Genomic DNA, 144,179 nt, shown 5'->3' with positions numbered 1-144,179 from the left:
GCCAATCCTAATGTGTCTTTTTCATTATCTACATGGATATTAAAATCACCAACAACAAGGACTTTATCTGCAGCTAGTACTAACTCCGATAGAAAATCAGCAAATTCTTTGATAAAGTCTGTATGGTGTCCTGGTGGCCTGTATACAGTAGCCAACACAAATGTCAACTTACATAATGTAGCGTCTGTTCAAAATCGGATCTGCCAGTCAACTTTAGAATCTTCAGAATGCTTTTAGCCTCCTGAACTGTGCGTGTAAATCACGAATCGGCTCCGGCAAGCCTGGGACCAATTGCCCCATTGGCACCTTTGTTACCCCATTGAAGAAAAACAGAAGATATTCTCACCAGCTCCAGGGACTTCAAAGAGTCACACTGGTGGGGCTAAGGGCCATGTGGTCACAGACACCGGCCACAACCCCAATACACACACACATACAGACACTCACAAATACGCATGGAGGTTGTGAATGTACATTTATCCTCCAAATATGACTGTGCCAAAGTGTACCCGTCGTTGAGTTCAAGGTACATGTATTTATCCCTAGTATATAAGCTTAGCTATGACTGTAGTTGTATTAGTTTTATTCTAAACGATAAAATTCAAGTATAAACTGTATCTCTTCTTTTATGTCTTTGCCATCTGACAAGTTTGGTCTCATTGTAAAGCTTTCGTTATGCCCTAATTGAAAATGTATGTCACATTACTGTAAAATGCATTTTTCTATTTTTAATGGTACTTTGAAGAAAATGTACTCAGATCTGACACTTCATAAACCATGCAAATTAGGTCATAAATGGAGACAAAGAAAAAGTTTGCCCGCCAAAATCGCACCCTCATCATTGGCTGATGTACCCAAGGATTGATTTGTTGATTCTGCAACATTGCTTTACGCTTTAATGCTGTAATAGGAAGTTATTCTCGTGGCCAGAGAATAACATTTCTTTTATAATAGTCTATGAAAAACCCATAGTTTGCTGGACAAACTAGGATAGTTTTTCTAGACAACTATTAAACTAGAACTAATCATATATGTAATTGATTATAATCCGTTGTAATTAATTCACAATATATGTGTATAATTCCCTCTTTGGGTCCATCTATATTATGGTTAATCATAACGCGTTATGATTTATTATATATATTTCACCCATGATTTGAGCTAATTGATTAAATACCTGTAATTCACTACGTTACATGATGTACATGATGTTACATAAAGTACCATCACTTCAAAGGAATTATATTTGAAAGACTTTTGATTAATACTGTAAATATTACTATAAATTACAGCAACACCTCCCCCTTTGCCTTTCTGACGAGGATTGTGTCGATAATCGTAACCTTGAGGGCTAGACTCATTTAAAGTAATGTAATCGTCTGATTTTAGCCAAGTTTCTGTCAAACAAAGCAAATCTAGATTATTGTCTGTGATAATATCATTTACAATAAGTGCTTTTGAAGAAAGGGATCTAATATTTAACAACCCAAGCTTTATCATTTGTTTATCAGTATTATCTCTATTTTTTTATTTGTTGAACATCAATTAAATTTTTACCATTAAATGGGTTTGGAAGTTTTTTGTTTTTACTAATTCGGGGTACAGACACAGTCTCTATGTGATAATATCTAGGTGTAAGAGTTTCTATGTGTTGGGAATTATCTGACTTCTGTAACGTAAGGCAGCTAGCAGACGGTCGGTAGGGCACTTTCAACAGGATTCTCAGTGGGTGTATCACTGAGTGGGGAGAACCTGTTTGATGTTCTTATTGGAACGGAAGAGTGGTGTTTTCCGCAGCTAGGCCGTCTCACTGTTACCCAAGTGCCCTGCTGCGCGGGCTCTACAGCTGGAACCGAACAATGTACAGAGTTCACTAAGCTAGTCGCATCCAAAACAGTATCTGAAGCCCTTACATTCTTACTATCCTCAATTAAAGTCTCTAATTCTGAGATTTTCTCTGTCAGCCTGACTATTTTCCCACATTTATGACATGTAAATCCCTCGTCGCTGACAGAGAAAGCTATACTGAACATGTGGCAAACAGAACATGATATAACACTAGGAGAGGATGACATGACTCACCGTGTTTGTAGACTGATCCGACTTACCACAGCTGTTTGATGAATGCGTTGAAAAGAAAATGAGCGCGCGAGAGACTGATGACAAGTTAACAAGCTAGCGAGATGCAAACGCATTGTAATAGCGATTTAGATTCAAAAATTAAAAGCTATTTTAATCTTTGAATCTTTTTTTATTAATGAATAAAAAGTCATTTACGGTTTCAGTTTTCAGCCAAGCATTTTCGGTTTCGGCACAAAATTTTAATTTCTGTGCATCCCTACTTTCTATGGGGGGAAAAAACTCTCATCAAAAATATCTTAATTTGTTTTTCGAAGATGAACGAAGGTCTTACGGGTTTGGAACAACATGAGGGTGAGTAATTAATGACAGAAATTTTATTTTTGGTGAACTAACCATTTTAATTGGTGTTTCTGTCAGTTATCGGGTCAGGTGTTCTGTTAATTACTGTGGGTGCGGAGCAGGTTTGGGTTTATCAAACTGGACCCCTGCAGAGTCTGGTTTCGAAGCTTGTATCAAAAAAATGAAACATCTAACAAGGTGTGTTCGACATTGCCTGTGGCTGGATGCAACCGATCGGCGAGACTTGCCACTTGCAGTTGGGGAGGATCTGAAAATTGAGACGTGAAATCAGACACTTTCTGCTTCCCGTAGTGATGATCACGCTGCGTTTGCATACTTTATCACAGATGAAGTGAAATAAATGCAATTTTGTCAAATACACAGATGTTTCAGAGGCATTTTCATTCAATACTTTATGTACTGTTTACAGCATCTGTTTGTACAAGAATAAAGTTCAACATAAGCATATACTATTTACATGCCAAAGAAGTGGGGCCTACATTTTTTATCAGTTTTTTTTTGATAAACATGACACAATATAACATCACGACTACATGAAAAGAGCTTTTACTGTTATACAAATACAGATTTGTGAGCATTAGTGGAACTGAAGGTTTTTAGAAGAAACACACATGATTGTTGTCATGCGATGAATCCGGTCAGTCGTGGAACAGATGTGTCGTCATCAGAACCTGTGCAGTGTTAGCATAAACTCTATAAAACATGGACGTAGTGTCCGTGACGTCACCCGTAGGTTTCTGAAGAGGATATGTTTGTTCAAGATGCATCGGCGCTGCGCAGATCGATTGGCGAATGACATCAAAGTACCGCGAGAGCAATTAGCATCGTCTGCTCTCCGGTCGTTCCCACGGTACTTTGATGTCATACGCCGATCGGTCTGCACAGCACCAGTGTATCTCAAACAAGCCTCATTTTTGAAGCCCAAAGTGGGCACAGCCGGCAGTCGCCATCTTGGTAGCGCGTCACCGTGCGTCACTCCCGGATAACCGAAAATGGGTATTAATTATTGGATAACAAACATACTTATGGTACTCTGCATTTATTGAATTTTGAACACACTGTATGAACAAAACACAGTTTTGATTACCAGTACCTAGTTGTCTGTATTGATTATAACCATCGCTCTTCTTCTTGACCAGTCTGTCTGCCTGCTTGTTCACTGCTTAATTTATTTTATTAATATTCTTCATGTGTTCATTTTTCTCACTTTTGTCTGTCTCTTCCTCTTGTTGATCATCTACTTTGTGACTGTTCTCTTGCTTTGCCTTCCTACTGTATATGTCTGTATATGTAGCTTTATATGTTCTTTGTCCTTCTTGTCTGGCATTTCATTTTTAGTTCTCATTGTCTGTTTTATTTGTCTATCATTTTCTTATCTTTTCATTTAGTTTGTATGTCTTGTTAATCTCTCGCCATCTCTTTGTCGTCTTTACTCAATTGTTGTTTGTATGTCTTTCAGCCAACAATATTTTTATTTTCTGTCTCTTATTTTTTAGGTGGAAGAATCAGTGTGTGTCTCCTTGACTTGAGTCTGGCAAATCTGTCAATTACTCTTCCTGGCTCAAATGAGTTAAAGGGGGGGTGTCACACACAGTTTCTGCCAATCTCATGTTAATCTTGAGTACCTATAGAGTAGTAGTGCATCCTTCATATCTCCAAAAAGTCTTTAGTTTTATCATAATTATAAAAGTTACATATGCTGTACCGAGGTTTTCCAAAAACAGCCGAGCGCCTGGAGGCGTGCCGTGTGAGCAGAGCTAAAGAGTTACGAGCATGCGCAGCTTTTGCATAGCGATCGTCTGCAAGCTATCAATGGTCAGCTAAACAATTGTATTTAAACACATAATACACCATCTCATTATCCATGGATAACTTTTGAATCACTATAATAAATATAGCGTATAGTGAATGATGAATAATGAATTTATGAATTCACTACATTCGTGTTGCATTATATGCATTTAGGCGCCTATTGCCAACAAAACAGACATTTGAAGCAGTTTTACTCACCACCTGCGGTCCGACTCATGACCAGGATCATTACCGCCGTGACCGCTCCATCTGTCAGTTTCAAATGATCTGTAAATCCAGCATAGAACTGGGCCTTGTTTATGAAACCATAAGCGCCGATCCTAAAGGCTCGAGCAGCCACGGAAAAACACAAGATATTCTTTGACTGAGAATACACGAAACACAAGATAAACCTTTGACTGAGATCACTAATCATCCGATCTACACAAGGGAAGTACAAATGCCTCTTCAGATTTTCAGAGCTTCCGAGATCAGCACCAACAGCACCATAAGTTGATTCAACAATAAATTCTTTCATTCGCTTTTATTTGCGTCAAGGAGATGAGGATTGATCATCAATGTCATTTGCCACATTGCCAAATAGTCTTTGCCCTGTTGTACAGGCTTTGTGTCATTTCGTCAGTTTGTTTTGACTTCAGAGTGTCAAAGATAGCTTCTTTATACATTACTGCTTCAGCCAAATCCAGATTTATTCTTTGCAGATATTTGTGCAACCCATCTGTGATGGACAACAGACACTCAAACATTACCATCATGTAGACCACAGAAAACTTGCACAACTTCATCCTGAGGCCTACTGCAACAGGATGACAGGACCTGCGAGTTCTTGAAAGCTGAGCAAGTTCATGGCCACGTAGTCCAAGTTGTTTCTGTACAGCACTCAGCTTCTCATGTTTTACAAGAGAAGTGTTGAAAAATGTGTAAACATTCTAGGCAGTAAAAAAATCTGCTGCTTCTTGAACCACCCTGCACATGTTACACAGGATGAGGTTTAGTTCATGTGCCTAGCAGTGCATGTAAATGGCTTCTGGGTGACTGGCTCAGAAAAGAGCCTGCACACCACCAGATGCGCCGCTCATCACAGATGCACAGACATATGTCTGAGCTACACATGTCAGATTTCACATCTCGTTGGCATCAAGCAGTGCCTCAATTGTGTTTGTAACTGTCGTTGCATCAAAAATGTAAGGTCTTGAAGGCCCAGGAAATGTTCCATCACTTTACCATCGTACGCAAGTTCATGTATTGTACGCAAACAGCTAATTGTTCTGTCTTTCCATCTCTGGCCTCATCTGCCATTACAGCATACATGCCAGATAACTTAATTTCCTTCCTGATCTTCTCAGTAACCTCTTCAGCAGAGCTATAAATGAATTCATTTTGAGAGACTGGAGAGAGATTTGTGGAATTAGAGGCAGCTATGTAATTCTGAAGGAATGGATCAAACTGAGACAGTAGTTTGAAGTACTCTTAGAAATTTCCTTGATTCTCACTTAACCCCCTTTTCACTATGCCCCAAAATGGTATACCTTGTCTTGCTAGAAATCCTGTTATTGCAAAAATGTGACAAAGGTATTCACGCCTTTTTTCTGGATTTCATTTATAGTGGAGTTGCATGCATATATCTCCATGCTCTTTTGTACTCTTAAAGCCTTGCCATGAGGCCATGCTGGCACTGTGAACAGCTGTTTTTTCATGTTCTCTGAATGAACTTTCTTCCAATTTTTGTAGCCCTGACTCTGCAGTTTGTCACTGTTGATTCAAGTATGTTGTTTTCCAAATAGGCGACAGCAATAGCAAAATGCTGCATCTTTATCTATTGAGTACTCAAGCCAGTCAAAACTGTCATACCATTTTGAATTCAATGCTTTCATTTGAAACTTGAAATAGCTCATTGGATATTGGTCAAGTTTCACTTGATTAGGGCCTGTCTCAAGGTTTCCTTTCTAGCTCTCCCTATGGCATCTCCTGTTCTTTCAGCTGTCTCATGCTCTTCCCTTATCCTCACAATCTGTTCTATAAAGTATAAACAAATGGTGTACAAATTTAGGATGCTTAGCACATCACATGAATATCTTTTTTAACATTATATACAATTTTCTTAGTGTTTTTTTTTTTTTTTTTTTTGGTTATAGTACATATAGTCATCAATATGTCTGAACTAATTGTTTTAAGAAGAATACTTGCAAGTTAATAACTTGGGTCTAAGCCTTAGTTAAAATGTCATTATTTAGCATTTTGATTCACTATTGGATACCAAGCAGTGAGTACCTTCTGGATGCTGACCCTCACTGACCACATCTTTGATGCTTGATCTGTCTAAAATAGAGGTTAAAAAAGTGGGTGGGGTGGGTTGGGGGGCTGGGGGAGAAATTACAGATTTTATTTGTTTACGTGATGTGGTCAGCTAGAGCTGCACAAATTCTGGATAAACTGAGAATCACAATTTTTTCTTTAGAATAGAAATTCTGTGGCGAAAAATTGACAACTAAACAAATTAACATGTAATTTATTGGTTCTGACAAAATAGTAATTGCTGGAGTCTATTTAAAAAATATTTTATATTCAACAAATTATTTTAATGAAATCAGTTTGAATTAATGATTCAGTGACTCATATTGAACAAATCTCTTTTTTAATAGTCACTTCTACACTTTAATGGATACAATCTTTATTTGAAGCATCAAGTCACTTTCAAAAGGTGATTTACTCTAATTTGATCACTATGTAGACATCAGTGTATCCAAACTACAAACTTTTATCCCAGGACTGCTGTGATTGTTTGAATGTTTATATCACAGAAATAATGATAGGGTGTGGTTGAAAAGACCAAAGACTAAAGCTTTTTCATAACTGTACATGACAACTGCTTTTTCTGGGTCAAACACAGATTTGAATGTTCCGCTGTGATTGTACTTGACAAATGCACTGCGTAATATCATTGTGCCTGCTGCACCCATGGTATGGCAGCAAAGTTCCTTGATTATTATGCCGGAATGAGAGTATAGTTCCTAGCCATATCGGCCTAGAAAATCGCAACTTTTAATTTTCCATCGGTCTTAGTACACAGTGTAACTACAGAAGAGTCAAGTTTTAAATAGGAAAAATATCGAAACTCTTTGGTCATTTGTGAGCGAGATGCTAACGGTCTAATCAGATTCAATGAACTATGCTAAGCTATGCTAAAAGTGGTACCGCCAGACCCGGTTGAATGGATTCGAAAATGGTAAAACTCAACTGTTTAACTCTAGGGGAGTTGGAAAATGAGCCTATTTTCAAAAAAAGTGGAGTGTTCCTTTAAGAGCATGCTGGTAATTACCATCAGATGATGTCTTGCAAGATGAGACGGGAGACAGCAAAGGATTCCAAGAACAAAAGAGGCAAAAGGCTTTATATAGACGAGTCCTGAGAAAATTCCTGGAGCTCATGACACCTCAAGACTTAAGTTACGAGGGGAATTTTTGACACTGATGACCTCAAGGATTAGGATTTGATAAACTGTCTGTACAGAAACTAATAAATAATATGGGGAATTCATAAGAAGATGACCTCAAGAGGTCAGATTGTCTATAATAGGCTGAAATTACAGCAGAGGCTGCTTCGTGACCACCTGAAGAGCTTCTCCGGCACCAGAGCCATCGCTGATATTGCCTTGATTGAAGAACTTTTTGATATTTATACTTTATTCAATATTTGTATGGAGTGTTTGTAGAATACATGTACTGCTAGAAATACTAATTATAATAAATAAATGAACTTATAACTAAACTCTGCCTCACGTCATTAAAGTCGTTGAGCCTGAAACAGTATTTTAAAGTGCTTATAATTTAGTGCTTATAATAACAGATTTGATTTACTTATCTAACCTGAGAATAATAAAGAATAAGGGGTTTAATTACACACCATAAAACAATTTACATAATTATGACACATTTTATTGATTAAAGTAATTTTACTTCACCAAAACTACACACATTGTATACTGTGAACACTTATTAAACTTAGTTAGTAATTAGAACTTCTCAGTTTCGCAAAATAGTTCAATTGAACAACTGATCTTCAAATTATGATGAGGGCTCAGTGTGTTTTTTTTTTTAAAGGGTTAGTTCACCCAAAAATGAAATTTCTGTTATTAAGTACTCACCCTCATGTCGATCCACACCCGTAAGACCTTTGTTCACCTTTGGAACACAAATTATGATATTTTGATGAAATTCGAGAGGTTTTTTTTATCCTCCAATGAAAGAAACATAATTCAGAAAAGTAGTAAAAACAGTCAACGTGATTACAATGGTTCAACATTAATATTATGAAGCGACGAGAATACTTTTTGTGTGCAAAAATAAAACAAAAATAATGACTTTATTCAACAAATTCATCTCTCCCCTGTCATTCTGCTACACTATTTACATTGCAGAGCTTCTGTGTTTATAAGGCCGAATGCAGGCTCAATATTGGCCAGCTCTGGTCACGTGAGCAGCACGATGCATGCGTGTGATGCTGACGCAGGAGCCGGTGTTCTGACGTAGAACTTGGAAGCGCTGCAACATAAATGACCTAGCAGAATGACAGGGGAGAGACGAATTTGTTGAACGCATGTACGCATACACAGGCATTCGACGCATGCGTAGTTTTGGGCAATCTCTCACCATGAGTTACAATCCATGCAAACATCTTTGTATTCTTTCATGTCAGAGTTGTACAAATGAGGGTACTTTCTAACCTCTTTGCACAATCTCTAGGCCTCCATCGTCACAGTAGCTTGCATGCTTTCCAGTCTGTACTGTTTATGCAGTTTTTTATGACTACCTTGTCGATGCCCCCAGGACCACGGTTGCCACCTTGTGGATAAATTAATTACTGCAAAAAAAAAAAAAAAAAATTAATGCGCATGTGTGACCTGTGCATATAAGCATGCGCTGTTACAAAAATGCAGTGGTGCACATATGCGTGACACGAATTTCGTCATCAGAAGAGTATGTGCGTACTGTACGCACACCACCGGATTTTTGTAACCGCGTGTACTTGTATGTGCAGGTCGCACATGCGCATTCAATTTTTTTTTTACGCGTAAAAAGTGAACTATACTTTTCAGACAGCAGACAAAAGGCTAGTAGTGACAGCAGCGGCAATCCACCTATCACTCAAGTGGCCACAACCTTAATTATGCAGAACTTTAAGGCTTAATATAATTTATACAGATGAGTTATAAAAAAAAAAATCACCCTCCCTCACAGTTGTCATGAAGGGCAAAATTAGTTATATAGACCAAAACCACTTATTGTACCTGTCACAGAATCACCAGGCTCCACCCTCACCCAGTATCAATGATCACAATCCCCTTATTACTAATCACTGTCAACCCGTCACTCATCTCACCTGCACAGTATTTAAGCACTCAAACTCACACTCATTTTCTAGTCTCATCTTGGACTCCCTCTGTGTTCCATTTCATTATACCTACCTGTTGTTACCTACCTGTGTGATCCCCTCGACATTTTACAAGAAAGAAAAGGAAAGTTATTCATTACTTATTGACTGTTTTAAATAAACTTACTGTATTTAACTTACCATCATCTAGTCTGTGTTTCCTGACAGAAGACTAGACCTAGACAGAATGGCAGAATGAGTACTTCACCACCAGACCCGTTTCAAGCTCATGTGGATCATCTTCGTCACACACTCATACACATCCTGTCACCACCACAACAGTCACTGCACCAGTCACTTCTTTGCCGCTTACCGTAGTCTCTAGTCCCATGGCTAACCCAGCACCCTACTCTGGTTTGGCGGAGGAGTGCAACCGATTTCTACTACAATGCTCGCTGGCCCTTGAAATGCAGCCGCAACAATTTCCTATGGAGAGAGCGAAGATAGGCTATCTTGAAGTCAAACCTGGTGAAACCTATCGCCCTGGTACCAAGAATGGTAGAGCTGACGCCCTATCACGTCTTCACTCTCTTTACGAAACTCCTGAACAGCCAGAATCCATCCTCGACTCTCGTCTCTTTGTCAGTCCCATCCAGTGGTGTGTTGAGAATGTCCAAGCCAGTGCCACTGAGAGTCCTCCGCCGGGTTGCCCACCTGGACGACAGTATGTCCCAAGGGCTCAAAGAATCCGCCTCATTCAAAATGCTCACTCCTCTGTTGGTACTGGTCACCCAGTTGCCAATCAAACCCTCTCACTGCTACAAGACCACTTCTGGTGGCCCAATATGGCACAAGACATCAGAAGGTTTGTGAGTGGATGTACGGATTGCGCCATCTCCAAAACACCACGACATCTGCCTTCCGGTAAACTCCTTCTTCTGCTTGTCCCAAATCGTCCCTGGTCACATCTAGGAGTGGATTTTATCACAGATCTCCCGGCTTCACAAGGTAGCACTTGCATCCTGGTGATTGTGGACCGGTTCTCTAAATCCTGTCGTCTTCTTCCCCTCAAGGGTTTACCCACAGCCATGGAAACCGCTGAACTTCTGTTCAACCATGTATTCAGATACTTCAGAATATCTGAGGACATTGTATCTGATAGAGGCCCCCAGTTCATCTCCAGAGTATGGAAAGCCTTTATGAAGCTCCTAGATGTGACTGTAAGTCTGTCTTCAGGTTACCACCCTCAGACAAATGGGCAGACGGAACGGAAGGTACAGGAGATTCCTCCAAACCTTCTGCCATAACCACCAGTACTCCTGGAGCCAGTTCCTAGCATGGGCCAAGTACGCACAAAATTCACTCCGCCAGCAAGCTACAGCCCTCACTCCATTCCAGTGCATGCCCGGGTACTAGCCACCCATGTCATCTGCTCCCAGTTTTTGCCCTGGTCAGAAGGTATGGCTGTTAACCAAGAACATCAGGTTATGTCTACCATGTAAAAAGCTCCCAGTCCCAGGTACATTGGCCCCTTTGAGATCATCAAGGAGATCAATCCGGTATCCTTCCAACTTAAACTCCCAGATCGGTATTGTATACACCCAGTTTTCCACGTATCTCAGCTAAAACTCTACCACTCACCTTTTTCTCCTTCTCCTACAGAGCCTGGTGACAGTGGAGTACCTCCCTTACCTGACGTCGAGGACGAAAATGGAGTCTTCACTGTGCAAGAAATCCTTGAGGATTTGGTCCTAAAGAACGTTCTTGGGTCCCTAGAAATGACATCCTGGACCCTGAACTACTCACCACCTTTCATAGTACTCACCCTGACAAACCAGCACCGCGCAGCAGGGGTCGCCCAATGTCATCGGCATTGGATTCGTTGGCCCTCAGGAGCGGTCCGTGGACAGGGGAGTACTGTCACAGAATCACCAGGCTCCACCCTCACCCAGTATCAATGATCACAATCCCCTGATTACTAATCACCGTCCACGTGTCACTCATCTCACCTGCACAGTATTTAAGCACTCACTACACTCATCCTCTAGTCTTGTCTTGGACTCCCTCTGTGTTCTTCACCATTATACCTACCTGTTGTTACCTACCTGTGTGATCCTCATCTCCAGTTTCCCATCTCCAGTCTCCGTCTCCAGTTTAATTCTCTGGATCCCCTCAACATTTGACAAGAAAAAAAGGAAAGTTATTCATCTTCATCATTCTCAGTGACTGTTTGTGTGTGTGTTCTCCTCACCTGCTGTTGGATCCCCGTTTGTATCATCACTCATCCGCCAGTTATTTTTTGCATACCATTACTTATTGACTGTTTTAAATAAACTTACTATCTTTAACTTACCATCATCTAGTCTGTTTCCTGACAGTACCAGGCTGTAAACATATTTTTTCTTCTTCTGTAAAGTTGGGCATTTTAACTTGGCGGTTCTATGGGATTGACTCCCTTTTGAAGCCTGTCTCTAGCGGCGAGTTGATGAATTGCAGTTTAAGTCACTTCCACGTTGGTTTCAAGAGCGAGAATGGAAGGTTGCCGCTTGAGTATTAGATGTCTATGCTCTGGAGGGGGGCTAAAATGGCGTCGTGGAGGACGGACGTGTAATTTTTAGTTTGACAACACACTTGACGTGATGCACCGAGTTGGGAGATGGAACCAGGATGGCACTCATTGGAACATCGTCATAAGATTTTTCACTGATTAATCAGTGGGTTATTTCACTGATTATTTCACCGATTAATCAGTAGGCTTTGATCCATTATTCCACTTTTGCAATTAGTTAAAATATTGAGTTATACCTATTTTAAGTAATAAATAAAACAATGAAATCACTTCAGCTTTTAAAAATGTATTTTTAATTTTTTAATTTCAAGCCAACTAAATAGACCAATCTCCTTCAGGTTTTCTTTCCTCCTCAGAAGTCATCAATAGTCCAACTATTACAATGAGTAGCACTGTTATTATTAAGTCTGGGAATTGTGTAAAAGAGTAAAAACTATAGTCTCAATGTGACTTCCCCTGGTTAAATAAAGGAATAATAATAATAATAATAATAATAATAATATGAATATGAATATATAATATTGTGCATATTTTTTGAAAAATGTTCCTCTTTTAAGTTCTTTTTTTAACTATCGAGTTTATGGTCATTGAATGTCTTTCCTTAGGTAAATGCAAAGTTTTGTGACATACTGTTTGCAAGCTGTTTTATTGACATATTTCTGTGGTTGAAACTCTGATTACATTAGAGATGGATTAATTTCAGTAAGTTGTACTGTATCTTTCAACACACTTTTTGATGTTCATTCATGTTTATTTTGTGCTATAAAAGTAGAAAAAAGTAAGAGATAATAGGTTCACGTGCTGCTTGACCCAAGGTGTTACACGATCTGTCACGCCACATTAAAGACAGCCAAAACCACATGTATTGTTTGAATTCCATAGTAAAATTAACAGAATTTAAAAGCTGAAACTTAGTTTTATATCAAAAGTAACCTGCTCTGTCTTATCTTGTCGGTGCGCTGTCTGTGTCCTCTTTGATCTGTATCTTTCACTGTGTGAGAAAATGTACGTGTGGCGTGAGAACAGTTTCAATTGCGTGAGTTTGAATGAGTGAGAGTTGGTGGTCCTTCAAGGCAGCATTATTATTATTATTTTTTTTTGTAGTTATGTTAAACTTTCCTACATTTTACGGTTTTGTTTGCACTCCGAAGTGCCATGTAGTAATGTGACATTTGACATCGAAGCTTTGAAGCTTGTATAAAAAAAAAAAGAAACGTCTCACAGTGAAGCACTGTACCGGAGCTTGATTTGTTTTGCCATAACCACGTGATCTGTGACGTCTGAAGCTTCGTTTTCACACACAACCACATGGCTGCTTAAATATTTACATGTGTAGTTTTGTGCATGTTCAGTTTGTATTTATTTCCAGTTCATAAGTACTTCAACTGACCATTTTATGATAATCTTTGTTTATTTTGTTAATATATGCCTAAGCTTGCCTATTTTTTCCCAGAAATTTATTCACAGAACCATTTATTCAAATTGTGTAAAATGACACGTGAAAGACTATTTTTTTATATAGACAGATTATTTTCACTTTTTTATACACTTTTCTTAGCAGAAACTGATTTATTACATGAAACAGTCCAAAAATGGCTAGGTTGTCTGGGGCGCAAAGGCAACTTTTTCCACCTTTTGACCACGAGATGTCGTTAGTGAGCACCATTTTGAAAAGCTTCGAGTAATGAACCTTTTTACGATACAATTGAGGGGAAAGCCTCGGTGCTTCACAAAGCTTCATTTCACCATCACTAGCACCGTGTCTTCTTCCATTAGATTGGAACCGAGAGGACTGCATTGATGTATTGTGCTACAGCGCCCCACTGGTCAAGCTGCGTTATTGCAGTCTCCTCAAGTAGGTCACATGAGATCAAAAGACTGTTTGCTGTCGATAATGGCAACTATTCATTTGAGCCCTAGTTAAGACAGTATTTTTAAAAGACTCATTACACACATTATTAATAACGCATACAATGTACAGACATGCAGAGGAGCTTGTAATATGAAAGCAAAACGTTTAATTACGTATTAAGCGTTTTCCTCCCATAATTGTTAAAGGAAAATGTTTAACGTGGCTTCATGCATTGAGACAGTGATATTAAAAGACCAAATTCTGTTTAGGCTACAGCTTGCTAACAAAGCATAGCCTACTATATAAAAGCAGATGAGAACATGAATGAGTTTAATTACGCATTAAGCCGTGTTAAGCGTTTTCTTTATAACGGTTTTCTATAGGAGGAAAACGCTTAACGTGTAAATAAACGCGTTACGTTCATATTATTGGCTCATCTGCATTTCTGTACATAGGCTAGTATGATTTACTAATAGTGTTTATACTGAGTTTGGTCTTTTAATATCACTGTTTTAAACCATTAAGCCACGTTAAGCATTTTCCTTATAATAGTTTTCTGTGGGAGGAAAACGTACTCGGTTACTAACGTAACCTCGGTTCCCTGAGATACGGAACGAGTACTGCGTATGGGGAAAGGTCTCCTTTTTCCCCGTTACTGAAGCCTTTTTCAATAACGCAGTGTAACTGCATCGTCATTGGTTCACTCATGGAAAGTTGTTGAACCAATGACGGCGCGGCATAGCTGCGCGGCCTATGGCGACAAAGCGCGCGAAGAAGCCCGCCAAAAAAGGCGGGGCTTACGGCTATATAAGCAGGCATTTCGCCATAGGATTTCAGGTCATACGACTGAAGCGACGACACTGAGGCCGCAGCCTCGTGGCACGGCATGTAACGCAGTACTCGTTCCGTATCTCAGGGAACCGAGGTTACGTTAGTAACCGAGTACGTTCCCTTTCGATACTTCACTCGTACTGCGTATGGGGAACGAATTCAACCGCGCCGTGCCACGGCAGGGAACGACTGAACTTGTCTTGGACACCGTGAGGGAACCAGTGGACAAGTGAGAGGGCCGGAGCCGTCGAACCCATGTGTTACACTTGCAAGAGGGGAGCTAACTCCCGGGGTGGCATGAGGCGGAGCTCGATAGAGGCCGCCGTATCATACCGAGAGGACCCGAGCTTGTAAGGTCGGGATATCCAAGTTATAAAATCTGACAAAAGTGGACGGTGAGGACCAGCCGGCCGCCTCACAGATGTCTTTAATAGGAACTCCACTGGACCATGCCCAAGAGGAAGCCATTCCTCTAGTGGAGTGGGCTCTAACTCCTATGGGGCAGTTGAGGCCCATAGAGGAGTAGCAAAGAGCAATAGCGTCGACTATCCAACGCGAAAGACGTTGCTTTGAGACCGAAGACCCTTTGGTGCGCCCGCCAAAGCAGATAAAGAGCTGATCGGATTGCCGGAAAGGCTGTGATCGCTCAACATAGGTCCTCAATGCCCTGACAGGGCAGAGTAATTCCAGCTCTCGCTCGTCCGACGACGGAGGAAGCGCTGAGAGGGAAATGACCTGTGCTCTGAATGGAGTCGAGAGCACCTTCGGAACGTAGCCATGCCTAGGTTTCAGAACGACTTTGGAGTCGTTGGGCCCGAACTCAAGGCATGCAGGGCTCACAGAGAGGGCCTGCAAGTCGCCGACTCGTTTGACCGATGCTAGTGCAAGCAGCAGAGCGGTTTTGAGTGTCAGGGGCCTGAGGTCAGCTGAACACAGTGGCTCAAAAGGGGGCCCTTTGAGAGCTCTGAGAACCAAAGAGAGGTCCCAGGTGGGAACAGTGAGAGGACGAGGTGGATTCAATCGCCTAGAACCTCTCAAGAAACTCGCCACAAGGCTGTTTCGTCCCACTGACTGGCCAGCGATAGGAGCGTGAAATGCTGCGATGGCTGCTACGTAAACCTTGAGCGTTGAAGGGGTGCGACCCATATCTAAACGCTCCTGGAGGAATGACAGTATCGGTGATATGCCACACTCCACAGGGTCTATGCTGCGTGCAGAGCACCAGTCAACAAATACCGACCATTTCTGGGCGTAGAGGCGTCTCGTGGACGGGGCTCTCGCCTGAGAGATGGTATCTAGCACGTCCCCTGGGAGGTTTGGAGGCTCCCATCGAGGGACCAGAGGTGCAGAGCCCAGAGTTCTGGCTGGGGATGCCAGATCGTCCTGTTCGCCTGAGAGGTCCTGTCTCAGGGGGATCGGCCACGGGGCTTCCGTGGAAAGCCTGAACAGTTCTGAGGACCAGATTTGGCTCCTCCAGAGCGGGGCCACTAGGAGGACTCTGTGCTTGTCTTCCCTGACTCGTCTGATAACCTGAGGGATCAGAGCGATCGGGGGAAAAGCGTAAAGGAGGGTGCAGGGCCAGTCGTGGGCCAGAGCATCTTCCTCCTTCGAGAAATAAATTGGGCAGTGAGAGTTGTCTTCTGAGGCGAAGAGGTCTATCTCTGCCCTCCCGAAGAACTCCCAGATCGTGAGAACCGTCTGCGGGTGGAGCATCCACTCGTCTGAGGGGACGTTGCTCCGAGATAGCATATCTGCTCCCAAGTTTGTTCTCCCGGGTACGTGAGTCGCTTTGAGCGACTGTAACCTCGGAAATGCCCACTCCAGAAGACGTTTCGCCAGTGCGCATAAGCGGCTGGACGAAAGGCCGCCCTGGTGATTTATATATGACACCACTGTCATGCTGTCCGACTGGACTAGGACGTGGCGTCCCGTCAGGTATGCCTGAAATGCCTGAAGGGCTCGGAACACTGCCAACATCTCGAGGCAGTTGATATGCAGATGGCTTTCTTCGCGAGACCACGAGCCGAAGGCCGGTCTGCCCTCGCAAAGAGCGCCCCAACCCATGTTGGACGCATCTGTCGAAAGCACTGTCCTTCTGGACACCGCCTGTAGGGGTACTCCAAGACTGAACCATACAGGGTTCGTCCAGGGTTTCAGAGCTGTCAAACAGGCCTGATTGACCCTGAGACGCAGGCGGCCGTGCCGCCAGGCGTGAGGAGGGACCCGAAACTTCAACCAGTATTGCAGAGGCCGCATCCGGAGAAGGCCGAGCTGCAGAACCGGGAAGGCGGAAGCCATCAGCCCTAGCATCCTCTGGAAGAACTTCAGAGGGAGGTAGGCTCTGTTTCTGACTGAAGCCGCGAGCTGCTGAATGGCCAGGGCGCGCTCTGGCGAGACTACCGCCGTCATACGGACTGAGTCGAAAACTGCACCCAGGAACGTGATGTGTTGGCTGGGAAGCAGCGAGCTCTTGGCAAAATTGACCCTGAGTCCTAGACACTCCAAGTGGCTGAGGAGCACGGATCTGTGGTGTTCTAGCTCGGCTCTCGACTGGGCCAGAATGAGCCAGTCGTCGAGATAATTCAGAACACGGATTCCCATCTGTCTCAGTCGGGAAAGCGCCGCGTTCATGCACTTGGTAAAAGTGCGAGGAGCTAGGGACAGCCCGAAGGGAAGGACTGTATATTGGTAAGCCACTCCCTCGAATGCGAATCTCAAGAATCGTCTGTGACGAGGGGCTATCTGGATGTGAAAGTAAGCATCTTTCAGGTCCAGCGAGCAGAACCAGTCCCCGGGGCAAATCTGCGCGAGGATCTGTTTCAGCGTTAACATCTTGAACTTCCGTCTCATGAGGGAGCGGTTCAAGACTCTGAGATCTAAGATGGGTCTGAGACCGCCATCTTTCTTGGGAACCAGGAAATAACGACTGTAGAACCCCGATACGCTCTCTGAGGGGGAGACTATTTCTATAGCTCCTTTCTTCAGTAGAGTCATGACTTCGGCTCGGAGGACATGAGCGTCGTCCGTGTTTGCTGAAGTCTGAAGCACCCCGTTGAAGCGCGGGGGCCTTCGGGCGAACTGAAGCGAGTAGCCCCGACTTATGGTTCCCAGGACCCAACTTGACACCCCGGGAATGGCTTGCCAGGCCTCGGCCCGTGTGACAAGGGGTTGTATGGCATCGGATGACGGACCGCTGGTCGGGGGCCCGTACACCGGAAAGAGTGGAAGAGGAAGTTTGCTCATTTTTTGAGGAGGTAAAAAATTTATAGTGTTCGCCATGAGAACGGCGTTTTGCATGGGCGCAACATTTTTGGGCCCAGTTAGCGCAACACTGAACATATCTCCCACGCCCGGAACTAAACGGGGCGGAGGGGAGACTGAACGAAGGAGCTTTTGGGGTGGTCCGGCCTCGGCGAGACTTAGCCCCATCCTCTTCCTTCCTGGCAGATCAGGAAGACTTAGGAGGCATCGGGTCCAGCGAAATCTTAGGCCGGGGTCCCTGACGTCTCGGGAAGGAGGAGCGCTTTGCGGGGCGTGAGCGCTGGCGCTGTTCCTTGGGAGGTGCTGCCTGAGAGGTGGAGGGGGCAGTCTTGCTCTGCTGAGCCGGCGCAGGCCTGGGGCGGCTGGAAGCAGAAGCAGAGCTGGAGCGCTTGGGCAGGAAGTGTCGCATTGCTTGGGACGACTTCTGTGCTGCGGTGAAGCGTTCCGTGAAGCCCTCTACCGCTGGCCCGAAGAGACCGGAGGGAGAGACCGGGGCGTCCAAGAAGGCCGTCTTGTCCAGGTCCTTTATCTCGGTCAGGTTGAGCCACAAATGGCGCTCGAGCACGACCAGGCTGGCCATGGATCGTCCAATGGCCTGGGCTGTGGCCTTTGTGGCACGCAGGGCTAAGTCAGTGGCGCTGCGGAGATCACGAAAGGCAGGTGCATCAATGCCGGACTCGTCCAGAGAGCGGAGGAGCTTCGCTTGGAACACCTGGAAGATCGCCATGGTGTGCAGCGCTGAGGCAGCCTGGCCTGCGGACGCATAGGCTCTGCCAGCCAGGGCAGAGGTGGTCCTGCAGGGCTTGGATGGAAGGGCCCTCTTCGTCTTCCAACCCACAGCCGCGGGGGGACAGAGGTGAGCTGCCACTGCTTCATCCAGGGGCGGTAGGTGCTCATAGCCCTTCTCTTCAGAGCCGTCCACAGTGGTGAGAGCTGAATGGTGCGTAGTGCGTAGGCGGGCAGAATAGGGAGCGCGCCACGACTTCGTCAGCTCGTCGTGCACCTCTGGGAAAAACGGGGCGGAGCGTTGGCGAGAGGCCTGGCGACGGCCCGGCAGGAACCACTCGTCAAGCCTGCTCCGCGATGGCTCTTCTGGCGGGGCCCATTCGAGGTCCAGTTCCTCCACTGCCTTTGAGAGGACGCGGAAAAGCTCGGCGTCCATGCCCGGCTTGCAGTCAATGGGCTCCAGCGAGGGTAGGTGGGCGGGGTCCTCCGAGTCACTGGCCCATCCCTCTGTTTCAGAGGCCGCGAGAGACATGGAGTCGTTGAGCGGCTCTTCATCCGATCCGCCAAATGAGACGAGGTCGCTCGCATCTGCAGAGGGACGCAGCTCAGGGCGTGAGAACAAGACGGGGGATTGCTCTCTAGTGGGAGAGGGCGAGGCACGCGGGGGCTGAGCCGGCGTGAGCTCGCACAACTCCGGGCGCTGATCCACTCTACCCCGCTGTCTCTTCCTAGCCGGCTCGCGGGAGGAAGAAAACGGGAGGGCGCGAGCGGCGGGACCACTTTCAGAGAAGAAAGCAATCCGTGAGCGCAGAGAGGCTAGACTCATGCTCTCGCAGTGAGAGCATGAGGTCCCAGTGAGCGCAGCCTCTGCGTGGGACTTGCCCAGGCAGCCGACGCACTCACCGTGCCCGTCATCGTCATGCAGAGGGAATCTGCATGTGCCACAAGAGTGGCGCGGCATTTGCAGCAACGCCGCCGCCGTGAAAACGGCGTTTGAGGGGCTCTTTTAGAGCGGCGAGAGCCGCGAGAAAAAGCTCTTTTAGAGTGGCGAAAAACCGCGGGAAAAAAGCTCTAATAGTCGCGCCGGATGGCGGCAGGAGACGCGCTGAGAGGCGGCCGGAAGCGGGAAGCTCGAGAGCGGCGCTCGAGGCGGCAGTCTGCGAGGGCGCCGGCGCTGTCTTCGTCCGGCGAGCTCAGCTCAGTCCGCTGCGAGAGCCTGTTCGACGGCGGCGAGAGCTTCTCTAGAGCGGCGAAGGCTTCAGCTCGGAGATCAGCAAAGAATGCGTCGTCGTCGCTGAAGGAGAGAGAACTGAAATCCTATGGCGAAATGCCTGCTTATATAGCCGTAAGCCCCGCCTTTTTTGGCGGGCTTCTTCGCGCGCTTTGTCGCCATAGGCCGCGCAGCTATGCCGCGCCGTCATTGGTTCAACAACTTTCCATGAGTGAACCAATGACGATGCAGTTACACTGCGTTATTGAAAAAGGCTTCAGTAACGGGGAAAAAGGAGACCTTTCCCCATACGCAGTACGAGTGAAGTATCGAAAGGGAACGCTTAACACATAATTAAATATGTTGCGGTCATATTACATTCTCATCTGATCCCACCAAAGTTATTTGAAATGACTCGATTTCAATAATGGGCAATTCCATGCAAAGGTCATGGTATGGGTATGGGCTGTAGTCTAGTTTTTTGTAGTGAGTACTGTGATTTTTTCCCTCCCAGCCTATACTCACCTGTCCCAGAGTGACACCCCATAAGCACCACCACATTCACTAATGCATATAGTATGCAACTGATCTAGGCTACAAGTAATTGAGAGCATTCTGAAAGACTGCTTATGTGTGTTATCAACATGTCAATTTATTATAAGCAGCACAAAACTTTAACAGCCAATGACATTTACAGCTGAAGAGACTGGACTGATTTTCTACTGTTTAGTGTCAATCACCATCTAACTCAGCCAGTTAAGATCTACATTTAGCCTTAAATGTTATATAAATATAGTCCCTGGAGCATAGGTTTTATCAGCTGGCAATTTTCAATGCACATTTAAGAGTGCAAGTTGCAACTATTATTAACAATAATGGAAAGATGAGGCTTATCAGTATGTCACAATATCACCCTGTTTGGACTTTGTTTTCTGCTTTGCACCATTTCCTGCCAGTCTGTCATAGATATGCATTTCGATTCACAAGCTTGCAATTTTATTTAATATCAGTTCTCAAGAAAAAAAAAAAAATCTCTCAACTAATGCTGTAAAATATACATGGGAATCATTTGGTACTACATAAATACTGAAGGTTAAAATTAACTGATTTGTATACAAACTTAAATTACACTTAAGGAAATTTTTATAATAATAGTTATAATAGGCCTACTAACTTTAAAATGATTTCTACTCCAATTAGTTTTTTAAAATATAAACATTTAAATGGCGGCTGTCAGCTTGTTGGATTTATTCAAACATGCATTATATAGGCTATTAAAGAACATTAAAAATTATAATATGTAATATGGTGCATATATTTAGCTAAATGCTCCTCTCTAGAGTTAATTTTTCTAGCTGACTAAGTTTAGCTTAGTTTGTTTATTGTCCTTTCGGAAAATCTTTTTGCATCTGGGGCACCCTTCAGTCAACAATAACAACAATTAGCAAATACAAACAAACATCAACAGATTACAACACAATACAAATACAACCAACATTGAACATTACACATTACAAATACAATCACCATTGAACACCAACGTCCCTCTCACAACAGCAGAATCACTGCCATTGGTGTATAGTGACGAGTTTTTGGTCACTGAATATGTTTGTTCTGAGGTACACGTGGTGTTTGTTTACAAGCTTTATTAACGTTTTTCCGTGGTTGAAACACTGATTGAGTGATTACACGATCCATGATATGGATTTCAGTAAGTTGTACTGTATCTTTTAACAAACCTTTAGATGTTCATTCATGTTTATTTCGTGCTGTAACTGGTATTAAAGCGAAGGTGAGGATCAGTTCATGTGTGCTTCAGGCTGCTGCTTCTCTTGAACTGAGGCACTACAGCGATCTGTCACACCACATTAAAGAGCGCCAAATCCATATTCTCGCGCTTTTTTAAGTGGGTATACAGAAATCCTTGACCTTTCCTAGTGGGTATACCTGCGTATCACGTAGACTACACCACTGGGGGGTCCCCCTGCGTTCACTGTGGGTGTCGCGGAAGAATGCGACACGTCATCTAATCATGTAATGGCTGCCGTACCAGAGCACACTCATGAATTGGCAACGACAACAAGGTTTAATCATGTTACTGCTGTCGTTCCTGAGACTTACCATGTCGCGGCTGATGCATTAAAGTCCATTCACGCCACAGTTACCATATGTGAGCCTGTGTATGTTTCATCTGGTCTGTTAGAGCCACGCCATGTCTCGTCTGACTCTCCAGAGCCTCATCACGTCTCTGCAGATCTTCCAGAGCCTCGTCACATTTCAGCAGATGTTCCAGAGCCCTGTCACGTCTCAGCAGATCTTCTAGAGCCTCGTCACATCTCAGCAGATCTTTCAGAGCCTTGTCACGTCTCAGCAGATCTTCCAGAGCCCTGTCACATCTCAGCAGATCTTCCAGAGCCCTGTCACGTCTCAGCAGATCTTCCAGAGTCACGTCTCGTCTCAGCTGATCATCCAGAGTCACGTCACGTCTCAGCTGATCATCCAGAGTCACGTCACGTCTCAGCTGATCATCCAGAGTCACGTCATGTCTCAACTGATTATCCAGAGTCACGTCACATCTCAGCTGATCATCCAGAATCTCGTCACGTCACAGCTGATCATCCGGAGTCTGGTCATGTCCTGTCTGTTACACCCAAATCTTTGAGGTCAGTCCTTTGGTATCCCAGTCTGGTATCCAGTGTGTGGGATACACCGCTGGTGTCAGCATGTGCCGCTGGTATCCCCAAATCAGCTCCCTCTAGCCCTCCTGTTCCTGAACTGATTCCACTGTCCGCAGCGCTCCCCATAATGGGGGTTGCTTTCTGGTGTATCTGGACCATGTACACCACCTATGAATCTCCAGAGGTGGCAGCTTATGCTGCAGAACCTCCGATGTTAGCGGAGCCTGCTGCAATTTCCCTAGAGGTGGCGGCATATGCTGCAGAACCTCACGAGGCGGCGGCGCTCGCTTCAGCTCCTTGCATGGTGGTGGCGTCCAGCGATACACTCTCAGTCTGTTGTGTCGTGGTTGAAGAGACCAGTACTGAATCGTCCCTGTTTCCCGATGTTACTGCTGTAGAACCTCCAGAGGTGGCGGCAATCGCTGCAGAACCTTATCAGTCCTCTACCTGTCCTGTCATGGCTATAGAGGCTGTCTGTGAACTTTCATCCTGTCTCGACCCAGCCACAAAGGCTGTCTGTGAACTCTCGTCCAGTCCTGAATCAACCAAGGAAGGCCATCTGTAAACTGTTGTCCTGTCTCGACCCAGCCGCAGAGGCTGTCTGTGAACTTTCATTCAGTCCGGAACTGACCACAGAGGTCATAAATGAACCTTTTCCCTGCCCTGTTAACCATGTCACATTCCCCAAAACCATACATGAACTTCCTGTTGGCTCCAGTAGCTGTGGCACGACCAAAGATGCTGCAAATTAATTATCAGACTATTCTGTTTCCATTCATGAGTCTAATTCTGAACTGCCTATCTGCCTAGTTCCCATTCATGAATCCGTTCCAGAGCCCGCTCCAGCCTATGAGTTTACTCCTGAGTCCACCTCTGTCCATGAGTCCATTCTAGAGTTTGCCCCAGTCCCAGAACCCAGTCTCGTGGCCTATGAATTTCCTGTCAGCCCTGACATGACCACGGAGGTCTTCGCTGAGTTTCCTGTCTGCCTTGGCACGACCACGGAGGTCGTCGCGGAGTTTCCTGTCTGCCTTGACATGACCACGGAGGTCGTCCCTGAGTTTCCTGTCTGCCTTGGCATGACTACGGAGGTCGTCGCTGAGTTTCCTGTCCGCCTTGACAAGACCACAAAGGTTGTCCACGAGTTTCCTGTCTGCCTCGACATGACCGCAGAGGTCATACCAGAACTGTCCGTTTGTTTCGACGCAACCGCAGAGGTTGTTCCTGAACTTTCTGCCCGCCGCAACATGACCAGAGCGGACGTTCCAGTCAGAGCCCTGGAGGACTTTTCTGAGCCCCCTGCCTGTCCTGTTACGGCCCTAGTGGCCAATGCTAATCTCGCTGTGCTTCATGTTTCAGTTTCTCCTGTTCATCCATGTTGGTTCATAGTGCTACCTCATCTGCTGTTGTGGTTGTCTGCTCCGCCGTGGGGGTCTTCAAGCCCGTCTGAGCTGCAGTGGTGGTCGTCTGCTCTGCTGTGGGGGTCTTCAAGCCCGTCTGAGCTGCACTGGTGGTCGTCTGCTCCGCCATGGGGGTCTTCAAGCTTATCTAAACTGCTTTGGTGGTCGTCTGCTCCGCCGTGGGTGTCTTCAAACCCGTCTGACCTGCAGTGGTGGTTGTCTGCCCCACTGTGGGAGTCTTCAAGCCTGTCTACCTGGCCGTCTGTCCAGCCCTCTCTGCCCTGGCCGTCTGTCCAGCCTTCTCCGCACTGGCCATCTGTCCAGCCTTCTCCACCCTGGCCGTCTGTCCAGCCTCAGTTTCAAGGCCGCCTTCCTTTCTACGGACCTGGCTCTCCATTCTGCCTCCCTCCTGGTTTTTTTGTTTTTAGGAGCGTCTAGAAGCCGCTCCTTTTCGGATTACCTGCCTGTCTTGGACTTCTCTCTCGCCTTGCCCTTTGGACTCTGTTTGCACCTCTCTTGGACCATTGCCTGTTTCCCCTGGATTATTCTTTAGCCTAGCCCTCTTGGATATTGTTTGCCACAGTACGACCACGCTTCTCCCTGGATTACTCTTCTGTCTTGCCCTCAAAGTCCCTTTAATACAAGTCATTTCACTCGGCGGCCGTCTTTGAAACGCCTCTCGGGCATGCAAGTACAACTCCTATCTCTTTGAATGGGGAAACATCAAATTCTCCAAAGCTGTTTGCCCAGCTTTGGATTAAAATTCATATTTGAATCACCAATGAAATCTGACAACATCTGTCTCATAAATTTTTTCCAAACGCTCGAATCATGACAAAAAACTGTATTTTTTAGGCTGGATCAAGCTAATGCGCATGTGCAGACCTAAATGCGCGTCTCTTGTGCCTCATTTTGGATGTGCGTGTCTGACTGTTTCTATAGAAACCGGTGCTTCTAACGGCTGCTGCAGTGATGCGATGACTTTTACGATTGGCTCTTATTTTGAAGGCAGGACTTATTCCGCCATATAGCACGTTACACCTTTTCCCATTCAAAACAATACGAGTGACATGCCTTGTGTTATTCTATAGTCTTTACTTGCCCTCTATATACCTGTATGCCATTGTCAGACCCTTGCCTATTTAGACCACATTATGGAATAAAGCTTTGAATATGGATCCGCACACCTCCCGTTGCAGTCCCTCCGTAACAACATTAAAGGGGGACTCGGTAGTATTTCAAAAACACTGTTTGGAAGTTAGTCGGGCCGATACCAACAACAAACGTCTAACCAATCAGCATTAGGGGGTGTATGACGGTCGAGGAGAGAGAATGAGCAAGAGGGAGATTTGAAAATAATAATAATAAAAAAAAAAACTGCAGAACGAGAAATGGGACACAATTCAAAAGAGCTTAAAAGAATATCACTGGAATAAACGTTTATGCCTGGGCAAGCGCTTTAGGATCCGCGTTTATATTAGAAAAGCTTTCCAGCACTGGAGAGAGCTAAGCAGGAAGGCCTGAAAACAGCCGCAGAGGCTGCTTTGATGTGAGTACACTGGGTTTTGATTGTCTGGAGCTGTGCTGTTTGCAACTAACAGCAAACACCATGCCTGTAGGCAGGGGGGGTTCGGGTGGTTCGAACTGCCAAAGGTCCAGAATTTAAGTCGTTTTTTAAATTTTTTTTATGTGATTATTGTCATCATTGTTTTAATCAATGCTCGTGACATATATTCTGGGTTGCTGTTTCAAATTAATATGATACATTATTGTAGCTGGACGTGTGTGTGTGCCGCGTGTGCAGTTCAGAGAGAGTTCTCGCAATACACTTTTCAAAGCAACGGTGAAGAAGCATCGCCTCTGAATGATGACAACAATTTACCACGGATTTACCACATCATGGTCATTTCAGCAGCGGAATATTATAGCATAGTAAAGTTGAATGAAAAATCATTATCAGAGATGGCTGTTTAGTGTAAATTGACCAAGTGATTGTGTCATAACTATGACAAGTTTGACAACCAGCGTGGACCTGCCAAACGAACATAGTTTCAACAGAAATAAAATAAATAAATAAAAATTAGTTTTACATGAATTCAGTGCATATCAAGAAATAACTTAAAAACAAAATAAATGCATTTCTTTATGCTGTAATTGTCACGATCACCGTCTGTTCCTGTCAGTTCCTGGACTCCATTTCCCATAATCCTCCCTTCCAATCACATGCACACTCCACACCAATCACCAATTGCCACACACACCTGCAGATCATTAACTGGACTATTTAAGTCACACACACACACTCTCTCACCGCGAAGTCTTGATTTGCCCCGGTGATCAACTCACAGCGTTTTCTTGTGGACTGTTTACTCCGTTTCTGTTGGACTGTTTATTCGTTGTGATTCTCTGCTGCCTGCCCTGATCCTTGCCTGCTTACTGGACTGTGTTTGTTTGCCGCCTGCCCTGATCTCTGCCTGCTTCCTGATACCGTTTGTCTGCCGCCTGCCTCGACCATTGCCTGTCCCCGTTTACGTCTCTGCCTCTGCCCTTACCTGTGTATATACTATTCTTAATAAAAGCTGCAAATGGATCCCCGCTCTGCTGACCCTTCATTACAGTAATAGTGCAGTTGAAGTCACAGACAGACAGGCATTGTGATTTGGGAGTGTAGATTATGAGAATCTGTCTGTTTATGCTGGAGAGATTTATATTAATGGTACAAACAATCATGACAGGTGCACTAAACAAATTTTTGGAGAATCACAAGGCAGATGCTACTGTAGGAAGACAAGCATCAGAGGCAAGCCCCAGTCCTAACTGTAAGTGTTTACTTCTTGTTTACAGCTTTAGCTATATAGAATAGTTTCAAAAGGGTTTAAAATGGTATGTGGCAATGCCATGTCTGATTGTATGAGCATAAACAGGGATGTTTCCAGGCAGATGTCCTATGATGACATTACTGACACTTTTGCAGCAATTAAGTCTAGGCGTGTCCACTTTTAAATAGTAAACATATGCTCAAATATGCCAAGGTCAATTTGTTTTAAGTCCTTGTAGTTGTTTACCAGTTACTTCATTTGAACATGGATGTGCATAAAAGTGTTAACTGTGTATTACTGAATAATAATACTTATAGCTTATAACATAACATATTGCGGGGGGTGGGGGTTTCAATAGGGATCTCGCCTAGGGTGTCAAAAAGGCTAGAAACAGCCCTGAGTGGGAGTTTTGTTGTTAAACTACTGCACACTGACGACAGCTAGAGAATGTGGGGTTTAGCATCATTGGTAGTGTATTCGCCTTGCATGCCAGCAGCGATCGGGCTGGGACCGATTTAAGACCGATTCGGAGCAGAGTGGTTAGGATTGGAGTGTGAGTTTTGGAGGCGGAGCAATGAAGAGAGGGGTGGGTTTGTTTAGGTTGATTTCAAATATCAACAATGTCCAACAGCATTGTTCAGTTAATACTTACAGCACCTTTAAGCCACGTTAAGCGTTTTCTTTATGGGAGGAAAATTAAACGTGTTGCCTTCATATTATGGGGTCATTGCTTTTCTGTACATAGTATGATTTATTAGTATGGTGTTTACTAAATTTGGTTTGATAATAACTGTCTTAGTAAATTAAGCCATGTTAAGCTTTTTCACGTTAAGCGTTTTAGAACGTCCTGTTATGGCGAGTTCTGCATGCACCTCACGGGTAACAGTCATTTATGCTGAGATGCAAATCTCTGCAGGCAGCCTACAACATCTGTTCTGCCAAATTATTTATCACCATTAATGAAACCCGCAAAGAATATTATATCATTTTTAAATAGTACTTGGAGGTGCGTGCATTCTTGCATAACATTATGCAGAACTCGGAGTAACACTTGTAGAAGATTGTAACGTTAACCAACCATTGTAATTAACGTAGATTTTGCATTGTTTGTAAATTCTTGTTGACTCAAAAATAAACTGCCACTTCAGAGTTGGATCTGTTTGTTTGTTTCATTTGCATATTAATATAACATTATGTAAAACGTTTGACTAGTAAGTTATAACGTCAGGTCTCGAATGAAATTGTCTGTTGCTAATCATAAAAACCTGACATACCCTATGAATTTATAAACTTACCTGGTTTTGTTGGTTGTTGAGCCTTTCTATCCTAAATGTTTATGACAAGGCTACGTCACGAACCGCCACATTTGAAAGAAAATTGATACTGTAAACATACTGTACAAGACATGAGACGTACGTGTGACAGCTAGGTGTTTGACAGTGAGGAAATGGCTAGCATCAATTACTTTGGAAGCCTAGGTAGCATGGACTCCGCCGATTATATTAAGAAATTAACTCTCAGTAATGATGAGACATTGGCTGCGTTCGAAAACCGGAAAATGCTGCCTTTGGAGGACACATTTCAAGGTAGGAAGGCAACAAGGCATGTCCGAATTCAATGTTAGCTTCACTTCCTGTTTCCTGAGATACCTTCATCTGATTGATTTTTGAAGGCAACATAGATGCTTTGATATCCCACAATCCTATGCTTTACATGACAGTTGAGCTAGAAAAATAAAGATGGCATTCAAAAGTTGCATTTGCTGGTCAGTTTGTGTGTAAACGTACATTTCTGACCAACATTTTCCACTTTTGATGTCATTTCTAGCGAGAAATTACTACTGTAGTAATTAAATATTTGTTTAGCTTTCACCAAAGCTTGCACTGTTTTGCGGAAGATCATTAAACTGTTACGCTGCCTCAGAAGTCGGTCCGAAATCAGTTTGTTGAGGTGCCTTCATGCACAACACTGCCTTACATGTCATTGCCTGATAGGGCAGCGAGGCAGCAAGTCAGGTTTTCGGATGCAGCCATTGCTTTTCTGCCCCCTAGTTGCGCGCGCATCTCTGAGATGACGTTGCACAGAAAACCGTCGGAAATTTCAATATTCCCACTTCAGAAGTCGTGATTACGAGCTATTTGCATTCAAGTGCTTTGCTCTCAGAATGAACAGGAATCATGAGTACACCAGATTTATATTTGCCTGTTTATTGGGAAAATCTTATTAAAGGCAAAATCATTTAATTAGTGTCCCATGCATTTAATATAAACCTTCATGACGATCTCCGCTTGCTGACGATTCTGATCCGGTCAAATGCAGGCTATTTTCGTTGTGTAGGCTATAAAACAAGCAATAGCCTACGCTTCAATCGATTATTCATATATTTAATATGCACTACATTAATGACAAGACAAGAAAAAACACTAATCATGCCTGTCACAGCAGTATGTCTCCACTCCAACATGTTTAAAGTTTATGGCCCGACCGCCCGCATCTCGTGAATTTGGGTATCAGAATTATTTCCAAACTTCCCAGTGGTAAACACGTCATCAGATGGCGTTCATGTGCAACTTTTTTCTAACCTCGTATTTACGAAATTTGAAAATTCTGTTGGGGTTCTCTTGTAACAAATGTAAATTGGAGAAAGGCCTGGCTTTTGCAAAGTATTTTGTAGCTATATCAAACAAAGTTAAGGAAATTTATTATAAAATCCTTCGTAAAATCTATCCTGTTTACTCATCTATTTCTAAATATTCTGATATTGATGAAACTTGCTCTTTTTGTGGTTTTGTTGAAGAAACAGCTGCCCATTTATTTTGCGATTGTAATTTAACCAGTCAGTTTACGTTGTTACCCCTAAAAATGTGACCCACACCTTCATCCTTAAAGAAGTTATCTTTAACTATGAAAATCCAAAGCTGCTGTGCTTGAATATGTTGTTAATTTCTTTATCTTGTGGGCCTACGCAAAATTCTTCATTCACAAACAGTGGCTTATTTCCGCTAAGCTTATTTCCGCTTTTTCTTGCTGCATTTCACTCCTTTATTTTATCCCATAGACTTATAAATAACAAAAATTGTGCTTTTTCCCCCTTTCTTTTTAATTACATAGTGATGTATGCAAACCCAGGAGATATATATATATATATATATATATATATATATATATATATATATATATATATATATTTTTTTTTTTTTAATTGTCATGATTGTTCATTATAACAGATCAACCACACTTCATTTCCCTGATCTTGTATGTATGTATAAATTCTGCAATAAATGAAAAAAAGCTATCGGAAATTTGATAATTCCCACTTCTGAAGTCGTGCTTACGAGCACATCGCATTGAAGTTTCGAAATGGGCTCATGTGCAATTTTTATAGGAAACTCGTATTTACGATAATTCCGAGAGCACGTGAAGGCAGCATAAATCAAAAAACGGCTGAACCGAATGATACACAAGATTCTTTTGCATATCCAAAAGCTAATCTAAATTGATATAATTTTTGTTTAACTTCTGGATAATTACTTTTATTTGAGTGCTTAACTCCATTAATGAGAGTGGAATACTTGATCTAAATGTTTGTATATCAAAATGAAAACAGTTTAAAATCGTTCTGTTTACTTCATCACTTCGCTCAGTTCATTAAAAGTGCGTAAAAATGCTTTTTTTGAACACTGAAAAAATGTAAAGCATGCATTCATTTTTGAAAAAGGATAACTGATTTCTCTATGGCAGTGATTGCAGAACATCCCAGCAGATGGCAGTATGCACATAGTATGTGAACCGCTATCAAATAGAAGAAGAAGAAGATGCAGCGCTGGAATCGTCTTCTTTTAACTTCAGTTGAGTTAAGGTTACAATAATAGTAATAAATAAACCATAATACAAAGTGTCTGTTTCGATTAAAAGAAACTAATAACCGAGCCAGTGTTGTAGTAGTCATAGTTAAGGCTGCAGCGCAATGGCAAATCGTAACCTAAAACAGGTGAATATTCAAAGCAATGCTACATCCCCGCAACCGCAGAATGTGAAGCGCAGCGCGGAATCTCCCGCAGATCCCAGCGAAAAGATGGAGGCAGCAGCTCCATCACCGCGGGACTCCAGTCCTGCAAACACTGCGCCTCAGGAGATGGCTCTAGACCTCAAGAACTTCAGGAGACCGGGGGAGAAAACATTCACTCAGCGGTGCAGACTGTTTGTTGGTAATCTCCCATCAGATATGACGGAGGAAGATTTCAAGAAGCTTTTCTCCAAATATGGCGAGGCAAATGAGGTTTTCATCAACAGAGATAGAGGATTCGGCTTCATACGCCTGGTGAGACTGCTTTACAAATCATGTGTGGGAAAAAAAGCAAAGTCTAATAGCTTGTTATTTTTTAAAAGCGTCATAAGTAGTTGCGTTTATGGACTTTTAAAATCTCTTGGGTTTGAATTTTATAGTCTAATATTTAATTATTAAGTTGGTACATAAAAATTACACATAACAAATCAAAACCTTGAATGTAATACCAATTTTTAGACACGAGGTGGAGCACCCTGTTTTCCTCCCTACAAATTTCGCGTTGGCCTTTTTACTTAGGGTTCCAAGAACTGAAGATGTCTTTAGGTATTCTTTTTCTTATTTTCAAGGGCATATTGATCATCTTATTGCAACCTGTTGACCTTCATGACAGTGTCCAGGTCAATAAATCTCTTTAAAGGGGTCATAGATTGAGAAATCAAATTTTCCTTGATCTTTTGACATGTAAGTCATTGTACTATCCTGTAAGTTTTAGAATTCACAGCTTCCTTGTTAGTCCAGAAACAGCTTTTATTTAAACCAAGTTCCGAAAACGACTCCTTTCGGATTTTGTCACATTATGTGTGACAAAAGACTGCCTCTGCAGAATCAGATCAACGCCTACTTCTACATCATTGTATCTTTAGCCCCGCCAGTGGCGTGTTAGTGAGATGAGATCTATGGGTAAGATACATCAAACGTGCTGCATAACCAATGAGGTTTATTCTCTTGAGCTTCCGGAAGCTCAAAAGCTTCCATTTATATGTGAGTAAAAGCCTAAATTAAATCTGTTCATCATAAAAAGCAATCAAGTCTCTTCAGAAAATTTGGACTAAATCGCTCGACTCATATGGATTAGTTTTCCTAACTCTTTATGAACTTTTTGAAGCGTCAAAGATCAAGTTGCAAAGGCAGTCTACGGAGAGACAGACATCTCTCAGATTTCCTCAAAAAGATCTTCATTTGTGTTCCGAAGATGAATGAAAGTCTTACGGGTTTGGAACGACATGAGTGTGAGTAATTAATGACAAAATTTTCATTTTGGGGTGAACTAACCCTTTAAGACAAAACCAACTGTGCAGCATTTTCAATAACCGGGTACAATGAGATCACATTATTCTACTCACCCTTCAACCGTCGAACATTAAAAGGACATTTAAAAGTGTAAAAGTATTATCAAATTACTACCACATACCATGAATAACCCATGATTATTTCCGCAGCAATATTACGAATGTATTAAATATCACTGTAGTAATATGACAGTGATAGTAATTAGGCCTATGTAACATGTTGCCTTAATTAAAAATGTTAATTAACTGGAACATTGAGTGATAATAGTTCAGTGATTTCCATCATTGGGGAAATTTGGGGAGAGACATTCTTCGTGCATACCAGTGAATTAATAATAAATTAAATCAGTAGAGCAGACCACAAATGTGCAGTATATGTTGTCCTATTTCATACTTTTACAGTGGAATACAAAGGAAAAAAGAAGATCAGGAGGAAAAGAATGCAGTGAGTGAAAAGAGATTTTGCCATAGATAGTCTTGTCATGCCACATCACATTAAAAGCCAAAACCTTACGTTATTCTATTGAAGTCTGAACATGAGATCATGAAGGAAATTTTACAGCTCATTCAGTCAAACTGACGGATAAGGATTATTTGTTGCGCAACCTTATGATTTGAAATAATTTTTTTTAGTCTTTTAGAGTGGAACTTCCCCCGAACCGGAAGTGCCACCCTTAATCTAAAACGCAGTAGTGGTGTGGTGTGGTGTGGTGAGGTGATGTGAAGCCATTTGTGCATTTTGAGAGGGAAAGAGAGTGAGCGTGCTGTGATTCACTGTTTATGAAATTACGTCTCACAGAAAGTTTTCAAATTACTTTGTAAGTTATTTAAAGGGGGAGCACAGTTTCTGCCAATCTCATGTTATCTTGAGTACATCTAGAGCAGTGGTTCCCAAACTGGGGGTATGTGACGTGACTGAGGGGGTACGCAAACAAAGTTTTGTCGTTCATTTAATTCTTAAAATAACATTAAAACAGAGCATGTATTTCATGGTGCAATGCCGTAAATACATGACATCCAATCAAAATACCATATCTTTTGCAGTCAAACTGACTAAAAATCCATTTCCACATAAGCAGCGTGCATATGGGAGCTTATAGGTTACGTCAGAGTCTGCTGTCTTTGCTGATTGCGCTACATTACTGCCGTTCTCGACAATGTAGCTGTAGATTTAGCACTTACTAGCATGAAAAACAAATAGCCTGGCACGGGAGTTGCATAGAAATCAATTTAAGATTCAAACTTCTGATACAAAACATACCTTTTGTGAGTTCTTGTTTTTAATGTTGGTAATATTATACAAGCAAGAATGCAAATCCAAATATCCACACGTTTGGAAATGTGACATTGATTTTATAGAACAGTTCAACAAACAAAAGGGTAATATTAAGTGATGTTCTTCACAATATTGTCAGTATTTACTCTATTTTGCAACGAAATAATAGTTCCAACCATAGCCCCAGCAGAACTACAACAGACACAGCGGTGTTTCGTGAACAAATCTGTGGTTTTGAATCATTCGTGAAAGTTATTGATTCAATGATTCATTTGTAAATACAGCCACATGCTTCATTACTGAATGAGCGAATGACTCAGTGACTTATGCATTAAGACTTAACGCAACCTACTGGCGGTTTTAGTGTGTAAAAGAATCACTCTTCACGTTTTTATCATCATTGCATATTTCTCTATTGAACTTTTTTTTAATTTAAAACAATATTAATGTTGTAAAGGTATTTATAAAGAAAATAAATGCCCCTGAACAAGTCAATTTAGGGGTCAAATATTAACCCTAACAACATGAAGTGCATTAAACATTACATTATGTCAGGGTTTCCCAAATTGGGTTTTGTGAAGGTACTGCAGAAGTTTTGCGAGTTGAATGAAAATATAAATGCCATTATAAAGCTTTGGAGTATCAGGGTGATTATTAATATAACTCAGATTATATTTGTCTGAAAGAAGAAAGTCATATACAACTAGGATGGCTTGAGGGTGGGTAAATCATGGGGTAATTTTCATTTTGAAGTAAAGTAATCTTTTAAGTAAAAGCCCTTTTCAGTATTTTTTTTTCTTAACAAAAGAAATATCTTAATAGAAAAAATAATTTCGGTAACACTTTATTTTAGGGTCTTTTAACTAGTTGCTTATTAGCATGCATATTACTAGAATATTGGCTGTTTATTAGTACTTAGTAAGCACATATTAATGCCTTATTCTGCATGACCTTATCCTACATTCTTAATCCTACCCAATACCTAAACTTAACAACTACCTTACTAACTATTAATAAGCAGTAAATTAGGAGTTTATTGAGGGAAAAGTTGTAGTTAATAGTGAATATGTTCCCTATACTAAAGTGTTAACATAATTTCTTAGTTTCTGCATGTTCTAATGGGTGATAGTTTGTGTTGCCTGACTTTAATGTGTATCTTCGGTACAGTTTGCAATGCAAGCTGCAATATTAATAATATTATGTATTTTGTCTCTTAGAAATGCACATTTGACAGTAGCTTGAGTTTATAGTAGCGATAGATTGAGTTGGGATGCAGATGTAAATCTGTAAAAATTGCAATAACTTCATAAAATTTAAATGTTATGTGTGTTAGGACTCTACTTTTATTAAAATTAACAATTGGTCATCCAGAGTATTTTACATTTAGATAATGATAACCATGGGTAAAACCACACGCATATAGCACCTCACTACCATGGTAAATTGTAGCTATATGTTTTCTATGGTATTTGTTATGAAAAACAGTAGCCTAAATACATTTTTTGGTATAAATACTAGGGCTGCCCCCTAAACATGTAAATAGAAGCAATGTTACATGGCCACTTGCTCTAATGATAACCTAGATCAGGGGTGTCTAACCCTGCTCTTTGGAGAGCTACCATCCTGCCGATTTCAGCTTCAACCCCAATCAAACACACCTGAACCAGCTAATCAAGGTGTTCAAGGTTGCTTGATATTTACAGACAGGTGTGTTGGAGCAGGGTTGGAACTGAAGTCTGCAGGACGGTAGCTCTCCAGGAGCAGGGTTGGACACCCCTGACCTAGATAAACGTGTGCTATTATTAGGTGCATATCCAAGTGTTTGTGCATAGTGTGCATAGAGTATTATTAGTGCTTACTTCAAGACATGGAAACTCACAATAACAAGAAAATGTGCATTTTTAAAATAAAGAAAACAAGCAGGATGTGCTTTCTGAACTTTTCTGAACTGAGCGCTAGGGTTGTCAAACCAAGTCAGTACTGAAATGTTAAAAATGTGACGATACCAGCATTTCCCTCTAGCATTTTGAGTGCTAGGGGGATTTTGAGTGAACTTAAACACCTCTGATTAGCCATTGTGTTAACTTGCTCAACATTTAGATCTGGTGACTGTGCAGGCCATGGAAGTTAAGCTTCACAAGTCTTGCTGTGTGTACTGGTGCATTATCATGCTGATAACATGGCACACCCTTCAGGGTACAGTGTTTAAACCATTAGGTTCACATGGTCCTCCAGAATGGTTCAGTAGTCCTTGGAAATGATGCGCCCATCAAACACAGTAGGGAATGCCATGATATTGCAGCTTAAACCATCACTGATCCACCCCTGTGCTTCACTCTGGGCATGCAACAGTCCAGGTGTTAAGCCTCTTTGGGGCTTCTCCACACTGTAACTCCCATGGATTTGGGAAGGACACTGAAGGTGGACTCATCAGAAAACAATAGGGATGTAACGATATCAAAATCTCACAATACGATAATATCTCAATATAAAATCCACGATACGATATTTATTGCGATATTTATAAAAAAATAAATAAAAAAAAAGATAAATGAAGACATTGTCAGTTTGAAACAGGAGCTTCCATTGTTTTCAGTTTTCATAATAAGGAAAAAATATTAAACAACCAATAAAAATAGTAGTAAGGGGAAAAAATGCACAATACTCAACTCCTTTTTGTGTTTATTATACTTGTAAAATGAGTTTAACAGACTGCTAATCTCAACAAATTCACTAACACTTTACAAGTAAGGTCTACATTAACTAATAATGAACTGCATTTCTACAGCATTCATTAATCTTTAACGTTAATTTCAACATTTACTAATACATCATTAAAATCAAGAGTTGTATTTGTTAACATTATTTAATGCACTGTAAACTAACATGAACAATATGAACAGCTTTATTTTTAAAAACTAACATTAACAAAGATTAACAAATACAGTAACAAATGTATTGCTCATGGTTAGTTCATGTTAGTTAATACATTAACTAAAGTTAACAAATGAACCTTATTGTAAAGTGTTACCACAAATTCAACACACACTGGATTCATAAAGACTTCACTTCTTTCTAAAAGAATGATTCAGTGATACAGTTTTAACAGTAATTTGTTGCCACCTAGTGATGTAACAATTAGAGATCGACCGATATGGGTTTTTCTATAACCGATGCCGATGTTTAGAGGTCAGGGTCAGCCGATGGCCGATACGTGCTGCCGATTTTTAGGGCCGATATCTTGAAGTTTTCCCCTTCATTTGCATGCTAAAATGTCACACTAATAATAAGTGGATGCACAACATTTCTAAACTTAACATCATTTATTGAACACTGACTTAATTTACATAAAAGTTTTATCAAATTTATCATTTATCAAGCTGAATTTAATGAGGTTTAATGAGGATAATAACTGTGCGACATATATATATATATATGTCATTGGTCGGAACACATCACTTTATTAGGATGTCCATTTTTATTCGCATTACACAGTTGATGGAAACGCGCAGGTGCGCTGAATTTTCATTGCAAAGTTGGATGGAAACCCGGCTATTGTCTGCTTCAAACCATGCTTCCGAACAAATGTCATACACTTCTGCGCAGTGGCGTTGCGCAAATTCGCGGGGCCCCCCCGCGAGCCGAAAGTTCGAGGCCCCCCGAAGGGGGGGGGGGTTCAACCAAAAAGGGGAGCCAATGGATATCACACAAGAAGCAATGTGCAAACTTTGCGGAAAAGTTATGCCGGTAAAAGCTTAACCTTGGTCAGTATTCAAAGTGAAAGTAAAAGTGACGGAGCTGCCTGACGCTGCATTAACGGAGCATTTTCTCTCATAGACGAATTTCAACATAATATGCTGATAACGGTATATAACTGTTTTAATTTATTCCATTATTTCTCTTGTGGCCCGTATATATAGTGAAACAAATGAGAAGAATAGTATTTCGTGTTAAACAGCTTGTTTTGTTTTTTTTTAAAGTTGGTGCTTGGAGTAACCTAAAGCTGCTTTTAATTTTCATTTATGACTGCAGTGTAAGGAAATATTATAGACTGTTAATAATATTATTTATAGGTCTAATTCATTGTATAATAAACCTAAAAAGTGTTTAAAACACTTTCAAAGAGGAGCTGATAGCCTAATCCTCACAGCACGTCAGTTATGCGGTGATGCGCTGTGAAATTATTGCGGGGCAAATTTACTATAATATTAATTTAATAATAAAAGTAGCTTACCTAATAGTAATAATAATAGACTAGAAGAATGTAACAGGCTTACATTAATTGGAAATGCCAAATCCTCTTAATATTGCCAATATTTGTCGGAGTAACGTAGCCCTCAATCACGCTGCAGTGTTTGTGAGAGCTGCCGCCTTCTCCACCCCAAGCACAGAGTGAAATTCTCCGACTCCGATACAGGAAAAATAATACAGAACTTATAACATTGGGGCTAATATGTTAGCAAGCAAGCTGCTGGTAGTTCTGGACTACAGTCCTTAAAGTTAACTACAAGTAAGCAAACCTTCAACCAGCTGTAGCATTATGCCAGTTCCCGACGGTTCTATGCTATCTGTTGTTTCTTTCACTAAGTGAAGCAACACTTCATAGTTTACTAGTAATATATAGTAAATATATGGCCATAGGACTTTGAAATATTAGAATTTAAGCCTTAGGCTACCTTTATCTCCCAGGACTGTTGTTGAATCTTCCAAAAGTTTCAATTCACATGCGGCAGCAGCACATTCCACCGCACCAATAACACAGGGCTGCCCACGGACGTGACTGGCTTTAAATCGGTGCTACTAAAAACGGCGCTTAAAAAAAAGACAATTATCGGCCCGATATATCGGCCGACCGATATATCGGTCGACCTCTAGTAACAATGCAAGCGATATATTAGTTAGCCTATTTGAAGTATTTTCAAAAGGTGATTTATTCTGTTTTGATCGGTAGCATAGACATCAGCGTTTATCTGAATAATAAACTTTTGTACTTCTGTGATAACTGGAATATTTGTAACAGAAATAATGATACTGTGTGTTTGAAAGGATTGTTTGTGAATCTAAATATGACAACTCTCCAGATCAACGGCAGCGCGAAAGCAGATTTGAATGTCACGATTTTATTTTTTTCAAAGGTTTAATATAGCCTACACGGAATTAGATCAAATTGATGATGAAATCGAGAATGCGATCTTTTAAAGACTAATCGTGCAGCTTTGTACACCTCTCTCTCTCTCCCTGCATTGACGTATATGAGTAGCGCGAGGGCTTTTCAGTGCATTCATTGCTATAATATTCATGAGGTGAGCCATCTCTATTAAAGGATTCGCTCCTCGCACTTCGTTCTGGAAAAGAACCGGTTCTCGGTTCCCAACCCGGAAGACATATCGTTTCATACAGTCATGTGACCACGATGATATCGAGACAATTTTGCTATCGCGATACCACGATATTGATAATACCATTACATCCCTAGAAAACAATACATGTTTCACATTCTCCACAGCCCAAGATTTAAACTGTTGGCACTAGAGCTGCACGATTCTGGATAAAATGAGAATCATGATTTTTTGTTTTCAAATAGAGATCACGATTCTCCCACGATTCTGAATATACAACCAAACAAAATAACATGTAATTTACTAGAGGTTCTGACAAAATATAAATTGCTGACTCTAATTGCTGGAAAATGTTTGAATGAATTATTTTAAAAATGGTTTTGAATGAATTCAGTGACTCATTAATAAATACTTGGGCTGTGTTCCACTCTAGTTTTAGACACGCACTCGCAAACTTCCCTAAGCACTTCTCCTCCCACTTCGTGAAGTGGACGAGGGAAGTTTATATGGACAGACCCTTCTACTTCATATGTACACTTCAGGCAGCTCCATAACCCACAATGCAACACGATTGTTAATTTACCCCACCACAAACAACTATATATTAATATAGTTGATATATTAATTTCATATATTGATATATATATATTTTTTTTTAATATTTAAAACACACTTATATACATATAGAATGCTGCATTAAACAATTTTGTAAGGGGAAAAAATAAATAATAAATCAGCTCCATTGCGAATTCCAAGTGATCAAGGGCTTAAGACGATCCAATTCAGCCCATTGCAAAGGTTCCGCCAGTAGTGGGCACTCATGCAACGTAAGCAGTGACGTACATCCGAGTCAACAAGACTGAGGGAAGTTAGCGAGGGAAGGGCATTTAAAAAACGAACTGGAATGCAGCCTTGTTTCATTGCTGGATGAATCAGTGTTTTTGGACTAATCTTTTTAATGAACGATTCAGTGACAAATTTTTTAACAGTCAGTTGTCACCACCTAGTGGAATTAGATGTAATTGATACAACCGTTATTTGACGTGCCAAGTTCGTTTCAAAAGGTAGTTTGCTCTATTTTTATCGCTATTATAGACATTGGTGTTTAAATACTAACTTAAAACTTATATCTCAGTACTTCTGTGATAATGTGAATATTTGTAATACAGAAATAACTAATGTGTGATTCAAAACGGCTCTCTCTGGCTCTGGCAACACAAACACAGATTTGAACGTTCCGGTATGATTTTGTCAAAGGTTTAATAGACGCGGGAGAATCGTTGTCATTAATAAAGTAGGATCGCGTGGTTGCTTGATTCGAGATCACGATCTTTTTACGATTAATTGTGCAGCTCTAGTTGGCACCAATAAAACCGACATTTGGCATTAGCATGAGTGACCAATGTTTGGCTATAAGAGCCGACCGTGGAGCTCCCGATGAACAGTTTTGGTGGAAACAGAAGAGTCGAGGTGTGCATTTAATTCTGCAGTGAGTTAGGCAGCTGTGCTTTTATGTTTTTTGGATACAGTCAAGGGTTAGTACCTGGATATCCTTTTTAGATAGCTTCCAATTGCATCGACAGTTAGCCTACTCTGTTGGATGTGGTTTTTCTACATGGTGGTATGCCGACATTACCCTGGATTAGGGATGTGCGAGATTAAACAATCTTAATGCTGCTAGTTGAGTTGGAAATGATTTTTTTTTTTTTTTTTTGCACATTTAATGTTTTGTTTTATATATTTTTACAAAGGCTATGTTTAAATTACCACCACATTCATGTTACATTTTAAAATTAATATTTTATTTATTTTGACAAGTGTATATCTGGAGCAGAAAACAAAATCATTTCATTTTACCTCAAATTTTTGCATGCATTCATTTTCTCTGTGGCACTCGTGATGGAATAAGAGAAATGTTCACTCGGAAGAAGAGCAAGGTGAAGGGAGCCTACAGCCTACACAATCTTTTCCATTTTCTTCAATGTCATGTCAAACTAGTAACAATAAAGCTTGCTTATAGGCTTGTTATACTGGCTATAAGGGACAATATATGAAATTTTAAATCAGATTAACCCCTTGAACCCCACCCTCCGGTATGATTTTTGTCACGTTTAATAGACAGGTGAATCGTTATCAGTTAGGAAAAAGATCATGTTGGTCATGTTGGCGTAATATCATTGCGCCTGCTGAACCCATGGTATGGCAGCAAAGTTCCTTGATTATTACGGCAGAATGAGAGTATAGTTCCTAGCCATATCGGCCTAGAAAATCGCAACTTTTCATTTTCCGTCGGTCTTAGTACACAATGTAACTACTGAAGAGTCAAGTTTTAAATAGGAAAAATATCGAAACTCATTGGTCATTTTTGAGCGAGATGCTAAAGGTCTAATCAGATTCAATGAACTATGCTAAGCTGCAGCTAAAAGTGCTACCGCCAGACCCGGAGATCGGCTGAATGGATTCAAAAATGGTAAAACTCAAATGTTTAACTCTAGGGGAGTTGGAAAATGAGCCTATTTTCAAAAATAGTGGCGTGTTCCTTTAAATCAAGATCTTTCTATGATTATTTGTGCAGCTCTATACATAACTACAGTAATTATGCAAGGTAACAAAAAAAATCTAAAAGTTACAAGATATTAATTTATTTAACACTTAAACTCATTTACATTTGAATTTACTTTTTTGCTATGGCATTTGGCGGGCAAATCCATAAATCATTTGACCGACCATACTTCATACTGAAACTTCAGCTGTAAAGCACAGACAATTTCAAGCTTTTATAAGAAATTAAAAGTTTACATACCTCAATATGCTTCCGCAGTTTGGACGGCAAGTTTTTGAAGGCTGTGATTTAGCTTTGCTTTAGGCAAACAAAACAATCATTTAAAAAGATAAGAATCTTTAACCTCTTCAGAAAACTGGAACATACTTTTTAAAGTATGGTCATGGGTGCGTGCACTGCACAGAGAAATCGTTCTTAAGCTCGCTCCGTCCCTGGATCAAACAGACGTGCTACGAGTGACACGCAAACAAGTTGCTGTGGAGTTCAGATACGTAATCGCCACATGAAATACTGAGATAAAAGTTTAGAGTTTAGAAATAAACACTGTATGTTATCGATCAAAACTGAGCATAGGCCTGGGCGCTAAAACGGTTATCGATATTTATTGATGGTATGTCTTAATCGATAGCGATAGAAAAAATGTTCGATATAAATGAGTGCTGTACCTGCCGGCGACGAGGAGATTGTGAATAAAAAAGGACATATCAGCTTGTCAGTGTGGCAGTTTCATGGTTTCCTTAAGTCTTACAGTTGATCTACTTCAAAGTTCGTCTTGAGAGAGCAGTTGTCATGTCGGTATAAACAGCTGCGCAGTGTTTTCAACCACACAGTATCTTTATTTCTGTGTTACAAATATTCAAATTATCACAGAAATACTGAGATAAAAGTTTATAGTTTAGAAATAAACACTGTCTGTGTTACCGAAACTTGGCGCTGAAAATGACGCATTTATCGATTACATTGTTTCACCACCACGTGGCGACAAGTGAGTGTTAAAAAATGTATTTGACATTGAATCTTCATTCAAGATTCTTTCAAATACACTGATTCATCCAGTAATGAAACAAGAGTATTTATGTATTTATTCATCCAGAATTATGCAGCTCTAAGTTTCTTTAATGCTTATTTATTTTATCTTCATGTAAAATATAAGAAAGATTTACATTTTACTTTTTATTTAAAATTATTTGTTGTTTGCCTTAATTAAAAATGCATTGGTTAAATTCAAACGTTTTTTTTTCTACTGTTCTTTATTTGAAAAAAGTTTATTAATTTTTTTTCAATAATTCGATAACGAACAATATGAAAAATTATATTGTGATACATTTTTTAGCTGTATCGCCCAGCCCTAGCTGTCTGTCACCTGCAAAAAAATGAAGAAATAAAAAAAGAAAACCGTTTTAGAGAAGAAAAAAAAAATCATCCACTGATTTTCAAAGCTGCTGCATAGTAACGACTTTCGAGGATATTGATAGAAACATAGTGAAGTGAAAAGTATGATATTTGTCTTTCAAATGTAGCAAAGTTAAAGTCACAAGTTTCCAGAAAAAAAAAATACTCAAGTAAAGTATAGATACTTAAAAAGTGTACTTAAGTGCAGTGCTCAAGTAAAAGTACTTAATTACTGCCACCTCTGTTAACCAAGATTGAAGACAGGAGCACATTCGCTGCCAGATTGGAGGATGTGAGCGATAACACATTCTCATCCAGCAACTCGGCCTTGGCAGCTACTGAAGGATGAGAAATAGCCATACCATTTTCAAAATTCCTCTGCAAGCTCCATCTGAGTGCCCCACGATCTCAGTTTTCTCCTTGCCTCAGCTGCAAGCAGGTCCTACATGGGTCGCAGATGATTATCCTAATTCTCTTAAAAAACAGGGACAAATGAAAGCGGAGTTTCTTCATAGAGAAACTTGCTTTTAGCCCCCTAAGACTGACTGAGCATGCTCCACCCAAGCATATCATGCATAGATCGTGTGTATCATCAGGTGTCAGAAAGTGCTGACACGGATGTATGCAATTCCTGAAAGCTTTCGCTGCCATAACTGCCTTTGACACATCACAAACAAAAAGAGGATGACGTGTACTACAGGCGCCCTTTTATACTCTGGTCACACCAGTAGTGATGTCATAGGCTGTTGCCGGCCAATGTTATTGTTGTGTTTTGACACATGCTTCAGACACCGGACATGCCAGAGGCATTCCCCATTAGCGCCCTATGACGCAGTGTCGAGTTCCCATTCGAAACGGAACAGTGATTTTAAATTGTAATAATATTTCACAATATTACTATTTTTTTTTTTTTTTTTTAATCAAATAAATGCAGCCTTGGTGTGCATAAGACATTTCTTTTAAAAACAAAAAAAAAATCTTACCGATCCCAAATTTTTGAATGGCAGTGTATATGATTTGCCTCTTAGAATGAACATACAGCTGAAGTTTAATTAAAATCAATGTATGCAGAATTTATAGCACACTTCCTGTTTCCCTTTTCTCGCTTTAAAATTGTTGCCTCTCCACGGCCAAACCATTTGAGATATCAAAAAGCCACTTGCAATTTAACATCCTCACATTCTCAGTGTCTTGGCTTCATGCTGGCCGAGTTTGGTCGTGATTGGATGAGTCTCCTTGGAGGAGCATATAAAATTCCAGTGCAAACAACCCATAATAGCTTCCTGTTGGTCTGGCATATGACTTGGAGTGTGAAAGTTGTTTAGCCTGATGAGATCTTAATGTGTATGAAGTTTAGTTACTGTGTAACGATCGCCCCTATTGGTCGATTTTACATGGATTAAAATAGGACTGTAACGATTCCTCGGTTAAATTCGAATACTCGATTTCAGTTTGCCTAGGGGTGTGCGATATAACGATTTTTGATCGTGGACGATTAAAATGTCTCCACGATCTGCTTATGAAGAAATATCGTAGTATCGTGCTACAGTGCTTTCTATCAGTTGCAGTTCCAGCGCCTCCGTCTCAGCATACTGTTCAACGTGACGTACATTCACATCACATTTTAACGCAGCGGTAGAGTAATATTCGTGGGACACTTCAATCCACAAAAGTTCATTATTTCATGTGCCTTGCCGGTTAAACTTTTCTTTCGCGTGCTGATGCGCTGTTATGAAATGCGTTTTTCAGAGCGCATTCACGCGAAGCGCACAGGCACTAAAAGCCTGTCAAACAGCGCCTGATTAGCTACTAAGTTATCTTTAGAGTCCGATTGCTCTAATACTGTCAAATACGCACAAAGTTTACATAAACACAGTTGGTTATGTCTAAAGTGAAAGTAAACATTTGAGAGAAAATTGGATGCGTGGCTGTATATTAGATATACATGCAGGTCTTTAAAGTGCAGAGCAGCCTAATATTAACCATGCGGTCGCTTGTCCTTAAAGGGATAGTTCACTGTAATGTTGTTTCAAAATGTATTGATTTCTTAAAATAAAATAAAATATTTTGGAGAATGTGGGTTAGCTGGACAGTTGCTGGTCTCTATTGACTTCCATGGTAGGAAAAACATAGTCACTGTGGACCAGCAACTGTCTGGTCACATTCTTCAAAATAACTTTTTGCTCTTGACTGAGAACTTTAATACATTAGCTTTATTAAGAATCAATGTATAATTTATACAGTGAAGTCTAGTGTTATATTTTTATATTTGTTCATTTAATTTTTTACTTGGATGCTACTGTTAAATACATCTACTGTAGCTGAAAAAATAAATCATTTTATTAATTTCATTTGTATAAAATGTAGCCTGTTTTTCTTCTTTTTTAATAACAAAGATAAAATTAATAACAAATAATAACAAATAACATAAAAAATAATGACAAAGATTTTTATCTTCGCCACTTTGGCCTAAATGTCTGCCATTTTTTATTTTATTTTATATTTTGTTATTTTGAAAGGCTTTGTTTTTAAAATAGGGAAATTAGTTTGGCTGTAATGCTCAGTCACTTGCAAAATAGTAAAAACAACATGAAGAATCCTGATAAAAATCGTGAATCGTGATTTTCCTGAAAAAATCGTGATATGATATTTTTGCCATATCGCCCACCCCTAAATTTGCCCATGTCGAGTAACCGGTAAAATACCAGAAGTGGCGCTTTCCACGGACGATCATCCATGAAACGCGTTATTAGACCGTTTTCTAAGGCTACACGATATTAAACCTGTTTAAAAATCATAATAAAGCATAATGCTACTGTGACTTTACAAAGGCTGTGAATTAATTAAATAAATGTATGTGCTGCAGGTTTAATATGCGCTGTAATTATTTACATACGTGTTATCATCTCATGCGGCTCCATTCACAGTAAAAGCTGCTTCATGTGAACTGTTATTTACATGAGCGGCGCGTCTCAAACTCCATCTACTCCATATGCTGTGAGTTTGGATTGCTTTCAATGTTCATCTGGAAACGCAATGTGCGACATTTAATCAGATTTGTAAGTTAAGTCATCTATAAACCTTAGCAAACGCAGGAGAATACATTATACAGCATGTTTCTAGTGTGCTAACTGCTCATTGCGATTTCAAAATATTAAGTTTAAGCCCTTGTTTAAGTCCACATGTTCTTGTTCAAGAAATTACAGTGGTTGTAGCATTTCTGTCGTAAAGAAATGGCCAAATATTAAATATTAATTGGACAGTTGAAATAAATGTTGTAAGCCAATATTAAACAAGGATTAGATCACGTTTAAAGTGTAAAAACAATCGTCAGGCCACTGGCGCCCTCTGCAGGCATTTGTTATAATACATAAAGAACATTAGTTGTTGGGGTCTGGCGCGATTACTCGAGGAATCGTTAGAATAATGGAACGATTACTCGATTACAAAAATAATCGTTAGCTACAGCCCTAGATTAAAATTGGGGTCAGATTATACTGTGTGAGAGGTTATGAGTGTTTAAAAAGATGAGACAGACAACATAAATGAATGAGTCCGTTTGCACCATACCCTAAAACAGTCCTTAAGAGTCCTAGTAGCGTGCTGAAAGTCCCAATGTGAAAGTGTCCACTGGTGTATATACAAAGTCCACAGAAGTGATAATCCAATGAAAGTGATGTGGTGTGCTGGAAAGGTAAGTCCTTAAAAACAACTCTGCAATCCAGCTTGTGGTCTTTGATTAATGACCCAGTTTGTTTGCCATGCTGCCTCCTTTATACTGGCTTACTTCCTGATTCCTGTCATGTGATCAGTCACATGACAGGCAGACCCAGACTCATTTAAAGACATTAAAACCAATAAGAGGAAAAATGGACTAAAAAAACATGTAAACCAATTAAAACTCTACTATACATAAAATCATTGTAATAAATAGAGCGGTAAAACATGTATTTTATGTGACAGTGTCACAACTGTATGTAAAAAGGGGTGCGCTATAGAGGCCCTCAAAATAACCATATAAAAGGGTGCGCTGCAAAGGCCCCACATGAACACCCCCCCAATGTCAACTTATGCCCAGCCCTAATGGCAGATGATTCCGAAGTGTGTATTAAAAAAAACAAGCGAATTTATTCCACAAAACGTAAGTGAAAAGCCCGTGCTCACGTTCTAAAGTGTGTGAAATGCCTGCGCTAACGCGCTCAGGCTCAGCTGTCAAGTCATCATAGGTTAGGTAAGTCACAATGGCAATGTCCTGGCATTAGTTTTTCCGATGATATGTCACCAACCGTCAAGCATTAGGCCTACATTTAAGTGAAAATGAATGTCAAGTAATATGCAGCTTGTTGTGCGTTTTGAAACCAGCGAAAATTGCAGGATCTGTAGAACATGAGTTTACACAACGTCACATCACACATCTGCAGCGCATCTGTGAACACAGAAAACAGAATAAAACTATAGGCCTACATAACACATATAAAATAAAAGGGAATAGGCCTATGGGCTACGCAAAATATTTCACTTAAATAATTAGGTCTATTAAAGGGTTAGTTCACCCAAAAATGAAAATTCTGTCATTTATTACTCACCCTCATGCCGTTCCACACCCGTAAGACCTTCGTTAATCTTCGGAACGCAAATTGAGATATTTTTGTTGAAATCCGATGGCTCCGTGAGGCCTGCATAGGGAGCAATGACATTTCCTCTCTCAAGATCCATAAAGGTACTAAAAACATATTTAAATCAGTTCATGTGAGTACAGTGGTTCAATATTAATATTATAAAGCGATGAGAATATTTTTGGTGTGCCAAAAAAAAACAAAATAACGACTTATATACTGATGGCCGATTTCAAAACACTGCTTCAGGAAGCTTCGGAGCATAATGAATCAGCATGTTGAATCAGCGGTTCAGAGCGCCAAAGTCGCGTGATTTCAGTAGTTTGGCGGTTTGACACGCGATCCGAATCATGATTCGATACGCTGATTCATTATGCTCCAAAGCTTCCTGAAGCAGTGTTTTGAAATCGGCCATCACTATATATAGTGAAAAATAAGTCGTATATATAGAAAAATATATATAGAACAAAATAAGTCGTTATTTTGTTTTTTTTGGCGCACCAAAAATATTCTTGTCGCTTTTATTGTCGCAGTTTATTGAATCGAACTGTCCGAAAGAACCGGTTCGCGGAAAAGAACCGAACTTCCCATCACTACTACGAGTGACACGCAAACATGTTGCTGTCTAGTTCAGTTGCGCAATCGCCACGTGAAATCAAAACACACCAACACATGAAAATGAGTGCTGTACCTGCCGGCGACGAGGAGATTGTGAATAAAAAAGGACATGTCAGTGCGGCAGTTTCATGGTTTCTTTACGTCTTACAGTTGATCTACTTAAAAGATCGTCTTGAGAGAGCAGTTGTCATGTAGGTATTAACAGCTGCACAAACAGTGCTTTCAACCACACAGTATCTTTATTTCTGTGTTAAAAATATTCAAATTATCACAGAAGTACTGAGATAAAAGTTTATAGTTCAGGTATAAATACTAATGTCTATGTTATCGATCAAAATAGAGCAAATCAGCTTTTGAAAAAAACTTGAACGTGCTGAAAATTACGCATTAATAGATTACATTGTTTCACCACCAGGTGGCGATAAGTGACTGTTAAAAAATGTATTTGACGTTGAATCTTCACGGAAACTTAGAAATCTTGCACGGTTCCGGTTCTTTTAAAAAAAAACACTACCAGTTCCGGATGAGAACCGGTTCTCGGTTCCCAACCCTAATCCCGACCCGCTGCCGCTCAGCCTTTCATATTCGCCTCTTCGCATCATTAAAATGTGGTCAGTTTATGTGAGCGTCAAGTTGACAGATATTTAGAATCAAAGTAAGTGATTATCAGTTGGATCCGCTCAGTGGATGATCGTTTGGGGTTAGAAATATATATATGCGCTGTTGGATTCTCTATATTTATTACTTCAGATATGTTAATTTGCTTTTATAGGCGGGTATTTGAACGCACTTTTTTGTGTGTAAAAAGTACATGTACATGGCAAGATTGCAAGAAAAGCTTGTAACTAAACATTATTTAAGGCTATTTTTTTTCATTAAATTACTGATATAGCAACTGTTGTTGTCAAGTAAGCTTCATTCATAATGCTTCCTCCGTTGCAAGCCTGTGCGCTCCTCTAATCTGTCCAGCTGCTAAACTGCTCTCCCGGGTGACTTTCCTTTGACCCAACAACATCATGTCATTAATACATTTTAGAAAAGAAAAGAGTTAGAAAATCGGTTTCCGGACTTCCGGTGTGGTGCTAATGCAGATGGCTGCTTGAAAGAACCTCTCTTAAATGGTTGATTCAAATCCCCTCGGAAATTACCATTAGAAAGCTCAATTAACACTGAGAGTGAACATGGACGGGGAGAAACAAAAAAGGGGTAAAAGCAAAATAGGCTTGAAGCGGGAAAAGGGAGAAATATCCGAAGATATCGACGGCGGTGAAGAGGGCCGCGGAAAAGATGGCAAGCGGGACGGCTAACGAAAAAGTAGCTGACATAACGGCCTTCCGAGACGAGATTAGAGCGTTCAGAGTGGATCTTAAGAGCGACATGGACGATATGCGGGAAGATATGCGGAAGGAGTTGAACGAATTCAGGAAAGAAATGGATCAGAAAATGAAAGAATTTTCAGGTGACCTGCAAGCTACCACAGTCAGAGTGACGGAAATGGAACAACGTATCGCTGATACCGAGGAATGTAATGGAGCGGCGGGTGATGCACTCCTGGATGTGTTGGAGAAACAAAGGGAGATGCAGGCAAAGATAATTGATTTGGAACTCGCTCCAGACGGAACAACCTGTGCATATATGGAATCCAAGAGGGATCGGAGGGGAGTAATTTGGTGGAGTTTGTGGCAGGCCTTATAAAATCGGAGTTAGGACTGCTGCTAACGGATACGGAGCTTGGTATACAGTGCTGCCATAGAGCGCTCGCTCCAAAGCCATAGAGCGCTCGCTCGGAAACTGATACGTGAAATTAAAATGCGTTTGTCCCTAACGAGACCTTGGAGTAAATTACGGAAGTCATAATCCTCCACTGGAAGAATCTTTGACTGATAATATCAACACAGTCTTTAAGATTTTAAGATAACATGGAGCCTACTCATTAGGGCAAATGTCACAGTAACGAATCTTAGATATTGATCACTTGATAATAGAATGTAGCTGTCACAGTAATTTAGGTAAAGGGGACAATATTCGTTTAATTTAACTATTATTGGATAACTAATGTTTGGTTATTGTTATTAATAATATTCCTATTATTTGAGCCTATCAAAGTTGAGTCTGGAAACCGATTGAGCGAGAATTGGTTAGAATCTACTAGTGCATTATACATCTGAGATTGTTTTCTTTTGCACTGAAGAGAGGCCCTTAACGGATGCAAGGATCTCCTCTCAAATCGAAGGTTTTATGTTAAACCTTGGACTTGGAAGTCAGTTGTTTTTTGTTATGTGTTTTTCTGTTGTTGACATGAATGTTCATATTTGGTTCATGATGTTTAACGGGTTGTCATGGGAAATGTTACAAAAAGCTAGCCTTGAAATTAATATATGCATATGGAATATAAGTTAATAATACTTAACGTCAATGGTTTACATAATCCGATAAAGAGGAGCAAAATTATGCAGATAATTTATTGGCAAGAGACCCACCTACCCTCACCAGAGCATGAAAATTTGAAGAAACTGGGGTTTCAAAATACTTATTACTCATCTCACAAAGCTGGATGCAGAAGAGGAGTGGCTATATTGATTTCTAATATGGTGAATTTTGAATTTATATCCGAAGTTAAAGACAAAGAGGGTAGATATATTTTAGTAAGGGGCAAAATAGATAGTAAAGAAGTAACGCTGTTAAATGTATATGCTCCTCCCGGAGGCACCAAAAGATTTTTCAAGATAATGTTTGATCTAATTGCTACAGAATCACATGGAATTCTTATATGTGGGGGGGACTTAAATGTCCAACTTCAACCCTGGCTAGATACAGCTAGCCCCCCCAAAACGAAGAATTCAAATGCTAAAGCGGTTCAAAGAATGCTTAAAGAATTGGGTATGTTCGATACATGGAGAGAGTTTCACCCAACAAAGAAACAATTTACTTTTTACTCAGCCTGCCATTCTATGTATTCAAGAATTGACTATATATTTATGAATAACTCAGACAGACATAGAATTAAAAACTGTTACATAGATATTAGGGATGTATCTGACCATGCTGGGGTATACCTCACCCTATACTTAGAAAATCAAAAGAAAGACACATTTTGGAAACTCAATACAACTATATTGAATGATCTAACAACTCGGAGGCAGATTCAGAACGAATTCGAATTATATCTCCAAAGCAACGACAATGGCAAAGTGTCTCCAAGCACCCTGTGGGATGCCGCTAAGGCAGTAATTCGGGGTAAAATGATCACCCTCACCGCATTCCACAAAAAAGAAAAACAGAAAAGATGATTAAATTTACAAGAAGAAATGAAAATTCTGGAGACTGAACATGCTAAACAGAATGACTCACAAACACTGACTCGATTAAATAAGCTAAAACAAGAGTTGAATGGGATATATGACGATGAAATAGACAGAGGCATCAAATTTGCCAAACAAAGGTATTATGAAACAGGCCCTAAAGCAATGAAGCTATTATCTTGGAGGATACGAAAACAGCAGGCAAAAAATACAATACATAGAATTAAGAATCCTAAAACACAAAAAGTATGTAATGAATTAAAAGATATTCAGGAATCTTTTGAACTATATTACAAAGATTTAAATACCCAGCCAGCCAGGGCAGATACCTCAACCCTAAAAATTCTCTTAGATTCACTGGATTTACCTTCAATAGGGGAAAAACAGAATAAAGCTTTAACAACCGAAATAACGATGGAACAACTAGATAGCGCAATATCAAAACTGAAAGCAAATAAAGCACCGGGCGCAGACGGTTATCTGCCTGAATTTTACAAAACGTTCAGGCTCCATTTAAGACCCATACTGCTTAATTGCTTTAATTATATACTGAGAGGTGGGGAAATCACATAATCTTGGAGGGAAGCAGTCATCTCTGCCATCCCAAAGGACGGGAAGGATTCAAGTGATTGTAGCTCATATAGACCAATATCGGTCTTAAATATGGATTATAAATTATTTGCTTCTATTTTATCTAATAGATTGGAGGGTATTATTCCTGAGTTGGTAGATCTAGACCAAACTGGATTTATACAAAATAGACAGACACAGGATAATTTAAGGAGAATGCTACAAATAATGAGTTATATTACAGAAAATACAAGTGCAGTCTTGTTAAGTCTTGATGCTGAGAAAGCATTTGATTCTGTTGGATGGGATTATTTGTATCAGGTACTGGCAAGATTAGGCTTTAATGAAACATTTATTCACTGTATTAAAACGTTATACTCCTCCCCAACAGCCAGGATAAAGATCAGTGGGCACTTATCTAAAACAGTTAGTCTGGAAAGAGGGACATGTCAGGGATGCCCCCTAAGTCCATCCCTTTTTGCATTATTTATTGAACCCCTGGCTCAAGCTATAAGAGAGGATCCAGAGATAAAGGGGATCAGAATTAAAGAAGACGAGTACAAGATTTGTATGTATGCGGACGATGTTCTTCTATTCCTGGCAAGCCCTGAGTCTAGCATCCCTAAATTGATGACCCTTCTAAAAACGTACAGTTTATACTCTGGATATAAGATAAACATCCAAAAGACCCAAACACTTACATACAATTTTAGACCTAATTCAGATATAAGAAGGCAATATAAACTTAAATGGAATTCTCCATCATTAAAATATTTAGGGATAAATTTAACAAAAGATGTATCAAAACTCTTTGACCGTAATTACGGCCTAATTTGTTAGGAGATGAAATCTGATATGGCTAAATGTAACCTGCTTCCACTAGATATGAGTAACCGAATAGAAATAATTAAAATGAACGTGTTACCACGGTTACTTTACCTTTTTCAATCTTTGCCCCTGGATGTATCACAAAACCAATTTAATGAATGGGATGGGATGATATTGAGGTTTGTTTGGAATGGTAAAAGACCTAGGATAAGGTTTAAGACATTACAGCTGGCAAAAGAGAAGAGTGGTAGGGCCCTACCTTGTTCCCAGGATTATTTTTATGCTGCGCAATTGAAGCCTTTAATATGTTGGTGTATGCCAAGCTATGAGGCAAGATGGAAAACTCTGGAAATCACACAGATAGATACACCTCTACAATCATTACTTGGGAACAAAAATCTAGCTGAGAGGAGTCATAGGAAATTATATAACTGGACTGTATTTTGTTGTTGTTTAGGGCTTTGAGGAAATTACAACTAGAGAAACAGGCTGGGGTATTACAGTGGATAGCATATGATCCAGATTTTATACCCGCTAGACTGGATGAGAAATTTAAACAATGGATCTGGAGAGGAATTACGTCTTATTGCTCAGTCATTTCTAATGGAAACTTATTGAGTTATCAGGCCATGTCAGACACATTCGAATTAGAAAAGCAGGATTTTTTTAAAATCTTTGCAAATTAGGAATTACTTTAATACAGGAATGAGTGACGATAACCTAATCACAGCATTTATTAACGCATATTTAAAAGAAGATAATAAAAAGTTAGTATCAAAATTATATGAATATATACAAATCAGTAAAAATCATACGTCGAACTATGTAAAACAAAAATGGGAGAAAGAATCAGACTCTCAAATAACAGAGGAAGACTGGACAAAAATATTTGTTACACAGACAAATACAACAAACTCAAGATCATGGCAGGAGTTTGGATGGAAGAATATAATAAGATTTTTTATAACTCCCAAATTAACAGCAGTACGCACAGGTGAACAGAGTCTGGGCTATTGTTGGAGGCAATGTGGAGCCCCAATGGCTAACCATTTCCATATTTCTGGTCAAAAATACAGCCTTATTGGCATGAAGTAGCAGCTGAAATTGGGAAAATAATAGGGGAGGAGTTTAAATTTTCATTCATTACACTGTACCTAGGAAAAATACCTGAAACACTTTTAAACAGTGATTAATACTTATTAAAAATACTCTTAGCAAGTAGTCGGAAGGCCATGACATGTAAATGGTTGCAGGTTGATCCTCCAACAAAAGATCAGTGGATGGAAATTGTAAACTAAATATATTGTATGGAGAGACTTACATTTTCTGTTAGACTTAACTTGGAGAAATGTAATAAGTATTGGCATAAATGGGTTGTGTACACAGACCACTGAGTACAGGTGAGATATTGTTTGCCAAAGAGTGCATGGAAATTGTACTGTCTTGACATTGTAATGCCTATGATGACCCCTTGTTCTTTGTTTCTAGGGGTGTAAGAAAATATCGATACACGTGAATATCGCAATATTATGTTTGGCGATACTGTACTCTCAAAAACACTGTATCGATATTTATTTAATTATTTATTTACATCCAACATTCGTGGGTTTGTTCGGCTTAAACCACACACTGTATAAAACCCAACCGCTAGCCTAGATGTCAGCGTTATCTCAGAACGTAAACTGACGTGTAGCCGGAGCGCAAGGTGCATAGCTAGCGTTAGCATTAGCAAACCCAGCTCACAACACGATAGAATCATTCCGCTCCCGCGGTATACAGAGCTGAAGTGTGGACTCATTTTGGCTTCAACTATAAAGAAACCACTAAGGAGATCGACGAGTCAGCTGTTTGCAAAATAGGCCATGTTATAATCCAAAACTTGGGAAACGCATTGAATCTGAGAGCTCACTTAATATCCCGACGCCATCCGCGCTGTTGAGAGAGGCGTTCGACAGAATATGTGATATGTACTGCACGTTTTCCTCACAGTAACAAAATAAACATACAACAAAAATGACAGCGGTGACAGCAGAAAGAAAGCATCTGATCATAGCGATGTGGATATGTTTGCACCAGCTCTGTTCAGCACTTCAGTGAAGGCACGTTTATTTAAATAGCAATAGACTGCTTTAAAGCAAGCAGCTACAGTATTAAATATAAAACAAACAGACATTCATGAAATGGACTATGCACTAGTTGTTAAATAGTTTAGAAATTAAAAACTGCTATACTGTAAACCTTTAAAACACCTAAATAATCCTGCAGTTACTTTACTATTTTCCCTTAGATTGCGCAAAATAGTGATTAGTGATATAAATGCAAATGATACTGTATTGGTTAAATAAAATAAAGTTGTTTTCTAAAATTAGATCCTCTTTCTAAAAAAACAAGAAATATCGCATTATATCGCCTTTCTTACAGTATCGCAATATATCACAATATGTCGTATCGTAACCCCTGTATTGTGATACGTATCGTATCATGAGATTCTTGGCAATATACAGCCCTATTTGTTTCCAATAAAAAAAAAGTAAAAAAATAAATAAATAAATAAATAAAAGAAAGTCGATTTCCAAAATTTAAAAATCAATTTAAATAGGCGGAAGATAGAATCGTGAATTGATTTTTTTTTTTTTTTTTCAACGCTATAAATTTGCAGACCTTTTTCTTGCTCAAACAGCAACATTACACACTAAAGAAAGTTTGAAAAAAGCATAATAGGTCTTCTTTAAACTGAAGTTCTATGTGCATGTACAGTATATGCAGAGGCAACGTGAACAAAAACTTTATAACCCCACTAAAAATGAGGCGATCAAAGGTGATGGTGCTCTTTTTCTTCTTGTTCTCTGCATCTGCCGCTTGGTGGCTTAGATCAGTGGATTCCAACCTTTTGACCCACTCAACAAATATTTATTTTCTAAATTTATATTGTTTTGAGAAATCTCCCACCCGAACTGGGGTCGCATTTTTATTAGACCAGGTTGCTATTTTATTATATCTAAATAAAAAGTAAACAAAGAGAGATTAATCTGTATTTTTGTAGATTGTTTTACGTTTGTAGATTTTTGGACTAAACTGGATTTTATTTACTGTACACTTGCCTTGAAAACCATAAATAATTTTGCAGACTGTGCTCACCTGTGTTCGTAAACAGATTGCTTGTAGAATTTACACATCCATTTTTTTGATTTTCACTATTTTGATTATTCAGGAGACAAGGACACTTGCAGAGATTGCTAAGGCTGAGCTGGACGGCACAATGCTGGGCAACAGGCCCATCCGGATTCGTTTTGCCACACATGGGGCTGCACTCACAGTACGAAACCTCTCACCAGTGGTATCCAATGAGCTGCTGGAACAGGCCTTTTCACAGTTCGGCCCAGTTGAGCGGGCAGTCGTGGTGGTTGATGATCGTGGCCGACCCACAGGCAAGGGGATTGTGGAGTTTGCCAATAAGCCTGCTGCCCGAAAAGCCTTGGACCGCTGTGCAGATGGAGCTCTTTTGCTTACAATGTAATAACTTGTCATTTTCACAGTATGATCTGTATTTATCAGTGATGGACCTGTCTCTAGATATCAAATATGTCAAGTCAAATAAAAGAGTTTTGACATGGATTTTTTTTTTTTTGTCCTTCAGGTCCCCTCGTCCAGTCATTCTTGAGCCAACAGAACAGTTTGATGATGAAGATGGTCTACCTGAAAAGCTGTTGCAAAAATCAGGACAGTATCACAAGTATGTCTTTAGATCATTGAGAATAATTGTATTCCATATGTATGTAGTATATCTTAAAAAAAAAAAAAAAAAAAAGAATTGTCTCAGTGTAGTTTTAAATTAACCAGAAATGAACCACAAGAATCTGCAATACAGGGAACGGGAGCATCAGCCACGCTTTGCACAGCCAGGAACCTTTGAGTTTGAGTACTCATCTCGCTGGAAGGCTCTGGATGAGATGGAGAAGCAGCAGAGGGAGCAAGTGGAACGGAACATACAGGAGGCAAAAGAGAAATTGGAGGCTGAAATGGAGGCTGCCAAACATGAGCATCAACTCATGATGATGAGACAAGGTATTACGCAGTTTTAAAACATTATTTTGCCTACCACAGTGTTGTGAGGGAAATACTTAAATATTTGGATATAACATTTTTGTGTTTGCAAAGGCAGCTAAAATTATTTCTATTATATTGTTATTGTAATGAAGACAACAGACATGAGTACACAATGACTGTGATCTCCCACAACCTAGGGCTGGGCGATATGGCCAAAAAACCAAAAAACTGTATTTTTGGCTAAATGGCTATATACGGTACATATCTAGGTATTTTCTACACTTTTCTATTTGGATTTAAAAAAAAACAACAACAACAGTGTTGTCCTACAAACAGTGTTCATATTCAATATGAACACTGTAGGTCAACACTGTTTTTTTTTTTTTTTTTTTCTATATTAAAACAAATATAGTTAATGTAACCATTTAGTCTGGCACACTATATATGTGCAAAAAAGGGAAAATTACATTACATTCTAACATTGTAGGCTAACATTACAATCTAAAAATAAAAATGCTTTTTAAATTCACTAGACTAAAAATGAAAATAAAAACAAAAGCACAGACTAGGCTATTTTGATTACCTCAAATAGTAACTTTACAGTTACTGCTATCGTAAAAATACACCTACATAACCTACATATTTGTAGGTTTAAAATTCTACATATTGCACATTTATTGTTCAACAACATTTCATTCAGTCAATCCTCTTCTATTGCGCTCCGTCTGTTTGGCGCGAATGCGCGCAGCGGTGCTTGTTCACGGAAGTCTATGAATTTTAGAGGAGATTCGCTAGCAGAAGGCTTGTCCACTCCTGACAGCAAAATGGAAATATTTGTAGGACTTTCTAACATTTACAAATGGAGAATATACCTGTGAAATATAAGTTGAGGAAAACACCACATCACAAACACATTAAATAGTGTAAGTATCTGTCAGCACATGAATCTGTCAGACCCAGACCATCTGATGGGGCAAGCCGCTATAAACTATACATGTTAACTATATCTTAATCTTATGAGTTAGGCTGTTTTTAAAAGCCCTTAATATTAAGCGTGTCCCATGTTTAGGACAAATTGTATTATGCATTTTCCCCGCAGCAGCACTATGCGACATCCACCGCTGTGTTTCAGATGCGCTCGTATAAAACTACTGTATATCGATATAAATGGTATTGCCTCATTCCATATCGTATACAAAAAATATATCGTATACATATATATATCCTACAAACTCGATAAACCGCCCAGCCCTACCACAACCAGCGTGTTGTGTCCCATTTCTGTCTTTCAGGGAACAGTACTTGCAGTATATTCTTAACTTTGTCAATGCAAATATTTGTGGACTTATACCAACAGATCTCATGAGACGTCAAGAGGAACTGCGACGCTTGGAGGAGCTCAGGAATCAAGAGCTGCAGAAACGCAAGCAGGTTGAGATGAGGTGCGCTTTTGTCTGAGAGGAGACTCAATGCCATTTGCTCTTACAGAAAGGAAGGGACTTCAGATTATTTTGATAGTGGATAAATCAGAAAATTATTATTATTTTTTTTTTACTGATTAACTCGATACATAGCCCAGTTTTCTGCATTTTATTAAAAATGTTCCTCATTCCCAATGTTTTCCTCCAAACTATTAGCAAATTAAAAACTAAAAAACAGTAAATGTTTTTATGTAGGCTATGATATACAAAAAAGGTTTGAAATACATTTAAAAAGGTTTGAAATATATATGATATATTATGAAACACAAACCTTTTAAACCATTCACGCGTACAATGTTTTCTGTGCGCACACCTGAACTACAATGACAAACTTGCTTAAATCGGCGCTTTTACATTTAGCTTTGAAACCAAATCTACCATCGTCGTCTTGTCGGTCAAGAGTGAGGCGAAGTGAGGTGAAATCTGATTCCTGCTGCTGATCTGTGCTGCGACTCTCGTTCGGCTCATGCTGAATTGAGCAGACATGTTTAGTTTTTTAATTGTAGTGTCTGTTCTCTAACTGAACTAAATGATTTTTATTACTATAAAAAATCAAAACAATGGTGGGGGGTGGTGCTGCGGTGGGCAAGTGATGATACCGGTGTTGCGGCTGAACACCGGTAACACAGACTATCACAGCAAGCCTACCTCAAGCCATTATGATTTTAGGCTGCCTAAACGTGATATAACATATTGTGAATAGCCTGAATGACGGCCATTATGTGAACATTAATTTGAACGTTTCTGTTATGTCACGCAAGTCTACGTTGTGTGTGAGAGACAATGTGTTGATAGAATTATTTGATAATGTAACCTTATTGGTATCATGCTATGTCAAAATGATCCTTGTTTAATTCCCTTCATGTTGGTGTATATATACCTCCTCATAACGTGCATTGTATGCTTGTTACATTAATCACTGTGGCGGCTCCAGGATTTTTTTCTTGGGGGTGCTAATGGGGGGCTTAACAGTTCCAAGGGGGTGCTAAGAAAAAAATTATGTACATCAATAACTTAATAAATTCAATACCCTGCATTTATTGCATTTTACTTTTAAAATTTTCCATTTTCCCTTAAACTATACCTTTACAAGGTTTCATTGAAAAGTGTACACAGTTACTAAGCACAGTAGCCTATCAATGTTGCTTAACACCTTTATTGTTACTTTATCAGCTCTTTCAACAACAGTTTATTAACTTGTTGACTACAGTCTCGTAGACATATGCGTACGTACGTCTATGTATCCTGTAGTGAGCTAAATGAAGGAACGTGCTTGTGATTTTAAAACACAAACAACATGGAAAAGAGTGCAGGGTGTCGGGTGATGTGTTTTCAGAAGTTGAACTTGACACAGCGTTTTAAAACGTGGCGCGAGAAACTGAAAAAACAGATGAGATGCGGTCAAAGACGCCTGTTTAATGCATTAATCTATATGTTTAGATGGAAAACAACATTTCCTCTTTTTTTTTTTTTTCTTCATCACCACTAGGCTAGCAAGGGCAAACAAAACGCAAGAATTTATATTAAAATATATATTATTTGACGTTTATAACATGAGTGAATATTCAAAAGATCAGAGTAGCTACTCACCAATAGTAGATTACAATACAAGAGAAGAGGACACTATCTCTGTTGTTATCTTCTGAAATATTCCGAGATGTGTCTAAAGTCTGCGGTCTTTTGCTTGATATTTCATTGCTCTCCAATATGATGGCTGTTGACGAGGCGCTTGATCGCTATTCCTAATGCGCGCGCTGTAGCTGAACATGTAATGACTCCTCCCCCAGTAAAACCTTTGTTTATAGGCACATTTACAACATTTATTTTTTTTAGGTTTTTAATGACTTTTTTAGTGAAAGTGACACAAAGTAAAAAACAGGAAAATCATTAGAAAATCCTTGGGGGGGCTGCGCCGGTGCTAAGCACATTTCTGGTGGGGCTATAGCCCCTGCATGCCCCGGCCACTAAAGAGACACAAAACTGCCAGCTCACTCTGATCATGGAAATGAGTCTGCTTACAATCAAAAAAACTTTTCCCGCTTGAAATGACACCTTTTTCATTGGTCAACCCAAACTCAAGAGGTGTGACCTCTGCAGAAGTTAAAAGCCACTATCTCCAGACCTCATTGGGTTGTTCATCTGGAAAAGAATGGAGACATCAGGTCTGACCGTGACACCGCAGGAGCCCATTATTACAACTTTACCACCATCGAACTATTGAACCATCAAGATTTTCATCCAAGACTGCATCTAGACTCTTGTTTAATGGCTAAAGCCTTGTTTATACTTTCGCCTGGCCCCGCATTGCGAGCCTCCACTGACTGTGCACGCACCTCCCCAAATGGATGAGGCGTTTATACTTGATGGCAGGGACGTAGCGAGGGGGTGGTTTCTGGGGCTCAAGCCCCGAATGTTTTCTCAAAAGCCCCCAATGTTTAAGGTTTCTTAACAGTTCTGTCAAAATATCATTTTTCAGTACATATCTACTAAAATATGTTAAACGGTTCAATATCGCTTTTTCACTGAGACCGGCAGCTCTTTGTCTCTTTTCTCTCTGACAGCGAGTTCACACACACAGCAGTTGTACACAGCCATGCCTCGTGTCACTCACTCACTCAGTCAGCGCAGCGGCAGGCCAGGCACTCAGACTCTCTTTCGGTTGATTTTGTTATGATATAATATTGCTCAATGTGCAAATTCACTCCCTGACAGTACAGGTGCATCTCAATAAATTAGAATATCATGAAAAAGTTATTTTTTTTTTTCTGTAATTTAATTCAAAAAGTAAAACTTAAATATATTCTAGATTTATTAGGCATAAAGTAAAATATTTCTAGACTTTTTTTGTTTTCAATTTGATGATTACAGCTTGCTGCTCATCAAAATAAAAAAATCAGTATCTCAAATTATTAGAATATTTAATTTCAAGTTCTATTAAATTACCATTCTCAGAGTATATATACTGGGTTTAGGTCAGTAATCCCAACAGCAGTCATGGGGAAGTCTGCTGACTTTACAGTTGTCCAGAAGACGATCATCAAGACCCTCTACAATGAGGGTAAGCCACAGAGGGTTATTGCTGAAAGACCTGGCTGTTCGCAGAGTGCTGTGCCAAAGCATATTCATGGAAAGTTGACTGGAAGGAAAAAGTGTGGTAAGAAAAGGTGTACAAGTGAAAGGAATGACCACAGGTTTGAGAAGATTGTCAGGCGAAGCCGATTTAAGAACTTAGGAGAGCTTCAGAAGGAGTGGACTGAAGCTGGAGTCAGTGCATCAACACACTGCCAAAGGTACCAAAAGCTGGTTCAATGACCATGGCGTTACTGTGCTTGACTGACCAGCAAACTCGCCTGACCTGAACCCCATAGAGAATCTATAGGGTATTGTCAAGAGGAAGATGAGAGACACCAGACCCAACAATGCAGATGACCTGAAGGTCGCTATCAAAGCAACATGGGCTTCCATTACACCTGAGCAGTGCCACAGGCTGATTGCCTCCATGCCACGCTGCATTGATGCAGTAATTCATGCAAAAGGAGGCCCAACCAAGATTTGAGTGCATAGAAATGAACATACTTTTCAGAAGCCTGACATTTCTGTTTAAAATATCCTTTTTTTTATTGATCTTATGAAGTATTCTAATTGATTGAGATAGTGAATTGGTGGGTTTTTGTTAAATGTGAGCCAAAATCATCACAATTAAAAGAACCAAAGACTTAAAGTACTTCAGTCTGTGTTCATTGAATTTATTTAATACACGAGTTCCACAATTTGAGTTGAATTACTGAAATAAATGAACTTTTCCACAACATTCTAATTTATTGAGATGCACCTGTATTTGGCGCTTGTGCTTAGTGCAAGTGAACGGTAGTGCAAATAAACATATTTATGAATTAGACAATAAAAATAGAGAAATAAAATGGCATATAATACACATCTATTGGTGTGGCCAAGAACTGGCAGAGTACCCAAAGGTTTGTAGGGGTCTTTCTCGTCTACTTACTTCCTCCTCGTCATCTTGGTATCAATGTGTGCTCGGCAAGACCGTGTTTTACTGTAACTTCAGCAGCTCCAGGCACGTGAACAAAAGCACCAATCTCATTGGTCGGCCTGTTTTTAACGCAGTGCGTCAAACCAAAAAAACAGAGGTGGTTTTTAAAAAATTACGCTTTTACGCCTGCCGTTTTGCGTGTCGGTGTGCACACTCACATTGGTGCCCTGTTTAGTCACGAGGCATTAAACGTCGGCGAAAAACGCACGCGATAATCATCCCGGTATGAACAAGCCTTAACATTGTATTTTGTCAACAAACTAAAATCGAAACCATGATATGGCTTTGTGCCTTTATAAAACAGCAAAAGACAGTGATTTAATTAAGTATATATGCAGTCTGTTTGTGCTGTGTGTTTTAAAGAGAAGTGCGAACATTTGCTCACACAATCAGCTGGTGATCTGGTGTTCGTTTTCTCTAAAATAAAAGCTCAAGGGTTTATCTCTTGCAGGTGAAGAAAGTAGGACAAAAGTATTGTAATTTCCCTATACTGTAATATAAAGTAAAATATACTTATGAAATATTCATTTTCATTTATTTTACAGGACATTTGTTTTACATGGATAGTGGATATGAATATTACTGTCATAGGAATAATTACATAAATCATTATTAGGCAAGGCAAGTTTATATATATAGCACATTTCATACACAATGGTAATTCAAAGTGCTTTACATAAAAAAAGAAACAAATACATAAGAATTAAAAGATTGATATAAAATGTTTGAAACAGAAAATACAGTGCAATCAGTTCATAAAAATAAAAATGGCAATAAAAGTAGAGAATAAAAATTGATTTAAACAGTTTAGAATAAAAAAAAAATACATAAATGCATAAGTAAAATACAGTGCGATCAGTTCGGATGTAGAACATTGCTCATTCAGTAAATGCACAGCTAAACATGTGTTTTGAGTCTGGATTTGAATGTCGCTGCTGTTGGAGCACATCTGATCTCTTCTGGAAGCTGGTTCCAACTATGTGTGTCGTGTGGTATAATAGCTAAAAGCAGACTCCCCTTGTTTAGAGCGAACCCTTGGTATTTCTAACTGCTATTCAGTGAGCATATCTGCAATATATTGACGTCCTAGGCCATTGAGTGATTTACAGTCAAACCAAAATTTATTCAGACACCTTGAACATTTCATTCATTAATACAGTTTATTCACTGTAGTTTAAAAAAATGGTAATAAAATATGACAAGATCTCAGAGTTAAACTGTCAGAGAAAAAAAAATCTTAATTATGTCAGATAACACTTAAGCAAAACATGGTCAGGTCAAAGTGTCTGAATAATTTTTGGTTCCAAATTTTTATCAATTTCACTGGTATGACATTTTCTTTCTTATCCTTTTGAATGTAGGCAGCTGTGTTTTTCCTTCTCCGGAATGTAAGCTGATTGCTGCTGTCAGTGGGAGGCTGTTCGGATAAAAAAATCCTCTTTTTTGTAGTAATCTTACAGTCATGCCCCTGGACCCCCCTGGAGGGACAGAGGTCCATCCAACATAGTTTTACAAAATCCTGTAGGAAACACTGATCATTTTATGAACTTTACTCCAGCATATACAACAAAGTTCCTTTTAAGTCAGTAAAGCTGTTAACGGCAAATTAAAATGTCCTTGTACAAACTATATTTGGGCTAAGCCTCGAATGTTTACAATGTCTGGCTCAGCCTCTACTTAACACACTCGCCATTGGTACTGTTCTTTGAAACGACAGGGGGTGACTCGGAGTAATTATCCTCTAAACCAGGCTTTCTCAACCCTGGTCCTTGAGGGCCACTGTCCTGCAGAGTTTAGCTCCAACTCCAATCAAACACACCTGAACAAGCTAATTAAGCTGTTCAGGATAAGTAAAAAGCTACAGGTAGGTGAGTTTGTTCAAGGTTGGAGCTAAAATCTGCAGGACAGTGGCCCTCAAGGACCAGGGTTGAGAACCCCTGCTCTAAACCATTAGGAAGCAGCGGTGAGAAGGTACACACGTGACGATGTCTGTTTTTAGTACACTTCACCAAACCCACACTACAAAAAATCAAAAAATTGTGTAAAACCCTGTAAACCTTGAGATTATTACTTGTGACATTAGAACAAAATATATTGATATGAGAATGTGTATTAAACTAAATTAAACAACAGTCTCTTAAATATTTTCTAATTTCAATAAACATTTTCATTTAATTTCATAAATATGGACCATTATTTTCAATAATAAAAAAAGAATTGTAAATGTAAGCAATTAATTTAGAACTGGGTGCCGGTAAGATGCCGGTACAGACGTACCTGCTCGGCCAGTGTCGCCTCAAACTAATGCATCTTCAAGCAGAGCCATGCGCAAAGTTACAAAAATGCAGTGCACACTGCAATGCGAAATGGGGTCTCATGAACTCAATGCGGGCGACTGCCTAAACCGTGATGACGTCATTTTTGCGGCACACACTTTCATGCTTTTGCGGATGCAGTGAGTATAAACCAGGAGTAAGGCATTGCAAGTGTCAATCATTTAACTAAATAGACAGAGGTTTAGTCTAAGCTGTAGACTCCTTGTTACCAAGGTGCTTTAAATTAAGAAACTGATGGTTTTGTTCTGGTAGTTAACTGATACTTACGTTCCTTAGCTTAATTCCACTGTTTCTGTTTCATTCATTCATTTTAACTTTCCATTTTACCCATGTATGCGTGATTGTGTGTATAGTGTTTGTTCAGACTAGTTATGTGTTCATGTTTTAGTTAAAAAAAAAAAAAAAAAAACTTTTGTGCACGTTCATGTTCATTCATTCATGTTGATTCTGTGGTCACTGTTTGCAAATCAAAATCCCTTTAACAATGCGATCACAGCTGCATGCTCTGAGTAGTACTATACACTGTAAGGAAGAGTTATTTATCTGTGGCCATGGAAAAAACATTAGCGTTGTTATGTTTAATACTGAGTGTTTGCTGGACGAACAGGTTAATTGTATTATTAATTCTGCTACATCAAGTTGATTCTTACAGTTGGGGTGGGCGATATGACCAAAATCTTATATCACGATATGAGTAATTTTATATCACAATAACGATATATATCACGATATAGTTATTTTTGCTTTATATAAGATTTTTATGATATCAAAATTTCATACCATTGAAATTTCATAATTCTTATCACCAATTTCAATATAATCTAAAAAATTAATACTAGCCTAAAAAACTCTCAAGCTTACTGAAGACAAATAAACAGTGATAAAGAAAGAGCAAAGAAAACAAACTACAATAGAACAAAGACAGACGAAATAGAAGTACCAGAAAGACTTCAAGCACTAGAAATACTACATAAAATGTATAAAGTAATGAAAGGTATAAAAAAACAATGCATAGGCTTTACTGTGTAAATTTAATATACATTTATTGTTATTGAAGTTACAAAAGCAAGCAGTGAGAGATTTTCATCTCATTTTTGTTGTTAATGACAGCAGGTAAATTTGGATGCTGTCCCTTTAAGACTGACTGCACCGATCCCTTATATTCAAGCCTTGTCTTTCTCAATGGTAACTTCACTAAAGACATAAATGGCTCTGTTTACTTGTAAATACATGGTCACTTTGACACATAGGTATGTGTATTTAACCGTTCAAGCCCAAAAAGCACTCAGTTCACTCCTCACGCACTCTATGAACAGCGGCTTTATGTCTCTCAGAGAGCACATGCATATGCTGAAATGAGTTGTCTTTCGCTGCTAATTGCGCTTTAACAGTTTAAAACCACTTGTTTTTAAACCGCAATGCTTAAAAATTCATGCAAATAAGCTTTCATGACAGCGCAGCATAGCAACCTCACGTGAGCGTTACCGCGACAGAGACGATAGTCAAAAATCTCTACTGGTTGACAAATTTCTACCAGCTAATCGTGTCTACCAGTTTATCCCCTACTTATTGTACTTAACACTTTAACATCAAGCACGTCCCCAATTCACAATCGCCTTCTGAGAGAGGCAGGTTTCTGTGCGCGCACTTTGACAGTGTGCCAGTCAGCACGAGTGCTGCACCGAGTTCCTTTACAGGATATATTGCGCTTATAACTCGCACGAGTGCTGCACCGAGTTCCTTTACAGAATATATATTGTGCTTATAACTCCTTTTAACATCAAGCACGTCCCGCTCTTTATATTCTCATTCATGCATTTCGTCACTCTGAAGTGTCATAAGTAGTGGTTCAACGGATCACAAAACTCACGGTTCGGATCATATCACGGTTATTAATCACAGATCGGATCATTTTTTGGATCAGCACAAAAAAAAAAAAAAAAAAAAAAAAAAAAAAAATTGGGCGTGGGGGGTAACTTTGCATCTATTACTTAGCCCACTTTAACTACTCTGATACCACAACAGAAACTACTAGCCTAACTAATACTTTATTAAAGGCAAGTGAACAGACTGTACAATACTGTACAATAATTACAAGAATAGATAAATACAACATAAAGTTACAAATAAATATAAGGTCTAACTGTAGTATTAATTTTTGTGTACAGAAATGTAATAATTAAATGTAAATTGACACTGTTCACTGTATACATTTAATATAGATTAATCTTTGTTAAAGCTGTGTTTTGTTGTTTGATTTACATGACAGACAACAGCGGGTATTTATAGGTCGCTGTCACTTTAAGAGTAAGACCCCATGCACGCACACATCCGATAGATACACATTAGAATCAAAGCCACTGGAAGGCAAGCCTGCAACCTTTAGCCAAAAAAAGCGCAACGGCTAATGCTAACTGGGGGTACGGGCGGTACGCAGGGAGGAGTTTTGAACGGTGACACGATAGGCTGAGAAGGGCCGCACGTGATTACGTTAGCCGTTACGATTTCTTCAATGGTAAGAGATACAGACCCTCTTATTTCCCTATAATAATACGATCTCTGTCCGAATTCTAACCTTGTTCACTTAAGACATAGGCTAACCAAATGTGTTTACGAGAATACTTGCTGAGAGGGGTATTTTGACTGATATAATGCGTGCATGTGTCCATCCAAGTGCATTGAGGACGCGAAAGAGAAATCAATTTGGAGTTCGCGAGCTATCTGAAACGCGCCCCTCTCTCTCCGTGTGTGCACGCGCGAGAGAGAGAGCCTTGTATGTATGTTCGTCTGTGCACACCGATAACAGCATGGCGTGCGATAGCGTACCGAATTAAATCCTCTTTTGCCTCTTCTAGCGCTGGAATGGTTTTATATCTATTTAATGGGTAAACTAGCAAGACAAAACACGTGCAAATGATAACCTTTCACTCTATTGCAGTTAAACTTGCAATTGATCCGCGAATCACACGCGTGACGAAACCGTGATGCTTGGTCCGTACGGATCACGGATCAACAACGATCCGTTTAACCTCTAGTCATAAGTGCAATATATTAACATACTGATATATATACGATATTGCAAAGTCTCTAACGATAGACATTTTTTTTTCGTTATAATGATATCGTCAAATCGCCCAGCCCTACTTACAACTGATCCAAATATTTATAATTATAATATGTTATAATTAATTATTCATATTTCCCTTTGAGCTAATTTGCTGCGGTGTGTTTGTTTCCATGTGTGTGTCTATACTGTATGTGTCTCCGTTTGTATGGTAGATGAGCAGATTGCGTCCATGTGAGCAGATTGGTTGTTTTGCTATTATTTTCTTACCAAATGTGCATAGGATATTGTGCATATTATGGAAAAATTAGAAGAATACGAAAAAGCATACTTTTACTCATTAATCTCCATAACGTGTTACATTTCGCTTGAAGTAAATCTGAGCCTTTAGACTACTTTGATATTTCCTTCAGCTATAAATGATCTTCCTGTGTAGTTCATAATATAATTATATTTTGGTATCAATTTGTTTAATCTTCCACTATAATATGTTCATTCAATGACAAATCAGATTGGATTATTTTCTAAATAAAACTGTTTTAATGAACACTAGTGATGCTCCGATTGGTCGGCCACCTGATCATGATCGGCCGATATTGGCTGAAAATAGCTTGATCGGCGAACCCCAAAAGCGCCGATCAAAAAAGCCGATCACGTGACGTAAATTACTCGCGCGACTTTTTCACAAGTGCATGCACGGCACACAGGTACACAACAGCAGAGCGGAGCTTGTCAGTGGCAACATGAGTTCTCTTGTCTGGAAGTTTTTCAAAGTGTCCGATAAAGACGTAAAGTTAGCCGTTTACAATGTATGTCGTGATGAAATCCCTCGAGGTGGAAGCAAGCAACGTCATTTTAACACCACTAACATGATTAGGCATCTTAGAACACGCCATACAACTGAATATGCCGAGTATGAGAAACTAAACCAGCCGAAGCCAACAACATCCCCATACAGCATACAGTTTTTTAAGAGGCTACATCCCATTAAGCTGATCTGATGTGTGTTGGTCTGCCTAACCCCTCTTTGTTTGGAATAATTTTATGTTACTCTGCCTTATTTGGGAAAGATGGCCTACAGTAGCCTTAAGTTATCTCATTTTCTAAAATAAACACTTGGTGGTTCTTCAAGATCTTGACTCTAGCCTATTTCTACAGTTTTTTTTTCTCAATACAGTTAATTTAGAGTTAGTTTCATTTCTACAAATGGTGCAAACTCTGCTAGATTATAGATAAAAGATTCCCATTCCCCTGACATTCTGTGATCGGCAGTGATCGGCAATCGGCAGATCATGATCTTGGTGATCGGTAATCGGTGATCGGAGCATCTCTAATGAACACAGGCTGTAATTTTTACCTGAAACGCTACAGCCTCCTTTAGCTTCATTAACGATGGCATGCTTGCTTCATTTTTCCTTGTGTGTCTGCTGCATGTTTTGCTCATGAGCCGGTGTTGTGCCCAATTTTGACCTCTGTGTGATCAACTGTGGTCTAGCCATCCTCCACTTTAAAATGCACGGTCAGCCTCCATGCGGGTTTGCTTTATGCGCATATACTAGGCATTGTGGTATTAGTGTCTAAAAACTCATTTTAAAATAAAAGTGATTTTTCGCTGAATGTGATTTCGATTTCGTTTATTCAGTCAGTCTGTCAATAATAAATTAATAAATAAGGAAATAAAAAAAACATAAATAATGACATAAACAAAATAAATAAATAATAGGAATATCAAATATGCCTCATAACCTGAAAATAATTGTATATGTTGAGTAATATTAAATATATAATTTCAAAATCATTTAAAAATTACTGTCTGATGTTTAATTACAAAATAAAACCCTCCAAAAACTCATATATTTTATTTGTAAATTCATATAAAGATGGAGAAACAACACATCATCACAATCCGGCAGCTCGTTCTCGCCAGCCGCAGATGAATGAGAAATATTCATACCTTTCTCAAATTCATCCTGCGAGCCCCACGACTTTAGTCTCCTACTCGACTAAGCCGCAGCAGGTCCTGAACCGCGAAGCACAGATGGCTGTCCCGATTCCCTTGAGAAAAAGGACAAACGAGAGCGGAGTTTCTTCATAGAGAGGCGCTCACAATGCATGCTAACGGCCCCTTGAGGACTGAGCGTGCATGCTCCTCGCCCTTGCACATGACTCACATATCGTGTGTGTCATCATGTCAGATAACACTGACACAATGGAACACACCGCCTGGAAGACTTAGCATCAGTGCTAGCCATAATTGCCTTGTTTAGACACACATTTAAACAAACAAGTATCCTGAAGACAAGAAAGAGGATGACGTATTTCACAGGTGCCCTTTTATACTCAGTCACACCGGTGATGACGTCATAGGCTGCCGCCTGCCAATCTCAAGTTCATTGTCATGTTTAGACTCATGCTTCAGACACTGGTAATGCCGGAGACATTACCCATAGTGACCCCTAGGGCATGCAGTGCGAGTTCCCTTTCGAAAGGGAACTAGCCTATATTACTATATTAATGTTCCCATTCAGAGTAATCCACCTTTTCTATTTTTTATTTATTTATTTATTTATTTATTTATGTTATGGCATAATGCACGCCTTGTGTAATTACATAAAATACTGGCTAGTACTAGTAATGTAATATTTTACTGTAACAGTAGTCAAATAGCTGGAACATTATGCATTCATATGATGATTAGCTGAGATTAAATTTTATAGCTAATGCTATAGTATTAGTGATATTAATATCAGTAATTTATTTCATTATTTTATCTTTATTTACAAGTGATTTCGCAAACAGAGGCTGCGGCGGTACACGCAGCACTGATAGGCATTTTGGTTGACTACCTACTGTAGGTATAAAAAGGAAATTCCCTGTTTCCACAAACCACTTTCTCTTCTTATTAATAGTACACCACCCCAGAATGTGAATATCCTAATGTCAGAACTGTCTGATGTTGAATTATAAAATAAAAGCCCTCCAAAAACTCATATATAACCTGATTTTTCTATTAATTCAGATGGGCATAGAAAGGAAACTCTGTTTCCACAATAATTTGGCAGGGACTCGAAATTGGGCACAACACTGGCATTACATTTACATTTAATCATTTAGCCAGACGCTTTTCTCCAAAGTGACTTACAAATGAGAACAATAGAAGCAATCAGATCAACATGAGTGCAACAGTATGCTAGTGTCGTGTCACATCCCAGTTATTCCAGCAAAATGCTCGTAGCAGGGATTTTTTTTTTTTTTAATAAATAGAGAGAATAGAAATAGAAAAAGTAGGTGCTAATATTACTGGGCCAAGTGTTGACAAAAAAAAGGTGTGTCTTAAGCAGTTTTTTTTTTTTTTTAAATGGCTAAAGACTCAGCTGCTCAGATAGAGTTAGGCAGGTCATTCCACCAGCAGGGAACAGACAAGGAGAGGGTCCGTGAGAGTGGTTTTGTGCCTCCTTGGGATGGCACCACAAGGTGCCTTTCACTTGCAGAATGCAAGCCTCTGGAGGGCGCATAAGTCTGAAGTGAGTTTAGGAGCCAGTGGTTGTCTTGTAGGCAAACATCAGAGCCTTGAATTTGATGCAAGCACCCAGTGCAAACAGATGAAGAGAAGTGTGATGTGCACTCTCTTCAGCTCAGTTGCAGAGGCTTGCCAAGAGAGTATTACCAAAGTCCAGTCTGGATAGAACAAGAGCTTGGATGAGAATTTGTGTGGAATGCTCCGAAAGGAAGGGTCTAATCTTCCTAATGTTGTACAAGGCAAATCTGCAGGACTGGGCCATTGTAGCAATATGATCTGTGAAGCTTAAATAATCATCCATCACAACTCCAAGGTTTCTGGCTGTCCTGGAAGGAGTTATGGTTGAAGAATCAAGTTGAATAGAGTGTTGGGTTGGCACCGACCACAAGCAGTTCCGTCTTTGCAAGGTTGAGTTGAAAGTGGTGGTCCTTCATCCAGGCAGAAATGGCTGTCAGGCAGAAATGGCTGTCAGGCAGGCTGCGATGTGAGCAGCAACTGTCGGATCATCTGGTTGGAATGTGAGGTAGAGTTGTGCGTCATCAGCATAGCAGTGATAGGAAAAAACATGTTCCTGAATGACAGATCCTGGGAAGTGGTCCTAGCACTGAGCCCTGAGGTACCCCAGTAGCAAGATGATGCGACTTAGACAACTCTGCCCTCCAATATACCCTGAAGGACCTACCTGAGACGTAAGACTTGAACCATTGGAGCGTGGTTCCAGAGATGCCATTTGTCATGAGGGTTGACAGGAGGATCTGGTGGTTAACTGTGCCAAAGGCAGCGGACAGATCCCGCAAGATGAGTACTGATGATTTGGAAGCTGCTCATGCAAGTCTCAGGGCTTCAGTAACTGAGAGCAAGGCAGTCTCAGTTGAGTGGCCACTCTTGAAGCCAGACTGGTTGTTGTCCAGGAGGTGTGAGATGTTCTGTGTGAGATAAGTAGACAGTTGGTTGAACACAACTCTCTCCAGTGTCTTTGCAATGAATGGAAGAAGGGATATGTGTAGTTTTCTATAAATGCTTGATTTAGAGTGGGCATGCACCTCAAAACTACCACTCTAATGATGGCCTTGCGTAATCGACCATTGTAAAGTGTATAGATTTAAATTATAAATGACAATTAATCAATACTTCTTTTGAAGTATTTTAAGTATTTTAAGTATTTTTCAAGTATCTGTATTTTACTGGAGTATTTTTATTTTGAGAAACTTTTACTTTTATTTCACTACATTCCAAAGCATAATATCATACTTTTTACTCCACTACATTTCATAAAAACATATCATTACTTGTTGTTTTGAACTGAAGAAATCATCACGTGCTCAGAGATGCAATAGCAGTGTGCGATTCGTGAGCAAACTGATTCTTTTCAATGAACCTGTTGCAAGTGTTCTCGAGTCAGTAACTCACTGATTCAATGATCCGTTCAGAATGAGTCTCTAGTAGTTAACTGAATTGAAATGAGCCAAACCTAGTGGAAAAAAAAAATACTAAAATGTATTTGAAATCAATTTTTTTTTTTTTCTTTCTTTTTTTTTTCTTTTTTGTGCTAAGTATACTACAAATACATTTACATATTTATGTGCTTAATAAAAATACCCTGCGGTTGTACTTTTGGTATACTAAACTGGTATACTTAAAGTCTGCTAAATTGGAACAACTCATTTTGTACTTAATGCACTTTTATTTGCACAGAAGTAGTGCTGCGGTCCAACTAAAGATATACTTAAAGGGTTAGTTCACCCAAAAATTAAATTGCTGTCATTAATTACTCACCATCATGTCGTTCCACACCTGTAAGACCTTCGTTCATCTTCGGAACACAAATTAAGATATTTTTGATGAAATCCGAGAGGTTTCTGACCCCCCATTGAAACTACATGAAGAAACGTCAGAACGCCATCTTAGTATTGGCCCACGTGAACAGCGCCAGCCAATACTGAGCCAAAGTTCTGCAAAGAAGCGCTGCACTATGTCTACAACATAAACAGCGTAGGAGAATGACAGGGAAGAGAAGAAATTATTGAATACAGTCCTTATTTTTGTTTTGTTTTTGCGCACAAAGTATTCTTGTTGCTTCATAACATAAGGTTGAACCACTTGAGTGACATGGACTAATTTTAAAAACAGAGATTTCATTTTTGGGTAAACTAACCCTTTAAGTATATTTGATTGTGCTAAAGTGGAACTATTGCAAGTATACTTTAGGTACACTTTAAACATCATTTACTCCCCCTCAAGTTGTTCCAAACCTGTGTACATTTCTTTGTTCTGCTGTACACAAAGGAAGATATTTGGAAAAATGCTAGACCAAGCAGATCTCGCCCCCCTTTTGACTACCATTGTAGGAAAAAAAAATACTATGGCAGTCAATGGGGGGGCGAGATCTGCTCGGTTACATACATTCTTCCAAGTACCTTCTTTTGTGTACAGCAGAACAAATAAATTTATACAGGTTTGGAACTACTTGAGGGGGAGTAAATGATGACAGAATTTCCATTTTTGGGTGAACTATCTCTTTAAAGAAACATATTATACAGAGATCATACGATCCTTATTAATAGTGATATTAAAACACATTTTAGGTGTAATATTCAGAAATGTGCATTGTGCAATAAAGAAATACTCCAAATAAAGTTTAATTATAATTTTATATCAGTGAGTCTTAAGTGATATGTCTATAAATTTGTTAATTGATAGTGTGAAATAAATGTATTTTAAATAGATTTTTGTATAGGTTTTTTTTTTTCCACTAGGGAAGAACTGGGAGATCCTCTGCGCTCAAGTGCATGCGAATTTTAGGATTATTGTAAATGAAACTCATCTTCCAGTCACAGCTGTCAGTTCATTGTGAAATAAATCTGCTGCAAAAGGGTCAGCTGTAATGCTTGAATGCGGGCATGTCCATATCACCATCTCAATGGTGTAGATTTTATTTAAAAAAAACAAAAAAACAAATTAAAATATCGTAAATTATTGCACTTGCAATTTTCCCTGCTGCCGTAGCAGTTTAAAATGATATAAAAGTATGTTTGCATCGCGTTCATTTTAAAATGTTATGCATTTAGACCTATGTGACATCTGTTTTTATTGTTTGTCAACACACATTATGTATTATGTATCTGCATCCACTTCCTTACAGACTAGTGCTGGCTACTTGACAATTCATTATAATTCATATCGATGATATACCCTCTCCCAGGTATTTTGAGCAGTAGGATTATATAAAATATATAAAATTAATGTAACAGTATATAAGTACATTACAAAACAAACATTCATCAATCAGTACTTTTTACTTCCAAAACTTAATTACATTAAAAATCAAGTACTTTTGTACTTTTACTCATGTAAAATTGGAAAAGAGTACTAAAAAAATGTTTACTGGAGTAATATTTTATTAGGGTATCTGTACTTTTACTCAAGTACTTGATTTGTGTACTTCGTCCGCCACTGTAATGCACTATGTAATATATAAAAAAAAAAAGCCAATTTTATCTTCCACTGGTGCAAGACATTTAGGCATTTTATTTGACATTTTGTCTGATGTTGTGCTGAAAGGGAAAGCGAAACTAAATTACCGGTGTGTGTGAAATGCGCTTTACAAATAAACTTGATGTGCCTTACCAATTCTAACAAGCACAAAATCTGTAAATATGTGGGCTTGTGTTCCTTTCTCATTTGCCACGAATCCAAATGTTTTCATGGTTCTGATGTAAACATATTGCTAACCTATTATTTATTTTGTAAACAAAGCTTTGTGCTTCACTCGTGTTGAAATATTCACGATTTGGTGTACCAAATAGTCGATCTGAGCATGTACAGTTTAACTGAATTTGAGTTATATATGCTTAGGCATGAGGAAGAGAGACGTAGACGTGAGGAAGATATGATGCGTCATAGAGAGCACCTTGACATGAGACGCCAACCAGATGGATTCAAGCCCAGTTTCGTGGAGAATGTAAGTACAGGCAAAATGCACTTTGATTCTGATGTTGTGTTTCTTTTAGCAGGGCTCCAGACTGTGACTAAAATGGTCACAAACAATGTTCCCTCTAATTTTTTTTCTTGCTTTTCTCTATTGGGCAGACATTTTTGCCACTTGAGCAAAAAGCTTGAGCAAAAACAAGCAGTTTTACAGTGCGGTGTTAACTAAACCAGTCTCTACCAAGAAATTCCATTAAAAAAATCTCAGGCAGGACAGTACTCATCAGTGAACAGTTCCTCTGTCAGAACAAGCAATCGTGTCTATGTTTGAAGCGTCTGATGCCCATGTGTACATAAATACCACTGATCCTCACAAACTTCTCCAAAACACGCTTGTTCATTGTGAGCATCAATAATAAAACATGGATGATTTGTTTGCGCATCAATAATAACGGACTTTCGCATGCCTAATGTATGACTCCTGTATTGTCTTGACCTTCATTACAATCATCATCCATCAAGACATTATTAGCGACACTGGTTTTCTTTATCCAACTGAGAGATGTAGATTTGCGTAGCCTATCCTATGTTCATGTTGGGTGTTTTGAGCCGCCGTTCAGTTTGTATTTCACACAGGGCGGTGAGAAACGGCTTGGGCTGCTCCAAAACAATCACAGAATATGTACAAGAGAGGTGGTGCTTTGTTCATTTTTTTTTAATTTAGAGGTGCGGTAAGTAGATTTTGAAGAACACTGTTTGGAAGTTAGTCGGGCCGACACCAACAACAAACGTGTCACCAGTCAGCATTAGGGGCATAGCTATAATGGTCGATGAGACAGAACGAGCAAGAGGGAGATTTGGAAAAAAAAAAAAAAAAAAACTGCAGAAAGAGAGATGATGAGACACAATACAAAAGAGCTCAAAAGAATATCACTGGAATGAAGGGTTATGACTGGGCAAGATCTTTAGGACCTGCGTTAATATTAGAAAAGCTTTCCAGCACTGGAGAGAGCTAAGCAGGAAGTCCTGAAAACAGCGGAGGCTGCTTTGATTCCGCTTCACATGTGAGTAACACTGGGTTTGAGTGTCATGAGCTGCTGTGCTGTTGGCTACTAGCAATGAACTCTTGTTTATATTTACTCTCGTGTACTGTGCATTCATTTTTTGTGCTTTCTTGTCGTTCGTTCATCATCTGTGCTTTATTTTTCGTGAAGCATTTTGTTGCGCATCAGCTGTGATAAACAGACATCCACTCCCGCATTGCGTGTGTAACAGTGGCCAGATAGTGAGAGTTGTGCAGGTAAACCACTGCGCACTGACGACCGCTAGAGAATGCGGTGTTTAGCATTATTGTTAGTGCACTCACCTCACATGCCAGCAGCGATTGGGTCGGGGTTCGAGACCGACTCGGAGCAGGGTGGTTAGGATTGCAGAGTGAGTTTTAGAGGTGGAGCAGTGAAGAGAGGGGTGGGTTTGTTTGGGTTGATTTCAGATATCAACAATGTCTAACAGTGTTTTTCAAAATCTACTTACTTCTCCTTTAACATATAAATAATAAAATTAATGGATTATATAAATATATTTAAATGAATTTTAAGTCATCTCGCGGCCCCCCTGGAGGATCATTGAGGCCCCCTAGTGGGCTGCGGCCCCCGGTTGAGAACCACGGAGTTACACTGAGATTGTTTGGTACAACCATGATGTGTTTTTGTATGGTCAGTTACTGGCTAAGGACAGCATTAAACCATCAAAATTAAATGTTTATTTATTGCTAATGAATTTGCAGGATTGTCTATATCATGGGTTTTCAGATTTTTTTTATGGCAAGGAGCTCTAAACAATCCACTTGTGAGATCAGTTCTTTATTAGGTAAAATATAATATAATATAATATAATATAATAAAACAAATTGAAGCATTTAAACTGATATCTATTTACTTATTTTTTTAAGAAATGTGTCTTATTTATTTTCAAGAAAAGTGTCTTAGCAATGAATGGAAGAATGGCTAGTGGTCTGTAGTTTTCTAACATTGCAGGATTAAGAGATTTTAGTTTCTTAAGCAGTGGGGTTACCCGAGCTTGATTAAATGCTGTGGGAAAGGTACCAGTGTAAAGAGAGGTGTTGATGATGTGAGTGAGTACAGGTACAACTGAAGAAGAAATGGCTTGAAGGAGATGAGTGGGGATAGGATCAAGCGGACAGGTAGTTGGAAAGGATGAGTTTGGAGACTTCTGCCTCTGAGAGTGGAGAGAAGGAAGGCAGAGTGTGTGTGTTTGCTGTTAAGTTGTGTTTGTCAGTTTGTGGTGTAGAGAATTGGCCACTAATGGTTCTTGTTTTATTTTTGACGAATTTGGCAAAGTCGTCAGCTTTTGGAGTTGAGGAAGGAAGGGAGGAGGAGGACAAAGAAGACAGGAAAAGGTTTTGAAAAGAGTGCGAGATTCAGAAGAATTGTTAAAGTGCCCCAATTGTGGATTTTTGAAAATGACCCTTCATGTAGTGTGTAACATTGCTCTAAGTGAATGAAAACATCCTGCGAAGTTTTAAATCTGAAAATGCACAAAAAGTTAATGTCTCTCAAAAGTAAGAGTCGACTCAGAGTCAATTAAACGAGTCATTTGTAAAACGAATCCCAAGCCGTTTCGTTGTGACGTCAAAACGAAACATTAGCATATTGCCTGCCCACTTATTGCACGCACAGACACCAGGGAAAAAGTGAAACCCCTCAAACACTGCCAATACGTGAAGAATCACTATTTAAAGTTCATCTTTACAACAATACCACAGCAGTATAGCCCGAACCTGCTGTGTTCCCGTCATTTTACTGAGGACTGCTTCTTCAACCTAAATGCGTTCAACGAGGGATTCGCAAGCCCATTGTTATTGAAGGATGGGTCAGTACCCAGTTTATTTGGACCAGCTTCTTCCTCCTCCGAATTACAACCTGTAAGTATAATTGATATTTGTTGCTGTTATGTTCTCTGTAGCATGCACAATATGTATTTAGTTGTGTATGTTGCGCAGCTTGTAGGTCTCCGGCTAACCGGCTACTGTAACAGCAATATGTGTTCGCTCTCAATTGTCTAGAAATGTGTCAAATGTTTGAGCGGAGCACCATCATTATTATAATACAATGTAAGTGATGCAAGCACTGTATACAACTGACTGGGTCATCTGTCCCATCACTGTAGATTAGTGTCACGCAAACGAGGGGTTTGGAAAAATGAATCGTTGAGCAAATCGTTTGGGAGTCATTGAGCAAATAAGGTAAAAATAAATGCATATTATAAGACAATGAAAGTGTTTTTTGACCTTGCATGCTTGTAAACCTATTGTTGGGGACTCCCAAAACAAAAATAGGAAACTTTCAAATGCCATAATAGGGGCACTTTAATTTTGTTGTAGTAGAATGTTGTTTTAACAGTGGAGACATTTTTGGAGAAGGAAGAGAGGAGTGACTGATACAAACTAAAGTCAGTGGGATGTTTCCATTTGCGGCACTTCCTCTCTGCTGTCCTTAGTTTAGAACGATGCTCGTGGAGAACATCAGAAAGCCAGGGGGTGGCACAGGCTGGGCTGGATGAAATGGGGCAAAAGTTGTCTTAGCAAGCTGTTAGAGGTGCTTTTAGAGCATCAGTAGTAGCAGTGTTAGTATCTAGTGATGAGAACTGATTAGGGGAAGGAAGAAATTAATAGTGCACATATGATAAAGGCACACAAATTATCCAGTGCCATTATCTGGTTGACATCCTAATGTACAGTAGGTGTCAGTATTGCACCTTTGGTATGGGGACCACATGTTCACTATTAACTACAACTTTTGCCTCAATAAACTGTTGTTACAGAAGTTATTACTCTTTGCCTCCAGATGGTTCAAAATGCAGCTGCAAGGATGTTAACCCGAGCAAAGAAATTTGACCATGTCACCCCAATCTTAGCATCGCTCCATTGGCTCCCAGTCCATTTAAGCATCCAGTTTAAAATTCTGTTGTTTGTTTTTAGGGGTGCAACGATTCAAATTGCTCACGGTTCGGTTCATATCACGGTTTTAGGGTCACGGTTTCGGTACGGTTCAGTATGTGCTATGTTCAGGGAAAATAGGACTACTGTCAAATAAAAAAAAAAAAAATAAGAACAAATAATAAAACTACAAGCGACATCACAAATAAATACAATAGAGCAAATAAAATAAAATAAACAGTGCTTTTCAGGTTTTTCAGGTATCTAACAGTAGTTTTCAGGTACAGAAAATGAAAATTTCAGGTACAGTAATCAAATATAAAATAACACTGCATATTATCTTCACTGTATAAATTAAATAAAGATTAATCATTATTGAAGTTACAATTTCTATTCAGTCAAGAGCAGTGAGTGATTTCTTTGTAATTTGTTGTTTGATTTAACATTAAAAACACAGGGAGCAGGAATAGTTTTTTCCCTTTAAAACATGCACGATCCAGTACATATACTTTTACACATGCGTTGTCTTTCTCGACTATTATAAGTTCACTTAAGACATAACCGACTATGTTTGCTAGGATACTCACCAAGATGGGCATGTTGACATAATTTTTGTCTTGAAAGAGACTTGAAAGAGAATTCAGTATTTGCACGCTGTCTGAAATAAGCGTTGTGCGCGCTTCTGATGAGCGCACACACAAATCTTCTCACAGCGTGCGCGAGTTCTCTTTCGCGTCTTGCACTCGAATGTTTAAATGCGCAAGGCTTAAATGAGTTTAGTTTAAACACAGATAGCAACATGTGTTGTTCAGGCCTCACCTGCGCTCGCGCGCTATCAACACCCGGGTGATGACGGTGTAAATGACATTAGAGCATACGGCACTCACATTGAACAAAGTTTACAAAGAGAGACTGTTTTGTCCACGCTTTTTGATTATCGTTGTAAAGTTTTGGGAAGCTAGAATGTGCATCCATCGACTGAAACACATTATCTGAACTCTGTCTGTCTGTTTTCCATGTTGCTATTTTAAACAAACCTTATTAGCCTATAGATGCGTCGTCATTCGAGATGCACCGCGGTGCAAGTGTGTGCCTAACCGTAAGTGGAGAACGGTACGGTTCTATTTTTTACCGAGAACCATTGCACCCCTATTGTTTTTAAAGATCTTAATGATCAAGTCCCCTCTCATCTTCTTATTCCACATTCATCCAGCAGATCCTTAAGATCTTCTGATCGGTATCTCTTGTATGTCCCTTGATCATGTTTAAAAACCAAGGGCGACAGAGCTTTTTCAGTTGCTGCCCCTCGCTTATGGAATCAGTTGCCACTGGATATTCGCCTTACAACTTCTTTTATCATTTTTAAGAAGAGGCTGAAAACGAAATATTTTCTCCCAGACGTTTTAATCTAATTTTACTATGGTTTTATTGTATTATTGTCTTCTATGTTGTTTTATTCTGATTTTATTATTTTTTTTCTATACTCTGTTCAGCATTTTGGTCAGCTTTGCTGTGTTAAAATGTGCTATATAAATAAAATTTACTTACTTACAAAACGAAACCTACGCTGCATGCTGCGCTTGTGAGATTTTGCTTAATGCTGAACAGTGTTAATTATTATTATTATTATTATTTTTTTTTTTTACAAATCAATATAATCCTTGAATAATAATCATTAATGTATCATGAATCAATAATTATTTAGTAATTTTGCATTGAAATTAGGCGCACAGATCTTTCGCCTACATTTGTAACACATACGTAATTTGCATTAGAGACACCTGTCTTGGTGAGCTACTCCAAACAGGCCATGAGCTACTGGTAGCTCGCAAGCGATGGGTTGGAGACCCTTGTCTCAAACACTGTAGTCAATCCAGAGTAATGCTGGGAACAAGTAGCAGGAATAAACTTCATGGTGAGCCTGTACACGAATACATCTACCTCCTCGGACCCGAACTCAGGGCAAAGAATCTCAAGGGGCATGAACACCAGAAACCCAAGAGGAAGTATCTGGGGGATCTTTGACAATAAGCATGCCAAGTTTAGTTATCACTTTGGCAAAAACTTCCATATCCATCTCTAAACAGCCTATATATGGATTATCTATGAGATGAGTGAAGTTTTTCTAAACCCTACGGCTCAAAGTTCTGCATGGAAAAAAACTTTCAGTCACTGTTGAACACCTAACAAACAAGGAACTAGCACCCCAGCAAAATTAACAGTCACGTGGGGGCAGGGAGATAATAAGGGGGCTGTAGCAACTTATAATGTAATAACTGCACATAATGTAAAAACTGCACATAATGTGATAAATATTACATTATTATTGTAATACACTGTTCATAATGTAATAATTTTCTGAAAACGTAATAAAATCTTGAGCTCATAATGTGATAATTTTTACATTATGAGAAATTTATTGCATTAATTTATTACAACTCACCAAAAACATTATTTCATAATTGTAATAGCTTTTAAAACATAAACATTTTTTATTCCCTTACAGTACATTTTTAAAAATCTAAATCCAGTCTTAAACTACCTGCGAAATTCAACATTTAAATATTCATGCAATTATTATTATTCTCATTTTTATTAAACATAAAGCATTCGTATTCCTTTACAGTAAATTTTACAAATCTAAATCCAGTCTTAACCTGTCTAGAAAAAACCACCAGATTACTGACACTAGTACTACTACTACTACTACTAATACTACTATTATTATTATTATTAATAATAATATTATTATAACTACTACTGCCACTGCTACTACTTATACTTTTACTTCTACTTCTTGTATACATACGGTATACACACTGTTAAATGACAAACAGTGTTAAATACCATCACTGTGTAAAAATGTTGTAAAAACCCCCACAGGATCAATATAGCAATGGGGTGTCTGTCTGTGTGTCTGTGTGTGTGTGTGTGTGTGTCTGTCTGTCTGTCTGTGTGAGTGTGTGTGTGTGTGTGTGTGTGTGGCATTACGCAGGTAGTTTAAGACTGGATTTAGATTTTTAAAAATGTACTGTAAGGGAATACTAATGTTTTTTATGTTTTAAAAGCTATTACAATTATGAAAATATGACATGTTTTTGGTGAGTTTATAATGTAATAAATTTCTCATAATGTAAAAATTATTACATTATGAGCTCAAGATTTTATTACGTTTTGAGAAAATTATTACATTATGAACATTTTATTACAATAATAATGTAATACTTATTACATTATGTGCAGTTTTTTACATTATGTGCAGTTATTACATTATGTGTTGCTACAGGGGCCATGTTTTCTACACCAGAAAAAGGAATACCCAGGTTCTAATTTTCCTGAAAAAGTAACAGAGGGCTGGGACCTTGACACTGCTGGCTGAAGGGAATGTGAGGGAGATGGGTTTACCCTAGATGACAAACTTTGATAACTACATTCACGTGAAAAATGGCCAGGCTTTTGGCACTTCCTACAAATAACTGGACCCCTATTTTGTAAAAATCGTAACTTGTAAAATTCTATGGTTATAGCGGCACGTGGCGGTCAAGAGTGGAAATGCATTTCCTGCCACAAATGCAACAGTACCTGCAGCAGCAAAAAATGCATTCTGGTTGAGTACCAAATGTATGCTGCTGTCGTGCACTAAATACTTAATTCTTTTGTAGCTGAAAGCCTGGTACTTTGTACTTCACAATTGGGTACATTATTTAAGTTCTTAGATCTGTGTGGACTGAGGCTTATAATAATAAAAAAAAATGTCTCCTTCACTTTCAGAGAGAACAGGATATGAGAATGAATGAAATGGGTACCCGTGGAGCCATTAATATGGGAGGTATGATCGTAATGAGACTCCATATGCAATTAGAAACAGCTGTGTACATGTACATTTTGTACATTTGAATTAATTTTTGGGGCAGTGCATCACTTGCATGGGCATTTAAATGTTGGAGCATGGCTTTGCCTCTTTTTAGGATAAGTGTCTTGTCTGGTTTGTTAACCTGGAAAATTCTGAACTCTACACGGTCTCTAATCTCGTTTTTCTCAAGGCTTTTTCACACCAAACTTCAATGATTATTGTGAAGAAGATTTTGAAAGGTAAAAATGGATTCCTATAGAATATATCACCATCAATATTCTTTTACCTTATTCTGTGCATATGTACACTACACATTAATCAGTTTGCTCCAACATTTTTTTTCACAGTTTTTATATTAACACACACACACACACACACACACACACACATATATATGCATTGTTATTACAAAATCTTGACCCAAAAATTATCCACCTCTCGATGGAAATAAATGTTGTGATGTTGCATCAATCTTGTATTGACAATGCAAGAGGTGAGCACTCTGTAAAGTCTACTCCAGCACATCCCAAAAACTTTCAATGAAATTAAGGTCTGGGCTCAGAGGTGCCAATTCATGTGTGAAAATGATTCTTCATGCTCTCTGAACCATTCTTTCACAATTTTAACCCTGGTGAATCTTGACATTGTCATCCTGGAATATGGCCATGATGTGTCTTCCTACATGGTTGTTTAAGAAATGAAAAGCTACACACTCTGTCTTTAAGGGTTAAAGAACCGTTGGCAAACATATAACATGCTAGAATAATAATAATCTACATAATAATCACTGTAATAATGATCCATTCATAGATTCTTAAGTATTTGCCTATTAAAATCCTTTTGGCCAGGCAGTGTGTATATATATGGAGCTGTTAAAAGATTAAAATAATAGCAGTTCATTTAAAAACATGACATATAATTGTATGATATACAGTATGTGCTGCTTAAATAGACACCAGACAGATGTAGATTTTTTTTTTTTTCTCACACAAAAGCAGATTCAAATTTCCTTAATATAAATAAATAACGCACAGGTGAATACCAACACTAATTTTTTGCCAACCTGCAATAATTAAATATGTTAATACAAATGTACTTAATGCATTTCATCAAAAAAAAAAAAAAAAAAAGTAGTTTAGTTTAATGCCACGTCTTAGGTTCAGATAGGTTGCACTTGTTTTGTACCTTTCCTGAATTTGCACAAATTAGTGTTTCCTTCAGCCTGCTGCATATTTTCTTCACTTTTTCACATTGTGTTTGGTATGGAAAAAGCCTTCAGGATGTTTTTCAGTAAATCTTTTTCTTTCTTTTTTTTCTTTTTTTTTGTCTTGTCTCGATTGTGTAATACTTTTTAATGTGCAGTTATAAAGAACAGCACACTTCCTGTGTGATTTCCACATTTGCCATGCCAATTTTTGTTATATTTTGTATATTTTTTTTATCATTTTATTCATCTTTCTTCTTTTTTTTAGTGTGTGAATTGCAGTGAAGTAATGTACAGTCCCAAATATTAACTATTTTATTTTAATGTAAGGTGTCACAGATCCTTACATTACGTCATATAGTAATTTACTATTAGTTTCATTAATCCTTTCAGCCCTCTCAGTGAATGTCAACTGTACATTGTCTTACATAGATTCATTTAACTCTGTTGCTGCGGTTAGCAGTAACCAAGGCCCCTCACAAATGATGGGCATAGCAGGCCGAGTTGGAGCCATGGGATCATCAAATATGGGGACACACCTGATTCCAGATAACGGATTGACGGTAATGTACTCATGTTTGTCTATAATTGCTGTCTATAGATGTATATAATTGTACAGTTTGTGTCACAGTTTGTGACATTGATTTAAAGCTATTTTTATTTATATGTAGGGTAATTATGGATTGAAAAAAAAAAAAAAAAAAAAAATATATATATATATATATATATATATAATATGAGCAAAATCACACTCGTAGCTGTGCGATATGGCTGTACATCATGACTGTGATTCAGCCGTAGTACCGTAGGTAATCACAGCGTGCTGATATACATCCGTATCGCACGGCTACGAGTGTGAAATTGTGTTTATATAACAGTTCAACAGCACGAGTGTGTAAATAAATAAGAAACAACAACGGATTGTCTAAAAACCCTCTTTTGTGAGGAACTGCTTCCGCCACGGATTCAAATCTCAAGTTGACAGTTTAACAGTTGAGCCCAAGCCTCGGTTACTAATTCTAAAACGTCACTTTAGAGCTAGTACCGAAGGAACGTTAAGTCGCTTCATTGAAACTCATGATAATATGTAGAGTACTATGAGAGAGAGATCATCAGAGTGAGTGTATTACCTGCATCTAGCTGATATTCTTCAGGTCAATCTTAAATTCATAATCACAAAATCAGTTTGAATGTCTGCTGAAGAAAACAATCTTTGTCTTTTTGTCCTTTTAGGCTGTCATCACTCTCATGACAGCGCTAGTCAATGCATTTGTCAGTTGCATCTTGTAAGATGTTGTTTAAAGTAAAGACAACTTCCTTGTTTCAGTCCATTTCAAAAATAAAAGTCTTTGCGAATGAGTGACTCACTCATTGATTGACTGACTCACAGTCTTTGCCATCTCATTGCATATTAATGTAACTTTCACTGAAGTTGAAATCACTAACGGACTCTTTGTCAATATCAAAAAATATGTCATGTTATTTATATAAAATATTATTTATTGAACAATAATATTTAAATGAACAACAATAGCCATTATAACAGTATAAGAAGTAAAATAGGAAATAAATATAAGCAAACAGTCAAGTCAAACATACAAAAGCAGCGCTCTAGTTAGTACAGGATTAAATTTCAATGTAAATATAAAGTTACAAAACTTAATAGCCCTTAAGCCAAATCTGTTAGCTCTGGAACAAGTAATATATTAATAAGACCAAAGATTGCCCGTTTGATATACCCAAAGCGAATTATACATCATGTTAAACTCTATCTACACAAGAGCCAGCAAATTCCCAAAGGACTGGCCGAGATGAAGCTGATCTTTGCGCGTACATGAGCGCTGAACTGTGTTCAAATAAGCACTATGTTTACATATAAATCGCATATCTGAAGTCTAAACAACTATATTCTTGCCTAAAAAACTCTTAAAACTACATTCCATTACAAAATAACAGTAGTATCTATAAAAATATGGTGGGTTTGCTTGTCTGCCATGACACTCACTGTGAGAATGCTGACAGCGGAGTGATGGTAAATGGTAAAATGGTTATCGTGCGATACTGGAAGAATATCGCATGGCTGGAAAGACCTCTCGGCCAGTCAGATTCGAGAACCAGAAAGAACTGTTGTATAAATCAGGGGCATAATTTCCACTGGGGACAGAGAGGACATGTCTCTTTTTCATACATAGTTTAGTAGCCTATTATTCTTTTTGGCAGAATTTATCATTATAATCAACTTAATTATTTCCTGGATTTTTTGTATCACCATAGTCCGTTATTGTATGTAAATGCTGGAAATGGGATTCAACTCGAAAACATTTTCCCCCATTTTGTGTCCCGCCCACTTCTCAAACCAAAGTTATACCATTGGTATATATACAGTGATCAGGGATAACATTATGACCACCTTCCTAATATTGTGTTAGTCCTCATTTTGCTGCCAAAACAGCCCTGACCCGTCGAGGCATGGACTCCACTAGAACCCTGAAGGTGTGCTGTGGTATCTGGCACCAAGATGGTAGCAGCAGATCCTTTAAGTCCCTGTAAGTTGCGAGGTGGGGCATCCATGGATCGGACTTGTTTGTTCAGCACATCCCACAGATGCTCGATTGGATTGAGATCTGGGGAATTTGGAGGCCAAGTCAACACCTCAAACTCATTGTGCTCCTCAAACCATTCCTGAATCATTTTTGCTTTGTGGCAGGGCGCATTATTCTGCTGGAAGAGGCCACAGCCACCAGGTAATACTGTTTCCATGAAAGGGTGTACATGGTCTGCAACAATTCTTAGGTAGGTGGTATGTGTCAAAGTAACATCCACATGGATGGCAGGACCCAAGGTTTTTCAGCAGAACATTGCCCAAAGCATTACACTGCCTCCGCTGGCTTGCCTTCTTCCCATAGTGCATCCTGGTGCCATGTGTTCCCCAGGTAAGCGATGCACATGCACCCGGCCATCCACGTGATGTAAAAGAAAACGTGATTAATCAGACCAGGCCACCTTCTTCCATTGCTCCGTGGTCCAGTTCTGATGCTCACATGCCCACTGTTGGCGCTTTCAGCGGTGGACAGGGGTCAGCATGGGCACCCTGACTGGTCTGCGGCTATGCAGCCCCATACGCAACAAACTGCGATGCACTGTGTATTCTGACACCTTTCTATCAGAACCAGCATTAACTTGAACAATTTGAGCTACAGTAGCTCGTCTATTGCATTGGACCACATGGTCCATCCTTCGCTCCCCATGTGCATCAATGAGCCTTGGCTGCTCATGACCCTGTCGCCAGTTCACCACTGTTCCTTCTTTGGACCACTTTTGATAGATCTGACCACTGCAGACTGGGAACACCCCACAAGAGCTGCAGTTTTGGAGATGCTCTGACCCAGTTGTCTAGCCATCACAATTTGTCCCATATCAAACATTTTTTCTGCTTCTAACACATCAACTGTGACAACAAAATGTTCACTTGCTGCCTAATATATCCCACCCACTAACAGGTGTCGTGAAGAAGAGATAATCTGTGTTATTCATGTTTATACACACACACATACATATACAGGTGCTGGTCATATAATTAGAATATCATCAAAAAGTTGATTTATTTCACTAATTCCATTCAAAAATTGAAACTTGTATATTATATTCATTCATTACACACAGACTGATATATTTCAAATGTTTATTTCTTTTAATTTTGATGATTATAACTGACAACTAAGGAAAATCACAAATTCAGTATCTCAGAAAATTAGAATATTGTGAAAAGGTATTGAAGACACCTGGTGCCACACTCTAATCAGCTAATTAACTCAAAACACCTGCAAAGGCCTTTAAATGGTCTCTCAGTCTAGTTCTGTAGGCTACACAATCATGGGGAAGACTGCTGACTTGACAGTTGTCCAAAAGACGACCATTGACACCTTGCACAAGGAGGGCAAGACACAAAAGGTCATTGCAAAAGAGGCTGGCTGTTCACAGAGCTCTGTGTCCAAGCACATTAATAGAGAGGCGAAGGGAAGGAAAAGATGTGGTAGAAAAAAGTGTACAAGCAATAGGGATAACCGCACCCTGGAGAGGATTGTGAAACAAAACCCATTCAAAAATGTGGGGGAGATTCACAAAGAGTGGACTGCAGCTGGAGTCAGTGCTTCAAGAACCACTACGCACAGACATATGCAAGACATGGCTTTCAGCTGTCGCATTCCTTGTGTCAAGCCACTCTTGAACAACAGACAGTGTCAGAAGCGTCTCGCCTGGGCTAAAGACAAAAAGGACTGGACTGCTGCTGAGTGGTCCAAAGTTATGTTCTCTGATGAAAGTAAATTTTGCATTTCCTTTGGAAATCAGGGTCCCAGAGTCTGGAGGAAGAGAGGAGAGGCACACAATCCACGTTGCTTGAGGTCCAGTGTGAAGTTTCCACAGTCAGTGATGGTTTGGGGTGCCATGTCATCTGCTGGTGTTGGTCCACTGTGTTTTCTGAGGTCCAAGGTCAACGCAGCCATATACCAGGAAGTTTTAGAGCACTTCATGCTTCCTGCTGCTGACCAACTTTATGGAGATGCAGATTTCATTTTCCAACAGGACTTGGCACCTGCACACAGTGCCAAAGCTACCAGTACCTGGTTTAAGGACCATGGTATCCCTGTTCTTAATTGGCCAGCAAACTCGCCTGACCTTAACCCCATAGAAAATCTATGGGGTATTGTGAAGAGGAAGATGCGATATGCCAGATCCAACAATGCAGAAGAGCTGAAGGCCACTATCAGAGCAACCTGGGCTCTTATAACACCTTAGCAGTGCCTCAGACTGATCGACTCCATGCCACGCCACATTGCTGCAGTAATTCAGGCAAAAGGAGCCCCAACTAAGTATTGAGTGCTGTACATGCTCATACTTTTCATGTTCATACTTTCAGTTGGCCAAGATTTCTAAAAATCCTTTCTTTGTGTTGGTCTTAAGTAATATTCTAATTTTGAGATACTGAATTTGGGATTTTCCTTAGTTGTCAGTTATAATCATCAAAATTAAAAGAAATAAACATTTGAAATATATCAGTCTGTGTGTAATGAATAATATACAAGTTTCACTTTTTGAATGGAATTAGTAAAATAAATCAACTTTTTGATGATATTCTAATTATATGACCAGCACCTGCATGTATGTATATATGTGTGTGTGTGTGTGTGTGTGTGTGTGTGTATATATATATATATATATATATATATATATATATATATATAATGAGCAAAACAAGTGTGATCATCGCACAGTTTGTTTGCTGCTACGATCTACGTCTACTGACCAGCCAATAAAAATGCGACATGAAATCAACGTGACATGGCGCTAAAACTTACCTCAAGCTCTTTTCCCTTCTTCTTTCACCACTTCCTTTTTTTTTCAGCCCATAAAAACTACAACTGCCAAAGTGTGATTCAACATGGTCTTTTTGCTTACCACTAGCGCATGCTGATGACATTGTATTCTTCTATAGAAACTTGCATCATAGCTTACGAGTCGAGGTGTCATCATCGTACAGTCTACATGCATGTCGTACCCAATTTTAATAGATCCATGTCACACAGTGTGATTTGTAATAATCTTATAGGATTGCAAAAATCGTGCAGTGTATCACGGGCTTAAAACTTCACTTTAGAACTAGTAGATATTGAGTGACCGAGGGTATTACCTGCATTCAGATTTACTATTTTCCTTCGGGTCAGTCCTTTGTTCATAATAAAAAATCCGTTTGAATGTCCACTGCGATCTTGTCCTTTTAACATTTAATGGGTTTTCCCATGCCCTACTGACACTGACAGCGCTAGTCAAAGCATTTGTCATTTGTGTCTTGTTCCATGTTCACAACAAGTTTCAATATAAAAGTCTTTGCAACTGAGTGACTTGCTCATAAAGACAATCTTTGCCGCCATCTAATGGTGTAATTAATGTAACTTCATGTTGCTGTTCACGGTCAGAGACTATTTTTTTTCCAGCGGAAGGAAGACTTTTAATGATTTTACTTCATGAAAGTTGCATTGATACATATTTTTTGGCTTTAATATTTTCATTATGTGGTAACTGTTTTATAAAAACAATAAGCCCTGTGAAGCCATGGTTTACAGTGAATTTATAACAGCTAAGGGGGTTTTAGGCACTCCGCTCCACGTCGTGCCTAACAACGCACCTTAGCGGTTATAAATTCACTGTTAACCATGGCTTCTTGGTGTAACGAGCCGTCACATGAGTTGGGATCCATCAGCAGGCTTTATTAACAGAATGCGTGGTACAAACAGACAGGGGCAGACAGTTATAGAAGGGAACAGGCAGAATCTTAGTCGTTGAACAGGCAGAGGATCAGGGCAGGTGGATAACAATCACAGTCCAGTGAACAATAAACAGTCCAAAGGCAGGCACCAGAGAATCGTAAACGGGGATCAAACAGGTTCAGCAACGGGCAGACAATCAGAATAATAAATGCTCAGAAATGTACACCGTGGCAATACAAGACCTCGCAATGAGGGAGAGGTTGCGAGTGGCTTAAATAGTCCAGTAAATGGGTTGCAGCTGGATGTGATGATTAGTCCAAGGTACGGGGCAGATGGGAAATGTAGTGCGTGTGAGTGTATGTGTGTGTGTATGTTAGTATTCAGGAGAGGGCGCCCTCCGATGGTCAGAGGAGGGAATCACGGAGTTCGTCTCTGTGACACTTATTGCTTATTGCTTTATTTTACAGCTAAGGGAATTTTCCATAACACACAGGGCTAAAACAACGTCCTTTGTTTGCAAATATCCCTTTCAATTTAAAAGTCTCTTGCCACTGACTCATTGAATGATTCTCATTCACTCATAAAGTTTTGCCGCCATCTAATGGCGTATTAATGTAACTTTCTCTATCCATATTACGCACTAATGGACCCTTTCTCAATACCAAATACAACATATTATTTATATGAAAAATATTTATTGAACCACAATAGCCATTATAAGTGACAATAGGAGATAAACACAATTGTACAATTCAGTCAGGCTGACTTACTACAGGTGAGATTTTGCATTATTCACCTGTAGTAAGGTCACCAAAAACCTATTTAGTGAATTACAGTAATTTTATGAAAATAACGTTAATTGTTTACTGTAAATACATGAAGGGGGGTATTGGTACAATTTCACCTGTAGTAAATCAGTCTGTAGTAAGTCAATATCGACTTTTAACATTTAAAAACAGACATTTTCAAATTCCATAGTTTGCATACTATCTATACAAGCTTAATATAGCATACTATGTGCAGTCAGATAAAAATAAGCCTCGGATATGAACATAACTGTGAAATTTTGTTTTCTTTTTAACAAGCTCTAAGGTAGGAAAATGCCCTTAACGTGAAACTTTGTGCATCGCGTTATTCTATAGGCTCTTGTCTGTACATAGTTTTTCTTCCATAGAGCCTATTAATGTTTAACGTGGCTTAATGCAGTAAGACGGTGATATTCAGGGTGTACTCACACTAGGCGCTCTGAACCGTGCCCGTACGCGTTTGACCCCCAAAGCCCAGTTCGTTTGACTAGTGTGATCGCTCCGTACCGTGCTGAAGGAGCCAGCGAAGCGGACTGGGGAGCGCTAGCCAGGCTCTCAAAGGCAGCAGAGAAACCAAGGGAACCACAGACGTACCTGCCTTGGGGCAACAAGGTGGAACACAGGGACCCGGCTTGGGGGACTCTCTGTTCGAGGCGGCCCACAGCAGGGTCTGAGTGTGCGGTGCAACACCTACCTGGTTCCACGGTTGGGCAGAGGGTGCGTGAATAGCAGGGTTCTGAACCGGTTCAAGGAATGAAAACGAAATGAAATTTTGACAGGAACATAACCAGGAACGAAGAAATCATATTTAATCGTTCTGAACAGAAACGCTTATTTGAAATGGCCATTAACGTTATTTTATCGTTCTGTTTAATATTGATTTGGCAGTCAACCAATCACGAATTCGAATAGTACAGCCTATGCAAATGTGATGCTGATGCATCCAACGTGAGTGAAATGGCCGTGCTCAGGCTCTAAAGTAACTGAAATGCCCATGCTGACGTGCTCAGGCTCAGCTGTCGAGTCATCATAGGTTAGGTAAGTCACAATGGCAATGCCCTGGCATTAGTTTTTCTGAAGATATATGTCACCAACCGTCAAGCATTAGGCCTACATTTAAGTGGAACTGAATGGATGAATTAATATGCAGCTTGTTGTGAAAAAAAAAAAATGAAGTGAAGTGTGGAGTAGAAAATTAACTTTATTTAGAAGTTCAGGCAAAACCTGCCTTATGTGCAATTTATGTTGTGTTTTTTTTTTTTTTTTTTTTTTTTTTTTTTTGAGGGTTGATTATAGATAAAAATAAATAGCAACTGCATTTAATAATTTGGGCTCTGTTGCTAATTGTAACCTTTAATATTATAGTAATGTGCAAGGAAGGGCTCCCTACATAGCTTACAGCATTAGCTGAGATACATTTTTTTATCCTAAAGATAATTTTAATTAGAATTGAATTTATTTAAACACAGAGGCATATTTGTTAAAAAAAAAGTTTAATAAAAAAAAAATAATAATTTTGTTTAGTTTTCTTCCTCCTGCTGTACAGAACCCGTATCAAACCGTGACTTCAAAACCGAGGTACGTGTTTTTGTATCATTAGACCTATATATATATATATATATATATATATATATATATATATATATATATATACATACAGTATCTCACAGAAGTGAGTACACGCTCACATTTTTGTAAATATTTTATTTTATCTTTTCATGTGACAACACTGAAGAAATGACACTTTGCTACAAAAGTGTGGTGAGTGTACAGCTTGTATACCTGTAAATTTGCTGTCCCCTCAAAATAACTCAACACACAGCCATTAACACTCAGGGGTCGGCTGGTCGCGCCGGCGATACCACCGTGCTTTTTTCTTATCAGTATGAAAGAGACTCAAAATACTCCATCAGTTTTGCACATACAATTAAGAGTTATACACCATTTTAATCTGTGAAATATCTTCTTTTACACTGAGTAAAAACAAAATGTTGTGCTTTTTGCAAAATAAAGAAAACTAACATGACGCGTGATCTGTCGTCTCCCTCTGAACGAAGGCCAATCTGATAGTTCTCCGAAAATTAAGTGTAACTTAGTGAATACTAATCACAAAAAAATTAGACTCATGTTTAAAGAAATGTTGAAATGTCAGGTTTTGAATCGTGTAAGTCAAATCTAAAACAAATATTCTCTGTTTATGTAATCTGAATGAAAAGAGACACATGTCAGACGTCCGTGAGTCAGCTCATTATCCGCTAATGCGGCCACGCCCACGGAGCGAGCGCTATTCAGAGGCAATACATGTATACATCGTCACAATCGTGTATTTATTATCTTCAAAAGTGTTTGTCTGAATGGTATAGTCATGGTTAGCGATCTCTGGAAGCCTCTGTTAGTTCCTGGAATGTCACATGGTATGCCTGTTCTTCACTGAGTCATGGACTAAATGTGCACAGAGCGCCCTCCGGCTGCAAGTATGAATTGAAAACACAGTATCCAGCGCTCATAGTGATGACAATAAATACTGAATAAATGTTACTCCTCTGTATAGAAAATTGACATAAACATATGAGAATCCATCAATATTTCTCCAAATGTGCATGCTTTTAAACTAAAAGCCCTGATGGATGTTGTTTTGTTAAAGGTAACGACTCCGTTTTTCATATTCATAACTCCTGACACATAGGCTATTAACAAATTATGCTCACTATAAGATTTTAAGAGTAAAACAGAGGTCAAAATGTGAAGCTTGAGTCTTAGATCTTTTTAATGATGTATAGTTTGTCAGCTGCACATTAACAAAGTATATTAAAATAGAAAACCATTATTTGGTTAGAGACTTGAGACTTCTTTTAAAAACATTATAACAGTAATGCATCCAATCTTTTGACTGGTACTGTAATTTAAACTATAATAGGCCTATACAAAATTTTCTTCAAGTGATGTGCAATAATACGTGCATGCATGAGATCACAAAAATCATGTTTTTTTTGTCAAGAGTGGACATTATATTAACGTATTACTGTTATTAGCATGATCACGGAGGGTTTTTTCACATAGCCTACCTGACTGAAAGGGCTCATTATGCGGGTCATTATGCAGGTCAATATGCGGGTCTTACAGTGTAATGACACTTTTTCCATTAATATGTTTATGGACAACTGAAAAATGCACAAATGTCAGGGCATGTCAAAACTTCTCCAGGGCCCCAAAAATCCTCAGACCCCAGAGGATTAATGTCTAAACCACTGGCCACAAAAGTGAGTACACCCCTAAGCAAAAATGTCCAAATTGGGCCCAATTAGCCATTTTCTCTCCCCGGTGTCATGTGACTCGTTAGTGTTACAAGATCTCAGGTGTGAATGGGGAGCAGGTGTGTTAAATTTGGTGTTATCGCTCTCACTCTCTCATACTGGTCACTGGAAGTTCAACATTGCACCTCATGGCAAAGAACTCTCTGAGGATCTGAAAAAAAAGAATTGTTGCTCATAATGATGGCGTAGGCTATAAGAAGATTGCCAAGACCCTGAAACTGAAACTGAAACATAAAGCCATTATTGTCAAAATAGCTGGCAACAAAAGTGAGTACACCCTAAGTGATAACAGTTGTATGTTGTTTAACCATGCAAAGCCACATGTCCTATTCATCATGTTCATGTTTTTGTCTGCTTGACAGGACCATACAAATGTGTGGATCTTGTATTAGAGCAGTTAAAATTTGGTGCTTTGAGTACAATTCTCTCATACTGATCACTGGATGTTCAACATGGCACCCCATGACAAAGAACTCTCTGAGGATTTGAGAATTAGAATTGTTGCTCTCCACAAAGATGGCCTAGGCTATAAGAAGATCTGTAACACCATGAAACTGAGTTACAGCACAGTGGCCAGGGTCATAGAGAGAGGTTTTCCAAGATGGGTTCCACTCGAAACAGGCCAAAGAAGTTGAATCAAAGACCTTGTGCTGTGCGTCAGGTGCAGAAGCTGGCTTCAAAAAACAGATGCATGAGTGCTGCCAGCATTGCTTTAAAGGTTGCAGAAGCAGGAGGTCAGCTTGTCAGTGCTTAGACCATATGCCGCACACTGCAACAAGTTGGTTTGCATGGCCGTCATCCCAGAAGGAAGCCTCTTCTGAAGCTGGCTCACAAGAAAGCCCACAAACAGTTTGCTGAAGACAACCTGTCCAAGAGTATAAATTACTGGAACCATGTCCTGTGGTCTGATGAGACAAAGACAAACTTGTTTGGCTCAGATGGTGTCCAGCATGTGTGGCAACGCCCTGGTGAGGAGTACCAAGAAAATTGTGTCTTGCCTAGAGTCAAGCATGGTGGTGGTAGCAACATGGTCTGGGGCTGCATTAGTGCTGCTGGTACTGGGGAGCTCCGCTTCATTGAGGGAAACATGGATTCCAACATGTACTGTGACATTCTGAAGCAGAACATGATTTCCTCCCTTCAGAAACTGGGCTGAACGGCATGATAATGACCCCAAACACACTGCCAAGATGACAACTGCCTTGCTGAGAAAGCTGAAGGTGAAAGTAAGGTGATGGAGTGGCCAAATATGTCTCCAGACCTGAACCCCATTGAGCACCTGTGGGGCATCCTCAAGCAGAAGGTGGAGAAGCGCCATGTGTCTAACATCCAGCAGCTCCATGATGTCATTATGGAGAAGTGGAAGAGGATTCCAGCAGCAACCTGTGCAGCTCTGGTGAATTCCATGCCCAGGAGGATTAAGGCAGTGCTAAATAACAATGGTGCTCACACAAAATATTGACACTTTAGACACAGTTTTGACATGTTCACTTAGGGTGTACTCACTTTTGTTGCCAGTTATTTAGACAACAATGGCTGTATGTTGAGTTATTTTCAGAGGACAGTAAATTTGTACTGCTACAAAAGCTGCACATTGTCTGCTCTAAAGTATATCCAATTTTCATTTCTATAGTATTGTCCCTTGAGAACATATAATAAAATGGTTGCTGAAATGTGAGGGGTGTACTCAATTTTGTTAGATACTGTATGTGTAATATATATATATATATAATAATAATATTTATACAACAGTTCTTTCTGGTTCTCGAATCTGATTGGCTGATAGCTGTGCGATATTTTAGTGATAACAGCACTCCTACCTTTTCACCGTTTGTATCACTCTGCTTGAAGCGACTGTCATGGCAGCCGAGCAAATCCACCATATTTTTGCGAATGCTACACTTGTTGAAGTGAAGTGAAGTGAAGTGACAAGTGGCCAAGTATGGTGACCCATACTAGGAATTTGTGCTCTGCATTTAACCCATCCAAGTGCACACACGCTGTGAACACACAGACACCGTGAACACACACCCGGAGCAGTACCACGAACTGTAGTTTTAAGAGTTTTTTAGGCGAGAATGTAGTTTTGACATGAATTATTTGACTTTTATTTAATCATAGTGCCTATTTTACAATTTAAGACGTTTTCGGGAAATGTAAGCTCCAGGCCGTCAACGTCCATTCAGGGGTCGTATAACCGCAGAGAACAGCTTCATCTCGGCCAGTGCTTCGGGGATTTGCCGCTGGCTCTTATAGTGGTTAAACATGAGACACAATTCATTTTTGGTATATAAAACGGGCAATCTTTGGTCTTATTAATCTATTACTTGTTCCAGAGCAAGTCGAATTGTGCTGTGTTCAATTTGATAATGTAATATTAAGGCTAAACTTCCTCTATATGCATAGCATATTGGCTACAACTAGACGGGAAATATCAGGTGAAGACTCTTCTCCGCTCTTCAAATACATAAAACATTAGCCTTTATAGATATAGTGTTTCTTGAGCAAAGAAAACGCTTTACTTTTTTTTTTTTTTCTTCAAACATCAGCTCTTTATTTACCTTTGCATTGCAAAGAAGCAGAGATCTCCAAACCGCGTGCGGCACTTCATTCGCGATAGAGGTGGAGCGGATTTATGAGGTTTGACTGACAGTTAGAGGACCCAATAGAGTTGTCACAAGCTCTTTAAAATCCTTTTCATTCGTTAAATATTTGTAAAACCCACATACAGGCATAAAGCATTGTTTATTTAAAAAAAAAAAAAAAAAAAGAAGAAATATAGAGGTTTTTTTTTTTTTTAGGAAATATAGAGATACAAGCTGGTTTCTGCCTGAACACCCACATTATTTTCTCAACTGTGTAGCTTTTATTTTATTTATTTATTTTTTGGCATGTGGTAATTATCCACAGCACATTTGACAACCTGTCACGGGAACACTATAGTGCTTTTGTACGTTTGACTGAACTGTACAATTGTGTTCCTACTGTCATTTATAATGGTAATTTTTTTTTTTGTTTGATGTTCAATAAATAGTGCGTAATATGGATTGAGTGAAAGTTACATTAATACGCCATTAGATGGAGGCAAACTTTACAAATGAATGAGACTCATTCAATAAGTAAGTCGCAAGAGACTTTTAAATTGAAAGGAACTTTTGCAAAGGAAGTTGTTTGCTGTATGTTACGGAAAAATCCCTTAGCTGTAAAAAGGACAAATAAGTTACAAAGATCGCTTTCTTCAGCGGACATTCAAACGGACTTTTATAATGGATATAATATTATAGACATCGACCCGAAGAATGAATGTTATTTCAGACAGGTAATGCTCGCTCAGGCGATCTCTCTCTCTCTCTCTCTCTCTCTCTCTCTCTCTCTCTCAATAATACTGTACAAAATACAATGCATTTCAATGGAGGGACTCAACATTCCTTCGTTACTAGTTCTAAAGTGACGTTTTAGAATTAGTAACAGAGGCTTGGTCCAACTGTCAACTTGAGATTTGAATCCGTGGCGGAAAGAAGTAGTGCTGCACAAAAGGGGGTTTTAAAGACACTCTGTTGTTATTTCTTATTTATTTACACACTCGTGCTGTCGAACTGTTGTATAAATGCAATATCACACTCGTAGACGTGCGATATGGCTGTATATCAGCACGCTGTGATTACCTACGGACGAATTATATTGATTTTTATTGAGTTATATATAGAGTTATATTAAAAAAATATCGTGGCTCTTTCAAGCTTTATAATTGGAGTGATTGGAGGATGAGATTTTGAAACCCAAAAAAAGTGCATCCATCGATCATAAAACGTGCTCCACGCGGCTCCGGGGGTTAATAAAGGCCTTCTGAAGTGAATCGATGCGTTTGTGTAAGACAAATATCCTTATTTAAAACTTTATAAAGTAAAATAATGAGCTTTCAGCAAGACAGCCACATGCATTCAACTTGCGTCTAAAAAGCATTAACTTAGTAACGTAGTACACAATGACATGACGTACCATGCATTATAACGTAGGACATAGCATAGTATGTCATGGCATAGCGTAGAACGTCATGGCATTGTGTACTATGTCATGGAAGTTAAAATAAAATTTAAAATGTGAAAGTACCAGTGTATGTTTCCAAGATATACCAAAATTAAGGTATCTCTCTCTTTGTGCGTTTTATTCTTGTTCTCATTGAGATTCTGCAGGCATTACGTTTCTAATGTGCTAATTGATTGTTTGATTTTTTTTTTTTTTTTTTTTTTTTCCTCCCTTTTTTTTGGGTATTCATGGGCTCCACGGCTTATCCTATTCATCCATTGAACTTTCTGGGGAAAAACAAAACAAAACAAAAAAAAATGATAACACTTTGAAGCCTGTATTTATAATGCATTATAAGTGTATTCTTAATGCATTATAATGCATACATAATGCTTTATAAACAACATTATAACATGTATCAACTGATAAATAATCATAACAGTAGTTATAATACATTATAATACTTAGCTATTTGTTGTTATAACTTTTAAAGTGCTCATATTATGGCATTTGAAAGGATCCTATTTTTGTTTTGGGAGTCTCCAACAACAGGTTTACATGCATGCAAAGTCAAAAAAACACTTTCATTGTCTTATAATATGCATTTATTTTTACCTTGTTTGTCTAGCCCACAGCTCGGTGGCAAACACCCAAACAGTCACGGTGTATGCGTTAGCTCAACGCAGAAACGTATTGTTAAAGCACTGCAGTTGTACACCAACGCATTGCTCTATTCTTTATCATAACTCGAAGTAATAACAATGACAAACATTTGACACGTTTCTAGACAATTGCGAGCAAACACATACTGCTGTTAGCTGGTTAGCCGGAGACCTACAAGCTGTGCAGCATACACAACACACACACAACTAAATACATATTGTGCATGCTACAGAGAACATAACAGCAACAATTATTAATCATACTTACAGGTTGTGATTCGGAAGAGGAAGAAGCTGGTCCAACTAAACTGGGTACTGACCCATCCTTCAATAACAACCGGCTTGCAAATTCCTCGTTGAGCACATTTAGGTTGAAGAAGCAGTCATCAGTAAAATGAGAGGAACACAGCACAAGGTTCGGGTTATACTGCTGTGGTATCGTTGTAAAGATGAACTTTAACCACTGATTCTTCACGTATTGGCAGTGTTTGAGGGGTTTCAAGTTTTCCCTGGTGTTTGCGTGTGCAATAACTAGGCAGGCAATATGCTAATATTTCGTCTTTCGACATCACAATGAAACGGCTTGGGATTCGTTTTACAAACGACTCATTTAATTGACTCAGGGTCGACTCTCTTTTGAGAGACAATAACTTTATATACAGTGCGTTTTCAGACTTAAAACTTTGCCAGATGTTTTCATTCACTTAGAGCTATGTTACACACTTACATGAAAGGTAAATTTAAAAAATCCATAATAGGGGCACTTTAAGAGTATGATTCATTATAAAACCAGATGAACCCTGAATTTATAAAGCATCATAAGGGTATTTATATTATACATAGGGTATATTATAATGTATTGTATCATCTCATGAATAATCATAACAGCAGTAATAATACTTACCTATTTGTAGTTATAACTATTAAGAATATGATGATTTATAACAAAATAAACATAATTGGGTAATGCTGGGTACACACTAAAAGATTTTCAAAGTGTGAGAGACCACACACATGAGGACAAAAAATCCTAGATTTAACCGTTTTGCTCCTATAGTGTGTGGTGTGCCATGATGTGACGAACACAGCACACCACACACTAACAGATTTTCAACCAGAGTCCCAACTGTGAACACGAGAAATCTCGCAAAATCTCTTGAGACTTCAGAATAAACATGATGGACGATATGCAGAAAGAAATTGCATTGATAGTGTTTGGAATGATTTTGGTATGTTTTACAAGACACTTTATATAAATACTCGTGCTGTTGCCACAAATTGTCAAGCTGATCCTCCATCTCTGCTGTCCAAATCCATTTAACTTGATGTTGCGCCATGATTGCGTTTGTTATGCTTCTGTCTTCTGTCAGATCGCTTTCTGATTGGATATTGTTTAGTTTCACGTCATAATCTCCATAGCGTGCGCACGTTTGTCCTTGGGGTTCCCAACACACTTCAGGATTCTGATTCGCGATCAGGGAGCCTCCGATGTTCTTCTGAGCAGATTCAGCCACTCTTAACACACCTCACACCACAGGAAAATCTGATAAGATAATCTGTAGAACCATCAAGATAATCCGGACATACCTAGGATTGTCGGAAGGGGAGAAATCAGCCCAAAATCAGCCCGATTATCTTGTAGTGTGTACCCAGCATAATACTTTCTATGAAGACCATGCTTATAATGAATTATAGCTCAATTTATACTTATGTATAAGCAAGTATTACTATTTTATAAACATATTTATAAAGACTCATTAAGACCTATACCACATTATAAGAACAGTTATAGTTACATTTATATTATTTTTATAATTACTTATAAGTCATGCATTTTCCTTTTCAATGCACGTTCATAATCCATTATACACTGATTTATAAGTATTAATTAGTCAGTCGTATGGTTCCATTAATGTATTTATAAAGATGCAACCTGCATTGCTATAATGTTATTATATTATAGTTACAATGACTTTTTATTCAGATTTATTTCTGTCAAATTAGTGAATATATTGTTAATAGCTGTGTTGTTAATAAATACTTATTAACTAATTATACTTATTGTAAGTAATAATACAGTTACTAATCTCTATAAATGCATCATTGATGGCTTTAAGTAAAGTGAATATATAGGACACAATTTTCCTAAATCAAATGTTAAGAAATCATGAAGATGTGCTCATTATACATTTTTAAGTTGCTTACTTGTAAATGTAACTAATGAACAATAATTCCTGTAATAAAATAATAATAATAATAATAATAAAACAGAAATCATTTATACAGTTGGAAAAAATGTATCTTTTTTTAATGTTACTAGCAAAACACTGCAACAATATTTTTAAAATATAATTCCAAACTGCTATAAGCAATACCATGCATATGGCTGAGGAGATATAGATTTTAACAAATCAAAATTAAAATTCATGACCTCTAATGCAAACATTAGCCATTAAAGACATAATAACTAATTGGTACAGCAAACAAATGTCTCTGGAACTATTTTATATATGATCATTTATAAATCAGTGTACAATGGTTTATGAGCATGCACATTGAAAAAGCAAATGCATGGCTTATACAGGTGCTGGTCATATAATTAGAATATCATCAAAAAGTTGATTTATTTCACTAATTCTATTCAAAAAGTGAAACTTGTATATTATATTCATTCATTACACACAGACTGATATATTTCAAATGTTTATTTCTTTTAATTTTGATGATTATAACTGACAACTAAGGAAAATCACAAATTCAGTATCTCAGAAAATTAGAATATTGTGAAAAATGCTCAATATTGAAGACACCTGGTGCCACACTCTAATCAGCTAATTAACTCAAAACACCTGCAAAGGCCTTTAAATGGTCTTTCAGTCTAGTTCTGTAGGCTACACAATCATGGGGAAGACTGCTGACTTGACAGTTGTCCAAAAGACGACCATTGACACCTTGCACAAGGAGGGCAAGACACAAAAGGTCATTGCAAAAGAGGCTGGCTGTTCACAGAGCTCTGTGTCCAAGCACATTAATAGAGAGGCGAAGGGAAGGAAAAGATGTGGTAGAAAAAAGTGTACAAGCAATAGGGATAACCGCACCCTGGAGAGGATTGTGAAACAAAACCCATTCAAAAATGTGGGGGAGATTCACAAAGAGTGGACTGCAGCTGGAGTCAGTGCTTCAAGAACCACTACGCACAGACATATGCAAGACATGGCTTTCAGCTGTCGCATTCCTTGTGTCAAGCCACTCTTGAACAACAGACAGCGTCAGAAGCGTCTCGCCTGGGCTAAAGACAAAAAGGACTGGACTGCTGCTGAGTGGTCCAAAGTTATGTTCTCTGATGAAAGTAAATTTTGCATTTCCTTTGGAAATCAGGGTCCCAGAGTCTGGAGGAAGAGAGGAGAGGCACACAATCCACGTTGCTTGAGGTCCAGTGTAAAGTTTCCACAGTCAGTGATGGTTTGGGGTGCCATGTCATCTGCTGGTGTTGGTCCACTGTGTTTTCTGAGGTCCAAGGTCAACGCAGCCATATACCAGGAAGTTTTAGAGCACTTCATGCTTCCTGCTGCTGACCAACTTTATGGAGATGCAGATTTCATTTTCCAACAGGACTTGGCACCTGCACACAGTGCCAAAGCTACCAGTACCTGGTTTAAGGACCATGGTATCCCTGTTCTTAATTGGCCAGCAAACTCGCCTGACCTTAACCCCATAGAAAATCTATGGGGTATTGTGAAGAGGAAGATGCGATATGCCAGACCCAACAATGCAGAAGAGCTGAAGGCCACTATCAGAGCAACCTGGGCTCTTATAACACCTGAGCAGTGCCACAGACTGATCGACTCCATGCCACGCCGCATTGCTGCAGTAATTCAGGCAAAAGGACTAAGTATTGACTAAGTATTGAGTGCTGTACATGCTCATACTTTTCATGTTCATACTTTTCAGTTGGCCAAGATTTCTAAAAATCCTTTCTTTGTATTGGTCTTAAGTAATATTCTAATTTTCTGAGATACTGAATTTGTGATTTTCCTTAGTTGTCAGTTATAATCATCAAAATTAAAAGAAATAAACATTTGAAATATATCAGTCTGTGTGTAATGAATGAATATAATATACAAGTTTCACTTTTTGAATGGAATTAGTGAAATAAATCAACTTTTTGATGATATTCTAATTATATGACCAGCACCTGTAAGTAATTATAAAAATAATATAAATGTATCTATAACTGTTCTTATAATGCAGTATAGGTCTTAATGAGTCTTTATAAATATGTTTATAGAATAGTAATACTTACTTATAAGTATAAATGGGCCTATAAATCATTATAAGCATGGTCTTCATACCATGCTTATAATGACACTTCTAAATATTATTTTTTACATAGTGTTGTTCTACCACACTTACATTTTTTACACACTTACTTTCACTAATTATTTACGTATTGACAGCGTTAAAATGTACACTACTTACGAATGAACAAGATGTACAAATGTGTAAACATTTAAATTTATAAATATTAAAATCGTGCAATAATGTTTTGATTCTATTGAAGGCATATGGGTATTTTCAGTCGCATATATTAAATGTAGTTTACTCATTCTACTAATATGAAATAGCATTCACTCTTTTCGTGACTTATGCTGCACTTGTTTTTAAGGATTACATAATGTTAAACTGGCCTACACTTTAAAACCTTAACATGAATAATATTTCTGTAATCACTTATACATTGTCATGTAATATTTATTTTGTTTGTACAACCATAAAATACACCAAAACATACAAAACCATAACATCATCATTTGAACTACTTTTGACATTTTTGCAAAAAATAAATTATCATGATTACAATTGTCTGTCTATTATGCTTTTCTTTATAACTGTATATTTTTAAGAAATAGTTATGGGTATGTTTAGAGGTAGGAGTGGGATTAGCGGCTCAAAATATCTTTTTTTTTAATGCTATACTGTTTCTAAAATTGTCATTTTACTACACATTTCTGTCCATTACATTGTATTTTTATATTCTCTATAAAATGCTTTAGGTTTGGGTAGGGTTTAGGGATCTAAAATATGTCTATAAATGGTAAAAGGGAAAATGATTCAGCTGAGTTTGATGTTTTAGGTGTAAAAATTTAATAATGCTATGATCAAATGTTGATCAAAAAACACATCCATATTGTATGTTTCAGCATTTATCCAAACGTACAAAAAAGTAGGTTTTGTGTTTTCCACACAACTTTTTACCCTAAGGGAAATGTCTTATAACCCATTCATGATATCTTATGGATGTTTATAAGAATACCTAACTTTTGTTACTTAAAGCAGACAAAGACCATGTATAAATATTATTACCACATTATAAAGGTTTTTAGATGTTTATTAGAAGTCACTTTAAGCAGTAAAAGCCCACTCATAAGATGTAGTATTATACTGTGCAGATCTTACAATGTCAAGATGAGACTTGGGACAGTAAAATATGAAACTATGGGATATATATTACTCTATAACTTAAGTGGATAAAATTATGTTCATTGTGTGTTATAAATCATCATAATCTTAATAGTTATAACCACAAAGAGGTAAGTATTATTACTGTTATGAATATTCATTAGATGATGCAACACATTATAGGCTTTTTATAAGGCATTGTGTTTGCATTATGATGCGTTAAGAATACCATTATGATGCATTATGAATGCAGGCTTCATCTGGTGTTATAATGCATCATACTCTTAAAAGTTATAACCACAAATAGCTAAGTATTATATTGTATTGTTAATATTATTCAATCAGACGATACAGCATATTATAAGGTTGTTTATAAGGCATAATGCATTAAGAATACCCTTATAATGCATTATAGAAGGCTTTATAGAAAGTGTTACCAAGAAAACATTTATTTTTGCTCATTTTTGGACTTCTTGTTTCTGCAACAACTAAATGTTGTATGGTTAATGTAAAATGGCAACATATTTTTGCATGTAACATTTGCTTGCTACAAACATGCCCTTCCTATTTTTAATCCAGCATAATGAGCGGTTTTCTGAAGGAGGAGCTCTTCCGATGGGGTCTCCCGTGGGTGGGCGGACTGGTGTTGACTCCCCTCAGCAGCAGCAGCATTCGCCCATGGTGGTTGGGGCAGGTCCTGTTCCAGGTGTGGTTGGCCAAAGTGGCTTTGGGAGAGGAAGTCCAGTCGGGAGCAACTTTGATGGGCTGAACAACAAGCGACGTAGATACTAATATTTGTTTTCTCTGGAAATTATGCTAACATATGTACAGATCAGAGCACATTGACTCATGATTTCTGATAAATGACCAAATGACCATTTATGTCTAATATGGACAGAAATGGCATGAGCCAGGCCCTGTGTTAATGTGAAACACTGTCATAAATTATGAAATGCCATTGAATCAGCTTGTACTTGACAAAATATCCTAAACCAAGGTAGTAGATTGCTTACTGCTTACTATTAATGTAGTCATTTCCTTTTTTTTTTTTTTTTTTTTAAAGTTTTATGTGGAACTTGCATGTGTTCTCATTTGTTGTGTCTGTGATTCTGTGAATTTTTATTTTATTTTATTTTTTTAAGAATATCTAGAATTTTTCTGCTTTCTTGTTTAGAATGTCAGTACTTTGAATAAATGTTTTAAAATAATTTTGTGCATTAGTGGTTAAGTCGCAGATTTTATTAAAAAAAAAAAATCCTTATTGTTACTATTCTAGTTGCTGATTCTGAGTAAATGGCACTTACAGGGTGTTCCAAAGGTTTTCCTATTTTAATGAATAATATTTTAATGACTTTCACACTGTGCTTAACCCTGAGTTATTGTCATTCTAAACCCTGTGAAAATGTCAGATGACCACCCTTACCTCTGGGTGCCAGCTAAGGAATTTCACCTTAACAGTAAAAGAACAGTCATGGGTGATTGAATAAATAACTGTTATGTAAATTGGAGGGAGGTTTTCAGAAATTTTATGTACAAAAATAACAACTACTAAATGAGTGGCATGAATGGATAATGAAATAAAGTGCATAAGATTGATAAATGCAGGTGATTAAGTTGGATGTTACTATGGCAGAGTTATCTCAAGGAAAGATAAACTGTTTCTCTGAAACTAATAAGGTGAATCACCTTATTCTGAATTCAACAAATTAACTGAATGATTCTTTATTAACTGACATCAGCTATGCAGAATCACATACTGACAATACAAGTCTCTGGAAAGCAGTTTGGTAAAATGATATTTACATTTTGCTTGGTCAAGTGGTGATTCCAGTGGTGGCCGACAATTTCCGCTGGTTGTGCTGGGCTTCCACTGGTTGTAAACAGCCTTTAACATGAAGAGCTGGATGATGCTGAACTTCTGGAGCACCAAGAAGGTCCTTGTAGTCTGGAACATGCAGATGAAGCTACCTTGGTAAAGGTCCTGACAGTCTGGAACTTGCAGATGGAAGAGTCTTGGAAGAGAAGGTTTGCTTGTGAAGGCCTATGCTTGTTGTCGTTGTTTGTGTTAATGTCGCAGAACTCCCCAAACTTCCCTTCTTTCAGAATTTTTTTTTTGTTTGTTTGTTTCTGTTAGCTTCTGAGCTTCAGTTTTAGTTTTTTAGAGCTTCAAAGAGTTCAAAGCCTTTTGGTTTCCAAAGAGAACCTTTTTATCCTAAGCAGGAGGGATTTGAAAATTGGCTTTTTCCTATTCCAGTGACATGATTGGCTGTTGAGATCAGTATGGCCCACTCTTATTTGCAGTCTGATGTCTAAAAATTCACAGCTTTATAAGTGTCTTTATGGTTTTATCAATGCATTATTCACTTTCCAAACAACTTCCAAATTAACTTGGACATTGTGCTGAACCCATGAGTCCAAACATGATTCTGAAATGTTGAACTTTCACCCTTAACATCACAAACAGAACTCAGTGTGCCACATTACTTTGAATGGATATGGAGAGGGTATGCTCAATATTGTGTCTAAATAGAAGTATGGCCCTGTTTATACCTAGTATTAAGATCTGTTTTGGTCGATCGGATCACAAGTGAAGACGCTAAATACAGGTGTAAAACGTTTTAAGCTTGCACACTTTTGACCACTTAGGTCAAAGTGAGCTGGCTTTAGACCCGGCACTTTTCAAACTACTAGGGTGATGCCCCAGCACATGCAATAAAGGATAGAACTGTGCTTTACCGCTTAATTCTTTGTTGAATCAGTATGGCTAACATTTCGATATTTTCATTAAAAGTAAGTGAGCTGTGCTTCTGATTGTAATTTTGAAATAACTGAAATAACTTATTTCTGTGACCTGATGTGGCGGCTTCTCATAAAATGAGGGGAATTATTATAGTATTCTATCAGGGCTGCAAACAAATCTTCATTTTTTTATTTTTTTTTCCTGCCAAAGAATCTTACACAATAGGTTTGCACATGACGTCAAAATTACCTTTTTTCAGTCTATATCTGTTCAGATATATCCGTCAGATTTCGCGCTGCAAAACATCCATGATGGCTATTAACCTGTCCATGTTGGCAAATGATCATGGCCATGTGGAATATATAAATAATTTTAATAGCACAGGCATTCAAAACCCGAGGTTCTACCATGTGCGTAGTAAAGCGATCACCGACTATCATTTTGGGCGGGAATTAATGTAAACACAGATATCGGATACCATTCATGTCTAAAGTAAATGTAAGCAGGCGGGCCAAAAAATCGGATATGGTCAAAATATCAGATCTGTGCATTAAGACTTGCAGTGTAAATGTGAGTATGAGCTGAAGAAAGTGTTTCCATCCACATCCATCCATCATAAACGTGTACTCTACATGACTTCGGGGGTTAATAAAGGCCTTCTGAAGCGAAGTGATGCGTTTGTGTAAAAAAAAAAAAAAATCCATATTTAACAAATTTTGCAGTGAAATATCTAGCTTCTGCCAGACCACCTTCTGTATTCAAGTTACTAAGAAAGTGTAAACTGGCACCGCATCAGTTACGCTTTTTCTGCAAGTTGAATAGGGAAGATGTAGGATGTAGTGTAAGCTTTTTGAACTGCAAGAGTTTTACACTTTCTTCGTAATAAGCTAATTGGCTGCAGATGTGACATGAACCAATCAACTTGTGCCACGTAGTTAACGCCGAGAATATCATCAGTTTGTGTTAAGGACCCATCAGCATGTGCCATCTAGAGTTTCATGACAGAACTAGACATTTTATTTATATTTTCAACATCTCATCAGCAATCCAACCATACCAATCTCTTTTCACCTACCTACAGTTCAGAAGCTTTCATGCTAAATCCCCTTTTGAACCTTTATTCATAAATGACTCCGACAAAACATTAAAAAAAACACCTAAAATCTGTTCTCCTACAATCGGGCCTTCCAACAAAAATTTTCTCCACTCAATCTTTTTCGCATCAGGGCAGCAAACACAGCAGCCCAAAAAAGCCTCTCCCAGCAGCAGATCCAAGTTCTCAGGCGATGGCCGATTAAGACGCTTTAAAAAGCTACATCAGGACGAATTGGTTCCACATTAAAAAGCCCACCAAACCCTCATTGGCTAACTAGCCCACAGAAAAATTGGTTGCTTGATTTTCATTCAAGCAGCCACGCTTTCTATATTCAACTTCAGGCAGGGCTTACCCATCCGATGCCATGAGCATTGAACTCCCATCGGATGCTGCAAGAGCCCTCCCGGTCAAACGCCTATACTTTCTCTGTCAGTCAGTGAGACTCACCCGTCCAATGCCTTGAGTACTGAACTCCCGTCGGATCCTGCGAGAGCCTTCCGGTCGAGCGACTATGCTTTCAATCACTCATTTAAAAGATCTGACGGATTATGAATAAACTTCAATTTTGGAAGTCATAGTTTACATTTCTGCTACGCCTAACAAATTATCAAAAGAAAAATGCAACTTACAACCGAAACATACGCTTTACTTCCCAATCAACTGTTAATTGAAGCCTTACAAACAAATTAAACAGCATTATAATTTTCTGCAGGTGTTTAGCATTAGGAATACCTCAAAGTCCTGCCCCACAGCTGGCTTAAGTAGAATGGGCCCAGAGACACATCACACAATTAATTAGTAGGGATGTAATGGTATTATCAATATCGTGGTATCGCAATAGCAAAATTGTCTCGATATCATTGTGGTCACACGACTGTCTGAAACTATATGTCTTACGGGCAAAAAGTGTAGTTTTTTTTCAGCCCAGTGGAGCAGAACGGAGGGAAGTGGTAACTAGGGTTGGGAGCCGAGAACAGGTTCTTATCCAGAACGAAGTGCGAGGATCGTATCCTTTAATAGAGACATCTCACCTCATGAATATTATAACAATGAATGCACTGAAAAGCCCTCATGTTAAGCCGGGTGCACACTGTGCGATTTATAATAGTCCTTTACGATTGTTGCTTGTCAGACTGTACGAACATGATCCTAACTAATGTTAACTAATGAACCTTATTTGTAAAGTGTTAGTGAATTTCTTGAGATTAAAAGTCTGTTAAACTCATTTTACATATATAATAAACACAAAGGGAGTTGAGTATTATGCATTTTTTCCCTCTTAATACTATTTTTAATTGATTGTTTACATTTTTTTCCTTATTATGAAAACTGAAAACACTACACTGGAAGTTTCTGTTTGATTTGACAGTCTTCATTTATCTTTTTTTTAAATATCGCAATAAATATAATATCGTGGATCATATCAGATCGAGATATTATCGTATCATGAGATTTTGATATTGTTACATCCCTATTAATTAGTGATGTGACGTTCGACACCGAGGCTTCGAAGCTTGTATCATAAAAACAAAACATCTCACAGTGAAGCACTGTACCGAAGCTTAATTTATTTTGCCATAACCACGTGACGTCCGAAGCTTTGTTTTGCACACAACCACGTGACTGCTTCTATTCTGATTCAAAAAATTATTCTTTGATAAGAATTCATGTGTAATTCATGTGTAAGTACCATGACACGTAAAAGAGTATTTATATAGACTAATTATTTTTTTATTGCATTTGTTTTCCATAGCACAAAATTATTTATTATATGAAACAATCAAAAATGGCTGGGTCATATGGGACCAAAGGCAGCTTTTCCACCTTTTGACCACAAGATGTCGTTAGTGTGCACAGTGTTAAAAAAAAGAAGCTTAGAGTAATGAACCATTTTAAGATACAGTTGATGGGAAAGCCCTTGGTGCATTGCAAAGCTTCATTTCACCATCACTACAATTAATCCAGTTCATTCACAAAAACAAAGGTAATCCACACTGAAAATCCAAACCAGGAACAGAAACAAAATCCCCTTGGACAAGAAAGCAATAGCTTCACAAACACATGCAAAGACAATGACTGAAAAAAGACAACTGAAACACAGGGGTATAAATACACAGGGAAATGAGGACTTAGGAACAACAGGTGAGAACTAATCAGGGTAACTATGGAGACAAACAAGGGTAACTACAAAATCGAAGAAGCGACAAAGCAAACAGGAACTGAACACAAGAAGAGAACACAGAAACAATAGGAACAGAAAACATAAACTTAAAAGTCCTTAAATACAAGACAGGGGAACAGAAGACAGGAATCATAACAATCACAATTTTTGCCTTTCATGGGTAAATAAATGTCTGCGGTATTTTTGTGCTAGCAAGCAAAAAACTATCGATAAATATATATGTTTTTTTTATCTCATTATGGGCTGTGAATGATAGATTGACACAAGCTTTTTAAACCTTGTTAATACTTGATTTGTCCTCACTCTTTTGAGGGTGAGTTTTGCTGCACGGCTCGCATGGAACTCAGCAGACAACATGTTGCGACACGAAAATGTGTTATAAACCTATTTATCAACATGATCTTTTGCAATACATATATTTATGAAGCAGCACAAAATACTGAAGTGAACTAATCACACAGTGCTTGAAAAGGGCTATTGGGATTGATGCAGAATATAACGGGGCTTAAACATGCAGTATAAACAGTACAGTGTACAGTAAAGCTGACTCAGTCTGGATGTTTAAGTTTATTCTGCAATTTGATGTTAACACTCAAAAAATATTTCTGTCTGTTTGTTCTGATTTATACAATTCAATTATATTACAAATTTCCATCAAATTGCATGGAGAAAACTTTAAAAGGTAGGCTATGTCATGTTTCAGTAATCTATTAGTCATTGATTTCTATATGATTCCACATTATTCATTGATTGTATTTGTTTAATTTATGAACTGATGTGTTCTTTGCATTTATGTCTTTGTTAGGGGTTGGTTGGGGGATGATGCCTCATCCCCCAACCTTATTTTTTTTCTTCTGACCATAGATGAAACAAAATCTCATCTGAGCACTTTTGATGAATGGCTGTTATTTTTAATTTTGTCATTTCATGTGGATTTGTGGACACAGTGTTTTTAGATTTGTAGTAAAAGTTTCTATTTTGAAGTAAAAAGATACAAACCCGATTCCAAAAAAGTTGGGACACTGTGGCACTGTGGGACAATTGTGAATAAAAAAGGAATGCAATAATTTACAAATCTCATAAACTTATATTTTATTCACAATAGAATATAGATATATCAAATGTTGAAAGTGAGACATTTTGAAATGTCATGCCAAATATTGGCTCATTTTGGATTTCATGAGAGCTACACATTCCAAAAAAGTTGGGACAGGTAGCAATAAGAGGCCGGAAAAGTTAAATGTACATATAAGGAACAGCTGGAGGACCAATTTGCAACTTATTAGGTCAATTGGCAACATGATTGGGTATAAAAAGAGCCTCTCAGAGTGGCAGTGTCTCTCAGAAGTCAAGATGGGCAGAGGATCACCAATTCCCCCAATGCTGTGGCGAAAAATAGTGGAGCAATATCAGAAAGGAGTTTCTCAGAGAAAAATTGCAAAGAGTTTGAAGTTATCGTCATCTACAGTGCGTAATATCATCCAAAGATTCAGAGAATCTGGAACAATCTCTATGCGTAAGGGTCAAGGCCGGAAAACCATACTGGATGCCCGTGATCTTCGGGCCCTTAGACGGCACTGCATCACATACAGGAATGCTACTGTAATGGAAATCACAACAGGAATTTCCATTACTCAGGAATACTTCCAGAAAACATTGTCGGTGAACACAATCCACCGTGCCATTCGCCGTTGCCGGCTAAAACTCTATAGGTCAAAAAAGAAGCCATATCTAAACATGATCCAGAAGCACAGGCGTTTTCTCTGGGCCAAGGCTCAATTAAAATGGACTGTGGCAAAGTGGAAAACTGTTCTGTGGTCAGACGAATCAAAATTTGAAGTTCTTTTTGGAAAACTGGGATGCCATGTCATCCAGACTAAAGAGGACAAGGACAACCCAAGTTGTTATCAGCGCTCAGTTCAGAAGCCTGCATCTCTGATGGTATGGGGTTGCATGAGTGCGTGTGGCATGGGCAGCTTACACATCTGGAAAGGCACCATCAATGCTGAAAGGTATATCCAAGTTCTAGAACAACATATGCTCCCATCCAGACGTCGTCTCTTTCAGGGAAGACCTTGCATTTTCCAACATGACAATGCCAGACCACATACTGCATCAATTACAACATCATGGCTGCGTAGAAGAAGGATCCGGGTACTGAAATGGCCAGCCTGCAGTCCAGATCTTTCACCCATAGAAAACATTTGGCGCATCATAAAGAGGAAGATGCGACAAAGAAGACCTAAGACAGTTGAGCAACTAGAAGCCTGTATTAGACAAGAATGGGACAACATTCCTATTCCTAAACTTGAGCAACTTGTCTCCCCAGACGTTTGCAGAATGTTATAAAAAGAAGAGGGGATGCCACACAGTGGTAAACATGGCCTTGTCCCAACTTTTTTTGAGATGTGTTGATGCCATGAAATTTAAAATCAACTTATTTTTCCCTTAAAATTATACATTTTCTCAGTTTAAACATTTGATATGTCATCTATGTTGTATTCTGAATAAAATATTGAAATTTGAAACTTCCACATCATTGCATTCCTTTTTTATTCACAATTTGTACAGTGTCCCAACTTTTTTGGAATCAGGTTTGTATAATTAGACCCCTGGAGCATGTTTATGTTATTTTTAAATTAAATAATTATTGTAATTAATGGGATTATTAGGTAGTATTTCCATGAATGAGATGTACATTTTAGACATCTTTGCTTTAAGTAAAACCTATAGGTTAGTTGAGTGAAATCATTAAATATGCATTCATAGTGTTGCTATTATGACATATCTTCAATTAAAATATGTGCTATTAAATAAGTAAATATTCATATTGTAACGAAGCGGGACTCAGGCAGGGATCCAAATGCAAAGCTTTATTAAAAGTGAGCATGGTCGTACAGGCAGGGTCAAACAGGGACAAACAGGAACAGCAAGGGACAGGCGGAATCATGGTCAGGATACAGGCAGAGATCAAGACAGGCAGATATCACTCACAGGTCGGGAAACAATATACAGTCCAAAGGCAGGCAGCAGGGAATCGTAAACGGTAAACAGACAGGATCGGTAACAGGCAGACAGGTAGACAGGATGATAACGCTCAGTAATGTACACTAGGTGAAACAAGACTTCGCCCTGAGGTGGTGTGTGAGTGAGTCTTAAATAGTCCAGATAACAAGCTACAGGTGTATGTGGCAAATGAGGATTGGTGTGGAGTGTGCATGTGACAGGCAGGGAGGATTATGGGAAGTGTAGTCCAGACAGACTACACCCTCAGGTATATGCGGTGGATCAGCCACACTGGAACGCAACCCTCTCCGCTCCCGGACAGATCCAGAGACGTGACGTGATTCTAGACGATCAACGGAGACTAGACTTGGCTCTGGAAGATCAGCAAAGACGTGACGTTGCTCTAGAGGATCAGTGGAGACGTGACGTGATGTTGTTGTGGTAGCCGGAATTTTGTGACTGTTCTTTTTAGCGGCCGCCATGACGTGATTCACCGTGGTGTCGCATTTCTCCGCGATACCCACAGTAAAAAGTGAACCAACAGTGAGCAGGGCAAAGTCCAGAAATTCCACGAACGACCCTCTAGAGGACCATTGGTGAGTAAATAGTTCTTTAGTGGTTTGTTTAATCCATAACCAAAGAAGTCAATGAGGGCACAGTCCGGCAGATCAGATAAGTAAGCAATATCCAGAAACTTCTGAATATGTGCCTCGAGGGTACAATTACCTTGACGAAGGTTGACGAGACGCATTGCTGGGTCCATGCTGAGGCTGGAAACACTCATAGAAGCTGCTGGATCTGGGTATGGCGAAGTCTTCTGTAAAGAAGCGGGGCTCAGGCAGGGTTTCAAATGCAAAGCTTTATTAAAAGTGAGCGTGGTCGTACAGGCAGGGACAAACAGGAACAGCAAGGGACAGGCGGAATCGTGGTCAGGATACAGGCAGAGATCAAGACAGGCAGATATCACTCACAGGTCGGGAAACAATATACAGTCCAAAGGCAGGCAGCAGGGAATCGTAAACGGTAAACAGACAGGATTGGTGACAGGTAGACAGGATAATAACGCTCAGTAATGTACACTAGGTGAAACAAGACTTCGCCCTGAGGTGGTGTGTGAGTGAGTCTTAAATAGTCCAGATAACAAGCTACAGGCGTATGTGGCAAATGATGATTGGTGTGGAGTGTGCATGTGACAGGCAGGGAGGATTATGGGAAGTGTAGTCCAGACAGAAATCGTGACACATATGCTTGAATAATTTTACCCAGGGGCACCATTACAGGGGGTGCAGAGTGTGCCAGGGGGCCCCAAATCACAATTTTGAATTACTATTATTATTATTAATATTATTGTTGTGTTTTTTTCCCTTACATACACAAACACGTTAATTAACTAATAATATTGTAGTAAAATAAAATTAAAATCTGTGAATTATATAAAGTAAGAAGTGAACGTGAGCACGCTCTCATCACTTCAAATACAGCGCATGACGTTAAAAGCACAAAAAAACAAACAAAAAAAAAACACGATGGATGGAAAGAAGGACCTTTCAGGAGCACAAAAGCGTAAACGTAAAAAGAAAAAGTAGGAACGAAGACGCTAAAAGGATGAAAGTTTTCCTTACGAATTGGGTTCTTACAAATTATAATAAACAAAATATTGCAGATGATTGTAGTGACAGAGAGGGAAAGACTGGAGATGCTAATTGTTACGGCCTCAGTGCAGACGCTAGCAGCGAACCAGGACAGCAGATTAGCAATAAACAAGCAGCAATATGCATAGACGAAACAGTACGAAATGACAATATTCAAGTCAGCGGCAGCACCAGCGATGACAACCTCAGAGAGACAAAAGGACTACAGGTTAGCGAGAGCAAGGCCGCAACATTTCACATTGATGGCGCCCATATACAAGCTATACCAACTGTCAGTGAGAGTGAGGCAGGACAGCCCGCCAGTAGACCGAGCACGCCCAGTGTCATTGATGATAGCATTGAAGAGCTAGGTAAACCAGACAATGTAAATGTCAATGTGCTGCTCAATCATGATCCAGATCCCTCAAACTGGCCTTGCCCAGATAAAGTCACTGATTCGTTCCGTATTATGCTGACCGAGAGTGGTCCTCCAAAATTCCCAGATGGCACATTCCCAAGATCAGTAAGACAGTAACAGGTGTTTTTCAAAAGCCTACTGCTATAGATGATTAACAAATGGGGAACGAGTGGAACGGGACTGGTTAATGTTTTCCCATTAAGCAAACAAAGTATACTGTTTTGCGTGCAAAGTTTTCGGTGGGGAAAAAAACAAACAACAGCCGCTTTGTGAAATGATATGGTAACTGGCAATGTCTGTCAAGTAGATTAAAGCAACACAAAACAGGACCAAACCACACTGACTCTTACCTAGCATGTAAAGACCTTGAAACAAGGTTAAGGCTGGGGAAATGCATTGACAATCAACTACAAGCTGCGATGGAAGAAGAAAGGATGAGATGGAAGAAAGTGCTGACCAGGGTGCTAGACTGCATTTTGTTCCTTGCAGAGAGGAACTTACCTTTACGAGGTAAAAATGCCCTGATCAGAAATCCAAGAAATGGAAACTTTCTTGGATTAATCGAGCTTTTAGCCCATTATGACACTGTCATGGCTCAGCACATCCAAAAAATATCGACAGAAAAATTGTACTTCATATTTAAGTTGGTGCACACAAAATAAATTCTTAAAATGCATCGCAGATTGTGTGTTAGATAAAATCAGCAAACAAGTAAGAGATGCGAAATATTATGCTGTTGAATTTGACTGCACATCCGACATATCGAAGCAAGAGCAAGCCTCAGTCATAATTCGACATGTTGACATTGATGAGAACTAAGTAGCTAAGATAGAGGAGTCATTTGTGGGATTCAGCACAGTTACTGACACAACAGGTCAAGGACTTGCTGAGACTTTAATTGCCACATTGGAAAACCTAGGGATTGACCTATTGAACTGTCACGGTCAAAGTTATGATAACGGATCAAATATGAGAGGAATTCACCAAGGAGTACAGCTAATCAGTAAAGCTAATAGAACTAGATGTTTTCAATTAAAGGGATTGAAACATCTAGTTCTATTAGCTTTACTGATTACAGATGCTTTGGTTATGTCATGTGTGAGTCACAGCCTTAATTTGTTATTGTGCGATGCTGCCTCATCAAACAGATTATGTTTGAATTTTTTCAAAACTGTTCAAAGACTGTACACTATGGTTGCATCAGTGAAACGCTGAGACATCCTGAAACAATTTGTGGACATAACATTAAAACCCCTCAGCGATACGAGATGGGAGGCGAAACTGGACTCGGTCAAAGCTCTGCGATATCAGTTCGGTGGTGTACTCGATGCTTTGGAAAATCTTGAACATGAATCTAAAGATGGAAAAATTTCTTCAGAGGCGCATGCACTGTCTAATGAAATACAAACTATGGAATTTATGACTCGTTTATAACGAAATCACACATGCCAGCATCGCCATGCAATCTGCCGACATTTCGCTGGATACAGCTGTTTTGTTGATTGAGAGCCTGAAAAGGTTCTTTTCCCAGTACAGAGAGGATGGGTTTGAAAAGTCTGTGTCAGATGCTCATCTTTTAGTGAATGAATGTGATGCCTCTACAGAGTTCGCACAGAAGTGCAACAGAAAGCGCAAAACATTTCACGATGAAGTGAGGGCTAGTAAACCAGGGCACCAGAATGCCCAACTTCATTTCAAACAAACAGTGTTTTATGTAATCGTTGACACCATAAGCAGTGAACTTAACACCAGATTTGAAAATCTGGGGCAGATTTTAGAGAAATTTCGTTTCATTCTGCAAATTAACAAAATATCAAAGGAGGATTTGGAAGAATCCGCGAAGTGTTATGCTGTCGCGGGATGTGTCGAAAGACCTCATCCAAGAGCTCTGTAGTGCAAGCGGTCTTCTATGTGTGTGCACAACAGCTATTGAAAAACTTAACTTTATTCTTAAAAGAAACCTTGAATCACTATTCCCTAATTTGGTTGTTGCATTAAGAGTGTTCCTTACCATGCCTGTCACAGTGGCCTCTGTAGAGAGGTCATTCAGTAAACTCAAACTTATCTGTGATCTACAATGGACCAAGACCGATTAGTGCATCTGGCACTCATATCAATAGAGCATGCAATTGCACAATCCACACCCTTTGATGAAATGTTGGAAAAATGGGCAAGCATGAAAACAAGACATGTTCAGATTTAATTGTGTGTTACCTTTATGTCTGAAAAGTTGATTACAAGAAGCTCTAAACTTTGCTGGCTACTTTGCTTATTTTTATGACAAGACTGCAGATTTAAAACTGCATGCTATTCCGCTATTTCGTTTGTGTTAAAGCCTAGATCTAGATCGTAATATTTTACTGAGGAAAACCGTTAAAAAATAATTTTAACTGTTAAAAATGATTTTTGTAATGATGATTCAATAAAAAAAAACAAAAAAAAAACAATGAATGTAAAATAATGAGGAGTCTGTAAGACTTGGTTAAAACTGCTTCGATGGAAGCAGGATTATACCTATATATATATACACTATATTGCCAAAAGTATTGGGACACCCCTCCGAATCACTGAATTCAGGTGTTCCAATCACTTCCATGGCCACAGGTGTATAAAAGCACCTAGAAACACTGCTTCTACAAACATTTGTGAAAGAATGGGTCGCTTTCAGGAGCTCAGTGAATTCAAGCGTGGTACCGTGATAGGTTGCCACCTGTGTAATAAGTCCATTCGTGAAATTTCTTCACTACTAAATATTCCACGGTCAACTGTTAGTGGTATCATAACAAAGTGGAAGCAATTGGGAACAACAGCAACTCAGCCACGAAGTGGTAGGCCACGTAAAATCACATGCATGCTGAGGCGCATAGTGCGCAGAAGTCGCCAACTTTCAGCAGAGTCAATAGCTACAGACCTCAAGAACATTGCCTAGAGAGCTTCATGGAATGGGTTTCCATGGCCGAGCAGCTGCATTCAAGCCTTACATCACCAAGTGCAATGCAAAGCGTCAGATGCAGTGGTGTAAAGCACGCTGCCACTGGACACTAGAGCAGTGGAGATGTGTTCTCTGGAGTGACGAATCATGCTTCTCTGTCTGGCAATCCGATGGACGAGTCTGGGTTTGGCGGTTGCCAGGAGAACGGTACTTGCCTGACTGCATTGTGCCAAGTGTAAAGTTTGATGGAGGGGGGATTATGGTGTGGGGTTGTTTTTCAGGGGTTGGACTTTGGCCCCTTAGTTCCAGTGAAAGGAACTCCTAATGCTTCAGCGTACCAAGACATTTTGGACAATTTCATGCTCCCAACTTTGTGGGAACAGTTTCCTGTTCCAACATGACTGCGCACCAGTGCACAAAGCAAGGTCCATAAAGACATGGATGAGCGAGTTTGGTGTGGAGGAACTTGACTGGCCTGCACAGAGTACTGACCTCAACCCGGTAGAACACCTTTGGGATGAATTAGAGCGGAGACTGCGAGCCAGGCCTTCTCGCCAACATCACTGCCTGACCTAACATATGAGCTTCAAGAAGAATGGTCAAAAATTCCCATAAACACACTCCTAAACTTTGTGGAAAGCCTTCCCAGAAGATTTGAAGCTGTTATAGCTGCAAAGGGTGGGCCAACTCCATATTAAACCCTACGGATTAAGAATGGGATGTCATTAAAGTTCATGTGCACGTAAAGGCAGGCGTCCCAAAACTTTTGTCAATATAGTGTATGTACATAAATATATATATAGATAGATATATATACATACAACTAAAACTAAAACAAAAATTAAAAAAACATTTTTGTTACTTGAAATAAACGTTAGGCCAGCTGTTCTCAAAGTGGGGTCCAGAAAGATTTTCAAGGAGACAGAGACGACAAAAAGCGTATTCTGTTTTTTTGTCATTTTTAATGTACATAAATAAAAATAGATGATAAGTGTTTTGAATGATGTAGCCAACTCTTATCTGTATGAGAACAAATAACAGTAGCTATTAAATTGTTTCCACTGCTGAGGAAAAAATCCAAGTGATCACGCCGGCGCCTCGCGAGCGCACACAATATGTCAGTTCTAGCACTGCTAATTTTACACCGCCGCAGCTTGTTCATTATCAAAAAAAAAAAAAAACCCACAGTCAACCGAACATATAAAAAGTTCTGCTTAATTTGTCTGTTGTACACTATGAAGGCTGTGCTGGTCAGTCATACTGTTGACTTGATGTCTCATTTCTCCGCATGTGAAAATGCTAATTTCTTTTCACAAATAATTAACATAAATAATTTAGCATCCAAATGTTAGGCTATATCGCAAAAACTTCAATGTAAAACTTTACTGTAAATTTACAGGTAATTTCTAACAGTATTATATTGTATTTTCATAAAACAGTAACATGCTGTATATTTTACAGAATGTCTGTAAATATACAGTAGTTTTTTGTTTTCAGTACGTTTCACTTATAATACAGTATAATACTGTAGAGGCATTGCATTATGGGATTGATTTTTTTTATCCGCGCTCATTTCAAATTTCTAGGCCAGGCATACATTTTAGCTTCTCTCCCAACGCTTTTAGTGTTTCAGGTTGACTCTTCAGGGTTTAATGTTATCATTAAACGATATTTGAGTGAATATAGTGTGCAGATTTAAGCTTTTGAAGCATCAGTTTGCCTGAGACGCGGGATGACTGGACGGCGCTGCTGAGAAGACGGAGATGTTGTTTTCCGCCTGATTAACCAAAACGTTTGTGCCTGTGTTGAGAAGACGGATAAACGATTGTTCGGCTGAGAATACGGTAAGTCAGGCTTTTCTGGAGCTTTTCGTTCGCGTTTCTACTTTGTCATGAATGGTTTGTTCTTGAAATGTTAAACTTTTGTTTCTCATGAGCAAACGGTTAACGTTACTCTGTTCTCAGCGCTTTACGCAGTAACACTGATGTTTCATGTTATAGACTAACCTTAGCATATGTTATTCTTACAATCTGATTTTTAAACTGTTTTGTTTTTTTCCATTTTTTTTCTCGTTTCAGGCTGAATCATCTGATGTAGCTTCATTGTTTACGTAAGTGTTGTGCTTATTTTCACGTGTATCAGGTTTATGACAAAGAATTCAGTGAATAAACGATTTTATGTTGTCAATTATTTTAAGCATTATTTTAAGATGCGTCTAACAGGACACATTACTGTTTGGAGGACCAAATTACACAAAATGAAATAATTAAATAAATCATGAATTCAATAAAACAACAATTAAATGTACCAGTTTATTCAGAAATAATTTAATAATTATTAAATTAATTTAATTATTAATTAAATAAATCAATAAATAAATGTACCTATTTATTTTGTAAAATTCCATGAAAACACAACATTTATTGTTTAATATATTTCACAAAATCCTCTTCACTATTATTGTTTAAATTATTTTTTCATAATTGAATGTGCTTTTTCAAAAAGCTGTTTTTCATAATTATATGCTGAATTTACGAATGACGCCTATTTGACGAATCATGTATTTCCAAAGCACGATTTTCCCAAAGATTCTTTTCATAATAATAGAGGACATTTCACAAATGCCAATCAACAGGCAGTGGGCGGTGCTTGGCGCTAATTGGCTAATCCTTTCGGATGTATGCATCGGCACTGTGCAGGCCGATCGGCGTATGACATCAACGTATCGCGAGAGCGATTCAAAAGCATAACGAGTTACATGCTCTCCAGACGCATAATACGATCGGGGGTTGTGTATCTTTCGGTCATTCGTTTTTTGATTTAATATTGAAATCGGAAAATGAAAAAACGGCATCTTTTTCGTTTTTCATTTTTTTCAAACAAAACGAAAAACAAGATTTTGGCTTGATTTTTCGTTTTTCGTTCAGGGGTAGAAAATTAATAAACAACTTGAATATTTGATCTCTACATGTGGGCGGGAATGAAACACCCCTTTTTCGCTGATTGGTCAACCAAACATTAAACGGTGCCGTCATCAGTTCTTCCGCAGTTCACCGCAGCAGAATAATAGTCCTTCGCTGCGATGGATTTAACGCGTTTATTGCAACAGTTACATTTAATCTCTTTCTCATCAAACAGCCAGACTAACGAATGGCTTGAGACACAAATCGAGGCAGAGCCTAGACAAAGCTTTCTTCTGTGTGTCCATAAATTCGGCAACTTACGCGTGTTTATTTCAGAAATATTATCATTATACTAGTTTATCTCAGATATAATAATTTACTAAGCACCTGCACTCACAACTACCTAATAGCCAACACCTTTGGCACACTGCCTGTTTTATTATTGCTGACCACCTATCAAAATCTGTGTGGCAATGCTGCGCGACTCACGGGACAGACCGAGATATAGTGAAGCCCAGACCAGTATCAATTTAAGTCATCATACACAGATGGCATAACTTTTTTTTAAGGCGATACTCTGAGATTTGGACAATGGAGAAACTTGAAATAATATGACAGATATGAAAAGAAATGACATCGTTCCGTAGTTAATGTTCACAGCACATCTATTATAGTTCTATTATGATTTTTATTCATACAACAGATGGATATCATAATGCCGTTATCCCACAGAATGTTTCAGTGATTGACTTTAGTGAAATATGAATTTGTCATAGGCTAATGATTTTAAGGTGAACTTGTTTGAGTTATATGAATAAAACCCTGAAATAAGACTTTGTACAATAAACCAAAGATGAAGGGTTTTCATATTTAATGCCATCTACCAGTGTCAGAAATTAACTTTTCCATATGGAAAATGATTTTCAGGTTTTTTTTTTTTTGTTTTTTTTTTACCTTAATATATAATTTCTTTCCTAATCTTATTAAATATGTATGCTATCTATAATGTTAAATTCTTAAATGTAGTCAAATAAATTAGAATAATATGACACTATAGGCTGTTATCAATTAAATCAGTAGGCCTAACAACCAACTGCATGATGCTTTCAGATGTAGCTATTCACAGTAAATACATTTACACATTAATTACAACTGTATAATATAATGAGATTAATATTTTAAACAACATTTTTATTCAGAAATATGAAATGACAAAATGAAATGATACTTGGATTATGAAAGGAGGCCTAATATCGCCAGTAGATGGCGGTAAGTCATTGTGTTAAGGAAGGAGTCATTTATTCATTTGTCGATTCGTTCAAAGCGAGTAGGGATTCGATTCATTCAGGAATAAAATCAAGTGGCTGTCCAATTAATTGGTCACTGAATCATCATCTATATTAATGGGTTGTTCAAAGACTGTTATTCATTCAGGAATGAAACAACTCTGTGTGCCTACTGCGAGTCAGTCGCACAACGGTTCTGTGACTTTATTTGCTTTGGAAGTTTAGTTGGCAGAGAAAATAACCGTTCTGTATGCCATCAGTTAGCCGGCCAATACTTAATATTAATTAAATAATCTCAAGCGTATTACCTAAAACAAAAGTTATTACTTCTGTTTATGATGACTGGTCTGGGCTTCACTATATCTCTGTCTGTCCCGTGAGTCGCGCAGCATTGCCACACAGATTTTGATAGGTGGTCAGCAATAATAAAACAGGCAGTGTGCCAAAGGTGTAGTTGTGAGTGCAGGAGCTAAGTAAATTGTTATTTCTCAGATAAACTAGTATAATGATAATAATATTTCTGAGCTATACGCGTAAGTTGCCGAATTTATGGACACACAGAAGAAAGCCTCTAGGCTCTGCCTGGATATGGTAGCCTATGTGTCAAGTCATTCGTTAGTCTGGCTGTTTGATGAGAAAGAGATAAAGATTAAGATTAAATGTAAATTTAAAAGAGATTATATGTAGTTGCAATAAACGTTGCAATCCATCGCAGCGAAGGACTATTATTCTGCTGCGCTGAACTGCGGAAGAACTGATGACGGCACCGTTTAATATTTGGTTGACCAATCAGCGGAAAGGGGTGTTTCATTCCCGCCCACATGTAGCTACAGATCAAATATTCAAGTTGTTTATTCATTTTCTACCCCTGAACGAAAAACAAAAAAATCAAGCCGAATTCTTGTTTTTTGTTTTGTTTGAAAAAAATGAAATACGAAAAAGGTGCCGTTTTTTCATTTTCCGATTTCAATATTAAATCAAAAAACGAATGACCAAAAAATACACGGACCGATCAGCCTGCACAGGGACGATGCATCTCGAACAAGCCTTGGGAATGAATATGGCTGTAGGACTTGATCAAGTTAAAAACGCACTACTTTCATTTGCAGATGAAGTAGAAGGGAATGTTTTGTTTGGTAATGCTCTGTTATCTGGATTAGACGACATAAGGGATCTGCTAGTGGCAATAAGTGCATCAGAGGATCTAGAAATTGATGACTAGCCTACATATGGAACACTTTACCAGCACTGAACGCAGAGTTCTTGTAGATGAGTAGTTGTGTGACAGGTGTAATTTGCAGGTAGGACATGTGATGTCCCCACCACATTTTGCCAGGGCTGATACTGTCCCTACCACTTTTTTTTTTTTTAAATCTCACTGTACGTATATATACCTAATGCAAATGAAACATATCCAGTTGACAATCATTGCTGATCATTTGATTTTAATGAGGAGAAAAAAACTTTATGAGGGTGAAACATGGCGTTCCGTGACTCATGTAACCAACCACATGAAGATCGATTTGCCGTGTCTGTCCGCTCTCCAACTTTAAACCAATTAGCGCCAAGCACCGCCCACTGCCTGTTGATTGGCATTTGTGAAATGTCCTCTATTATTATGAAAAGAATCTTTGGGGAAATCGAGCTTTGGAAATACATGATTCGTCAAATAGGTGTCATTCGTAAATTCAGCATATAATTATGAAAAACAGCTTTTTGAAAAATAACAATTAATTATGAAAAAATATATATTTAAACACAATAATAGTGTGTGAAATATATTAAACAATAAATGTTGTGTTTTCATGGAATTTTACAAAATAAATAGATACATTTATTTATTGATTTATTTAGTAATTGAATCAATAATTAAATAAATTAATTATTTAAATATTTCAGAATAAACTGTTACATTAAATTGTTGTTTTATTGAATTCATTATTTATTTAATTATTTCATTTGAGTAATTTGGTCCTCCATATTACTGAGATCATATGCTTAGCTGTGAGTCCTTGTGTTCACAAAAGTGCTATGGTGAATGAATGCACAATATTCACTTCTCTCTCTTCTCTCTCTCTCTTTGCTTTTCTGCTTTTAGGCTCTTTGACATATACCCTAAACATGGCTCAAGAACCAGGAAGGGGGGAAAATGACCTTCTATGAAATATGGTTTTGTTAACGTAAGTATTTGCACCTAATTTCACATGTGATGTAATCAGTTTTATGGCAAAGAATGGACTACTTGCACTGAGGCTTGTAACACACTTACATTTTGAAACATTACAAACTTGCCTATTTCCGCTTAGTGATCGATGCTGCAGTGTGTGTGAGACCTGATGAATAAGATCAGAACAAATCTTCATTTATTTTTATTAAATATTTTAATCCCTATCTTTCATTGACAATCACTTCACTGTATGTAATTCATACAATTCTTATTATTCAAATTCTTAATATTCAAAGTATATTTGTCAGTCCACTGTCAGTGCGTTACTGTTTAAAGGGTTAGTTCACCCAAAAATGAACATTAATTACTGTCATTAATTACTCACCCTCATGTCGTTCCACACACGGAAGACCTTTGCTCATCTTCAGAACACAAATTAAGATATTTTTGATGCGAGTGCTTTCTGTCACATGTCACAGAGACACATGGATTACTTTAACAATGTGTTTCCTACCATTCTTGACCTTGAATGTGTAAGGTGTGCTGCTGCCTATGGAGGAACAGAAAGCTCTCAGATTTCATCAAAAAATATCTCCATTTGTGTTCTAAAGATGAACAAAGGTCTTACGGGTGTGGAACGACACGAGGGCAAGTAATTAACAACAGAAATGTAATTTTTGGGTAAACTAACCCTTAAAGATTAATTTAAACATTTAACATTGCTAAATGTCTTGAGGTAGGTACCACTTATTTATTTAACTATTTTAAAAGACTGGGATAAGAGCACCAACACACACAAGCTTGTACTTATCCTTACTTACTTATCCTTATTAATTTAAAATGTAAATTCAACAGGTATAAAATATGACTGGTTGACCAATCAGTGACTTCCAAGACTGGCAACACTGTGCAAAAAAGGAGCAGTACTGTAAAACTTTTAGGCCTACTACTTGTTTTTACTCCACATTTGGAAAAATGTTAAAAGTAGATTAGATTGCTGTATTGTTCATTGATAACTGTTGAGTGCATTTAAAATGTTGACCTTTCAACGTTGCGATTTTCTGCTTTTTAAAAATAAAAGTTTTAAAACTCAGTATGTTGCTTTCCATTTCCTTTGCCATAACATAATAACAAAAGTATATTTTTAATTATTTAATGACAAATATAAGTGCAGTATGAAAATCTGTATAAATGCAGTTAATAGCTGTAGATAAACAGTATAATACTGTAAAAGTACATAATATTACAGCAGGATACTGTATTTGGTAATTACAGTACTATACTGTAAATGTTGTTTACAGAAGTAGTACTGTAAAAATACAGTAAGTGGCTGGCAACCCAGCTGCCAGTATTTTACTGTAAATTTACAGCGAAAAGTTTTACAGTGTTTGGACCGAATGAGAGATACGGGAGATATTTTATAGGTATACTTATTTTTCATTCTTGATTTGTTCTGAATACCAATAATTTAAGGATTTGCTGTGGAGTGAGAGGAGGTAGGCTATTACGCCTACATGTTTTGTGTGTGTGTGTGTGTGTGTGTGTGTGTGTGTGTGTGTTTCTCAAAAATGCAACAAAGTTTGACACACTCAGGAGCAACTTATTTTCTGGAAAATGTGGTAAATTATAAAATTGTGCTGTATTATTAAAAAATGCATAGGGTGGAGACCATTTGTGCAAAAAAAAAAAAAAAAAAAAATGTGTTCATTAACCCCACCCACATTAACTTTGGTAAGAAGGGGGCCCAAAATTCTGTCTTGCATACCCCCCTTAAAACTCTTCATTGCGCCCCTGATTTTACCTTTCAGATAATTCTTACCCCATGTATAGGGGCCATCTTACCCCCCTTTTAATATTTGACATTTTGTGCTATAACAACTAAATTAGCAAATGTTTATTTTATTACTAATTTATACTAAATTAGTAAATGTTTATGTTATTATATTTATTATAATAACACATTGGCTGATGCATCATCATCTTGCATCCTTGCCATTTGTCTGGAAAACAGCTTGAAAAGACTGGCTTCCACTTCTGGGTCGAGAACGCTGAGCGCATCTGGCTGCCACTTCGTACCTAGACTATTTGTTTGTTTTGTGTGACTTTACTCGGTGCATTACCCATGATACTCTGAAAAATGGCCAAAATGCCTATTCAGAGGAATGTATAAAAACTGATTTCATGTTTATCAAGATGAAATGATCAAACTTAAAAAAACAAAAACAAACAAACAAACAATCAAACAAACATACAAGCACAACCATAACTTGATAAGATATAAATAATAAAAAATTTATTATATTTTTTATAATAAAAAATAATAATGTGATTACATTAATAGTTACCTGTGAACCCTAATGAAGAGTGAAATATTTATTAATGAGTTATAAATTTTAGTAACTTGTGAAAGTGAACGTTATAAATAAAGACATGATTCACGCGTTTCCACTTTACATTAATGTTCACTTTCACTAACGTTTATAACTCATGAGTAAATGGTTCACCCTTCATTAGGGTTCACAGGTAACTAATGTAATTACATTTTTCATTATTAATATCTTATAAAGTTATGGTTGTGCTTGTATGTTTTTATTTTTTATTTTTTTCAAAATAAAGTTTGATCATTTCATCTTGATAAACATGAAATCAGTTTTTATACATTGCTCTGAGAGGGAGCATGACCTTTTTGCAGAGTATCATGGGTAATGCACCAAGTAAAGTCACACAAAACAAACAAATAGTCTAGGTATGAAGTGGCAGCCAGACGCGCTCAGTGTTCTCGACCCAGAAGTGGAAGCCAGTCTTTTCAAGCTGTTTTCCAGACAAACAGCAAGGATGCAAGATGATGAGTAAAGTCTGATGAGCAACATTGAGAAAAGTGACATAAGTTATGAGATATTATTGAGAAACCACAAATAAATCACCCTTCAGTCTCACCAAAACAGTATATTTTTGCTGCATCATGAAATAACCAGAAATCTGGTTCTGAGTAAAATATGTGTGAATAAATACATTTATTAAGCATTTATAACATGTGAGTTAAAAATGGATTACTATTTGGTAGGTATTATGTTAAAGTCACCCTTTTTATTCATGCAGTTATAACTCCTTATCAATGACTCTTAATGTATTTGTAAATATGTTATCAGTCATTAACAAACACCTTTATAAACCCTTTACAAAGGGAACCTTAATGTGAAGTGTTACCGGATATTCCATATTCACCATCTCAATTAAGGACACTGAATTGCCATTCATTCATTCGATTCTACAACGTACAAATACTGTCGGAGGCTTGGGATTCTCCGTCGTCCATGTTACATTCATCGCTCACCACGGGTTTTCATGAGTAGTTTTCGCTCTCAACCCAATGCTCTTCCATGTAAGTGTAGTTCATTGTCTGCCAGCAACACTATGCAGTGCTCTCTGATCTATCTCACTGGTAGTGATCGGCAACATACCTCATCATCTAATTTGAATGGCTCACATCGTCGTTTTGCACTTTTGAACTGTCGATCTATCTTAAACAAAGCTCTCTACCTCAATGAAATTATCATTGACAATCAACTTGATATTTTTCTCCTCACTGAAACTTGGCAAGTTCCTGATGATTTTCTGCAGTTAAACCTATTCACACCGGATGGATATAAATACCTGTCCAGACCATGACTGCACAGTAAAGGGGGTGGTCTGGCTGCAACTACAACTTAATTTTCACGACACCAATACATTTGAATATATGGATCTGAAGGTTGAGTCTCTTATAATTATTCTACTCTACCGTCCTCCTAAGGCAATGGTTCCCAACCTTTTGTCCATGAAGCCCCCCCCTCCATACATATAAGAAACCCTGAGAAAAGTCACATCATTTTGATTTTATTTTCCAGAAAACAAGACAAAAAATGTCTTATGTCATTTACTTATCTAGTAAGAACATCACAATTTAAGAATTCTTAGATATTTAGACTAAACAAGATAAAATACTAAATAAGAAAAGCATTTTTGCAGTGTAGAGTTTCCTTGGTTACCTCTGTAAACAAAGCAGCACCAGCGCTGCACTTATATAAACACTACTTTAATAGGCATCATACGGAAATAAGATTAAGTGGCCATTCACATATCGCATCTAAAAACATGTGAAAAGCTCCTTCTCCTTCTTTACAAAGCGCTCGCGCTCCTGTGGCATCTGTCGTTGCTATGCATCCATGAACTGCGCTCTCCACGAGGAGTAGGAAGTTTCAGCAAAGGATAAATTGATTTCTAGCCCTTGCATTAGCTTTACTACTGACTTTCGCACGGAAAAGACGCGATATGTGAACGGCCCCTAAAAGAAAATGTTATCGAAACTTTTGTGAAGTAAGTCAGTTCCTTCAGAAATGCATTCATATAAGCCCCCACCCCAATTTAATGTGTAGAATTGTATTCCAGTATTCTGAGCATCGCAACAGTGAGCTTGCTCTGCCCGGTACAGTATTTTTTCTGCTTTTCTCTTTGCGTCCGTCTTCAGCGTGTCCCATCTCTGGCCTCTGTTAACGTCCACACAAATTACATTTTGGGAAATGATTGCAATGCATTTTGTGTGCAAGTCCGGGAAATTTCCAAGTTCCACAAATTTCAAATCGTCAACATCGTCACATATTTGTCCAGAAATAATGGTAAATATGCCTTACCTTTAGCAGAACATCTTTTTTCTAGACTTTGTGCATGCAAAATCGTTAATTAAATCTTCAAAGTCCATTCCCTTGACTAGTTCAGATTCAATCGCCAGCAGTGAGAGTGCAGACAACCGCTTCTGTCTCATGGTTGTCCCGAGTTCATTCTTCACTCTTTTAAGTTGAGAGAAGGATCTCTCGCCCTCGCAGTTGGTAATGGGCAGGGTTAAGAACAGTCTGAGTGCAACGAATACACTTGGGAATGTAGTCTGTAGCCCATTTTTTTTCGTAGAATTTGCAGCATATCCTCTGGTGAACGATTTTTCTCTTCCCGCACGAAATTCTTGAACTGAAGAAGTTCATCTCCAAAATCTTTGTCCAGGTCATCTGGATATGTGGATGAGAGTGCAGCAGCACATTCATGCACACAATCGCAGTCTGTTTCTGTATCAAACAAAACCCCAAATAGTCCATTCAAGTCCCTGTATGCATCAATGCGTTTAGCAAGACAGGACAGCAGCCTGTCAGTGATCACATTATATGTTTCCACCTGAAATCGTTGACTTCCATTTAGGATCTTATCATTCCCTGTGTACTGATCTGCAAATATTTTTCTTTTTCTCACCCGCTGTGTCTCGTGTTGATAGAAATGAGTCACACACTTAATGTCCCGAGATGACTTTTCAAACTGAGAAAATTGATCTGCCACAAACAAATACAGAGATTCCAGCAATCGCTGTGCAGTATCTAAGTTTATGTCACGCTTCTGCAACGTGTCACTTGTGGCTTTGAACCTACTCAGCACAGTATCCCATAGATTCGCCATTATTGCAGTCTCTAGTTTATCAAGTTTATGACAGAGCACAGCAGCCTCACGCCTTGCATCATTCTTCTCCTCTGCATCTGTTGCGAACCTTCGCAAGGCCTCTCTTATTGCACTGTAGTTTTCCCTCAAAGCTTTGGTGGAGTCAGCTCTACAACTCCATCTAGTATTTTACAGTGGTTTAAGAGTACAGCTGATCTTCACATCATTGTTGTTAAATATCCGACTCCAACGGTGAGGCGATGCGGCACAAAACGCATACAGTGACTGAAGCAGATCAAAGAAATCACTCACATCTTTACAGCTGTTGTCAATGCTGTTACACCAACAAGATTACGCGAATGTCCTGCACAAGGCACATAATGAATCAGAGGGTTTATTTTTTTCAGATGTGACTGAAGACCGTTATATTTACCAGCCATGTTACTTGTCGTAACTTTGTCCCCGACAATTTGACAAGTCTAACCTCAGATCATGAACCATTTTTATTACGCTTTCAGCAAGACTTGCTCCAGTGTGGCTGTGAATAGGCTCGAAACCAATAAATCTCTCTACCACTTTCCCTTCTTCGCTGACAAACTAAAAATAAATGTCAACTGGTCAACGTGCGACATATCAGGGGTTGAGTCTACGATGACTGAGAAATACTTTGCATGCTGTAGTTCGTCTGCAATTGTTTTCTTTACTTTCTCACCCATTAAGCAAATGAACTCCTCACACACAGTAGATGACAGGTATGATGTTGTCCCTCGTCCCTTCTGACCATACTTTTCTATGTGTTCTCTTTAAAACGGATCAAACTGTGCAATAAGTTCCAGCAATCCAAGGTAATTGCCATTACTTGATGAGCACAAAAGTTCATCATCGCCTCTGAATGCGAGGCCTCTCTCGCTCAAGAATTTAATTACAGCCACAATGCGTCTCAAGACCTCCTTCCAATATTTTCCCTCAGCATCGCTTTGCTGCCGGAGCGAAGCATCTACTGTGCCCACAATAGCTGCTGCTTGAGTCGTATCGGTTGAGCCATTAGTTTCGCTGCTAGTGCCTTCTGCTGGTGATGCCGATGTCTTTTCTTCATTTCGAAGAAAAAAATTTGATATTGCAGGTACTTTTTGAAGGGTGGCTATGTGTCGTGATATTTTCTCTTTTTTTAATTTATGTTTCGCACAACCGCTAAGCTGATGTCTATCCATTTTTAATTTAATATTATAAATTGGCGGGCTCGACTCTGACTGGGGGAGGGGGCAAATAGTGACCTGACCTGACCATTAACTGTTCATTTTGTATCTGTATCTCTTCCAGCAAAATAATATATATATACAAAACATGAAAAATATTTTAAAGTCTAGTCATTATCTTAATCACTTGGTGCCCCCCTATTGGGTGGCACTCGCCCAATCCCGATAATCCGGCCCTGACTGGCATGTTAGGGAAAGAAGATGGAAGTGGAAAAATTCTGGATTTTTTTTAAAAATAAAGTAGTTTGAACCATACACACGTTTTCACTGCGATATTGTATACACACCAGCCGCTGCTGACTTTTTTTGCCGCAGCTCTCACAGCTGGTGTGAACAAGCTCGCGTCTTTTGCGTCATAAAAATGTGATCGGTTTATGTGATCGGCAAGCTGAGAGACCATGTATAGAATCAAAGAAAGCAATTGACAACATTTTCAGATAAGTGGCTGATCATTTGGAGCATTCCTAGAAACTATACAAAAAGGTTTTTCGTATCTATGTTTGACCTCAAAGCCTATAAACTCTCGTGCCCCCCCCGCGAACTCTGGTCCCCCTGGGAACCACTGTCCTAATTCATTGTCTAACTTTTTTCTGAACTCAATGAACTGTTTACCCTCACCTGCCCTTTATCTTCCTCTGTTCTTTTGCTTGGTGACTTTAATATTCATGTTGATGCTGTTTGCTTTAACTCTAATCAATTATTGTCAGTTTTTGACTGTTTTAAATTGACTCAGCATATTAATTTTTCTATTCATAAGCATGGCTATATCCTTGATCTGATATGTACATCTGGGGTTGATATCTCTTCCATTTCTTCTTCTGACACTGGCATTTCTGATCATAAACTTATTGACTTTAGCCTTTGCTTGCCTGTGCTTGCCTGTGTCCTAAGACTATCATATCTTATCGCTGTTACAGTTTCACACACAAGGAAGACGAGGAACTAAGATACGAGTAATATTAAGTAGTTTAATCTCAAGGAAGGAGCAGGTAACAGCAAACACACGTAACATTAACAATACCGGACAACGAACTGATGACAGGAAGGAACTTAAATACACAATACAAATGACTAACAGCTGTGAGTGTAATCAGTGTCCATGGTGAATGATGAGTGGCGGGAACTGAAAACAAAGGAGCACGTGACAGTCAAAACAAACAGGACGAGACAGTGAATGTAACAATCGCATTCTGTACTTCCATTGTTGTCTCTGATCTCTCTGATGTTTATGCTATCTCTTGCTATCTCTATCTCACTGATATTATCGATATGTCATTCTACACTTTCTGAGATCTTGCAGGAGCATGCTTCTATTAAGGCCAGATCTGTCCCTTCTACTTATACTTCTCCTTGGTACACTCCTGAGCTTCATATCTTAAAGGCTATTGGTAGACGGCTTGAGCATCTTTACAAGAAAATCAGCCTTACTGTTCATTATTTTGCTTTCCTTGAACATCTCAAAAAATACAAATCTGCTCTGAACTTGGCTCGATCTAGTTCTGTCTCTGTTACAATCAGCAAATCAAGTAATAGGCCAAAAGCATTATTTAATCTGATAAATAAGCTCACCAAACCTCCAACTCACAATGCGTTAGCTTCCGATGAACTTTGCTGTTCTTTCTTGAAGTATTTACTGGATAAGACAGATGCTGTCCACCAGTATTTTCCCAGTGAGGCTACGAAGCTCAATTTTGTGCCCAATCTCTCTGACCAGCCTCTCTCTTGCTTTTCTTTGACTAATTCATCTTCTGTCTCTGAGTTCATTTTGAAAGCTAATTTGTCATCCTGTCGTCTTGACCCCACTCCTACTCCTCTCCTAAAATTATGCCACTCTATTATTTCTGCACCTATTTCTCATTTCATCAATGCATCTCTTACCATTCCCTATGCCACTTAAAACTGCTGCAGTCACCCCAGTTTTCAAAAAACCCAGCCTTGATCCCTCAGTTGTATCTAATTATCGTCCGATTTCAAATTTACCGTTCATTGCCAAATTACTGGAAAGCGCTGTTGCCTCTCAGCTTCAGACTTTTCTAGTTGAACACAATCTCTTCGATCCTTTTCAGTCTAGTTTTTGACCACTGCTGAAACTGCATTTGTAAAGGTACTGAATGATTTACTTCTCTCTGCTGACTCTGGTTCTCTCTCTGTACTTTTGCTACTTGACCTTAGCTCTCCGACTTTGATACTGTTTCCCATGATCTACTCAATTCTCACCTTTCAGGTGTGGGTATTTCTGGTTCTGCTCTTTCTTGGTTTTCTTCCTATCTCTCTGACAGACAGTTCTACATTTCGGTGCAAGACTTTCGATCCCCTACTGCCCATTTGAAGCAAGGTGTCCCCCAGGGATCTGTTCTTGGCCCACTACTATTCATTATTTACATATTACCACTGCGTCAAATCTTGTACTGACATGTTTTTAATTATAATTTATATGCTGATGATATTCAAATATACTCTATATGTAGACCAGCTCTACCCACTCAAATCACCAGTATCTCTGCATGTGTACATTAAATAAAAGAATAGTTAACCTCTATTTAAAAAAAAAAAAAAAAAAAAATGAAACATGGACAAAACTGAGATCATTATTGTTGGAACCCCATCACTCACTAGCAGCATTCCTAATGACTTTTCCTGTGAGATAGCTGGTACTCTCATTAGATCATCCAATACTGTTAAAAACTTGGGTGTTATTTTCGATCCATCTTTTCCTTTCAGCCCTATATCAACTCTGTTACCAAATCAGCATTCTTTCATTTACGCCGCATTGCCCAGCTCCGTCATTTCATTAGTATCAAAGATGCTGTAACCATTATCCACGCTTTTGTCTCATCCCGCCTTGATTACTGCAACGCCCTTTTCATTGGTTTACCAGTCAGCTCCATCTCCAGACTACAGTATATTCAAAACTCTGCTGCCAGAATACTTACCCACACTAAGCATTCTGCCCACATCACCCCAATTTTGTTCAAACTCCATTGGCTTCCGGTTGTATATCGTATTAAATACAAAATTCTCCTACTCACTTTTAAATCTCTGCACAACCTGGCTCCCCGGTATCTCTGTGAACTGCTCCTCTCTTACACTCCAACTCGCTCATTACTCTCTTCCAATTCTGGCCTTCTCAGTATCCCTTGATATCGCCTTGCTTCAATGGGGGGTAGATCATTCAGCGTTGCTGCACCAAAATTACGGAATTCTCCCCCAATATCTCTGCTGTGTCAATAATATCTCTGAATTTAAATCAGTACTCAAAACCCATCTGTTTTCTGAATGTTATCAGTTGTAAGTTATTTTGGTAACACTTTATTTTAGGGTCTTTTAACTGGTTGCTTATTAGCATGCATATTACTAGAATATTAGCTGGTTATTAGTAATTAATAAGAACATATTAATGCCTTATTCTGCATGACCTTATTCTACATTCTTAATCCTACCCAATACCTAAACTTAACAACCAACTTACTAACTATTAATAAGCAGTAAATTAGGAGTTTATTGAGGGAAAAGTCGTAGTTAATAGTGAATACATGTTCCCTATTCTAAAGTGTTACCGTTATTTCTTACTTCTATGTTGTTTTTGTATGTTTTCTGTTGTATTTTGTGTCCTATTTTTTATTTTTCATGGTGCTTTATTCTAATTTGTCACTTTGCTGTTGATTGTCATTTCTGTTTATTGCTTTATTAATAATCTTTCCAAGTGCAACTGTAACTGTAATGTAAAATGACCTTGAGCTCTGGAAAGGCACTATATAAATAAAACTTATTATTAGGGCCTAAGCCCTGAAAGGCCCTATTGTTCTCCTAAGGGCTATTATTAGGGCGTGACCACCGGTGGTGCAAGGACCCTATTGAAATTATTCTGTTTATTATTATTATTAGGGCGTGACCACCGGTGGTGTGAGAACCCTGCTGGAATTACTCCGTTTATTATTATTATTATTAGGAACCAAGCCCTGAAAGGGCGAAGACCCTATTGTTTTCCTTAGGATTCTTCTTCTTCTTCTTTTTAAGGCCTGAGCACCATTGGTGAGAGGACCCTATTGGAATTGCTCTGTTTATTAGGGCCCAAACACCGATGGTGTGAGGACCCTATTGGTTTTGCTCAGTTTATTATTAGGGCCCGAGCACCAAACAGTGCGAGGACCCTCTTGGAATTGCTCCGTTTATTATTATTAGGGCCCGAGCACCGATGGTGTGAGGACCTTATTGGAATTGCCTTTGTTTATTAGGACACGAGCACCGGTGGTGCGAGAACCTTATTGAAATTGCTCTGTTTATTAGGGCCTGAGCACCGATGGTGTGAGGACCTTATTGGATTTGCTCTGTTTATTATTAGGGCCCGAGCACTGGTGGTGCAATGACCCTACTGGAATTGCTCCGTTCATTATTATTATTATTATTATGGCCCGAGCGCCGATGGTATGAGGACCCTGTTGTAATTGCTCAGTCAATTATTCTTCTTCTCTGAAATGAATCACAATTTTGAGGGCCTAAAAATGCTTGAAAACTCTGAAACTTTGCACACACATCAAAAGTGGTGAAAATTTACGTCTGATATGGGTTTCAGAATTGGGTGTGCCAAAATGGCTCGATAGCGCCACCTACAAAATTTCAATTGGACACCCTTCATGCTACGTTTCACGTACAAGTATGAAATTTGGTAGACACATGTAACAGCCCGATACCTACAAAAAAGTCCCAAAAGCAAAATCTGAAAACCCAACAGGAAGTAAGATATTTTGAATTTTCTCTGCAAACTTTTTGCAGTTTTTGCCATTTCCAGATGTTGTACTTTAATGAACTCATCCTAGAGCTTTAGTCAGATCAACATCATATTTGGTCAGTCTAATCTAAAGGCCTTTACAACGTTTCATGAGTTCACACGTACAAATAAATCAGATAAAATAAATGGTAAACGTATTTGGCATGCTGTCCGGGGAGAGGGCTCCGAGCTCGGTATTTGGCCCGAACACAGAGTACCCCCCAAAAAATATGGTAATTATGAGGCTGATGTTTGTGGCATTTGCAAGGAGAAAGTTGTTTGCCGGATCGAGAGGGTTCTCGCTGCATCCGACGGGAGTTCAATACTCGCAGTGATCGGATGAGTAAGCCTCGTCGACTGGCAAACTAAGATGGAGTTTAGATATTTTGACCGGGGGGGGCTCTTGCGGCATCCAACGGGAGTTCAATACTTGCAGCGATCAGATGGGTAAGCCCCATCGGCCGGAACATAGAGAAAGAACTGCATCCGACGGGAGCTCAATACTCACGGCGACCGGATGGGTAAGCTTTTGGCCGAAAGACGGGTGAAAATTTGTTCCAACCTGGGAGAGCTCTTACTGCGTCCGACGGGAGTGCAATACCTGCAGCGAACGAGCAAGCCCCCTGCTGGCGGAAAGCAAAACATTTAGCTATTTCGACTGGGAGGGCTCTCGCGGTGTCCGACGGGAGTTCAATACTCACTGCGATCGGACGGGTGAGTCCCCGCTGGCAGTGAGGTTAATGTTTAGCTATTTTAGATTGGTAAGGGCTCTCGCGGCGTCCGACGGGAGTTCAATACTCGCTGCGATCGGACGGGTAAGCCCCTGCTGGCGTAAATGCAAAATGTTTAGCTATTTTCGACTGGGAGGGCTCTCGCGCCGTCCGACGGGAGTTCAATACTCGCAGTGATTGGACGGGTAAGCTCCTGCTGGCATGGGGTGAATGTTTAGTTATTTTAGATTGGGAGGGCTCTAGCGGCGTCCGACGGGAGTTCAATACTCGCTGCGATCGGACGGGTAAGCCCCTGCTGGCGTAAATGCAAAATGTTTAGCTATTTTCGACTGGGAGGGCTCTCGCGCCGTCCGACAGGAGTTCAATACTCGCAGTAATTGGACGGGTAAGCTCCTGCTGGCATGGGGTGAATGTTTAGTTATTTTAGATTGGGAGGGCTCTAGCGGCGTCCAACGGGAGTTCAATACTCGCTGCGATCGGACGGGTAAGCCCCCGCTGGCAGTGAGGTAAAAGTTTAATTATTTTAGATTGGTAAGGGCTCTCGCGGCGTCCGATGGGAGTTCAATACTCGCTGCGATCGGACGGGTAAGCCCCTGCTGGCGTAAATGCAAAATGTTTAGCTATTTTCGACTGGGAGGGCTCTCGCGCCGTCCGACGGGAGTTCAATACTCGCAGTGATTGGACGGGTAAGCTCCTGCTGGCATGGGGTGAATGTTTAGTTATTTTAGATTGGGAGGGCTCTAGCGGCGTCCAACGGGAGTTCAATACTTGCTGCGATCGGACGGGTAAGCCCCTGCTGGTGTAAATGCAAAATGTTTAGCTATTTTCGACTGGGAGGGCTCTCGCGCCGTCCGACGGGAGTTCAATACTCGCAGTGATCGGACGGGTAAGCCCCGCCACGGTCCAACGAGAATAGAATTAGGCCGATTCCGAGGTTCTTATGAGAGCTCAATACTCATGGCGTCAGATGGGTAAGCCCCGTTTTTTTTTTTTTTTTTTTTTTCTTCTTCTTCTTTTGGGCAGCTGTGGTTACGGCATCTATGCAAAAAGAGTGGCCTGAAAATTGCTCTGCTGAGATGCCAGATTGGATCTGGACTGATTTGAGGTTTGACTGATTTGACTGGGTGGCTTGAATCATCTGTGCAGTTTGGAGGGTTAGTTTGAAGGACCGGGAGATGTCTTGTAACATTGGATGAGGGCTAGTTTAGGCAGAGCTGGGCTCCTGCAGGAACGGAGGTAACATCACTGCTGTGGCAGTGGAGAGAAAAAGCCAGAGAAACTGAGCCCCTGTGGGAGCCGAGGGAACAACACTGCTGTGGCAGTGGAGAGAAGGGCCAGAAGAATTGAGCTCCTGCGGGAGCCAAGGTGACATCGCTGCTGTGGCAATGAGATAGAACTTTCCCATTTTATTGGAATGATGTATTAGTTGAGTTGGATATGGTTGGCTTGCAGGTATGTGTGAGAAAATGAGCTGGAGCTGAAAACCTAGCTGATAAGTGTTTGTTGGGCTTCTTTAATGTGGAAGCAATTTGATGTAGTTCTTAAAAGCTTCTGATGACCAGTGACCAAGTGTTTGAATCTGATGCTGGGAAAAGGCCTTTTTGAGCGGCTGTGGTTGCTGCTCCTATGGGGAACAACGACTGGAAAAATGGTCTGCTGGGAGCTTGACAGTTCTTAATGCTGTTTACATGAGATATAAATAAAGTAATGTTGAGAAGAGAAAATCGGGAAAGGCAGGCTGGAGGAATGGCTGGGACCGAGGCTGCTTGCGGAGGCAGCCTCACGCTCGGGCTGGCCCCTGGAACCTGGGGAGAAACGAGGAGGGTAGAAAAGTGGGAAGCTGGGGAGGAGAATAAGGCATCTGCCGCTAGCGGAGGCAGCCTCACGCTCGGGTCGGCCCCTGGAGCCTGGGGAGGAACAAGAAGCGTAGAAAAGAGGGAAGCTGGGGAGAAAAATAAAGCATCTGGGCCTGCGCCGCTAGCGGAGGCAGCCTCACGCTCGGGTCAGTCCCTGGAGCCTGGGGAGGAACAAGAAGTGTAGAAAAGAGGGAAGCTGGGGGGAAAAATAAGGCATCTGAGCCTGCGCCGCTAGCAGAGGCAGCCTCACGCTAAGGTCCGTGGTTGAGCTGTAGACCAAAGACAAAAAAGAGAGTTTGAGACTGATGACTGGACCTGCGCTATTAGCGGAGGCATCCTCACGCTAAGGTCTACAGGCCACAGACAATGGGTAGGGTAAGAGATGGTGGGATGAAATGGCTGAAACAGCTGAGCTTGCTCCGCTAGCGGAGGCATCCTCACGCTAGGAGGGAAGGCATTCACCAAGAGAGGCGAGCATTGCTGTATGTGGTGTGGCACCGGGGAAACTGTGGTGTGTGGCTAAGCAGAGTGAGGAGGAGAGTGGGGAATCTGGGGCCCAGCCCAGGCCCGCTGCTGTTGTGGCCTGACGCTTGTCTTCTAGTGCATGAATCGAAGAAGCAAGAAAGAGGAGATGCAAGATGAAAAAGCAGCAAAAATATCCTATTGGTTCCTTATGTAGTGTGGCCTAGAAATGAACTGTATTTAAGTTAAAGCCCATAAATTCAGTTCGAGTTCAGCTTAAACTTTGTAAAAAAAAAATTTCTCTCCAGCAGCCTAAAATGCTTTATAACCTGCATATATTCACCTCTGGCACGATGGTTTGATACTGTAAACGACAGTACGGTTTGTACTGTCATTGTTTGATGTTGAATGATCATCAAACAGCAAAGTACAGACTGATTTAGATGGTCGTTTGTTCTTTTAACTGTTGCTGGTTTGAGTCACACGCACCTTCATTTAGTAAAGATTAAAAGAGATTCACTTGTAAAAAGACAGAGCTTGCATAATAAAAATGTGCACCTTGGATTTATTCAATTGTGTTCAACAATCGTTAAATTTACCATGAACACGCTGCTTGTATGATATTATTTATTTATTTATTTATTATTTTTTTAGTTTTCTTTTCCATACTTATCCAGACCTGGATTAGTTACTCAAATTACTCAAATCAAATTCCATACTTTCCCAAACTGCGTAGGAACATAACATACAACATAACAGTTTATTCATTGGTTATCCGTCTATGGTTCGTTAAATTACTTACAGATTTCAGCTTGTTCTAAATATAGATGAACATACAGATGAAGAGCAACGGTAAGATTTATTTGAATGCATCAGCAAAAGAACGATTTTAAGAATTTGTCCTACCAGTCTGTGCTGCGTCTTTTTACAAATAGTGAAGCTGTGGGTTGAAGTTACAGAAATGCATACTATTACTTTAAGTTTCCAAGCGATTTGTTGATAAATCGCAGGACAGCGATGACAATAAGTTCCGAGTTGAACTGAACTTGATATATGAGCTACTGTTTGCGTGTTTAACCACAAGGAAGCGGCAGAGTAATTTAGAACGGCAAGTCACAGAAACAATCCCCCGATCAACATTGATCCAGATGGAATGACTGTGAAAATTGAATCAGGGAAAGAAAACGAGAAGGATTTAAACTGTGCTTCTTGCGGGGTTGAGCCGATGGGGTGGAGAGTGTGAGCTGGCTGGGAACTGAATCTGCGCTGCGGCGCGGCTCCGGCTTGCTGAAGGCCTGCTGTGGCGGCCTGGCGCTGGAAGAAGGCCCGTTCATTCGCGGGAAGAGGCGGCATTGCCCGAGACTCGAGCTTGGTGCTCGACTGCCCTATTGTCGATTTCTCTATGACAGTAATGATTGAATGGGCCGGAGTAGGGAAATACACGGAAGGAGATCGCGGATGTTTCGGACGTGGTGACAGGCCTCTGCGTTTTGGCATGCAGGGACCCATTTGTTTGGGCTGACGCCCCCCTGAAATAATGCCGTGGGATCGGAGAATAATTGTTCCTAAGGCCAGATTGTGGCAAAGATTCCTTGAGGATGAATGATTCTTCATCGGATGCAAAGAGATCGACTTCGGACATGTTGGGAACTTAGGGCGGGGCCAAATGCTGAAAACTGTCGAGGATTCATGGGTGAGTTGACTGTGGTTATATATATATGCCTGTACTCATTCTGATTGGGTAGATATGTTGATTACTGATTGTTGACAGCTGGTTGAGATGATGTGATAATTGGATAGCTTATTTGACTTTATTCCTCCCGAACTACGTTAATAAAACATCATTAAATTGCACAGATCTTGAGTTTTTTTCGCTGAAGGGCGTGTCCGTGGTGGCCTGACAAAATTCGATGTTTCGCCATGAAACAGGAAGTTGTTGTAACTCGGGGCATACAATGTTTAATCTGCCCCAAACTTCACATGTGTGATAAGAGTCCTGGCCTGAAGACAGCTAAATGCCAGTATTCATTTACAGTCACAGCACCACCTGCGGGCAACAGGAAATTACATGTTTTACACTATGATTAACTCCTTATAGAGATTTAACCAGATCAACATCATATTTGGTCAGTCTAATCTTAAGGCCTTAGTGATGTTAAATTGCAAAGATCTTGAGTTTTCATTGAAGGGCGTGTTCGTGGCGGCCTGACAAAGTCTGATGTTTCGCCATGAAACAGGAAGCTGTCGTAAGTCAGGCATATAATGTCCAATCTGCCCCAAACTTCACGTTTGATAAGCGTCCTGTCCTGAAGACATCTACATGCATATATTCAGTTAATCATAGTGCCACCTGTTAATAACAGGAAATGGCATGCTTTATACTGTAATTATCTCTGAGAAACACATTTAAATATGCCACGAAGTACCAAACATGCTAAAAACACGTTAAATCATGCGACACTTGGCTAGTGCTAATGTATGCTATTAATGCCACGAAACAAGAAGTTGTTGTAACTCAGGCATATAATGTCCGATTAGCCTTTTTCACAAGAATCGGAAATCATGTGACGTGGGGTAAAGTTAGTTCCGTTATGGTTCTGCGGCTATTAGATTAATATGCTCTTTTCTCAAATATTGCTTCTTACCTTTTCTGTTTTGTCTGTTTTCCAAGTTGCTGTTGTATAATCTACAACCTACTTGTTTGTAGCTTACGGCCACTCAGACCATTGCTTGAAAATAATACTGGTGGGCGGTTTTATTTTAGCTGTCATACAGGATAGGCTATGCAGCTACTCATTCAGCAATTCCCATGCTCGTATCACTATACGACGAACATTATTTATTTAATTTATTCATTAAAAAGAACTAAACTCCCAATATATGCTTCAATGCAGGATATAAAGTCGTGAGAGATACATAATATTGTCAGGAGTTTAATACATTTTAAAAATATATAGCATGTATTAATGTCATGACATTACATCCCGCATTCAAGCATATGTTATAACTAATCCTGACCGATTAAAATGATTAAACTAAGACATAATTAATTTCCAAGACCACACTGTACAACTATCAGTCTTTGTGTTAATGTTGCAACAACAATACTACTATGGGTTTGAAATACTGTGCATATAACAGATTTTAAGATGATGACGACAGGAAAATATGAGTGAATGAGATGAAATATCATTGAGAAATTGATAAGTGTTTATATATATATCCAGAAATATCCAGGGTGTGAGCGGTCCTGCTTCTCATTATGAATCAGAGGATCAGATCTGTGTGAAGGAATCTGCCAGATGATCATTTCCCCTGCACGTCGTGAAAAACACTTCCTGCATCCCAATGTGCATATCCACCCTAAATAGTAATGAATATTACTAATGTCACATAGCCTACTACTTAGGATAGATAGTATGCACATTGAGACACAGGCACTGTCTTTACAGCACATGGAGTGTGATAATGCACAGCCGCACCAAACAGACACAGAGAATATAACCAATTTAACCACCATCACTTCAAATTAGTTCAGAAATTTAGCTCTTAATGAGAGCTTTGTCATCTCACCAATAAATCACCAAGACCGTTCAAACATTTTCATGACATTTAATTCATAAAAAGAATTTAAGAAGATTCCCGAACTGGTTCTTAGGCTCGGCTATCTATCACTGTAACCGGAAAAACTTTTACCCGGCATGGGTCATTCTGGAAGCCAAAAACCCGGATGTGTGAAAAAGGCTAATCTGCCCCAAACTTCACATGTTTGAGAAGAGTCCTGCCCTGAACACATCTACATGACAATATTCAGTTATAGTAATAGCGCCACCCACTGGAAACAGAAGTGACGTGTTTAACACTGTGATGCACTACTAGCAACATACTAAAATATGCAATTGAGTACTAAACATGCAAGAAACATTCTAAAACATGCTAGCAACACTTAGCTGAGTGCTAAAGCATGCTATTATCGTCATGAAACAGGAAGTTGTTGTAACTCAAGCATACTATGTCCAATCTGCCTCAAACTTCACATGTTTGAGAAGAGCCCTGGCCTGAAGACATCTACATGCCAAAATTTAGTTATAGTCATAGCGCCACCAGCTGGTAGCAGGAAGTGTGGCAAATACAAACTGCCCATCATGCTCTGTTTTCCTAAAGCCACCGGGTAGTGGTGGCACGGGTGCGAGGGCCCTTTCATTGCTGCTTGCAGCTTTAATTATTAGGGCCCGAGCACCAATGGTGTGAGGACCCTATTGGAATTGCTCCATTTATTATTTATTAGGGCCCGAGCACCAATGGTGTGAGGACCCGATTGGATTTGCTCCGTTTATTATTATTATTATTATTATTACTATTAGGGCCCGAGCACTGATGGTGTGAGGACCCTATTGGAATTGCTCCGTTTATGAGGGCCCGAGCACTGATGGTGTGAAGACCCTAATGGAATTGCTCTGTATATTATTAGGACCCAAGCA

General features: G+C 39.1%; 1 protein-coding gene across 2 annotated transcripts; it reads left to right on the top strand.

The window, feature by feature from the left end:
• Window positions 1-30,720: 30,720 nt before the first annotated feature.
• pspc1 (paraspeckle component 1) lies at window positions 30,721-106,015 on the top strand. Of its 2 annotated transcripts, XM_051896673.1 has the most exons (9): window positions 30,722-31,291; window positions 56,044-56,345; window positions 56,470-56,565; window positions 56,701-56,897; window positions 58,237-58,321; window positions 75,187-75,292; window positions 82,988-83,045; window positions 84,706-84,836; window positions 105,387-106,015. In XM_051896673.1, exons 1-9 carry the CDS (start codon window positions 30,938-30,940, stop codon window positions 105,597-105,599), a joined length of 1,542 nt encoding a protein of 513 aa, XP_051752633.1. In that variant the 5' UTR covers window positions 30,722-30,937; the 3' UTR covers window positions 105,600-106,015. The 2 variants fall into 2 exon arrangements, with proteins under 2 accessions (XP_051752642.1, XP_051752633.1); XM_051896682.1 differs by lacking the exons at window positions 82,988-83,045; window positions 84,706-84,836 and having other exon boundaries at window positions 30,721-31,291.
• The last annotated feature ends 38,164 nt before the right edge of the window (window positions 106,016-144,179 follow it).

This window comes from Ctenopharyngodon idella, chromosome 1 (genome assembly GCF_019924925.1).
Source record: "Ctenopharyngodon idella isolate HZGC_01 chromosome 1, HZGC01, whole genome shotgun sequence".
NCBI lineage: Eukaryota > Metazoa > Chordata > Actinopteri > Cypriniformes > Xenocyprididae > Ctenopharyngodon > Ctenopharyngodon idella.
This window is presented reverse-complemented; position numbering and strand designations above follow the sequence as displayed.

Bases quoted from the DNA above. Each gene is read 5' to 3' on its own strand.
- pspc1 (XM_051896673.1), top strand. From the start codon at position 30,938: ATGGCAAATCGTAACCTAAAACAGGTGAATATTCAAAGCAATGCTACA. The intron at 58,322-75,186 runs GTGCGCTTTTGT...ATATATGCTTAG, and splicing joins CGCAAGCAGGTTGAGATGAG to GCATGAGGAAGAGAGACGTA. The intron at 75,293-82,987 runs GTAAGTACAGGC...CTTCACTTTCAG, and splicing joins AGCCCAGTTTCGTGGAGAAT to AGAGAACAGGATATGAGAAT.